General features: G+C 42.5%; 4 protein-coding genes and 1 non-coding gene across 6 annotated transcripts; 4 read left to right on the top strand and 1 right to left on the bottom strand.

Moving 5' to 3' along the window:
* Window positions 1–246: 246 nt before the first annotated feature.
* RFX8 (regulatory factor X8) lies at window positions 247–32,960 on the top strand. The gene is made up of 13 exons (XM_068395297.1): window positions 247–296; window positions 4,289–4,412; window positions 7,172–7,233; window positions 8,731–8,817; window positions 15,253–15,385; window positions 15,464–15,541; window positions 16,253–16,366; window positions 17,015–17,165; window positions 18,572–18,630; window positions 24,832–24,988; window positions 26,514–26,608; window positions 27,760–27,874; window positions 32,701–32,960. The coding sequence occupies exons 1-13, from the start codon at window positions 247–249 to the stop codon at window positions 32,958–32,960; spliced, it is 1,485 nt and encodes a 494-aa protein (XP_068251398.1).
* A 14,045-nt stretch (window positions 32,961–47,005) lies between these two features.
* On the top strand, window positions 47,006–63,858 carry CREG2 (cellular repressor of E1A stimulated genes 2). Its single transcript, XM_068395393.1, has 4 exons — window positions 47,006–47,407; window positions 49,704–49,873; window positions 61,612–61,725; window positions 63,542–63,858. The coding sequence occupies exons 1-4, from the start codon at window positions 47,006–47,008 to the stop codon at window positions 63,687–63,689; spliced, it is 834 nt and encodes a 277-aa protein (XP_068251494.1). The 3' UTR covers window positions 63,690–63,858.
* Window positions 63,859–69,748: 5,890 nt separating this feature from the next.
* On the top strand, window positions 69,749–88,573 carry RNF149 (ring finger protein 149). Its single transcript, XM_068425470.1, has 7 exons — window positions 69,749–70,365; window positions 77,994–78,244; window positions 81,192–81,260; window positions 84,160–84,242; window positions 84,721–84,817; window positions 87,526–87,721; window positions 88,098–88,573. Exons 1-7 carry the CDS (start codon window positions 69,906–69,908, stop codon window positions 88,154–88,156), a joined length of 1,215 nt encoding a protein of 404 aa, XP_068281571.1. The 5' UTR covers window positions 69,749–69,905; the 3' UTR covers window positions 88,157–88,573.
* A 1,918-nt stretch (window positions 88,574–90,491) lies between these two features.
* On the top strand, window positions 90,492–90,607 carry LOC137660701 (small nucleolar RNA SNORD89). The gene has a single exon (XR_011047765.1). It is a non-coding gene; the product is annotated as a small nucleolar RNA SNORD89 (small nucleolar RNA).
* A 5,910-nt stretch (window positions 90,608–96,517) lies between these two features.
* CNOT11 (CCR4-NOT transcription complex subunit 11) lies at window positions 96,518–110,350 on the bottom strand. Of its 2 annotated transcripts, XM_068424437.1 has the most exons (8): window positions 109,793–110,350; window positions 108,898–109,062; window positions 104,434–104,586; window positions 103,653–103,855; window positions 102,651–102,853; window positions 99,558–99,654; window positions 98,108–98,184; window positions 96,790–96,871 (listed from the first exon to the last, which is right to left on the bottom strand). In XM_068424437.1, the coding sequence occupies exons 1-7, from the start codon at window positions 110,217–110,219 to the stop codon at window positions 98,113–98,115; spliced, it is 1,320 nt and encodes a 439-aa protein (XP_068280538.1). In that variant the 5' UTR covers window positions 110,220–110,350; the 3' UTR covers window positions 96,790–96,871; window positions 98,108–98,112. The 2 variants fall into 2 exon arrangements, with proteins under 2 accessions (XP_068280529.1, XP_068280538.1); XM_068424428.1 differs by lacking the exon at window positions 98,108–98,184 and having other exon boundaries at window positions 96,518–96,871; window positions 109,793–110,348.
* Window positions 110,351–115,682: the final 5,332 nt, after the last annotated feature.

The raw sequence follows: 115,682 nt of genomic DNA, 5'->3' as shown, positions 1-115,682 counted from the left end.
TATTATTATTCTATATTATTCTTAGCTAAAAGGAAGATTATTGACAGGAAAGTTTGTTCTGTACAAAGGTAACACAGAGCAAGCCTTTAGAGCCTGCTCTGAGGCCTACTCTTGCTAAACTGTTGCTAACTCTGAGGCCTGCTCTTGCTAAACTGTTGCTAACTTGAACCGTCTGATATCATCCCCACCGGCCGGTATCCAACGGCCCGGCACGGCCCGGCACGCCCTTGCCCGGCGCCGCCTGGGATGGCGGAAGGCAGCCTGATCTCCCTCGTGCACTCGTCCGTCATCCGCTGGTGCGTGCTGCCCCCTTCCCGTCCGGAGGGGCAAGTGGGGGGGGCGGGGGGCTCGGTGAGGAATTGGGGGGCGGGGGGCTCCTCGGGGGGAGGTGGGGGGACCGGTCGCCCCTCCCCACCGGGGGCTCGCAGGACCTGCCGGGTGGGTTTGCTGCAGGGAGGGTAGGACTCACACTTTTAACGTTTATCACAGCTTTGTAGGACACTCATCACCCATCATCCTGGTGGTGCATAAATGATGCCATGAAAGCAGGGAAATTTCCCTGAAAAGTCCGTCTCGTGCCACAAGTCTTACTGACGTAGAGGTGGTTTGACATGGGGGAAGTGGGATTTTGTCTCAGCCTACCCACCCACTGGGACCTGGCCCCTGGGCTGCCATCTGCTCGACGTGCTGCTGCAGTGCAGCTGGTGAGGACCCTGCCTGTCCGAAGCACTCGTGGCTGGCGTGCTTCCACGGCACACCACGGGTGGCTGCGAGGCTGCGCAGCCGGTGGCATGCTGGCATTGAGTGATGCTGTTTGGTGTTCTCTGAGATTATGTTTCCTTGAGGTGAAGGGAATGGTTGAACTCCTCAGTGAGATGCTTTCAGTGGTGGAATAAGGTTGTCACCATCATTTTCATGTGCTCTGAGAAAAGTGTCATCTGCCCTGTGACAACCAAAGGGTTACTTTCCTTCTTTCCCCAAGCACAGATGAGTCCACTAGTAAACAGTGTAGGAGCTTTGTGGGAAACAGTAACAACACATACAAACAAACTTTTAACTCGACAGCATGTGATCTTAAATCTTTTTTTCCCCCTCTGAGTAATACCTGAGCACGAGGAATTAATGTGCTTTTGCTGTGACACAGATGCCACAATCCCATTTTAAAAGGACTGAAGAAAGAGATTCAGCCAAGGTCATCATAGAATCATTGAATCATCATAGAGTGGTTTGGGTTGGAAGGGACCTTAAAGATCATCTAGTTCCAACCCCCCTGCCATGGGCAGGGACACCTTTCCACTAGACCACGTTGCTCAAAGCCCCATCCAACTTGGCCTTGAACACTGCCTGGGAGGGGTCATCCACAACTTTTCTGGGCAACCTGTTGCAGTGTCTCACCACCCCCACAGTAAAGAATTTCTTCCGAAGATCTAATCTAAACCTACCCTCTTTCAGTTTAAAACCGTTACCCCTTGTCCTATCACTACATGCCCTTGTAAAAAGTCCCTCTCTAGCTTTCCTGTAGGCCCCCTTCAGGTACTGGAAGGCTGCTAGAAGGTCCCCCCGGAGCCTACTCTTCTCCAGGCTGAACAGCCCCAACTCTCTCAGCCTGTCTTCATAGCAGAGGTTCTTCAGCCCTCTGATCATCTTCATAGCCCTCCTCTGGACTCGCTCCAACAGCTCCATGTCCTTCTTATGTTGGGGGCCCCAGAGCTGGATGCAGTACTCCAGGTGGGGTTTCACAAGAACGGAATAAAGGGGAGAATCCCCTCTGAGACACTGCATAAAACTGAATCCGAAACAATCCTTGAAAGGATGAACTGATGATTTTTTTTCATCACAACAACCTTCTGAATCACCTTTTCATGTTCTGAAAATTTTTAATTATTCAGCTTCATTTTATGGTTGGTACATTGACAATAGCAAACTAGATTTCGGTCCGGAAATGGTTTAACAGAAGACTTGCAAACCTGGGTAATGGCCTGGCTGCCAAGGGTTCACATATAACAGGTGGCAAACCCCAAAAACCTGGAGTCCATGTGAGGTCCTAGAATCAATCAGATGACAAACCCTATAGAAAGCGTGGATAGAAAGTAGTAGATAAATGGAGGATGTCTTTCCCCGTGTGCTTTTTCTTTGACCTCCATCTTCCTCCCTTACCACTCTTTCCTTTTGATTTTGTTGTCTTTATTAACCGTTTTGTTTTGATGCATTCCATGAACACTCAGGTTTTGAGAACCTCAGGGCTAACAGGCACGAAGATGAGCACTGTGCTCTTTTCTGTGTGGATCTTTTTTCCTGACAGACAGTATTTTTGTATTATGTGTCAGCACTAAGAATGTGTTTGACATGTTATTTGAAAAAGGCTGGCAGTTTAACAGACAATAAATTCATGAAATGAAATTCCCAAATATTTTATCACTAAATAGTTAAATGCTGAGGCAAAACTATTGGCAGAAACCAGCTACTGAAGCACGAATTAATTTCTGCTACACTTCCAATGACTCTTGTGGTGTTATATTAAGGATGAATTTGGACTTTGGTTTAGTCTCCTCTGGGACTGCTCAATTACGAAGGGTTTTGAGATGGTTGCTCTAGAAGAAACAAGCATTTCTGCCTGCCAGGAGGCAGAGCTCAGTCAGGACTCTTATCTAGAATAAATTTCATTTACCTTTCAGCCCCATGACGGGAAATACCCCATTAGCACAACAGATCCCCTATCTTTGGTGCAAGTTCCTGCTCACGCCTCGCCATGAAGCCTTTGCTGTTGGGTGGTGGGGCTGGAGGTGGTGAGGAGCTGGCCAGGACCCCAGCACATCTCAGCCCCGGTGCTTGGCAGCGCCAGACTCTTTGGTTGGTGAGGGAGAAGATGGGCTTTGAGGAGGTAAAAGCGAGGCATTTTGGGGCCTTTTGCTAGGGAGAGGGAAACTTGGGGGAGGCAGTCAGCCTTCCTCCTTGGAGAAAGGGGAGGAGGAATGAATAAAAGGTAAGGTAGATGTCGTCAGGCTGCACAGTGATCATCTTCTTGCTCAGTCTGTTCTAGCAAGCCAGTTTGCTGAAGACCTTATCCACTATTTACTACCAATACCGCTAGTACAGAAAGATCAACACTGGGTCTCCTGAAATCAGGCTAGTAATAAAAGAGAGGATGCTGATTTAAAATCCAGCTGGCTTATCTCACCTGGTGGTTATGAAAAGTCTACTTTCCCAACCAACTTGACTATCAGTAAAGACACAGTGAGTAACTGGCACTGTGCTGCACTAGCATTCAGCTGATAAATTAATTAAATATGCATAAATCATCTGGTATAACGGAAGCAGAGTCAGAGTAAGAAAACATTGTCATACGATCAGTGTGTCATGCTTTAAAAATTAATATCTCTGCTTCTTTGCTCCAGCTTTGCTCCTGTATTTGTACTGCAGGAGGCTATTATCTTCTGACATCAAAACCGTTGGCATTATCTCATAGTTAAAGGTCTTTTTTTTTCTGGTGAAGGTAATAGCTTAGGCTAATAAGTAACTAAGTTTACATCTTCCTCATCTTATTCACATGAGTAGTTGCATTTACTTGACAATGGCCATTCTGATAAGTAAGATGAGTAAGGGATTTGGCCAAAGGATGAGTATTTAAACACCTAAACCAGTTTCAGTCCTGGTAGTTCTGTTACATAGTAACTGTAAATTCAAATTCTGTTCTCTTACAAACTTGGGCTAAAATCAGTGAGGTTGTATGAGAACAGAATATGGTCCTTCATAGTTTGTGCACTCTCCATCCCAAAACACCATGTTGCACATTTTAGATGGAAAAATGCTTATATTATGATCTTTCATATAGTGGAGACCTTTCCAATTAGAAGATCAAAGTCACATCCTTGGATGTAACAACAGTTACCATATGAGAGATGCTAATACTTTCTGTGTTGGTGTTAATGTTATAATGATATTACTATGTTGTATTTTTTTATTAAAAATGATGACATCTAGTTAATTTCTTAGCAGAGTCTCACATGACTTCTCTTACACTTTGGAAACAAGGAAAGTAGAACTTCAGAAGTTAAAAACAAACATAGAATATGTATATATAAATATATATATATATGAAAATGTATACTTTTTTCCCCAGAATACAGATTAACATAGAAGTAGTAGCTCTCTTTTTGATTTTACACTTCTATAAAATCAGAGTAACTATTATAGAGTTCACTGTAAACCTGGTGAGCTATTAAAATCACAAGCTGACCATTCTTTCTTCTAATTCTGACATAAACCAATTGATGTTTTTGTTTTAAAGGATAACTGATAATTTCTATTCGTGTGAAGGATGCACTGTACCCCGTTGGCTACTGTATGAACTGTATACGGAAAGCTGTAGTCCAAATTCCAAGAATCAAGTAAATTCAGCCACCTTCGGAAAGGTACAGAGTAGATAGAAAGTATAAGATATGAAGCAGAGACACCTAAACAGAAAATCTGATGATCAAATATACATGCTGCATATCAAAAGAGATTAAGTAACAGTGAAGAATGAATATGTAATGTATTATGCTTGTGTCTTTTCTAATATATTTCTGGTAAGCCCTCATGTAGACACAGTTATACTAGAAAAAAGAGTATTGTCTCTGATGGAGTTTATTTTCTTCAGGGAACTGGTGGATGTTACACTAGCAAAGATTTCTTTTGTCAGTATGTTTTAGAAATCTTTACCAGGGTAAACAGCATAAGGTTAATAAACTCATCCTGAGGAGCTGATTCTTCTGTCCTTAAAAGAGCCCTTTGGTTGTTACATAATTTTATACTTTCCTTTTTAAGTATACTTAAGGAGATTTTGCTCCAAACACACCCTAAAAAAGTTGTTATAGAATCACCCAAGCAAAACAAATGCAGATGTAAACCCCAATCTCCTTTAAACAGTTCTGCTCTTCCAATACATGGAGGTTGTTACAACCTACAGAGCAATCACCACTTAAAAATCCCAATTGCAACAAACACTCACAGCTATTCAACTTTATTTAACAAATGAAGGAAAATAGGACGCCTTGTGATAAATTGTTTCTCAAGAATTTTTGTTCAGAATTTCCTATTTTTACTGCTAATATTATTCTATTAGTGCCCATGGTAAGAGCTGCTAAGCATTGTTTTAACACAAAACCAAAATAATTTAAGTAAAAGTTGTACCTGAAATCAATTTCATTGGTGCAGATAACCTCATTTTACGAATCATTTATCTCAATTCAGTTGAATCTAATCTTTTGAACTGGGTAAGCTAAATGACTTTTACTTAAAATTAAGATTTGAGTGTGTGATCCAGTGTGATTTATTACCGTAGCTTAATGGATCATCACCCATCAGCCAAGCTCAGGTAGAATTTGCCTGGCTCAGGGTAGATGTCTGCCGTGAAGCTAGTCACCTTAAAATCTCTTGGTAGCCAATGGAGAGAAACAAGGAGTTACATATGATTCTGCTCACCTTAAATGAGTCATCTCAGGCAGCTCAGATGAAATGTGCCTCGGAACTGCCTCTTTTTCTCCATTGACTACAGAGTCTGCAGCAACTAGCTTAGACATCTCTACCTTGTAGCCACGTAGGTAAGATTAATCCCACCCTGTCTGGACACTTTCAGGTGCTCCAGCATGATTGAGTTACAACCTGTAAGCTAAGCCTTCTTGTGGTTTAAGTTAATGCATTTTACTTAAAGTAAAATGTCCCACTTAAGTTGGGACAGGCGTGGATGAAGCATGAGTCCAGTCACGCAGAACAGCTTAGCTGATGAGCCATAGCTGCTATAGGTTGGTGCTTGTAACTGTTTGCTCACAGCCTTAACTGACCCAGTGCATTGAGGTGCAAGTTAACACACCCCATGTGATCAAGCTGGGGTGCAGCTCCCCAGTGGCATGAAATGATCTGTCCTTCTGCAGCAGGAGGTGGGACCGTGCAGCAGGAAGCTGGGGAGGGCAGGAACTGCAGCAACGCTGGTTTAAACTAAAGGTGCACATGTAATCAGTTACCATGGCCTAACTAAGGAGCTGAGCTATTAATAATTCATCAAGCTGTAGTAACCTGACTACATTACTGTCTGTAAGGACTTTTGCAGTGAAGCCCTGTGTGAATCGAACTGTGATGTTTTAAGACACTACTAATCTCATCTGCCCTATCCCTCTACCCAAATACACTGTTGTCTCTGTAGAAGGGGCAGTGGGAAGAAGTGTCTCTTGCCACAGAAGCCCCAGATTCATAGTCTGTCCCTTTAGGAAAATGGGATTATGCTAAAATACCAGCTTGAGAAAGGGAGCAGCTGGGGTGGGTGCACACACAAACGTGCAAAGAACAGGACCATTCCAACACCATTAAAACTGGAGGTGCGTGTTAGGGTGAGCTGGGGATCTCTGTGCTTTAGCAGGCCTTTGGGCACAAAGTCCAAGCTGTGCACTGGTAAGTGGAGGCTCCCCTCACTCCTCACTAATGTTGAGTACTTGATCCTCTGTTCCTGCTATATAGGGAATGATAGCTCCAGCTGTCCTGGGTTAGTCTCTGTCTTCACGGCACAGCCCATGCAGGATAATCATAGTGAAGTGGATTATTACCCTGACGGTATCTTATTACTCTGTAGGGCCTAACCTTGACAGATGCTGCATGACCTCAGTTCACATTTACCACCGCGATGGTCAAAAAGTTGTTTTGCAGCTTGATGATTCAGGTCCTCTTAAAACAGATAAGTCAGGCCCTATCCTGCAAGTACTCCTTGCAAGAATGAGCAGGTAGGTGAAGTCCCTTGTGTGAGTAAGTCCTATCCGAATGAGTAAGGCTTGCAGGTCTGGAAGAGTACTGGAGAATCACGGCACCTTCAAGTTCCCCTTGCTGATACACCCCACCTGACTGCCAGTGGTCTCCTGGTGTGTGCACTGGCTGTGTGTCAGTGCAAGGTAAACCAGACTAGTCTAAAATTTCCTACTCGGGGGAGGTAATCCCTTAAATTACTTAGATTTCGATCCACAAAAGCCTGATTGATTGAGTTCAGTTCAGCAGTTACCCTTTGAGAGGTATGTAAGAACAGGTATTAGCCTGCAAATGATGGAAAGCAAAAGAAGTGATTAAGGAGAAAAAAATGTAGCAGATATGTTTTTGCATTTTAGAATGAATTTACCAAGCATCTCTAATTTTCTGTTTGTTTTTTTAGCTTGTTCGGTTAGTTTTCCCAGGTCTGGGGAAAAGAAGGCTGGGCAAAAGAGGGAATACCAGGTATTGGTTTTGCTACCTTTGTTTAACAATGATATTTATAACTGTTCTAATAAAATTTAAAAATGGCTGAATTTTCAGCTCCAGCACAGTAATACAGCAGCTGAATTGTTGGTTGCAAGTCTGTAATACACTGCAAGATCCGTGATTCGTGATGTCACCAAGTACATTAAAATAGAGTTAATTTCCATGAAAATCACCACATCAGAGCTGCTTTTGTAGGGCATGAATTTGAGATCAGACTGGATTTTAAAAAATTAACGCTTTGAGTTGTAACAGCTTTTGCAGCATGGCTTGCATGAGGCATCTGCCAGACATCACAACCTTACTCAGAGCTCTTGAGACACTAGGTCAGGAAAGCCTGGCTCTGGGATGCACAGGGATGGCAGCCATGATTAATGCCTGTGTTGTGCTTTTCATCCTTGCACATATCTGTGGAGTGACCCAGCATGTACTGGTGGTCAATGGAAATGTTGTAAACAGTTTAAAACCTTTTAAACCAGACCACCTCAGATCCTCCTCCTGCATATCTTTTCTTTTCCCTTCCCTCTCTTCTTCTAGAGCACAGAGAGTTTGATGCTCTTTCATCGATTCAATGTCCAAACTTATAATCACACTCTGAACAACCAGACAGGAAAAAGGGTTGTTTTAAGGGCATTGAGACACCATAATTTTACAAGCATTTTGAGTAGCTGTCAATTACTAGAATGACATGCCCTTATTTGATCTGCAATTTTCCTCCACTAGTCCAGACTTGCTACCAGCTTGATCTGGCAAGATCCTTTATTTTGGGAGTGCCTCACCGCAGACGCTCCCATGCTTCTGCTCATAGCTGGCAGGATTTGGGACAGTGGGTGGTAGCCCCCAGCTTCCATGATCTTTCTTCCCACCAGCAGAAGGTTACCCTTTGATGGCTGTTGGTGTCCCAAAACTGCTGCACTGCTCCCCTGGCTTCCCAGTGACCCAGTCTGGGAAGATCCAGCTGGTAGCACCTGGGTAGCAGGGATGGCAACACCGCTGCTCACCCAAGTCAGGATAAGCCTTAGAGAAGGTCTGGCAGGTTTCTTGGGTTTCAGTTTGCGATGACCACTGATGGGTCATCCAGTCCCTAAGCTACCGCGAATGGCTGCAGAACAACTGCATTAAATCCTTCAACTTCCATGGGGATACGGGGACCTCTGTCAGCTGAGACTTTGGTTCCTGAGTTCTCTAGCTGTCTTGTACAAATCTGTTGCACCCCATTCACTGGCTTAAGTTTTTTCGCTTAGAAGAAGGTATCATTCCAGGGCAAAAACTGTTAAAAGGGGTTTGTAAAGAGTATGTGCAATTATCTTCTGTTGGGGAAAATAAATTTTCCACAGAATTTAAAAAACCAAATATACCTTTTTTTACTTGGTCTTTTCTTGTTTGAATAAGATGATCATCTGCTTTCAAAGAGGAATATGAATTATTTGCTGACTTGTTGAAGCTTGTCAGCTCATAATTTTTTTTATTTTCTAGGTATCATTATGATGGAATAACTATCAAGAACGACTCTGCCTTTTATCCACGTTATTGCTCTCTTCTGTGTGAAAAAGATTATCTCAGGTTTGTTTTTTAAATGTTTTAATCACAAAATGTCACATGACAGTCTATATATTGTCTATATATAAAAGTCTGTAAATCACCTGTTCAATATCGACAACAGTATTATATTTTTCTTATTATTATACACACTATAAAAGTGCTCTGTCAGTAAGTACGGTGCCCTAATAGAGAAGCTCCCCTTTGAAAATGTGCCCTGCCTAATCAGACTTCCTTCAATTGGACATTTCAGCCATATAGATGTTAGGAGCAGGAACTCATGCCAAACCAAAAAGAGGAGCTTAATGTATTGAAACTCTAAATGGGAGCTCAAATAAATATATTGACAATTGCTGCATGACATTGTAGCACCTTCCTTATTAAGCAGTAGGCTGAAGAGACAGGTATTAGAGTATAAATGACTGCACTGTTTTGAAGAGTGCTACAAGCAATCATGTTATCTGGGGTTTTTTTACTACTTGAAATGATGAGGCATATTACTTTGAAAATACTTCCTTCACTTTGTTTTAAAATTTCAGATTTGAAAATCACCTCTTGTAAGGGAACACCAATGAGAAAATGTATAAGATGAGTATAAATTGATCGCAAAAATTAAAAGTCTGAAAATAATTGATGAATGTGAGATACTTTGGCAGAGTCAACTGTAGACATGAGCATGCTGCCATTGTAGGCAGGCGAGGGAGAGTTCGCATAGTTAAGCTCATGGTTGAGATAAACAAACCACAGGCTTGTGTTTCTCCCCGGAAAAAAAGGAAGGGAAATGCTGCCACCCCTTAGCAGTTTTACACTCCTTTTAAGTGTACAGAAGAAAAATAGGGGCAGCCAATGGCTTGGACTTTGGAGACCAGGCTCATATCCTCACTCTCTTACAGACTTGTACATGACTTTGATGTGGATAAATCCTGTACTTTAGTTTCCATTCTTTAACATGGAGATACAGCATTTTTCTATAGCATGAATATTAGAGGGATACAAGTCAGCCTGTTAAGCACACAGCTGTTCTGGTGATGATGAAAGCTGTTCAGTGTCTGTGATATTTTACATGATAGTTACTTAATTGAATGCATGCTCTGTGAGAGAATGGAAAAATTATACCCATAGGACTGTTGCCTTCCTCCACGGGTTTTACAGTAATGTTACAGAAGTCCATAGAGTGATGACAGCAAAGAATGGGACAGGGCAGAGGATCAGGTTCTGCAGATGATCAAGTGGCAATCAGTTGTTGTGAGACTAAACAAATTATTCATAGGCAACTCGAGGTCCACTTCCCTTAAGACCTTTTCTGAAGTGATATCCCTCATTAACCATGCACCCAGTATAACCAGAACAGGCCTAAGATTTGACATCCGTAACGAGGAAGGATCCTGGGCCACTGTTCAAGGAACATTGCAGGTCTCTGGCTGAGTCTCTGCTGGTCTGTCTTCTTCAGGGAAAGAAAGATGTTTCCCTGCAGTGTAGCTTGAAAATAGCGATCTCACTGGGCATAGTAGGAGAGCTGCTAGTTCTGGTTATAGAAGAGATGAGAGAGAGAACGGAACAATTTGAATTGTTGCTCTTTTTCCTCCCGGCGTAGAAACATGCTGAAAAATTACAAAAAGTAGGAGGAACCAAAGCAGCAATGTTGGCTAAGTCCAGGCCAGGGGCAGAAACAAAGCCTTTAGTCACTGCAAGGAGCCAGAAGCATCACGTATGCCAGCATCGCTTGTGTCCTTGGCGTCCCTCATGGAAACGAGCCATGTTCCCTGACCAGCTGGGGAACACACTATATCCTATGCTTAACCATAGGGGAGCCGCTGTACTGGCTGCAGGCCTCCCTCTCCTTCTCTGACCAGCTGCCAGAGGTGCCTGCCTGGACACCTACTCCTAAAAAACCTGTATTTCATTTGATCAAACCAAGGAAAAGGAAGCTGACATAACCATCTATCTAGTGATCTTGATATAGTTTCTTGGGATAACTTTTCAGATTTGAAAAAAATCAAAATATAAAGATCATATTCAGACAAAGATCATCTTTCTAGTTGCAATAGACAAGTCTCTTAACTACAAAATGATCTTGTCTGATGCTTCCTTCATTGAAAACAGTTCTAGGAAGTCACTAAGCTGATGCGTGAAGCCCAACAGCTGGAATTAGAACAGCTTCCACTCTAAATGCAGCCACACGTCCCTGTCCCAAGCCAATGTGCACACCCGCAACACCTGGATAGCCAGGTGCCACAATTACTTCTTGGGTCTGTTAAAGGACAGCAGGAAAAAAAAGGAGAGAAAGAAGTAAAAAAGCACAAAACACAGCCAGAGATGCATGAATAGCGTGATTTAAAAAAAATTAAGCCACATACAAAATAAGCAGCAGCTTCAACCAAGTAAGTGAGTTTGTTTCCATCTGTATTGAGTTTTGTACATTCTCTGCAAATAAATAGGAAACATCAAGGAAATATCTCATCTTTACTGTCCTCTCAGTGAGTTCAGTAATTTTTGAAATTAGAATTAATTTTTCATGATCCAATGAAGCTGATAAAACCAGCAATGGCAAATTCTAGATTTTTTTTTATTAGAAAATTGAAATTTAGAACAAGAGTAATGAAAACTTGAAGACTTTTCTACCTGCAATAACTATCGCTCCCTCCCATGCCTGAATAGAGTACAACATGCAGATGCTTTTTCTGTTGCATCTTCCTGAGGGGAAGGTGGAGCCGGGAGCCCAGTTGAGAGAACAAGATGTCCACCCAACCTGCGGGCTGGTGAAGAAAGGGATGGTTTCAAAACTATGATCCACTGTCTCCAATTACTGAAAAGAATATTTCTTGACCATATGAGATAGTCAGCAACTGACATGGTGATGGGAGTGAGGAACTGGGCCTGTGAAGGGTCTGGCAGGTTGGGAGCGTTTCTTGTTGGTGTCATAGAAATGGCAGTATGATTATAACAGTTTGACTATGACTACAAAGAAGGCATTTGCCTTTTGATAGTCAGCGGGGCCTCAGAAGTGTCAGTTGGCTGGGCTGGAACATGTTCACACAAGGAGTGATGAGGATGCTCTTATACAGCACCCGTGAGTTGGTTCATTTAGAAATCATGGATTTTTTGAAGATATGCGTACCACAGCTCCGATGATGCTATGAAAGCAGTGTAAATAAACACAACTGTACCCAATGAGGTCTCCAAATGTATCACGAAAATTTAAGGGAATATGATATTTACTGATTTGCATTAGAACAGGGTGCCCTCTAGGAATGGGAGCTTGGAGGATGAGCTCTCCCTAAAATGATACTTGCTCTGGCAGATCAAGGAGGCTTGGAGTATGGCAGTGTTAAAAAATGCCAGCGAATTTTGGCTTCGTAAGAGTTACTTCATGATTCTAGTAATAGGGAAGGTTTGGGCTTCTGACTTTCTAGTGAAGCAAACCCACCATTTCTTAATAAAAAAAATCTGATATGATTCTAGCAAATTAGCTTTTCTAATGTCAGTGTAATCTGACAGTCAACAGCACGCACATTACCACCCTCCCTCTTTTCATTTTTCCTTTGTGCTTTCCGTTCAGCTTCTCTGTTAGTCTTTTCAGCATCCCCACTATTGTATTTCCCATTTTAGCTCTAGTTCCCACCCCATAGCATCATCCAAACTCTGCAGGTGACATACTGAAACTCCTTGTGATTTTGCTGTCACCCATTTTCCCCTTCTCCCACCCACCTCTTGGTTTGTGTGTCCTGTCTTTACCCAGGCACCACTCTCCCCAGGAAGCGAGCAGCTCTGCCTGGCAGCTGAGCACCACTGACTGGCAGCCGAGCACCTCTGCCTGGCAGCCGAGCACCTCTGCGAGCACCAGGTGAGTCCCAACCACCTTTGCTAACAGTGGAAGCACATAGATATTAGCTTTCCATAGGTATTTGCACTTAAACATCACCAAGCTCCTGGCTGGCTGCTGGGGCATAGGAGGGGACCCACGCATCACCCCTTCTCGCACCTCGCCATCCCCGCATGGGGGGGAGCGGGGAGCCAGCCTTCCGGGGGAGCCAGCCCGCTGGAGGAGAGTGATGCTGATACGTGTTGCCATAGTAGCAGCAGCAGAAGATACAGCTGGCCGCCTTCTCGGGGAGAGCAGGAGCTGGAAAATATTTATTAATTTGGTTTCACAGGATTTAGAAATCTGCAGGAAGGACCCATTTGAAAGAAGCGTTATGAAACCTCTCTACTTACACATTCTTCCGTTTGCTCAGCCACCAACTCTAAAATGTCTGGGAGAAAGAGTCAATGGCATTACCAAACATACACAACATGAATGCTGTGCCCTGTCTTGGGCAGCCCATTTGGTTGTTTCGCTGGAGCACTGCCTTCATGGCAGAGAATAGTGGCAGAGGGAAAGGTAATTTTTCAGGCGGCAAGGGTCAGTCCTGAGAAGAGCAGAGAAGCGAGAGGAGACATTTTCAGTGGCTTGAGCTTCCAAACAGATAAGCTGTTACATTTTGTCCTCTGTCCCTTCAGGACGTGTGGTGGTACCCTGGTTTATAATACATCACAGGAGTGAAACCCAGCAGCCAGGATCTGATTAGATATAGCCTGAGTGTTGGCAGTCACCAGTGGAAGCACTTTTTCTACAAAGCCCCTGCCTGTCACCCTTCAAAACAGCCGAGTCCAAAAGGACCCCGGAGTTTGATATGCCTTCACAGACAGCGAGCAGTTGTCAGCAGCAGATGGGGGCTTGACTGGAGGTATCCAACTCTCGCAGCAAGTCCCTTTTACTAGCAACATTGCCTCTCCCTCCTGGCGGATTAGCCTCAGCAAAACAGGAAGGGAGAGAGATAGGAGATTGTAAAGAGAGAAAGCAGCCTATTGTGCCTGTGTCCCCGGCTTTTCAGCCAAAAAGCCAGTGGTCGAGCCTTTGCAGGTCAAGGTGAATTTTGAACATGTGGAGCATCACAGCAGCCTTGCAAAGTAAATAGGGGAAACAAAGCCAGAAACAAAATGCCACCTAAACTGATATAGGGTGCAGAAAATAGAATTACTGTGAAATCAAAGCACAAGTATGATTATGCTTTCATTATTTGCACGTTTACAATTATTATTATTATCATTCCAAATGAATTGCAACTACAAATACAAACCCACGATTTTGGTGCAAGAAGTTGGAAGACATTGCACTGTTAAATGGCTAATACCTTGCTGTCTTTATAGTGAATGCTTCAGTTTTATCTTAAAATTAAGAAATTGGTCTTCAGACTTGTTAGAAAATCATGGGGCTGCTGAATGACAGGGATTTGTTTCCCAAACACAATGCTACAACCTAGTGCACTCTATCCAGCTAGAGCTGATTTTCTTACTAAATACAGAATAAATTGATGAGTTTTTTAAAGGTTTTTTTTCTGTTGTATATTTTACCACAGTGGAAGCTCCTGCAGTTATGGAGGTGCAGCTGGTTACGAGAGCAATAGCCAATTTCAACCAACAGTGAGTTTTGGATACATTAGACTTATAACAAAATGTCTATTTCTGTGTTTAATTAGAATGGCTATACAATCTGTTCTGATGAAATACAGGTAACCCATCATCTTCTTCAAAACAATGTTTGTCTGCATAATCTCACTAAATGCTTACTTCCCCCACTCCTATTTCTCCTGGTAGCCAAATATTTCTGTTGTCTTAATGTTGGCTCAAATAATTTTATCTGTGCTGAGAGTGGAAATTGTGGCTGACAGCCCAGGTTTGGAATATTAGGGGAGTTAGTGGGGCACAGCCTGCCTTGTCTGAGGCCCAGGGTAACAGACCCTCATGCTGCTGAGCCGGTGTCTTTTCAATGCGCTCAGAGTTTATTGGCATGATAAGTATTTAAACACTAGGAAACAAACAAGAGAAAAGAGCGCAACCCCTGCTCACCGAAAAAGGCAGACGTTGTCCCATAAGCGTGCTGTCATGGGACGGCTTGACACCGGGGTTGTTGGAAGCCAGCCAGCCAAGCATGAGCAACAAACTTATGTGGACCAAAGTGAGGAACAAAGGGAAGACTGGATGTCTGTCTTATTTTTAATGGAGCGCTCGGGTGCAGCAATGAGTGCTCTGAAGTGGATGTAATGACAGCTGATGAGAAATGTGCTGTCATCCCAACAGCCGAGCCGACTATCTGCAGCCTTATTTAGAAGGTTACAACTGTGAGATGAGTGCTATAGAAAATATATGTGAAAGATATGTATGGCATTAAATATTCACTGGTTTTGAAAAGAAATTCATGTACTGTTTGGGATTTAAATATTTAGTCGGCCATGCTTGTTTTTTTCATCCACCTCTACTTTCTAAAAAAAAGGACAAGCATTCCTCTGAAGAAATACATCTTATTAAAAACTCATGTTATACAATTTCAAGCAAGTACTTAATACCTTTAATAGAACTGACAAGATAATTGTGGTCCCTTTTTTTTTTTTTCCAAAATAAATTCTGATGCATTGCGAGCAAGAATTTGTACTGTTCTTCATCTGTCATTTATCTGAAGACTGAACAGGAGACATTTCAGTACCCTTGGCCTGAATTCAGCAGATTCTATATTCGGGAGGAAGAGCTAGGGAACAAATACCCCTCCGAAATGGTACGTTCAAGTATTCGATAATCAAGCGAGTTAGCTCTTTGCCTGTGAGATCTTTTTGTACCCTCTTTTTGGTCACAGGTTGCACTGCTTGCCAATGAGTACCGCAGCCATTGTCAAGATATTTTACATATGGTGAGAATGAGCGAGCTTGACAAGGTATGCCTTTGCTTTAATAACACTTGTTCTGACGACAGCAAACAACTCTATGAGTAAAATTGTTCCTGTGTAGCTTACTTACTCAATGGTTTGGTCTAAGGTAAATGACCATTTATAGACAAAAGGAGCATTCAGTCAAATAATTCGGGAATTCTTAACTAACACAACATGCCCCGAGAATCTGAGTTTGTAGGCATATCCTGAGCACTCACAGAATCATAGAATTGTTTTAGTTGGAAAGGACCTTTAAGCTCATCAAGTCCAACCATTAACCTAACTCTACCAAGTCCACCACTAAACCATATCCCTAAGCACCACATCTACACGTGTTTTAAATACTTCCAGGGATGGTGACTACACCACTTCCTTGGGCAGCCTGTTTCAATGCTTGATAACACTCCTGGCACATCAACAGGTCTGAGCCCAGCACAAAACACAAGGCCATGGATACATATCTTTCATTATACCCACATATCCATGGCACAATTCTTTGTTTCTCTCCTCTTTCTTATGCTGCCTTGCAAGGTTCAGCTTGTTGCCCAAGGATGCTTCCACTTATGCTGGAGCCTGGCCAGGATGGGGCCAGGCAAAGAGCCCAGCTCCACGGTCATTCTTTTGCTTCAGGGCTTACGTGTGTTGTTTTACTGAATTACTCTTAATATTTCAGAAGTGTAAAATCAGTTGAAATTCATAAAGGACTTTGTGCGACAGGTGGAAGAGTGTATCACGTCATTCTGGAGGTCTCTGCAGCCTGAAAATATAGCACTGATGTCCTCGCCAGATGTATGCCAGCTGTTCAACAGCTATGATAGGCAGCTATTCAAGGTACTGTAGACACACTTGTTTGTTGTAATTATGTTATTATGTGTTTGTGTCTTTTTGGTAGCTCTACCTGAGAAGGGCCAGCTGTTTCTTGTGTGCTGTACAATGGGATTTTCATTAGTACTTCAAGTCTGTTCCTTTGGCTTCTTCTGATACAGCACAGTATGGATTTTGGAAGGAACCAGTGGAATTCAAGATAACTTCCATTTTGCTGCTATATATTCCTTTGAAAGTCCCTAATATCAATGGAGTATGCTGTTATAAATGTGTCTGTGGTTCTGGCATGAGGTTATGTGACTGAAATTTTGACTGATAACTGTTTTCCGAATTATGAGAGGTATTTTTCCTTTGAGAACACTACTGCATTTCTCGGTGACATTCCACATAGAAATATGCAGTTTTCTGATCAAAATAATTTGCTTCTTATTTACAGCAGGTGATTAAGTAGTGTCTAGTAATTAATTCACGAAACAACGTTTATTGTAAGGATCTTCCTTCTGCTAATAAATGTAGCTTAGCTATTGCTTAATTGGAAGAAGAAAACCGGCTTCTTTACATTTACATTTAAACTATCAATACAATTTTGTTTCAAGCTGCTATAAATATCTGTAGTACCCCAGTCATGTGCAGGTCCATGAATTTGTATTCTAGGAAATTGAGAACATCCTACTGCACGATTTCCTGGAGGAGGTGCCTGTGCAACACATAACATCAATCAGATTGTTCAGTACTAATATTGAACTTTGGCTCCTTAATGCTTTGGAAGGCTTTCCATTACCACTCCTCACATCCAAATCTAAAGGTATGTTTGAGTAATAGAGAGATTTTCATAAAATGCTCTTTGCTTAAACTGCAGAGAAGATTGTGTTACAAGACTCTTACAGAAATTATTTTAAAAACTCCTTTAGCTGATGTAACTTCGATCCTAGTGAGGACTGAAGTTAGTTGGGATACAGTTAAAAATAAATTGTCTCAGATAATGTGTGAGAACAAATTTAAGCCAAAATTATTCCCTATTCATGGTAAATTAAAGTGTACTTGAATCTTTTTAAAGATGTCTCTTGCCGTGATCACTTTGGCTGTGTAGATGACTGAATAATAAGCAGTCTGCCCTCTGAAATTTAGGTAGTGTTCTGTTTCTGTACCTTGCAAGTGGTTTTATGCAGATAATTAACAGCTATAGCGCAGTTAATATAAACGGAAAAAAAGCCATAGTCCCACAGGGAAACTATTACTCTGTCATTAGAGGAGGATTTGAATGTGTGTGTTTGTAGGTATGTACGTACATACATACATATATTTACATATGATGTTGAAGATTCTTACTAAAACATGATGTTGCTTAGCTGCTCATTGAGTGAAGACCAACTCCTCAGTGGCAAAGCAGAGCTCTTGTGTAGACAAAAGATTGTGTTAGCATTCATATGCTCAATGAAGACTTGCAGACAGTCTTAATTCTGGCATTTCTTACATTTGAATGCTTGACAGAGCAAACTTAGTAATGTGTTTTTAACATGTGTGTGCATGGAAGTATATGTAATCAATTAGCTGCAAGCCAGGATGTATATACATCCTGGTCTTTCTGGTTTGTACAAACTTCAGAGAAACAGAAATTTTCAGTTGAAAACCATTGCCTGTCTACAGAAGTTTGTAAGTTGCTTTGTATTTGATTTTCCTGTAACTAAGAATCAGTTATTTTATAATTTATTCTTAAAAAGGATATTCTTGGACCATGCTTGTCATAATTACAACACATTATAAACAGGAGAAAATAGAATCAAAGAAACCAACTCCTATTAACAGTGCTGCAGAATTATAGATGCATAAAGGTGGAAATGCAAACCCTCTAAACAAAATATAGGAGGTTTAGAATTAACATTGCTTTCTTTCACCTTAAACCATACATGTAAAAGAGTATTAGTCTTGATTAAGAAGTATTTAATGTAAAAAATATTGGAAGTATTTTTCCTGTATGTCATGGGTTAACAGATTTGCAGTGAAGTAAGACCTGGGCAGCTTCTGCTTGCAAGCTTTAAACTGCGAGGATCCCCAGCCTGTAATGCTGGCTCAGTGCCCCCAGTGTGCCCTCCACTGGCCTGTTGCTCCCCTAGGGATCTACTTTCTAACTTAAAAGATCTGTCTTCGTTAAAGGCTGTTAGACTGTAAAATATTAATGATATGAAACATCTGCCTTTTCTTCTTTAACAGAAGTTACAGTGTTTATAAAAAGACTCAGGAGAAAGACAGACCTTTCTAGCATGGCCAAGGTATGTTCCAGAATCTGTGAAACAAAAAAGCTGGGCATCTCATTCATTCAAGCAGTTTGAACTATTTATGAGATGCTCCATTGTAGGACAACAGCAGCAGCACAGGTGTTCTTTGCTGTATACTGACCATGGTCCAAATCATGCTCAGTCTCCTCCTAACCATCTCTTCCCACACCGTAAGTATGCTGAGGGGGCTTTTTCCTCCCTTTGGATTCTGTGAAAGCCTCTGAGATATGGTCAATAGTCCTCTATGGAGAGGAGAACATGGTAGCTGGAAGGATCAGATGACAGTTTCCAGTATCTTCACCCAGCCGTGCAAAAGTCAATCAGATAGAACATGCTGGAGTTACTCTAAAATCAGTTTTACGTAGCATCCTGACCACTCTCTGATTGCTACAGCAGCCTGCACAAGGGAAATCACTAATATGCCAGTTGCAGAGAGGCTGTGTGGTCAGGGAGCAGGGTGTGAGGTCTATATGGGCACAAGACCCTCACCTTTTTCATGTATCCCAGGTATCAGCTGGCAAAATCTTCTCCATCCTCTGACCAGACAGTGTTGGAAGGAGTGCTGCAGGGAAGCATGCTCTGAACTTTCCTCCTCAGGGTCATCACTCAGACTGGCTTTTCTCCTTGTGAAGAAAGAGACAAAAATCTCTCTAACAATTAATATCTCTGCCTGCTTTTTGCTCTACAGTCTCGTTCTTCTCAGCTACAGGGACAAAGGAAATGCATCCAGGAGCTGCATTTTTTAACCCTTTGAACACTGCAAAGTAAATTGCTTCATTAGCCTGTACTTATTCAGTGCTGCATTATTGTGAGGGGCTGTACCCTCCCTGCAGCCTTCCTTCCATTGGTGTCCTTGGATCCTTCCAAAACTTCTGAGGTTGTCCAGGCGACAACAGAAGGATAGGTCACGAATGGGGAAGAAAGCAGAAGAGAATAGGTGGTATATTGTCTCCTCTTCTTCAAACAGCAATTACAAGATTATCCCGACATGCCACCTGGCTTAAATCATTACACCGTGTCCCCACAATAAAGGAGAGGAAGGAAGGGAACTGTTGGCCTCACGAATTGCATGGCAGCGTCACATTCTTCCTTAGTATATCACAGAATCACACAGAATCACAGAATGTTAGGGATTGGAAGGGACCTCGAAAGATCATCTAGTCCAATCCCCCTGCCGGGGCAGGATTGCCTAGACCATATCACACAGGAACGCATCCAGGCGGGTTTTGAATGTCTCCAGAGAAGGACACTCCACAACCTCTCTGGGCAGCCTGTTCCACTGTTCAGTCACCCTTACCGTAAAGAAGTTTTTCCTCATAATTAAGTGGAACCTCCGGTGTTCCAGCTTGCACCCATTGCCCCTTGTCCTGTCAAGGGATGTCACTGAGAAGAGCCTGGCTCCATCCTCATGACACTTGCCCTTTCCATATTTATAAACATTAATGAGGTCACCCCTCAGTCTCCTCTTCTCTAAGCTAAAGAGACCCAGCTCCCTCAGCCTCTCCTCATAAGGGAGATGTTCCACTCCCTTAATCATCTTCGTGGCTCTGCGCTGGACTCTCTCTAGCAGTTCCCTGTCCTTCTTGAACTGAGGGGCCCAGAACTGGACACAATATTCCAGATGCGGCCTCACCAGGGCAGAGTAGAGGGGGAGGAGAACCTCTCTTGACCTGCTGACCACACCCCTTCTAATACACCCCAGGATGCCATTGGCCTTCTTGGCCACAAGGGCACACTGCTGGCTCATGGTCATCCTGTTGTCCACTAGGACCCCCAGGTCCCTTTCCCCTACGCTGGTCTCCAACAGGTCTGTCCCCAACTTGTACTGGTACATGGGGTTGTTCTTGCCCAGATGCAGGACTCTACACTTGCCCTTGTTATATTTCATTACATTTCTCCCCGCCCAACTCTCCAGCCTGTCCAGGTCCCTCTGAATGGCTGCGCAGCCTTCCATTGTGTCAGCCACTCCTCCCAGTTTTGTGTCATCAGCGAACTTGCTGACAGCGCACTCTAATCCCTCATCCAAGTCATTAATGAATATATTGAATAGAACTGGTCCCAGTACCGACCCTTGTGGGACTCCGCTAGACACAGACCTCCAACTGGACTCTGTCCCATTGACCACCACTCTCTGGCTTCTTTTCTTCAGCCAGTTCACAATCCACCTCACTACCCGATCATCCAGACCACACTTCCTCAGTTTAGTTGCGAGGATGCTGTGGGAGACCGTGTCAAACGCTTTACTGAAATCGAGATAGATCACATCCACAGCTTTACCATCATCTATCCACCGGGTAACATCCTCATAAAAGGCTATCAAGTTGGTTAAGCATGACTTCCCGTTGGTGAAGCCATGCTGAGTGCCCCTAATGATCCCCCTATCCTTGATGTGCCTAGAGACAGCACCAAGAACAAGTTGTTCCATCACCTTTCCGGGGATGGAGGTGAGGCTGACCGGTCTATAGTTACCCAGGTCCTCCTTCTTGCCCTTTTTGAAGACTGGAGTGACATTTGCTTTCCTCCAGTCCTCAGGCACCTCTCCCGTTGCCCACGACTTAGCAAAGATGATGGAGAGTGGCCTAGCAATGACTTCCGCCAGCTCCCTCAGCACCCGCGGGTGCATCCCATCAGGGCCCATGGATTTATGGACGTCCAGATTGCTTAATTGGTCCCTGACCCAGCCCTCATCAACCAAGACAGATTCCTCCTCTATCCTGACTTCTTCTGAGGCCTCAGGGGTCCGGGGCTCCTCAGGACAGCCTCCAACAGTATAGACAGAGGCAAAGAAGGCATTCAGTAACTCCGCCTTCTTTTTATTCTCTGTCTCCAGGGCCCCCACCTCATTCATCAGTGGGCCTACATTGCCTCTAGTGTTGGCTTTACCTGCAATGTATTTGAAGAAGCCCTTTCTGTTGTCCTTGACCTCTCTTGCAAGGTTTAATTCCAAGGAGGCCTTAGCTTTCCTAGTTGCCTCCCTACATCCTCTGACAACAGACTTATATTCCTCCCAAGTGGCCAGCCCCTCCTTCCACGATCTGTACACCCTCTTCTTCCACTTGAGTTTGCCCAGCAGTTCCCTGGGCCTCTCTTCATGGGAAAACTCATCACCAGCAACACACAAAAGACACACCTCACTTTAAAAAAGTTTTAAAAAATCATAACAATGCACAAACATGCATAGGTGTGCTAACACAGGCAAAAGGTTGACTTCTGTGAGGTGCTGAGCACTCACAGTTCCCATTTACTGCAGCAGCCCTTGGAGATACTAAATACTCGAAAAGCTGAGCTTCATGTGCTTCTAAACAGTGCTGCTTATGTGTCGAAGGACATGATCCAGCAAGACTGCAAGTGCCAGCTATTCCCAGACATTTGCATTTGATTTGCGTACTCAGACTTTACAACTTTCTTGTGCTCGAGCCATGATGTCAAGGGCTGGTTGCAGCTTTTTGCTTCTTCCCTGCCTATTCCTAGCGTGCGGAAAAGCTGCAGAGAGTCAACGTCGAATTTACACCCTCAAGATTTCGTGCAAGAGAATTTCAGCTTACTTGGGGGGAATTCTCTAGCGGCAGCCTCTGGCTGCTCTACGTCCCCTTTACACCATTTAACCAGCACAAAGTGAACCTTGCAGACCTGAGAATCTGGGTCAGATCTACTCTTACAGCCAAGCACATTCTGAGTCTGGTTCTTGTTCATGACAACAAGCTCTTGGCACTGTTCTCACAAGCAAATGATATTTGCACCTTCTCTAGAGCCTCTTTAAAATACAAGGGAAGGGCAAAGGAGTTCCAGTGTACCTGATGATTAGTCCCATTGCAATTTAAAAACAATAGTTTCAGTAAGTGAAATTGTGTAAATCTTATAAATGAGCATCCCCATAGTCTTTCAGCGGTCACATAGCCTCTATTACAACTTCTGTTAGAGATCTTGCCAAAGCCATGGATACTGGGCTCCAGCAAAACAGTGTAGGAAAGACATACTGGCTAAAGATTCTCCTGCAAATGCATCCCCCTGTCCAACACACACCAGAAAATGGTTAGCTGAGCACAGCAGTTGTTTAAAATTTTCAGCTCGTGAGAAACATGCAGATGCTTCATGGAGAGGTGGACATCCCTCAGAAAGGACCACTGAGTGTTTTAGTCAGTCACCTGATCTTAGGCTGGTGTGGACTCGTATCCCGTTTGCCCTGGTCACCCTCATCAGATGCTCATGTGAAGTGGGTATGAGTAGAGCGAGTGATACCTCACTCCTCCTCCATTGTACTCTCCTGGCTTCCAGCAATCTGAGGTGAAGGTTCTATCCACATCTTGGTATTTAAATAGCTTGATTTTGGCATCCACAACATCTTGGGATAGTGAGTTCCAGGGTCTGATTATTTGTTGTGTGAAAAAAAACTTTCTTTTATTATTTTAAAATTTCTACCCTTCTTCATGCAATTCTCCCTGTAAACCTCCATCACATCCTTCCTCAGTTATTTCTATCCGAAGCTGAAGTTTTTCTCATCTTCTCACATAAGAGCCATTTGATATTTCTAATCATCCCTCTTAGTTTTCTCTGTCTAAAACACACCTGGAATTTCAACTAGAAACTGATGGTAAAAGCAGGTGAGAGTGCTCCTAATGAGAAGTACTACAGAGGAGCTGTGCAGCTGCAGCTTCTGAATGGTGTAACCACACTCTCCCTTGTAGAGTACTTGGCAATCATTTAGCCACCTGGTGAGAAAATAGGAACAATTTTGGCAGAGTCAGCATTCAAAGGAAAAAAAATAACTTTCCCCATCATGTGTAGATAAAGCAGGCTGACAGCTGCTACTACCTGGACATGCAGAAGTAATTAGAGCATAAAAAGGTGCAAATTCCCTGTGAGAAAGGAATGTGAATATGATGCTTGTCATTTCCTGGGGCTGATTCCTGCCTCTGGTAAGCTGTATTTAAGTGTTGTCAGAGCTGGCCCTCAGTCATTTAGAGAATTATATTTAGTACAGTGAAGTGCAATGGCTAAAGGGACCAGTTTAAAACACTGGGGCATGGAGTTGGGTGCTAGGAGCGTACTGAAGATACTGCCCCTGGTAGTTCCCAGCCTTTGGGTTGTGTGTTCTTGTTGCAAGTAGCAGCTCTTCTTCTGACGCTTTGTCTTTAACTTAGCTGAAGGAGATTACCGAGTGAGAATCAGAGTGCTTTTGGTATTTCAGTAAAGCTAGCAGAATGATGAAAAAGAAAAATTGCTAGATTGGGAATTATGTTTGTAAACAAATGGTCAGCTGCGTTCACTGCTGCTTGTGGGGTCATGGTAAGCACCGGGTGAATGGGATTTGTTAAAACGTTTATGAATCCTGAAGTTTTTCTGAATTTTACAAAAAAATATTTTTCTTCTGGAAGGCCCAACTGGACATGGATTATTCATATAAAAGCCCAAAATTCAACAAAGGCTTTAGGATCTTACTAATTTCAGTATGGAAGTGAGAGACTAAAAGTATGGATTAACAATTTTTAACAGATTCAGGTTTAATTTCCTTCACTGTTTTCATATTTTCATCAAGAATCTGAAGTAATACTGTGTGATACTAGCAATTAATTAAAAAAAAAATGAAGAGATGAGGCTCAAATATCAGGCTGAAAATTGTTTGCAATATCTGTGTGAGTAATACTCTTTGGGACAAATATGAAGCCAGATTCATTCACAAATTACTCATAAGCAGATAAATGGGATAAAATCCCAATTAATATTATTTTAACTAATACCATATTTCTAATGTTTTTTTTGCCTTCTCAAAGATTTGGGCAACTTGAGAAAACTTATCTTTGAATTTAATTGAAACATGTACTAAGGACAGGTAACATTGAGGGAAACTCGGCCCTGATACACCATTCCATGTTTTAGACAAAATACCGTGTCTAAATAACTAAAAATAACTATAATAACTCTAGGCAAAACCAATTGCCCAGGCAATTGCCCGGACGTCAAGCACGTCAGCCTTGTCTGCTCCATCACAGACAACACAGAGTATCATTGAAAAGAATATCTCCCAGAACAAAAAGCTCTTGAACAAAACTTAAGATTCATCTCCTTTGATTATTTTTTTTCCCCTCAATTTGGAGACTGGTTATATAAAGTCTAGTACTGAATAAGGGAAGTTTTCTGACTGAGTTAAGGGCTTGAGAAAATGAAAGGCATTAACTGTTTTCTTATTCTCTATAGACAATAAGAACACTCTTGAACAGCAACAGCAAACTCACTGTTCTGCTATCAGACTTGCATGCGGTCATCAGTCAGGGATTTCTGGATGTGCCTGGAAACCTCTTTCAAAATGAATTTAGGAATCCGGAGGAGCCGCAGTATGACACAGAAATCAAATGTAATATTTTTTTGCTGTAATTTGTCTATCCACTGAAGCTCTTTCTTGCCATTGTTAAAGCTCCAGCATTTCCTCTTGTTTATTCATGGCATCTGCCCTAATGGGAATTACAGTCTTGCCGTAACCCGAAGTACTGGAAAAGAGCCAATAAAAATGAGAATGCAGCATGTAATATTATCCTTTTAACTTTAAATGTTAAGAATGAAAGGCTTTCCATTCTGACTGTCTCTTAAAGCTCACTGTTTGTGTTACTAAATGATGTATCTTCTAGAAGAAGGTTGACAAACAGGGATATTTATTAATTTTTTATTGTTTTCTTTGACAAAAAGAAGTTTCCAAGAGTTGCATTTCTCATTTTCCTCTGTTATTAATCAAAGTACACAAAATGATTTCTTGGGGCCAGATTTTAAAATATTGTATGCTGAACTGGACAAGGACTATTGGCCTTTCAGCTCTTGTGTCCTTTCGCTGTACTGCAGCCTGTGGGATCAATGTGCTGCTGTAAACAATAAAATACACAGTTTGCATGCAAGCCATGACATAATGCATTTGCCAGCTTAATGGAAAAGGATGGGAACATAATGGCAAGTGAATTTTTAGATTAATGGGCTGCCATTTAAATTATTAGCAAGAGATGGGCAAGTTGGATGAGGCTGTGCACAGAACTGAGGGGGGAAACCTCAGCTCTTTGTTCTTGGTCTGCCACCGACTCGCTCGCTGAAAAGGGATGCGCGGCAGCCTTTCCGTGACTGCTTTCAGTAGGAATAATAATTTGCCTTCTTCATAGAACCATCAGGAGAACCATTTAAATATTTATAGATGGCTTAAAATCAAAAACTCTGCGCAGAATGCTTTTGTTACATTTGCTCGTTATAGTAATGATAGTCATATTCTTCCCAAGGGGGATTTATTGCATTCTCTGTTTTCGTTGCTTTTCCAAATTATTATTTATAATAAGCAAGGTTTCACAGACCTTATCCATATGCCTTCTTGAAGGAAGACGTCTCAGTTAGAAGGGTATAAATTCAGAGAGGTGAAATAGTGTTGTACCATCTGGCACAGGGTGGTAGGTTCCAAGATTTTGGGGAAACAGCTGCATTGGTATTTGGCAATATAATTTATATTTCTGATGGCCTACAGAATATTCTGTATTTTCTGTTATTGTTTTAAAACTGTTTTTCCCCCCCCAATAGATAAAACAAGATTTTTTTTTTCAGCCACATAAAATCTCAGATAAGTAAGCTGGTATTGCATATAACCAAATTCCAGCTTTTGCATTTGAAGTGTTTATTCTTGCCATGATGACTAGGTCAGTCTAGATATGGTGGAAACTGACTGATTTCAAAGTAGAGTACTATTCTTCACTAAAGGAACAGTATTATTAATTATATTAATCATAATGCTATAAACAGATGTCTTAATACATTTTAAGCTAAAGATAGAAGAAAAAAGCTAAAAACTGAAGAAAAAAAATAAAAAGCAAGCCTATCACTTCAAGTAATGGTCTCCCTTCTATATTTCATAGGTTGGAATGACTTAATGGCTTTGCTGGCGACTTCTGCAGATATTCGGTTTCTCCTGAACTCTGTGTATTCAAATCTTCAGGCTTTTATCATTCAGGTATAAAATTAATTTAATAATTTCTGAAAAGAAAGAGTGATTACATCATTTACCCTGCTACATGCTGGCTGTCACTGGTCTGCAGGAGCTATGTTGTACACTAGCAACCTGACCAGACTGCAGATTTGCATAAATACAATTTATGCATGCTGCAGAAAAAGGGGGAATTAATTGTCATACAAAAATTCCATCTGTGCCAACAACTACAAGCATATTTCTGTGCATAGATCCACTTGGGCAGTTTCAGTATCTGCTCTCATTTTGTAGATACATATTATAACAGTTGCTAATAAAACAAAATTCAGAAGAAAAATGTTAGTAAAAATGAAGATAATACCTTGTGATTCCTGAAACTGTTGATTCATGAAACTGTTGACTTTTAGCAGGTGGTAGGAGAGTGATAATTTCTAGTACAATGTCTCTAGCTCTTGTGAAAGATTCAAGCGCAATCATCCTTGCATGTGCACCTTCCCATAGGTTACCAACTCTACCACCCCTGTTCCATCACTGATTCAGAATTAGCAGTAGCTTGATAGCACCACAGCATTTGGTTGGTTGCCAGAACAATTAATTTGGGTCTGGGCAGTGGTTAAAGTCTTTTTTTTTTTCCCCTTTCTGAAGCAGCAGGGTAAACTGTACTTCTTTAGCTTGATTATTTCATTTTTTAATTTTTTAAATTAAGAATAGTACTTTGCAGTTCTGTGCTGCCATCATCTCATAGAACCCTCAGCTACCTCATGGGATGGTATAGAGAAGATGTAGCAGGATTTTTCCTGGGGGTTGACAGTTATAGGGTAGAAGGCAGTAGACACAAGTTGCAGCAAAGAAAATTTCCAATAGATAAAAAGAAAAAAAATTTACCATGACAGCATGGGAAGAGGTTACCTGGAAAGGCTGTGGAATCTCCATCCTGGAGGTATTCAGAACTTGGCTGGAAAAGGCCTGAACTAAGTTGGCCATGCTTTGAGCAAGAGATTGGATTAGATTATGTCCAAAGATCCCTTGCAACCTAAGTTATTTTAGGATTCTGTGAAAAAAAACCCTGCTTGTCCCACTTCTGTATGCAGTTTGTACAGGGAAATACTCTGCAACCCAATAAGGAATTATTTTAACCAACTTTATCATAAAGCATTTTTTCTCTCTGTCTGCAGCCAAGCACGAGTAAAGAGGAGTTTATAAAACTGGCATCGGATTTCCAGTTGAGATGGAACTTCCTACTGAGTGCAGTAAGCAAGACTCTGACCCTCAACTGTGCAGACAGTTTTGGTAAGTAGGATCTTTGTGACTCTCATCTGATCTGCACCTTTCTGCCCTGAGATGGCAGACGCACCAGATCATTTTAACTGACATAAATTCACGCTACAGTCAATAGGGGCATCACTTCTTCCTATTCCCTTCCTTGCATTGAGCAGCACCATTCACCTGTTGATGTAGCTAGCCAGGTCAGGGAAAAGAAACAGTTGTCAACCAGATTTGTTTTCTGATCCAAACTCTAGGATAAGCAGAAGGGAGGAATCACAGAATCACAGAATCACACAGAATCAACCAGGTTGGAAGAGACCTCAGGGATCATCGAGTCCAACCGTTGCCCTGACACCACCCTGTCGACTAGACCATGGCACTAAGTGCCATGTCCAGTCTTTTCTTAAACACCTCCAGAGATGGTGACTCCACCACCTCCCTGGGCAGCCCATTCCAATGTCTAATAACCCTTTCTGAAAAGAAATTCTTCCTAATGTCCAACCTGAACCTCCCCTGGCGAAGCTTGAGGCTGTGCCCTCTTGTCCTATCGCTAGCTGCCCGGGAGAAGAGGCCAACTCCCACTTCACTACAACCTCCCTTCAGGTAGTTGTAGACTGCAATAAGGTCACCTCTGAGCCTCCTCTTCTCCAGGCTAAACAACCCCAGCTCCCTCAGCCGTTCCTCATAGGTCAAACCCTCCAGACCCTTCACCAGCTTGGTCGCCCTCCTCTGGACTCACTCCAACACCTCAACATCTTTCTTGAAGTGCAGGGCCCAGAACTGGACACAGTACTCAAGATGCGTCCTCACCAGTGCCGAGTACAGAGGGATGATCACTTCCCTAGACCGGCTGGCTACACTATTCCTAATAGAGGCCAGGATGCCATTGGCCTTCTTGGCCACCTAGGCACACTGCTGGCTCATGTTTAGCCGGCTGTCGATCAGCACCCCCAGGTCTCTTTCCGCCGGGCCGCTTTCTAACCACTCTTCCCCCAGCCTGTAGCGCTGCATGGGGTTGTTGTGGCTGAAGTGTAAGACTCGGCACTTGTTCTTGTTGAACCTCATGCCGTTGGTCTCGGCCCATCTATCTAACCTGTCCAGATCCCTCTGTAGGTCCTTCCTACCCTCCAGCAGATCGACACTGCCACCCAGCTTGGTGTCATCTGCAAATTTGCTGAGGAAAAGTAGGAGCATGCAGCTGGAGATGGTGGGCAGGGCAGGACTCCCTCTTTCTGCAGAAGCCATCATTTGTCTATGGAAATAGGGGGAACAGCAGCCTGAGGTGTGAGCCTCTACTCTCCCTCCCTCCAAGAGATGCACACCCCAGCAGAAGGGCGTGATGGAGAGCTGGAACCACTAATATCCCAAACCTCAAAAACTCCAGATCTCTCAAGTGATAGCTCCCAGTCCTTCAGGTTCTTTCTGTGTAATACAGCCAGAGCAGAGCCACTGCGATAACTGCTTGCCAAAAAGGCAGTTAGTTCCTCTGACAACAGTTATATGCTCCTTTTCCTTATGCCTTACACTGACATAAGTGCTTGCCTAGCCAGCAGCAAGCCTGTTCAAGGTGTCAAATTGACTGAAAACTAGTCACTCCTTTAGCTGGTTTAGTTTTCTCTCTGTTTTAGGGCTCTGAGCTATCAAGCATCAAATCCATCCCACACCAGAGGAAGGCAAGAGAAGAGAAGGGACTGTGTAGTCAGAGTCACTAGAAGTGGCTTGAAGTAGTACAACCACATCTTGAATCAGTTCAGTCTCTTCCGTTTCTATATTGCATCAACCCTACCTGCCTTGCTCTTCATTTGTAAAACCTTTCAGAGGCTCACTCTCTCTTACTCATTCTGCAGAAATGCACCATCTCCTGTGAGAAGCATCTGATCCCAAACTATATGAACCGCATTTTAGATTTTCAAAGGGGCACCTTCATATTCTTTCCTCTTCTGTTGGATAGGGCTTCACACAAATACCCAAAGAAAACCTCATTATCTTCTTTGAAATTCGCCTGCAAAACCATACTTTCATGTGTTTCCTACAAAAGGGTATGTTAAGGTTGTTGCCTTTTGTATTCTTCAGTATTCTTTCCCTGTTAATGTCTGTGTGCTTGTATGTGTGCATCCCTTTCCTGCATCTAGCAGCTACCTTTTGCCTTATATTTAGATTGCAAACTCTCTGGAGCGAGATCAGAGTTTTGTTCTGTGTCTGCGGGGAACATATAGCACAGTAGGGTCCCTTGTCCGTCAGCTGCTGCATTACAGTAATAATAAAATAATCATTCCTTTCTCTCTCTCCAGAGGAGTCCTGCACAAAATTCTCCATTACATGCAATATTTTGGGCAGTGAGGCAATTAGGAATGAATTCCAAGAACAGCAGTGGAAGCATACTCTTTATTGAAATTCCCCACAATGATGAAATCCTCTTCCCTCTTTCCACCACAACAAGAGTTTAATGAATTGCCTCCGTGTTCTGCAGTTGTCAGCGGTTGGGGACACAACTGATGGAGAGCATCCCTTCCACTGCTGAGCCTTCCTTAAACTAGTTACAAATGATATTGTCATCCCACTTATGACAGTCTCCCTACTATACTTCAGTAACACTAAGATTGAATTTATTCTCACCTATGAGAGTGTTAAAAAATGTCTTTTAATCTTTCTCTGTGATGCTCCAATTAATTTGATCATTATTATCTTCTTTCTTAATACCTTGGTTCTTTAACATGTTGGGCTATATGACCTATCAATGTCCCTTTTTTCCTGTGTTTCTCTAGTGGACAAGGCTGAAGCCATTATATTAACAAGCCGTCTGGTGTAAAAGTTCTGTACTCAGGGTCATTGCTTTTCAGAAATTTCTTAAATCCCAGCATTTCTTGCAGGAATGGAGGGCATCCTACAAGTCAAAATATGTAGTATCCACACTGAGGAAACACAATTACTTAAGGAAATATGTGAGCATCATGTTAATGCAGTGTGCCTCCCAGCAAAATAAACCACATACCAGTAACCAAACCCAAACTTACTTCTGTCTGGGGCTCTTGCCTTGGAGCTTGGCACATCTGGCACACATAATATACTGGCATACTCACACCTCTGAATCTAGGATTGACTTTTACCATTTTCCAGCCCAACCGCCACATGGGTGTTGCCCAAGTGTGATCAGAGGAACCATGCAGTTAACCCCACTGTAAGGCAGCAAGGAGCAAGTGTGCTCCAGCAGTCAGGGCTAATGGGACCACTACAGGTCTTGCAGCTCCACCTCCTCTCCAGCAAATGTGCCTCTATGTATCCATCACAGAGCCTCACATCAGTTGGTAGACCCCCATTTCCTTACCCGTTGCCCTTCCGAGGCATTCAGGGATGTATTGCTGAGCCATGCTGGCTGGACAGTGACCTGTGCATTCCTCTTTCGCAAGCAAGCTGCTTCAACCTATTCCCTCTCCAAAACTGTGTCCCTCTGTATCATCCCAAGGGACAACTGGAGTGGTAGCTTTTGTTTCATGCTTACTCTTATTGAATATATTGAAAACACCTGTAAGACTGTTAGAAAAACTCATGGACTACTAGTGTCAGGTCTGTATAGTCTAAACTTCAAGTATAAAAGTCCCTTTCCTTGTCCCATAGATAAACAAGTACTTCCACTTACTTTGCTAGAATTTAAAGATGTGCAAAAGGACAAACAGCAGAAGCAGCAGCTTCTCAGACGCATATAACATCAAAAGAGGCAGTATTTTTCATTTTTAAAGCTCTGTAAACCTTGGTCGTTCATATAAATTGTGATATCTCCTTGTTGATGTCCATGTAAACATGTTTGTGGGATGCAGAGGTTATGAATTGCTTGATGAATTCCTATGCAGATTTATGGCATGGGAGAAGACCTACTCTTTACTATAAGGGCTTTCATCCAAGGTATGATTCAAAAGTCAATGGCCTCAGTGAGTGTCTCTTGGCTTTTAGCAGTTATGCCCCAAGCTGCAAGGTAGGCCATTTATATGTCATAGATACAAGACATACAGACGTCTGTAGGAGGATTTGCTTGGGAAAAGGTGGAATGATTTATTTTAGCGCAGAGCCACGAAGATGATTAAGGGGGTGGAACATCTCCCTTATGAGGAGAGGCTGAGGGAGCTGGGTCTCTTTAGCTTAGAGAAGAGGAGACTGAGGGGTGACCTCATTAATGTTTATAAATATGTCAAGGGCAAGTGTCATGAGGATGGAGCCAGGCTCTTCTCAGTGACACCCCTTGACAGGACAAGGGGCAATGGGTGCAAGCTGGAACACAGGAGGTTCCCCTTAAATATGAGGAAAAACTTCTTTACGGTGAAGGTGACCGAACACTGGAACAGGCTGCCCAGAGAGGTTGTGGAGTCTCCTTCTCTGGAGACATTCAAAACCCGCCTGGATGCGTTCCTGTGTGATATGGTCTAGGTAATCCTGCTCCGGCAGGGAGATTGGACTAGATGATCTTTCAAGGTCCCTTCCAATCCCTAACATTCTGTGATTCTGTGATTCTGTGATCTGTCCAAGGGCAGAATGGGGATGATATGTGGTTGTTGATAAGCCTTGTAGTAGTAGTGAAACTGGGGGAAGAACTTGAACAGGAAAGAGAATAAACACAAGTACACTTACCTCTCTAGGTAAAATAAGGGGAAAAGGCTTTTGCTTATGTTTAAAATCTGTAGTTGGTGCCTATTTTGCTGTGATATTTGGAAGTACATAATTTTGTAAGGACTATTTGACGAGTGCTTGCTACTTTGTCTAGTCTGTTACTATAATGAAGCCCTTCAAAAAAGCACGCATCGTGAAGATAAGCAAATGAAGAGATTGTTAAAATTATTTTTATTTTTCTTTAAACCTAGGAACCTGGCATTTTTTTAACTTGCTACTTATGGATTTTGTGGCTCACGTTTTCCTGTCCTACATAGAGGAGGAAGGAGATGAAAATTTCTGGCTCGCAAAGCAAAATGAGTCCACTGCTCTGTGGGTTTATGAGCCCAGCCCTCTCTGGGGCTATTTTGCAGAGCAGCAACATGAAGCCAATGCTCCAGAGACAGTTCTCATAACTTTGATGCAGAGCCAGAGTGACTTTGGATTAAACAACGTTGTTCCAGAGTTCTGAGTTGTTCGGTGGACACAGCCACAGGCAGCAAGGTGAAATAAACACTAATGTTAAAGAAAATTACCCCCCTAAAAAAAAAAGAGTTATAAATTGGGTAAATCAGGAGGGATTGGGAGGGGTGTGGTTGTTTGAGGGGTTTTATGTATGTAAAGTAGAACTAACGAAATCTAGGTTTGCATGGAGCTGTGTCCAATGTCACCTAAACCTCAAGCCACAAAGCATCCTCCACATCCCGCCCCCACCCCACGATCCCATCAAGGGGTCGTAATCTCCACACCACCCACCTCCCCATCACTGCAGTTCCTTAGTTCTTTCCTTAGGTTTCCATCAGACCTTTGGCACTCCTTCAGATTCTCCAAGTGTTGTCTAAGCAAGAGCAGCACTGTGCTGGTGGGTTGGGAGCAGCTTGTGGGCTAGCTGACAAACAGACTGCATGTATTTATTGATCAGAAGAGAGAGTGCATGATGTGGTCTTTTCTCGCTGTTGGAAGCACTGAGAGGCTCTCTTTCCTCCACCTACCTGTTAGTTTTATCAAAGATGCAGAAGAATGAAGTCCTTGAGACCTTTCACCAGACTTTCTTGTAGTCAGTCCACTACATAAGGGATGACATACAGGTAGCAAACATGATAGACGCTAAGTCTTCCTAGGATACAAGGTTAAATGTAAGGACATATGGGAACATGGATCAAGCCTCTGTGCTTAATACAAGTGATGAATTAGGCATTCATCTGTTTTCAGATTTCTCTTCCATGCAGTAACAGCACTTGTCTTAAATCTCAGGGAACATTGTGTTTTCCAGAGAACAGTGCTGGACAAATGTTAATGGCACCAAGATTCACAAAGAAAATTACATGTTTGGGGTGATCCTGCTATAGCTATTTTCCTCCCAAGATGTATTCAGCTTCCATAAACTATGACCAGGACTGGAAATGGACTGTTTTAAAACCATCTTTATTAGTTATAAAGACCCTTGGTGGACCCTTGTTTTTAAAATATAAGATATGTTAAAACTAGCTCAGCAATGAAAGTTGGAGGGGAGAAAGAAGGCACAAAGGGGACAAACCAAGAATTATTTATACATGTAATGGACATGTCTGACAGTTTTTGTTATTTTTCAAATGCAATGTAATGACCCATCCTGCCACACCATCTTAACGTCAAAAACCAAACTGAGCTGGGTGCAGGCTATGAGCAAGGAATCTCTAAACCACTGATGGTCAGAAATTAGGAGATAAACCAGTAGGAGTCTTACTCAGTATCTGCCCTGCTTCCTATGCTCTTTCACTGTGCTGCCCATATGGGCTTTTGTACAGCCCACTCTGCCCATTGCAATGCTCTTATGTGGAAGCCAGCAGGGAAGGGTCTGACACAGGTTTTGTCTGAGTGATGTGCCTATAAATATGTCTATCAGTTTTGAATATTTTGTACATGATCTTAAGAACAGAGCAAGGCTGATTAGAGTTGAGTGACGAGGGGTGTCGAAGTAAGAGAGGAAGGATATAAAACATGAAATGGGGAGCATGACGACTTGAGAGAAGGTATGGAGGAGGGAAGGAGACAGTGAAGGATTGGGACAGTGTAGAAAGAGTTTAGAGATTAAAGATCCCAACAGCTGACGGATTCTACCAATCCATGTGCAAGATGCTGATGAAGGTGGGATGAAAAAGAGATTCTAGTTAGAGCCTGCTCACGCTGTGGTTCAAGTGTTTGCAGTTTGTGAGGGAGCTGAAAAACTTGAGCCTGCAGCTCAGAAGGGTTTCAGGAGCTGTGACAGAGTGAGTGAGTGCTTCTGCCTACTTGTGTCCTTCAAACAAGTGGTAGCTCCCACCTCAAACATTGCAGGCTCCTTCTTTTTGGGTGACAATACTAATTCCACAAGTTGCTGAAAAACACAGCTGCCAAAAGCATCTCCATCACCCACCACTTTGTATCGCTATCTCTGTAGATCCTCTGAATAGATTCCCATTGCGTGAGGATTTGTGTTCTGTAACTTTTGATCACCAAAAATCATCATGCTCCCAAGCAACCATCTGTCCCTGCTCCTGACAAATCCCCCTTCGGCCACAACCCGTTCTGTGGGGTATCCAAACCCTCAGCAGCCTTAGCAGCATCCACCAGCCATGCTGCTGTTTCCTGGACCAGCATTTCTGCTGCCTGACATATCACTTTGTGCATCACGGGTATATTTCATAATTTTTCCTTTTAACTCCTTTACCTCATGCAGCCTCTGCAGCTCTCTGAGACCCAGCGTCTTTCGTCAGTCCCCATCCTCCACTCTGTCCTCTGCCAACAACACCAACCTCCGTATCTTTTTCATCTTGTCCCACAAGGCATTTCTATGCCTTCTCTACAGCCTGTTATGCTTGGGAAAAAAATCTGTTCATTGCACCTCCACCCTCATCTCATTGAAATTAGTGCTAAAAACTCAGTTTTGCCGTGAAACCCTGGAAAAACGAGAGGGAGGACTGGTAACAGAAATCAGAAAAGAATTTCCCAACCTTGCCCTGATATCAGCAGCATCAATATGTGTCTGTGGCTTAGCAGATCCCTTTATGATCTTTTAGTTGTCACCTTCATTCTTCCTCTTCCTTCCCCATCTGTTTTTGGTCCTCCATTCCTAGTTCATGCTGAATATAAATTACACTCCTCGGCAGAGAGACCATGTTTTTCCATTTATTTTGAACAGTGCAGCACATTTCTGAATCTTTTTTTTTTTTAATAAAATTTGAACCATTAATATAATTGTTAATAATCTTGAAAACTGAATACATTCCAAGTTGGTGACATCTCCCAAGGAAAACATTATTTTTATGTGAAAAAATGTAGAGGGTGGGGAGTGAGACAATACGAGGTTTGAACACACTGGCTTAACAGGGAGTGTTACACATGAAAAGCTATATAGCCAAATGCACGTAGTATGAACTAAGAATTGTTGAAACCGGTGGCAGTAACGAAGGTGCTCTGAGTGAGTCGTAGTCTACAAAAGTGCAGCTCAGAGAGCATTGGCCCGATCTTTATTCCTTATCACAGAGCTTGCAGTTGCTTTGTCTCAGCACAAATAGCATTTTTTCATCTAGAAAATCCCATTCTAGACTTCGTCTCTTTCTTCACTTGTTACCAAATTAAAATCCTATTAAACTGCACACCTACAGTGAGTTTATCTGCAGAGCACCGTGCTGTAGCTTTTAATCCAATTCCACACCTTTGTAACATACAATATACTGCAAATCAGGGCGCAGAGAGAGTGAGGTTACGCTGTTCATAGTTCTGTTGGCAGAGAGCAAATCAAACACTTTGCTTTGTTAAAAAGGGAGAAAAAATAAGGACATAGTTAAATACTTCACTTGAAGGAATGGTAAGTGTTCATCTGAGTGGTCTGTATAATCCAGGATACAGAGATCAAGTGCAATCATTAACTAAAATGCTCAAAAAACGAGAGTAAAATCTTGACCCTGCTTAAATTCAGTGGCAAAACTTCTGCTGATTTTAAGAAAGTCAGGATTTCAGCATGAAAAAGCAGTGCCCATCAGGGGGAGAGACAGGCTGAGACTGAAGAAGAACAGAAGGGCTTATAGCAGACATCTAAAGTGTGAGTGATGTATTAAAAAGCGGATGTGGCCTCCTGTCAGACCTTTGCCACCCTATGAGGAAACCTGGTGTGTATCTCCTATTGTTGGGTTAATTGATATAAATTAAGGTTGGGTATCTGTATAATACCTCGGGTTCAGCAGGAAAGAACAGAGAAGACTTTTTTATTCAATGAAGGGAGAAACAAATGATTTACAGTTCCTACAGTCAAAACATATCCATGTTTCTTTTCTAATTTTCAGCTCATCCGGGTCATTTTAGGAAAGAGAATTACTAAAACTTTTATTAAATTGGATCTTCAAGTTGGAAGGGAACCAATTCTTACCCAAAAAGATGGACAGACACTTTTTTGCCTCTGATGAACAGCAAATCTTTGGAGAAAACCAGACTGACTTGAAAATTCTTTATGCTAGACCATTCTTACTTTTTGATACAACTTTAAGAAATACTTTTTTCATTCTCTTAAATTTAAGATCTTTTCCTGGAAATACTAAATGCCAAACTGTGCCAGCAACTCAGTTATTTTGTCACATGATTTGGTTGTTTGACTTTATTTTAATGAATCTTCAAAATAAAAAGGTGAAATATTTGTGGTTTGGTTTTATCTATTTCTTGTATTTTTTGTCGTCAGTAAAGCTGAAGGCCTACCTGAAGTTACTGTGGTGAACTTACCTGGAAGCTACAGAACAGGTGAACGACTCTGTGTCAATGCTGCTTTGTGCCTACCATGCGTAATTTAAAATTGGTATTTATTGCATATAGAACTTGGCACTAATTTCTGTGTCTTGAGAAATTCCTCCTTCATTTCCCATTTCTACAGGATACAAGAGTCAATATCTCACATATAATACTATTAACTGAAATAAAATAGCTTGTTTATAATGTTATTGATTTGTTTATGTTAAAAACAACCTGGTTTAAACTTGGTCTATAAGCATAGTACAAGCAAAGAGAAACTCTGGCATAAATTTGTGTGAAATAGTAACTACAGAGTATGAAATTTGTCTTGCATGCATCAGATTGCATGAGGAAATTCCCTGAAACACCAGGGAAATAGGGGTTTTAAATATTTTTGAAGAGCATGTCTGCAAGGAGTTGACCGGGCCTGGTTGTTATTTCAAGAAGGGACAACTGCTTCGTTATATTCAGAACTGACATTTCCTGAATGTCACGGTTTAAAGCTGGGCCAGCTATTAACCAGGTGGCAGATACTCTCTGTTAACCCTCTCCCCCCCACCTAAGGGAAAGGGAAAGGGAAAAGGGAGAGAGACTTATGGGTTGGAAAGTTAAAACAGTTTTAATAAACTATAATAATGAAAAAGAATATAATAACAATAATAATAGAAATAACCAAATATATACAAATATGTACAAAACCAAGATCAAGAGCTTGGAAATCCTCCTCAGGCAGAATTGCTCCCCCCAGTACAGGCAGAGGGGAAAAGGCAGTACCTCCCCCCAGCACAGACAGAGAGCAAAATGCAGAAGCTCCACCCAGCACGGGCAGAGGGCAAAATGCAAAAGCCCCACTGCCATCACACCTGCAGGCTTTTAACTGGAGATTTGGCAAAGCTGGTACCAATCAGTGGGAGACAGGAGGGCCCCTCCCTCCTGGGCCCCACCTCCAGGAGGCAGTGGGTTAGTGATAAATAGGAAAGTGAGAATGACATGTATGGGATGGAATACCTCGTTAGTCAATCTTGGGTCACCTGCCCTGTCTGCTCCTCCCTGCAGGTGCGAGCCCCCTTCGGCTCTTCACTCATAAGCAGTGAGGAATTTAGCAGTGACCTTGGTTTCTCCAAGACTAATTGGCCTGGTTTGGGCCAAACCAGGACATTCCACCCCTTATTCCATACCATTCATGTCATACTCAGATCACCACTACCTTTTCATTTTCAAATATATATATACATATCACTAGTCTATGATTCATCTTTATGCAAAAAGTCCATCAAGTTCATTTGGTTCAGGATTGTGGGTTTCCATCTGGTTAGCAGTCTCTCAGCAGTCTCTCTGGCTAGCAGTCTCTCTTTTGTCATGGTTCGTGCCCACGGGTTGCAGGGTAAAGATGTCAGACTCGAGGAGGTTACTGGACGCCACTTGATGAAGCTAGCTCCGGTCTCATCACCACTGTCTTAACCTAAAAGACACTTATGCAGCAACAACATGCAGTTCAGACTTAAGTAGTCTCACCCAGAATCAGATCACCTTCAGGGACACATCGGACTTCACCATCTTGCAACATCACCCACCAAGTACATCCAGGTCCCTGAGCAAAAGCAATCCCACGAATGGGTTTACCTTTGCCCGTTGCAGGAAGAATCCAGACAGTTTTTCCCAATAGATTCCTTTCATGCACCACAGGGACTTTATCTCCTTCTACTGTATGTAAAAGGTCTGACTGAGCAGGGCCAGCTCGGTTGATAGATCCCCTGGTGTTAACTAACCAGGTAGCCTCTGCCAGATGTTTATCCCAGTTTTTAAAGGTTCCACCCCCCATTGCTTTCAGGGTAGTTTTTAACAGCCCATTATACCGTTCAATTTTCCCAGAGGCTGGTGCATGATAGGGGATGTGATATACCCATTCAATGCCATGCTCTTTGGCCCAGTTGTCTGTGAGACTGTTTTTGAAATGAGTCCCATTGTCCGACTCAATTCTCTCTGGTGTGCCATGTCGCCACAAGATTTGCTTTTCGAGGCCCAGAATAGTGTTCCGGGCAGTGGCATGGGGCACAGAGTATGTTTCCAGCCATCCGGTGGTTGCCTCCACCATGGTAAGTACATAACGTTTACCCTGGCGGGTTTGAGGGAGTGTGATATAGTCAATTTGCCAGGCCTCCCCATATTTATATTTCAACCACCGCCCCCCATACCACAAAGGTTTTAACCGTTTGGCTTGCTTAATTGCGGCGCATGTTTCACAATCATGGATAACCTGTGCAATAGAGTCCATGGTTAAGTCCACCCCTCGGTCACGAGCCCATCTGTATGTTGCATCTCTCCCTTGATGACCTGAAGTGTCATGAGCCCACCGAGCTAAAAATAGTTCACCTTTGTGTTCCCAGTCCAAATCTATTTGGAACACTTTAGCAGCTTGATCCGCTTGTTGGTTGTTTCGATGTTCCTCAGTTGCCCGACTTTTAGGTACGTGAGCATCTACATGACGTGCCTTCACGACTAGTTTCTCTAGCCGAGCAGCAATATCTTGCCACAATTTAGCAGCCCAAATAGGTTTCCCTTTGCGCTGCCAGTTGCTTTGCTTCCACTGCTTTAACCACCCCCACAAGGCATTTGCCACCATCCATGAGTCAGTATAAAGATACAGCCTTGGCCACTTTTCTCGTTTAGCAATATCTAAAGCCAGCTGGATGGCTTTTACTTCTGCAAATTGACTTGATTCACCTTGTCCTTCTGTGGCTTCTGTGACTCGTCGTATAGGACTCCATACAGCAGCTTTCCACTTCCGATGCTTTCCTACAAGACGGCAGGATCCATCGGTGAACAGCGCATACTGCTTCTCATCCTCTGGTAGTTCATTATATGGTGGGGCTTCTTCAGCACGTGTCACCTCCTTTTCTGGTGGCATTCCGAAGTCTTTGCCTTCTGGCCAGTCCATGATTACTTCTAAGATTCCTGGGCGATTAGGGTTTCCTATTCGAGCCCTCTGCGTAATTAATGCAATCCATTTACTCCACGTCGCATCAGTTGCATGATGGGTAGTGGGAACCTTACCCTTGAACATCCAGCCTAGTACTGGTAATCGGGGTGCCAGGAGAAGCTGTGCTTCAGTACCAATTACCTCTGAGGCAGCTCTAACTCCTTCATATGCTGCCAGTATCTCTTTTTCAGTTGGAGTGTAATTGGCCTCGGAGCCCTTGTATCCTCGACTCCAAAATCCTAGGGGTCGACCTCGAGTCTCCCCTGGCACTTTCTGCCAAAGGCTCCAGGTAGGACCATTGTCCCCAGCTGAGGTGTAGAGCACATTTTTAACATCTTGTCCCGTACGGACTGGTCCAAGGGCTACTGCATGCACAATCTCTTGTTTAATCTGTTCAAAAGCCTGTCGTTGTTCAGGGCCCCACTGAAAATCATTCTTCTTTCTGGTCACTTGATAAAGAGGGCGTACAATCTGGCTGTAATCTGGAATATGCATTCTCCAGAAACCCACAACGCCTAAGAAGGCTTGTGTTTCCTTTTTGTTAGTTGGTGGGGACATAGCTGTTATTTTGTTGATCACCTCTATCGGGATCTGGCGACGCCCATCTTGCCATTTAATCCCTAAAAACTGGATCTCCCGGGCAGGTCCCTTGACCTTGCCCCTTTTTATGGCAAAACCAGCTTTCAGAAGAATTTGGATTATTTTCTCCCCTTTGTCAAAAACTTCTGCTGATGTATCACCCCACACAATGATGTCATCAATGTATTGCAAATGTTCTGGAGCTCCACCCTTTTCTAGTGCAGTCTGGATCAGTCCATGGCAAATAGTAGGACTGTGTTTCCACCCCTGGGGCAGTCGATTCCAGGTGTACTGGATACCTCTCCAGGTAAAAGCAAACTGTGGCCTGCACTTTGGTGCCAAAGGAATAGAGAAAAATGCATTAGCAATGTCTATGGTGGCGTACCACTTGGCTGCCTTTGACTCCAGTTCGTATTGAAGTTCTAGCATGTCTGGCACAGCAGCACTCAGCGGTGGCGTAACTTCATTTAGGCCACGATAGTCCACAGTTAATCTCCATTCTCCATCAGACTTTCGCACTGGCCATATAGGACTATTAAAGGGTGAGCGAGTCTTGGTAATCACTCCTTGATTTTCTAATTGTCTAATCAGTTTATGAATGGGGATCAGGGAGTCTCGATTGGTGCGATATTGTCGTCGGTGCACCGTGGTAGTAGCAATTGGCACCTGTTGTTCTTCAACCTTCAGCAACCCCACAACAGAAGGATCTTCTGAGAGGCCAGGCAAGGTAGACAGCTGTTTAATGTCCTCAGTCTCTACAGCTGCTATACCAAAGGCCCATCTGTACCCTTTTGGGTCCTTAAAATACCCTCTCTTGAGGTAGTCTATGCCAAGGATGCACGGAGCATCTGGGCCAGTCACAATGGGGTGCTTTTTCCATTCATTTTTAGTTAGGCTCACTTCGGCCTCCAATACAGATAACACTTGAGATCCTCCTGTTACTCCTGAAATGCTGATAGATTCTGCCCCTTTATGATCCGATGGCATTAGGGTGCACTGTGCACCAGTGTCTACCAGGGCTCGATACCTTTGTGGTTTTAATGTGCCAGGCCATCGAATCCACACAGTCCAATAAATCCGGTTGTCCCTCTCCTCCACCTGGCTGGAGGCAGGGCCCCCCTAATCAAGAAATGGATTCGTGCTGCTCACAGGGACTGGACCTTCATTTCTCCTATTCACACTTGGGAAAAAGTGATTTGAGGCCCATCTCCCCTGACTGGGGTCCTGCTCACTGGTAACTGGAGCAGCCATCCTCCTAGAAAAATTCTCTCTGGTATTTCTTTTAGCTTGCAACTCACGTACTCGTGCCTGTAGGGTACTGGTAGGTTGTCCATGCCATCTGCTCATGTCCTCCCCATAACCACGCAGGGCAAACCACAGGATACCTCGTGATGTGTTCCTTTTCCTTTGAGCTGGTCCTGTAGGAGAACGTTTTGTCTTAACAGCTGCAACACGCGCCTGTGTAGGTAGAGAGTCAAGTTTATTCTCGATCATGGACAGTTTGTCTGACAGTTGTTTAAATGAGTCCTTGTTCTCCTTAGTCAGTTTTTCCACAGCCGAGATGCGTGCCTGCAGTGGGGAAGAAATACTATCTTCATACTGTCGCATACAGTTAGCCATTTCGCCCACAGTAGAATGTGCCATATCATCTTCTCCCCATACTAATATTGACAATGTATGGGTATATGTCGGTGGAGCATTCTTCACAACCTTCCGGAACATGGATCGGTTGCATTCCACTTCATCAGGATCTACAGGATCTACAATGTCCCGTGGGTGTCTATAAATGATCTCTTGCACAGCCAGTTCTCTAAGGTAGTTAATACCTTTTTCTATAGTGGTCCATTTGCTTAGGTGGCTCATAACATCATCTTTATAGGGATACCTGCTCTTTACAGCTGACAAGAGTCGCCTCCAGAGACTGACAGTGTTTGACTTTCTTGCGAGCGCTTTATCAATACCACCATCTCTGGACAGGGATCCCAACTGTCTGGCTTCTCTGCCATCTAATTGCATGCTGTCTGCCCCATTATCCCAGCATCGGAGCAACCAGGTAATAATAGGTTCACTGTCATAACGGCTGAAGTCTTTCCTTATATTTCTCAGGTCCTTCAGGGATAAGGAGTGGTAGGTTATCTCTACGTCCGAGTCCTCTTGTGATAGTTCTGCTTTAGAAGGACCTTTCTTCTGTGATGGGTCTGCTTTAAAAGGACGATCGAGGAAACCCCCATCTGTGTCAGGCCCTAACTCTGCCTGAGAAGGGCCCTCACCTGGGTCATATGATGGCTCTGCCTTAGAAGGCTCTGAGTCATCATCCTTCACTTCACGAGCTGATTTCTTTTGGTATTTCTTCCTGGTTACAGGAGCAATTGGCAGAGATTCGATAGATGCTGGAGTCTGAGTAGATGCAGTGGCTGTCTTGGGAGTGCTGAGAGTCTGAGTAGCTACAGTGGCCATCTTGGGGGGTGTAGCAGCTGTGGTACAGGCTGCCGAGGTTTCAGTGGGTTTAGTGGCTGTAGCGGCAGTACACACTGTAGGATCTGAGGCTGTAGCGGCAGTACACACTGTAGGATCTGAGGTGGCTGCATAACACTTACAACTGTCCCTGCACCGATATTTAATCTTATCCCACATCAGAAACACATTCAGGACAACCAAAAATAAAAACATGCCACCTAGACAGCACCATCCTAATTTCGCAAAATCTAGTGGAATCAGCTTGGCAGAAAAGGAGAAGGTACTATTTCCCAAAGTAAAACTGGAAGTGTAATCATTAACAGAATCAGCTAAAGGACGCCTGGAGCGTGCAGATGAAGTCGCTGCTACTGATTCGCGATTAAAGCTGCCCATCATTGTGTCATAGAGATAAGAGATCGGAATATTAACTGCCCAGTTTATCACAGCATAAATCAGTATCAAACCCCATACCAAAACAATACATTTCGACCAGCGCCCACTGCTAAACTGCATGTAAACATTCATAAGAAGCAAGCAATAACACAGTGCCCACGGCAGGTAAGGCATCATTGCAATACTCAATTGTGAAAGAAACTCCATAAAAAGATGAGATAACACAGCATTCAAAAATGACATCACCATCTTCACTATCTGTTTTAACTTTCCAACCCCTCGTAAATCTCAAAGGAAGAAATCTGATATTCTCTCAGCTGAGCTCTCTGGGTCTCCTCCCACCAGAGCCAGGATTCAACTTATCAGAGCAACCTGTTGGAGCTTCTCTCGAGCCCCACGTTGGGCGCCAATAAATCTGTCACGGTTTAAAGCTGGGCCAGCTATTAACCAGGTGGCAGATACTCTCTGTTAACCCTCTCCCCCCCACCTAAGGGAAAGGGAAAGGGAAAAGGGAGAGAGACTTATGGGTTGGAAAGTTAAAACAGTTTTAATAAACTATAATAATGAAAAAGAATATAATAACAATAATAATAGAAATAACCAAATATATACAAATATGTACAAAACCAAGATCAAGAGCTTGGAAATCCTCCTCAGGCAGAATTGCTCCCCCCAGTACAGGCAGAGGGGAAAAGGCAGTACCTCCCCCCAGCACAGACAGAGAGCAAAATGCAGAAGCTCCACCCAGCACGGGCAGAGGGCAAAATGCAAAAGCCCCACTGCCATCACACCTGCAGGCTTTTAACTGGAGATTTGGCAAAGCTGGTACCAATCAGTGGGAGACAGGAGGGCCCCTCCCTCCTGGGCCCCACCTCCAGGAGGCAGTGGGTTAGTGATAAATAGGAAAGTGAGAATGACATGTATGGGATGGAATACCTCGTTAGTCAATCTTGGGTCACCTGCCCTGTCTGCTCCTCCCTGCAGGTGCGAGCCCCCTTCGGCTCTTCACTCATAAGCAGTGAGGAATTTAGCAGTGACCTTGGTTTCTCCAAGACTAATTGGCCTGGTTTGGGCCAAACCAGGACACTGAACTAGAAAAAAGCACTTGTCAGGAGCTTAGCAAGCTTTCACTCATTTTGGTTTTGGAAATCTACATTTATTTTCCACTTGCATCTACATTCTTCTGTCTCAGCTCAAGTGCTGAAGTGGGAACCAATATTCAAAAGGATGGTGTTACAGCAGACGTAGACAGGGCTATGTGCTAAAGGAGAAGGTAGTCATGTATTCAGTTTTGCTGATAAGATTAGGAGTTTGGTGGTAAAATTACATACTCTGGGGAAGTACCTTCTCAGTTGGAAAAATTCATTTGCATCTTAAGGCTCATTATACCCATTTTCACCATCCCTCAGGTTTTTATGGGGAAGATAAAAAACAAAACAGGGGTCTAGGAAAAATATAAGCTAAAATTACTCAGTATTTTCCAGTCCACTTTTATTTGTAAAAGTTTATATTCTAGATTAGATATGCAGCATATTCTCATGGAGCAATTAAGCAGAAGTTTTAACAGCAGACCAACCTTATGATCTGTCCTTCACAGCTATGGAAAGGTAAGGTCTCTTAGGTGTATATGAGAACCTTGTGAAAGGCAAAGGCTCCTGTGAGATTCATTCCTCCCTGCCTCCTATTGAACCTGTGCTCCTTAAATAATTTGTGTGAATGCAATGAAAGTTTACAACCATATATTTTAAAGACTTACAAGTTTGCATTGCCATACTGAAGCAGTCTACTGCCAAGAACAGAAAAGGAGCAGGATGCAAAAGCACCTTTACTAAATAGGGCCATTGACATAAACTCAAATACACATTCAAATCTTTGCCTAATTAAAATCTTGCCTGGGAAACATATCATTTAATAGCAGCTCCACGTACTTACATGTCAAAACAAATCCCACAAGCATCAGAACTAATGATTTCTGCCTTCTAGTATTGGGGTCTTGGTGTTGCTTGACCCCGGTGTCCAAATGAAGCTTTCCCTGCAACAGGAGCGTTCCCATGGGCATGTTCCCTCATGAATTCCCTCTTTCCTAATAAATGGAGAGATCACACCGCCTCTGCCTAGACGGTTTCATGCGCTTGGCTTTGCCCAGGCAGTAGATACAGAGAATTATTTCATGAAATAAAATTTCATTCTTTCATTATTTCGTGTGTGGTGCAGTCAACACGCTGGAAGGAAGGGATGCCATCCAGAGGGACCTTGACAGGCTTGAGAACTGGGCCCATGCGAACCACATGAAATTTAACAAGGCCAAGTGCAAGGTCCTACATGTGGGTCGGGGCAATCCCAAGCACAAATACAGGCTGGGCGGAGAATGGATTGAGAGCAGCCCTGAGGAGAAGGACTTGAGGGTGATGGTTGATGAGAAGCTCAACATGAGCTGGCAATGTGCGCTTGCAGCCCAGACGGCCAACTGCATCCTGGGCTGCATCAAAAGCAGCGTGGCCAGCAGGTCAAGGGAGGTGATTCTGCCCCTTTACTCCGCTCTCATGAGATCCCACCTGGAGTATTGCGTCCAGCTCTGGGGCCCCCAACATAAGAAGGACATGGAGCTGTTGGAGTGAGTCCAGAGGAGGGCCACGAAGATGATCAGAGGGCTGGAGCACCTCTCCTATGAAGAAAGGCTGAGAGAGTTGGGTTTGTTCAGCCTGGAGAAGAGAAGGCTTCGGGGAGACCTTCTAGCAGCCTTCCAGTACCTGAAGGGGGCCTACAGGAAAGCTGGAGAGGGACTTTTTACAAGGGCATGTAGTGGTAGGAAAAGGGGTAACGGTTTTAAACTGAAAGAGGGTAGATTTAGATTAGATCTTCGGAAGAAATTCTTTACTGTGAGGGTGGTGAGATACCGGAACAGGTTGCCCGGAGAAGTTGTGGCTGCCCCCTCCCTGGCCGTGTTCAAGGCCAGGTTGGATGGGGCTTTGAGCAACGTGGTCTAGTGGAAGGTGTCCCTGCCTGTGACCGGGGGCTTGGAACTAGATGTTCTTTAAGGTCCCTTCCAACCCAAACCATTCTACGATTCTATGATAAATACCTGCCCACCAGCACACCTGACCGAGACGGTCCAGCAGCCTCCCAAGCCCCCAGTAAACAACACGCAAACGCGGGGTAAATCCTCAGCGAGCCCCGCGCCCCGGGCTCTGCCCTGCGTGGCCGGCGAACCGAGAGGGCACGAAATGAACGCGTGCCGCCCGGCCGAACGGGGGCTGCTGCAAACACTTGGGACTCCCGGGGGGGCGTTGCGGGGCGAGGCGGGCGGCGGCCGCAGGAGGGTGCTGCTGCAGGAGCGGCGCGGCGCGGAGCGGGCGCTGCCGCAGAAGATGTCGGCGGGGCGGTGGCTGCTGGCGCGGTGGTGGCTGCCGGCGCTGCTGTGGGGAGGCGCGGGGGGCTACGTGGTGGTCAGCTCGGTGTCCTGGCCGCTGCCCGAGGGGGGTGCGGCGGCGGACGAGCTGCACAGCTCCTCCACCGAGGAGGCGCACCCCGCGCTGCTGGAGGAGGCGGGTGGCCTCTGGAGGCAGAGCTACCCGCCCTCGGCTTACCGGGAGGACGCGGCGCTGGCCTCCGGGCCGGCGGGGCAGCGGCCGGGGCAGGGGGACGTCCCCTCCCGCATGTTCTCGTACCGACGGGAGGGCGACGGGGCGCCGGGCCGCGCCGGCACCGCCCGCTTCCTCGCCCGCTACAACACCTGGGGCTTCGTGGCTACGCGGGCCGCGCAAGGAAAGGTACGGTGCCCCCCGGTGCCCACGGCCGCGGGCTGCCGCGGTCACGCGTGACCTGCTAACGAGCACCAGCCCCCCGCGGCTGCCCGGTCTGTTTTGGTGTGTGCCGGTGTCAGCAGCCACCAGATGCGCGGAGAAAAAGAGTAGAAACTCTTTCTAGGAAGAGGAATCACGTTTGGAGTGCTGCAAGGGAGGCACGCGAAAAAAACACACAGCAGAGGCACAGGAAAAGCAAAATCTTTAAGGCATAACCAGAGCTACAACGTTGGTTTTGGAGAGAGGCTTTTTCATCCCTTGCAGCATCCTCGAGCCCGCTCCTGGCCACGCTGCCTGCTCCTGTCCCGGGGGGTGAGCGGGGCGCCAGCCCCCTCTGCCTCCCCTAGGCTCTGGCTGTCACCTGGCGAGCGGGAGAGAGGAAGGAGGAGGAGGAGGAGGAGGAGGAGGGCCTGCTGGGCTACCACAAAATCTGTCCGTCCCGCAGTGGTCCAGCTGTACCGGCTTCAAGGACGATTTCTCTCTCAGGAGCATTAATCAAAATAGCTGGGCTGCACTGGAGAATCGGGGTCATTATTTTGTCCAGTTTTAAAATATTTCCCTTTTTAAAATGAAAGGTTGGAATTAGACACAGCATCCAATACCACTCAGGAAAAAAAAAAGGAAAAGAGAGCTTTAACTTTTTCTTGAAAGTATTCAGAGATTAACGTACAATTTAAAAAATAGACTCAGAAGCATGTTAATCTTCAGGAAGCTTGGCTGAATTAGTGGCAGTTTATGTTATTGTGAAATACGAAGCAACAGGTTAAAAAAAGATACCATTAAATAAATATATATGTACACACATGAGGCCTGTAATTCTACATCAGTTTGTCAGAAATCCTATTAACTCGTATGATCTTAACTCCTCTGGTTTATGGTCTCGCCAGAAACCCTTGGTGGAATTACAGCTATAATATAGTCTGCAGTTAGCTGTCTCTAGTTACAACACAAAAGTAATACAGAAAATCAGATTCATAACAAAATTTGGAATTGATGAGGAGGGTGTTGCTGCTGTGAATGGTGAGTTATGCTGCCTGTGATCCCAGTTCTTTTTGAGAATCCACTGTATCATTAACCATGCATGACAGACTGAGCAGTTTAGGCAATGGAAACATGTCCTGCAATATTACTGACAGCTACTATTTTTTTTATATTGTAACTCTTAATAATAAACAAGTATTTTTAGTTTCTGAGTTATGTAGCTTCATTAAAGCATTCCTTCTAAGGAATGCTAACAAGGACCATTTATAAGCACTATAAGCATTAAGATTTTAAAGGCATATAAACGTTAAAAATCAGAGACCATGCAATCCAGGTAACAACATCATCCAGGGTTTTCTTAGTAACTACTCATACTTAATTTGATTTTGCTGTAAAGGATTTAGCAGTTGCATTGAATTAATGTATTGACTGATAATTTTACTATTTAACATCTAATTGACCGTGAGGAAAGAGGTATCTATCTGAAGATATGAAAAAATAGTAATTCATTAAGTATCTGTCATTGCAATTTATAATGGGATGAAAAGAAGAGTAGGAGTATAAATCATTATGGAGAATATTAATATGTGTCACTACTGGGTAAGGACATTTTTGCACGAGTTATATCCACTGTGTGTACGCAGGTCAGTATGGGAGAAAACTTTTTGAAAACTTGGCTCCCTGGTGTCCCTCCTCCTACATGGGAGGAAGGTTTGCTCTGGGTGGCTTGGTGGCTGGGACTCCCCTGCGATAGCTGAGGTGCCTGCCCAGGCAGCTGAGCTGACCGCCAGCTTGACTTTAAACACATCTCTAGCTAAGATGCCTTGCCCTCTCTCTTGGCAAACGGATGCAATCACATTGCAAATCAAGGCTGAACGAGGAGGCAAAATTAGCGTAAAAAGGAGGTTGAGTCAAGGCTAAATTAGGCTCTATATCCTTTTGGGTTTGAGAAAAGGTATCAGCACTGTTTCAGAGTAAACCCTTCTTACGCTGACTGCAGTTAAACGTTTCTAATTTGGTAGTTCCTTTAATCTCAGTGGAAGAGAAAATGTTCTGTATAGTGTCATGGACAGGACTGGAAAGAAATAGAGGAGAGAACTGCTTTCATAGAAGCATGATAGATCTAATTTAGAAGAAGGTCTGTCTCATGATGACAACAGAAAGTGTGAGACTGAGCAATTGGGGATTGCTGTCCTCTCTGATAGAGCCCTTGAGGGAATCCCTGATGTTGTAAATCCTCTGTGTGCAAAGATGTAACCAGTTGCTTATTTGGCTTTTACAGATCCAAGGTATGCCCTATGGGAACTGTTTACTTCTCAGCGATGGTCCCATCAATAACAGCACTGGAATCCCTTTCTTCTATGTGACACCGAAGGATAACACTGTGGCAGATCTCCTGAAGAATCCTGTGGCTTCTCTGACCCTGCCAGAGGCAGACGGAAATTTCTGCAGGTAACAGAGGTTCATCTGCCTACTACCACCTTCAGTGGGAACAGAGTAGTCAGAACAAAATGGTGGGTCCCACCTTCAATGTGCTACATTTATTTTTGGCTCTCGCCATCAACTACAAGCTCCTCCATAGCTTTGTTTTGCAGTAAGTTGCCCCAGTAAAGCATGGTAAAGAAAAGCAGAAGTGTCATTGAAGTATATTGTAGCATCAACAGCTGCAGTGGCTTTCAGCTCGCACGTTAACATACCTAAATTTTAATCCCTTCTTGGAGGTGCCAGATAAAATCGAGGTGTTCAAGATCCCATTATAGGCCATGTCGATCTGGTCAACAAAGTCCATAGAGTTTTGAGGGCTATCCAGATCACTGTAAAGCAGACACCCTTGCTCTGCTGAACAGTTCTGGAGGCCCTGCTGACTGCATTGACAGGGCTTTAGCTCTCCAGGGTCTGTAAGGGGATCTCAGGCTCTCAGTTCACAAGTTATACACTCAGGACCATGCCACTCAGTCTGATTTCCACCTCTTCAGAGGGTATGATTGAATATGATATCATCGCAAATTTCTGGCGCCCTGTGTGTTGTGAACAGGTGGCAAATGATCCCCCACATATGGGAAGCCTGGTCTGAGATATACTGATCTGCAGCCGGCCCCAGGCTCATCTCTCCAGAGATAGCAGTGAGTTGACTTCTTACTTCCTAATCACGTGTACAATGAATAACTCCAGATCACTGAAGCTTTATGTGTGTAAAATGTATGTAAACTTGAAGATGATTCAATTTTCCCCTCCCTGCTTGTCTCCTTGAAAAAGACGTATCTCTGCCATATGTTTGTTTACGGTCAAACACGTGGCAAACTTGTCTGGGTCACCCTTGTGTGAAGTGTTATTTCCAAAGGCCTCTTTACGTGACGAGGTACACGACACCAAAATTGTGTCAGACAGGACTGTTACCAAAGCAGATCTTAGCTGATATTCCAAGGAAAGAGAGAGACAAGAACTGGAAATTACAGGCTGCTTCAGAAAGAAACAGGATTTAAAGTTTTTATGCCAATTTAAGGTTTTCTTTGCGGGAGGAGTTTATCGTAAGAACTGGATCCCAGATTTCCCTATCTGGGGATTGCCTTAGGTATCATCCCACCTCTCAAGCCCGCTAGCTGAGAACGACACTGGAAAAAGCAGAGAATGGCAAATACAAAGCATGTTACTGTTGCACTTGTCTGTATTTGCCTCCAGAACATACTGTCTGTTTTCTTAAGAGGTGGCAAAATTAAATGTTTCTTAGTCCTAAGCAGTACAAGTGATTTCAAGCTGACATCCCAAATCATGGCTTCCTCTTGCAATGTCAAACACCTAATAGGAACCTTCTATCACAACATTCGTTAAGGTAATTCAGCTTCAAATGCTTGAGAAGGTCAACAGAGTGGTGAAGTTAAGACCAGAATGGTTCTGCTTGTTCCTTAAATTATTTCATTAAATATTTTGAATTAATCATCTCAAATTTAAGTAATGTATCAGTTATTTCATAACAAGCTAATGGAACTTATTGCTGCTTTCTAAGCATTTTCATTCAATCAAATAGTGAGCTGAATATCTAGACCAAGTGCTTAAAAAACGTGTTAAGCCCGATGTCCTAGCACCTACCCAATGCCCTATTTTCAGAGGCTCAAGACTCAGAGCAGCTTCCATTGATGATAACTGCTGGTGTTGAGCACTTCTGAAAACTACAAACCCATTTAGGCACTTAAGTGTTGCCTTTCATCCCTGACTTTAAACATCCACTCTTGAAAGTCCTTGGCTTTTATGATTTAGCAACGTCACCGCCCAATTTACCTGTTTGGAAAGTGCCAATTCACCCACAAAAGAGAAGTGCTGCATGATTTATAGAAATATGAAATTCATATACATCAGAACCCTTCAAGAATATTTATTTGCTGTCTTTCTGTTAAGTAACAATTTCCAAACCAAACCACTACCCTTTTGTTCTGTGTGCCAGCATGTGCTGCTGTTTGTCTTGCAGCCAGGGCAACCTGGATTCTGCCACCCAACTCTCTAGTCCCCTCCGCAGCCTGGGACCAGGCGAGAAGAGAGCTCTGGGCACCACCAAGGAGCTAAACCTGGATTTCCAAGACAGCTTAGGCCAAACTAATTACCAGTGGCCATATCCCTACTCTCCCTCCCTCCCACCAGTTGCATGATCGTGTCCTGCCCCCCACCTCACATCAGCTCTGGGCTTTGCCTGACCCTGAGTTGAAACACAGATCTGAAGAAAATTAACCTGACGATGAGAATAAGGTTTTCTGCCAGTCCTTCTTTTCTTCCCATGGCCGCTATTGCTCCTGGCCACGCAGTCCCACCCCCTCCCTTCAGCTGACCATATGGTGGGCCTATTTTCGCTCAGTAACTGAGCAGAAACCTCTTCCCTTGCTGGATTAGATTCCTACCGGGTTAGTAACTTGAATCAGCTCCCCAAGAGCCAGAGGAGTGCAAAGGAGAGGGAAAAGGAAGAGATGGAGGAAAATAGGACATCCTCATTTTTGCATGTAACCATACTCTAAATATTGAGCTTACTGCTGAACTGAGTACACAGAGTCTGATCAGTGCTCCTTGCATTATTTATTTTGTTCTTACATTCAGTTTGTTTTTCATTATTTCTGGAGTTCTCATCTGGAACAGATGTTGGCTGGCATTGGTGCAAAGAACAAGCGATACGGAGAATGAAAAGCTGGGGCATTTGTTGAGCTGCAGTTTGTGTTTTTGATGACAGCTGAGAAAATGTGAGCAAGCTTCGGGGCTGTCTCGCAGCCAGGATGCATGTGGGCACTGGGACTTTGACTTTCTTCTTTCCCTTCCCTCTGTAACCAGGGTCAGAAATGAATTTATGTTTTAGACTTGCAGCCCATGAGTGATTTTTACATTTTAAACTAGCAACATCTTAAACTGCAGCCCTGTACAGCATCCTACCGTTACCCCACAGGAAGGGCTTCTGTGGGCAGCGCAACAGTGAAGAAAACAACAAGGGTGTCCGGGCCCTGCTGACAGTGTTTGGGGTCACCTGTCCCCAGTGCTGCCTGCAGCACTGGATGCGCTGCTGGTAACGCAGGCAGCTTGCGAGCTCTGCCGCGGGCAGCCCAAGCATCCCTTTCAGGGTGCACTCTACGGGCTGGGATAGCCAGGCTGCGCCATGCAAACAGCGCATAGCATCCTTAGTGCAGAGCTTCATGTGGTGGCTCAGGTTTTGTATGGCAGGTTTCTTCCACTTCTTTGCTCGCACTATGAGAGGCAAGACTTTTTACTCTGGTCCTGGACCTCAGGTCCTGGTAGTATTAAGACGGTATCTGTGGGGTTTCCTTTGCAAAGGAAAGTGTCATTTGTAGATGATTTTAATACCAGAAGTTCTCTTGGTCAAGGGCATCATTAATTGTTTTGACTTCAAAATAATTATACGAAATAGCTAAATGAATAATGTTCTACGTGAGAAAGTTTACATCCTTGTATGCCAGCAATGTATTTGTAGCTTGTTTTCATGTGGAATTTTATTAGAATTTCATTATTAACCTACTCTGAGTTGCAAGAATTAAAATAAATGTGAAAGGTGGTTGATGCCTGTAGTCAATGCTCCTGGGAGTATTTGTCACTCCTGAAAAATGCTTCTGACCTATTGCACGCAGAAGAAATCTCTGGCTTTTAAAAAGAAAACATAGCTGACATTTCAATAGTCTTCTTGTATCTAATAAGTATCAAGTGACTTGTGTGCTTGTACATCAGTTTGATATTAAATTTATTTAGGAGCGAATTTCATTTGTTTTGTTTCAGAACAGACTCAAGTTCCAAACCTTGACAATAAATATTTTCACTTTTGGGGATGTGAGGAATAGAGTGTGGCCTTTTTGGTTCTCCAGTCTTAATATTTAATCAGCTGGAGAAAAAATTTGAAAAGCCTAAATTAATAAGAGAAATAGCATTTAATAATGAAAGAAAGAGAGCTGTGATGCATCTGAATAAGCACTAGTTCTAAGACGTTATAATGTTGCAGCTACAGCCTGGATTCCTCATCTCTGACCCAGAGATTGCCATTTCCCAGAGGGAGACGGGCTGCATTTCTCTGAGGAGGCTCTCTGACAGCCAGGCTACAGAAAGCAGTCGTTAGTAACTACACTGCGTCCTATCTGAAGGCTGATAAATGGATAATAGAGGCAAGAAAAATTAAATGGTTCAGGGCTATAAATAGACTAAGCTGTCATGTCTATTCCACAGACAAGCTGAAAAGATTGAGTCCCATTCTTCTAGCTTTCAGAGGGAGCAAGGCTGAGCCCGACATTAAAGAATAGAGCAGCTATTGTTCTAAACGTGTTTCCCAACACATAGGCTGCTCACAGGATCTCCCTTTCCAAGTAAGCTCCTGGGCCTGCCTCATTACAGCTGCAGTCTGGAAAACAGGCAATTAATTTTAAATGTGTGTCGCCTCCTTGACATCGGGTTCAGCACATTCAGCTTTCTTAGAGAAGGAGCAGTTACACGGCTGCCGTGAATTGGTTTTCACACAAGGGAAAAAGAAAGAAAAGCAATGAACTTCGGGGTCAGTCCATGTGTTTGTTTTCCTTTGCTATTGGTTTGGAGGATGGTGTTTCAAATCCACACTGCAGACTGTGAGTGACTTTGAGGGACTCAGGTTCCTCTCCTGGTTTATGACCTGCATCAGGGGTGGCTCCATCAGAGCCATTTTACCTACCATGCCTCACCTACTCCTTGAGGTAGCAGATCGGCACAACTGGGCAGACATGTTCAGGGGATATAAGCTGGCTCTGTAGGTTTCCTAAACTCTGCATTGAAAAGGCTGAGGGGAAGCGCTGAGCTTCGCCAGCACTTCTGGATACCACCAGGCCATGGGAAGAGGAGACTAATGTGGTGGGTTAGGGTCCCTGCTGATCGGCGGTGTGCATAAACTGCTGACTTCATTCCTGGGCAATCCTGAGAGACAATAAGCCTGCCACGGGTGGCAGACACAACTTCTGAGATGTCTGTTGGCCATCCAACATATAACTACCTCTGGGTTTGTAGATTCACTGTCTGTTAGTACGAGGATGAATATAACAAAGAAATTTGGCACAGCACCTTCACACAAAGAGAAATGACGTGCACAGAAGACAAAGGCTGAATCCAGACATCCCTCAATTTTTGAGATCCACCTCCTGGTTCTGTGGCACAGACACTTTTCTAGTTCTGGTATTTATATTGGCCCTTTTTAGTCATATGCAAATAATCATCTCAGTAGCAGTTCCTGAAAAATCTGTGTTTAAAAAAATCAGGAAGATACCAAATTAGAAAGTCAAATATGAAACATACTATCATCATGACCTAATGCACACAATATAGCTCTAAATTACTATTTTTTCCTGTATTCTTAAATAACCAACTTCCCAAAAGCCCTTTCCAGTGAAGTAGTATGTGTTTCTCTGACTCTGTTTACAGAAATAGTTGATGCTGTGATTCTTTTTTTTTCCCCTGTGAATTGTCTATGGTTAAACTATATAAAAGTTTCCTGTCTGAAACACAGAGTTCAGCTAAAGAAATTAGTTATTATTGTCAATGAAGACAGACAAACAGACTGACTTCACTTAACAAATGCTAATTAAAACATTCTAGGAAGGATCATCTTCTAGGAAGAGTGAAATTATTTAAAACACGAAAACAGGTATACTATGAATACAGGATCACTTAGATGCAGAATAGCCATTGTACCAGTACTCTTCAGCTCCCAAGACCAACTTCAGATTCAGAACAGAAGACTGCTCTTCCAAAAGCAAAAGCAAAGATGTTTTTTCACTATCTTTGCTGGGTCTCAAACATGGCTGAGAAAGAAATCCGTGTGAAAATCAGAGCTGGGCAGGGCAAAACTGCCCAGCCGTATCCAGCTGAAGGCCAGCAACAGCTTTTCAGATTATGAAACTGCTTTCAGCAGAGATTTTGTTTGACGTTTATGCCACACAGATTGGCAGCACCAACACATTCTTTCTGCTTCAGAGACTCTGGCAGTTAGTGGTGAGCAAATGAAATGTGTGAGGAAGATAACTTGCTTTTCAAGAATAATCACATTTATGAAGATAAATCACAAGCACTTTACAATAATTCACTGAGGACATAGCATTTCTTCCTTTCATTTCTGTAGATTTTAGGGGACAAAAAAATCCTATGATGTATTGTATATACTAGAAAATAACTCCGAGTCTTTACCTCGTGCCCAGTTTGGGGATAGGCGAAGAGGAGCCCTGCGCAGGGTGACAGGGTGCCTACCTTGTGTCTGTGGGAGGTGACAGGGATGAGCTGTTCCAGCAGCCAGTCCCCACCTCCTAATTGCATGGCTTTGTATGGAGAGGTTAGGATGTGTGGAGACAGTCATTGCCCTTATGCCACGCATGAGCTGCATGCTCTAAAGTAGAAACAAATGTAAGAAAACTGTTCTCTGGGGCTTTCTTCTTGGCTCTATGGCTCTCATTTTCTGGAACAGGAGAAAGCTCTTTCCCAACTTATTTTCCATTCTGCTCAAGGAACAGAGGAGCAGAGCAGTGTTTTCTCACAGGGCAGGGAGAACTGTGTTCAGGGGAGAGGGGAGGATTTATGGATCCTGACAGGAAGGATGGAAGGTCCTGTCTCCTCAGTGGGATCAAGGAGAAGGATGGCAGCTTCTCTGTGGGAAAAGGAGGCTGGGGAAGAAGAAAAAGAGAGAGATTGCCCTCCATAGACCCCTGCTTCCCTCCCCAGTCCCTGGAGCATTACTGAACTATCCCACCTTCCTCCTACCGATTCCTTCTCAGGGACACCTGGTTTTCCTTCCCAAGTGCCTCCCAGACTCGTATTTTGCCTTTACTGCTGATCTGTCCCAGATCTGTTTCACCTCACTAATGGACTGCAGAGGCTGAGTGAGAATGAAGATAATAGGGATACTTTTGGTCAGAAACCAAGAGATGGAGCACTGTCAGTCAAAGCAGAGATCTCAGCTGTGAAAGGGAATCCTAACAAAGTCCCAACATCATCACCTCGTGTGCCAATATAACCGCATCAGCCTGAACTATGGGTTCATCAGATCTGGACTTGGCTACTTGTTGTATAGGAATCTTCTAATTAAAATCCAAGAGATGGCTAGTGTAGTAAACAATTTAATGAGTAGGTGGCACTCTTTACTCTGAACCACTCTTGAACCATGACCTAGAAAATGTGGAAGTGGTACGGAGTAAAATAAGTGGGACGTGTTCATCAGTAGTGCGCTTCATGGAATTGCGCTGCTGTTGGGAAACGTATTTCACTTGGACGCAGACTTCTCCTTAAGCTCAGCAAAGCTGGCACCTTTGTAAGGGAATGCAGCTCGTGCTCTCATCTCACATGCTGGGAAGAGACAACTGCCTGGACTGGGTCAAACTCTGCACGCCTAGTTTGCTCACCGTAGGCAGAGGAGTGGAGACAATCAATTCTTCTTTCTTCACAAATCAGATGAATAATTAAGATAATCTCTCTTAATGTACTATGTTCTTATAAAATGCATAAACTCAATCTTCTTCCATTTGAGTCTGGCTTCCCTCAATTTCTACAACAAGGTGTATGTAATTTACACAAGCATTAAAAAATAAAGGTGTTCCTGATTGCTTGGTCTCCTTCCACACTCCCCTGCTTTCTCTTCCCCTCAGTTCATATTTTATCACAGCCTTCATTAAACCCTCTCCAAGGAGACAGAGGACCTGATTCTGGTAAAGACAGGGCCTGAGAAGCCACCTTGGGTTTTGTCGACAGAGAGACAGTGCCACTGGCATGCTGTCTCTCCCCTGGCTCTGCTTCCCCTTTACTCCCATTCAGCAGCGCACAAATGTTATGTGAAGCTGCTCCTCCACACCTACTTGTTCTTGTGCCAACAAGGATAAAAGGACCCAAGGACTGAGAGCTGAATATGTGTTTCTTTATACAGAAGGCAAGAAATTACTACTGAATGCATGACTAGACCTCTACAGATGTGAGGGAGGAATATTTTAGTAAATATACCTATTTATCCCTGGTATCCCTTTATTATTTTTAGCAAAAATATGAGATATATCCCTGGCTATATCTCTTTACTCCTAGGAAGCAAAGCCTGTACTTACATTAGTTGCACTGGTAACACCACTGAAAACTCAAGACCTGTTCGCAATAGAGGTAGAAGTGGTAGCTGTAAGTTTAGTGATTTTTGATGGTTTAGAAAGTTTAAAAGTAATCACGCATTAGTAGGGAAATAGTATGCCAAAAACTATGCAGAAACAGATTTACTTCAGAATATGAAAGGCTCCTTTGATAAAGAAAATTCTCTAATGCTAACGTAATATTAGAATACAAGATTCCTATTCTGAAACAGAAAACGTATGATAAGAGGCAACACTAAAAGCAAAGCCAACAAAGTAATAACAGAGCGTACTGAGCTCAGATGTATCGCTGTTCTGTTCAGTTCTTCCAAACCTTCATCTAACATAATCTTAAATAATTTGTTTGCCTCATTTCCCAGAAAAACAAACTGACCCTCCAGAATATTATTCTAATGTGCAAAATTCAGTTTGAATAACTTTAACTGGGAATGATAGTATTGTGTTTGTCGATTAGTGTTACACCCTGACTCACGAGGGAACAACACAGAGAAAACTGCAAACAGAAGAAGGAGCCAGGAAAAAAAAACAGAAGTAAAACCATTCTAGATAAGGATGTACAGTGAGTGGGTTTTGTTGTCAGCCAAATATGCAGAGAGCAGTTTTTCCTGCAAATCGGAGAAGAGTCACATCTGACACTGGTCCTATCAGGAGAAACCGTCTCAGCAAAGGCAGGCAGGATTCACTGCTTAACCACAGCCATGTCAGGTCTATTGCCTACTCAAAATTAATGAGTATGCTTTTAGAATAAACATGTACTTGCACAAAAAGATCAAATAATTGTAATTTGAGAAGGTGTCAGACCAAAATCTCTTACTGCTCCTGATCACGCCCAAATCTATCGCCTTGATCCACTCTGTGAAATGCAGACATCCTTTAATAACAATCCCTTTCTAATTCCTCTCTGAAAGTAATTAACAAGGTCTTACCTAGGAGCTATACCCAAGAAAGGCACTTCCAAGCACATCTGCTCTTCCCAGCTCTTCAGGGTTTGGTGTTTTTTTTTTGCTTCGGAGGAAATGGTTTCACAGACACAGATATACAGTTACTAGTTTAAAGCAAACTTCTGAACTGAAATGTTGCTAGTGAGAAGTCCCTTCCCTTCCATATTGTTAAGAATCATCTAGTTCAATACATAAAGGTATGCAGCAGTGTTGACACAGTATTAAGATTAAGCACAAAAGATAACAATAGACCAGGAGATCACTTCAAATGGACTTTAAGACTCTGATATCCAGGGCCAACAGTTGCAAGCGTGTGAATCTGCACTGCCCTGGCTGGACAGGCAGGCCCTCCGCTGACACCCTTTGTATGTGGGACTCAGCTCCTCTCTCTGCAGCTGCATACACTGTATTCACCTATATTTATTCATGTTTTGGTGGGTGAGCTTCCTGTTGGACCATGGACACTGAACAGCCACACAACACCCAAAGGCTACACCAAAGAAATGCCAGGAGCTACAGGTGTCCCCAGGGCATCCCTGCTTAGGGGCAGGATGCTCTCAGGCCACCATAAGCCACCTGGGAACCTGCATCTTCAGCATGCAGTAGGAGTTAGCTTTGAAGATCTACAGCATGCCAAGGTGAGCAAGTAGACAGGTTTGTACTCTGATATACACTGATAGAAATAAAACCAGTGTCAGAGTAGGGAATTGTCTACCTTTAGCCCACACCCAGGGCTAAACAATAACAGTTTTTCTCTCACCCAATGTCCCTTTCCCAACTGAGGAAGGGAATTGGGAAAAGGAGGGAGACTCATGGGTTAAAGTTGAACAGATTTAATAAAATAAAGAAACCAATATAAATGATAATACAAAACACACAAAATATACTTAGCTACAAAGTTGCAGTAAGATGCTCCAGGAATAGCAATCATTAGGAATAAGAAAGAGGTAGGTGAGAAAAGAAGAGACCAAAACCAGGCCCATCTCTCTTCCCCAAGCCCTTCCTTTTATAGTGAACTTGATGTCAATGACATAGAATACACCTGTGGGCCAGCCTGGGTCAGCTGCCCTGGATTTAACTGCTAATAGCCTTGATTACCATGGCTGACCACAAACCGAAACAAAATCCCAATGAAACCAGGACAGGAATGCAGATTTTCAGGTACTGAGAACACCATTCATTTATTCCTTCATAATAAAAAAAACGTACTAGAGAAAATTCAACCATTATTTATTGATGTGAACAGAAAGTTTGAGCCTGATCTTTGGCAGCTGCCCTTCCTCCCCTGCAGAAAGCGTGGTGGAGGAAAAAAGAGCATGAGTGAGGTTTGTCCAGAGGTCGTTAGGCTGAACACCCCCTTCAGACAACTCCTGCTCCAGACTGAACAGGATGCTGAAAAAACATCCCAGCTATAATGTGACTGCAAATGGCTCTTTGGAGCTCAGGCTACAGACAGTGCCAAGTGCTCACTGGGCATAGCTGAGTTATCAATCAGCCCACTATACCTCCTTGCGTATCTCTGCTCATGGCCCTATCTATAAAAGCAGATACTTTATCCGGGGAGCTACACAGTCCTTCATAACCATCTGTGGGAAATCTGCAGGTGTTAAATTAGCTGCAGGAGGGTGCCCATATGTTTCCTGCATGCAATAGACACATATTGCAAATTATAACCAAAAAAACCCCAACCATTGCAGATTGCACATAGTTAAGGCTAAAGGGCTCAAGCCAAGATCTTTAAGTAAAATTGCACACAGATGAGATGTATTTTACTGTGATTTACTGCTTCAGATTAAAACACAGAGAAGAAGAAACGCAGTCTTCATTTCCTAATGTAGTTTTTTGGGCTTATGTTCTTATGTGGGGAGACAGTCCCGTGAGATGCTGAGCAGTCTCAAACTGCTGGCAATGTGATGTGGGGCTGCTCAGCACTTGCCAGGATCAGGCCTTTGCAGTCATTTCATAGAACTTTTTTTTGCAACTGGTCAATTTACTTATGATTTATATCATTGTATTGTATATGTCAGAGTCAGCAATTGCCCCGCAGCTACTAATGGGAGTTATTTATTATTACTGCATAGAAAGAGCCAAAAAAGCAACATGTACCTTCCCTGTCTTGGTCTGAAGGATGAAGGCAGTTGGAGAAATTTTTTTAATAGCTCTTACTTGTCTCTTTCATGTAAAGCAGTTGAAAAATGGGTAAAAAATGAACAAAGATTGAGTTTCTAGGATAGGCACAAGGAAAAGACCTTACATTTTATGCAGAAATTCACGTATGCACACTTATTTTGCAGGCGTAAGGTGCAGACTAAGCATCCCAGTAGTTCTTTTCAGAAACCTGAATTCAGGTCTGTACATATGTCTGGGAAAACTGCCATTTTCACATTTTTTAGAATCTAACTTATATTAATCCAGTTTTTGAGAGCATAAATGAAGATTAAGCAAATATCTACAGTAGAGATGTTTCAGGTGAGTATTCCTTCAAGAGCCGCCCCTCAATGTTATCGCTGGGAGTAGAAAAGATTTGCAAGGCTTGACAAAATATTGCAGCTTTATATATGCGAGCAGGAGTTCCTATTTCTCCAAAACCCTTAACAAAGAAACCAAGCTATTACACATGAGCATTTTTCTCTGTGCACAGAAAAAATGTAATCGATCCAGAGGATCCAAGGTGCGCCAGGCTGACTCTCACGGGACAGATGGTCACAGTGCCTCCGGAGGAAGTGGAATTTGCCAAGCAAGCAATGTTTTCCAGGTCTGTATATAACAGGCACGTAGTAGAGTGCAACCCACAGGTTTGAGACAAATACACGGATGTGGCTGTTTGGTTTGGAAAATCTGAGAAGTAACAAGCCTGATCTTCACTTTGGGGCTGCGAAGCATGTTGGCTCCTGCATGGCTTGGAACAACAGGCAGAGCTGTGCAACCCCCTTTTAACTCTTGAGGTAATGAAATATGGACATGCGATTAGTCGGTATTGGGCTCCAGTAAAGCATGTGGTTTATAATCTGGGGATTATGAAAATATTTCACCTGGATCCAAGGAGAGATTCCATAAATCCAGGGTGTATTTGTTACCTTTACTGATTCTTCCCCACCTTAGAACAAGTTGTGCTCTTCAGCCACAGCCCCCTACTCAGAGAGAGAGCAGAGCTCTGCTGCCTTTGGGCTCATGCCTGTTTGCAAGGTGGAGCTTACAGGTTTTATTACCTCTCCTGACGTACCACAACACCTGCTACCAAAGCCGCAATACTTACCGAACAGCCTCCTTTGAGCAGATGCGAGCACAACCCTGACACATACACCCACACCCAGGGTGTGCCCCCATGCCCTCCAGTGGGTCTTCAGAATAACAAGCGTGAAAAGCCCAAACCTTAGCTGGGACACGCATCTCCCACACAGGCTGCCAGGGACCGTCCTCCAGGCACACCCTGCCTGGTCAATCACATACTGCTGGGAAACTGGGATGAGCTGGGATCCAAAACAGCCCAGAGGCCATATTCCCTCTGGCCTGCTGGAAGGGGTTAGGGTGGGACCCTGTCAGTGGGTGTCCCATCAACAGCAAAAATGGGACCAGGGATAGACGGGGGCTATATTGGCACACAAGTCTTTTTTACATACTTTGCAGAAATCAGATTCCTACACAAGCCAGAGTCCACCAGCATCTTGGCAGTGGATGCTCCACTGTCAGTGAGCAAAAGCCAGATCAACGTGGTGAGGGCTGCTGGGGCTCACCCCATCTGATGCTAGCAGCAGCTGGAGCCACTTCCCAGTGCCACAGTCATGGGTGCTCAGAGGGACAACGCAGAAAATGGTGGGAAACCCCAGCTCAACCCAGAGGTTGCCAAACTAACCATCTCCTCTGCAGGAGCAGAGGGGCACTGGGCCAGCCCTGCCCCGACTTGCACCGCTTCCCCCCATGCTCATGTGATCACTGCTGCTTGAGCTGTTGTATCCACTCCGTGCACTGCTGCCAAGCACCCCACAGCATCCTCTGCAGATGCATTCGTAGGGGCTTGGGGACCAGATGTCTGCACCCAGTATTGCTGGCAGGGGGGGGTCTCTTCGAGCTAGCTGTAAGGGCAGGCCCAAGGAAAGAGACAGAAATACAGGATGAGAAGGCTCTAGCAGGCGACAGCTCAAAGAGGCTGTGCTCTGCCCGCTAGCCAGTTTTACTAGCTCTCCTGACGTACCACAACAACTGCTACCAAAGATGTAATATTTTCAGAACACCATTTCCTTTGAACAGATACAAGCACAACCGTGACACATGGTCAGAGAATCTCCTCTAACTGTTTTTCACTTAGAGATCAAACAACATCTGCCTTTAAAGATGGGGCTCTGCAATGGGGGAAGGTGGCGTTCACTGGCTGCCTTCATCGCAGTTCTCACCAGACTGGCGTGTGGAAGATCATAAACCTGACTGCAAGGGAGGGCAAAAAAGATGAACGGTGGTGGTTCTCAGATCGCAGGTTTCACTCTGGCTGAGCACACTAGGCTGAATTAAAAAGGAGACTATGCAGATGCTTTGGCACAGCTTTTAATATTTTTTTCTTTTCTTTGTCCTTCCAGGCACCCGGTGGTAAGAAAGTGGCCTCGCAGCTATGAGTGGTTCTTCATGAAAATGAACATTGAGCACATCTGGCTTCAAAGCTGGTATGGAGAAGTTTCTGCCATTGCAGTAGAAGAGTATTTAAAAGCAGTTCCAAATAAAGGATGACTGAGCGGGCTTTGAGATAGAGATCTTCTGAGCTTCCTTTCCAAACACTTTTAAAATTTCATGCTAGATGGTTACTTTACAGTGATTTTTTTTTACAAAAAGGCTTCAAAATAGCCCTGTCTTACATGGAACAGAGTGAAAATAAACCAACACAGACTTTCAAATTATAAAGGAGAGGTGGATACTAGCCCTACCCTGCAATGTACAAATGTGTCATTTCAAACAGGCAATGCATCATCTTGAATGCTGCTTATAAATGCTTTGTATCTGTTTGTTTTGACTTTTATTGCTGTGCACCCACAGGGAAACTACAGAACGTGCTAAATATAATGTTCTGATTTACAGAAAAAGCAAATTGCCTATTCAGAATCCTCTATGCATTGTGGAGGTATTACTGCTGCTTGGTCTCCCTTGATTTGTAAGTACTCTAAGATGAACTTAATAGCTGCAAATTTAGATATGTAAGTTTTAAAAAAATATTTTGCTAAAGCTGTCCTCATTGTCTAACATACATTTTCTACATCTGCTTTTCCCTAATTATCTAATTTGATATTTCACTTAGAAATTGAGTTGAAATTATCTCTTTTAGTAGAAAAAATGCAAGCAGCTCAAACAACAGGGCTCCAGTATAACTTGTCTCTCGCTGACACAAAGCTGGTTAAACATGTGAAGGGCACAAAGCAAATTAGCCCCACAAGGATTATCCCAATACAAGTATAAACATTCTCATAAGAAGAATTTAAATAAATGTTCTCAGCTAGCCTGTTCCTGTTATGAGACAGCAAAAGTATTTTTAATAGCCTGTAGTCCCAATTTTTCTACGTCCCTTCTCCAGCCACCGCTTTATTTTTAACTCATTTGTGCAACGGATTTCTGTAAACAGTCACTAACTCACCCAGGGGTGGAGCCAGTCCCTTAACTCTGTTTCCTCACCAAGTTTTAAAGGGCTTGTTCATGAATTTGTTTTTCAAAGAAGGTAGCTATTTCAGGCCATGAAAAACTCACTTTCCTAGTGTGGAAAGTGCAAACTTTGTTGCAAACACATTATGAATAGTCATCTCGTGATAACACCAACAGAGTTCAAAGGTATTTTATTTACCTTCAGCCCCTTCTCTAGATGTCATCGTAAACTTATTCTGAAGTTCCTAAGGGCTTCACAGAAAGAAAGGTCCCATGGCTAACCAGCCAAGTCATTACACAGTTTGCAAATTATACGTCTGTTCTCCCTGTTATATTAAGGACGAGACACATTGAGATGGGGTTTCTGTGCCTGTGGGGAAGGTCTTCCAGCATCCCTGGGAGGACACCTGAGCTCTGGACACCAACCTGCATCACAGCTGGGCTGAGGAGGAGCCTGGGTCCCTGGGCAAGTGACCTGAACTTGTACAGGTTAATCCCTGGGCAGAGCTCAGAGGCAGCTGAGTGAGCTATGACCAGCTGGAAGCCAATTAAGTGTAGCTGAGCTTATTTTCGTTCACACATGGAGAGAGGGAGTCATTCCCGGAGCGGAGCTGGGCACCGTGCTGGTGTAACTACCAGGGGCCACTTAGCCCTTGGGCGAGTTCAAGGCTCTGGGCATCACTACTGTTCCTGATATTCTGTAAGAATCAAAGACAAATGCAGGGAAAAACTTTGTTTAGACACTTATAAGCATTTTTTTTCTTGTGTCATTGCCAGAGACTCTGTTAGCTGTGCAGATCTTTTGCAGAGGTAATTACGCAAAACGAGGAAGCGTCCTGCCTGAATCCATTTCCTTTTTCTTTTTTTTTGGCAGATGAGCAGCATTTTCCCATTTGAATTTGCCCCTGAATCTTGCACTGTGTAGTACTGAAGCAGAATGGCCCATCCTGCACAAATTTATAGAATACCATCAAGTGAAATTCTCCTTGATTCATATCATTTTGCCATGGAGAGCTTTGTCCACTATGGATTTGATACTTTGCCCATTAGGATTAATGGGACTTTTAAAACTGAGTTCAACAGGCAGAGCACTAGACCCGGTAAGGGAATCTCCACAGGTCTAACATTTCTGTGCAACTTTAATTCCATGTTTCATTATCCTAGTTCACTACTATTCCCAGAGAAACCTGAACTGCCTATTCTGTCCCTCGCCCCTAAACACACACAGAAATTAAGCAAATCTAGTGTACAAGCTTAGTGTTTAAACAAGCTGAAGAAAACAGGAAGAATTTTAGAAATGCTGCTGTTACTATGCTCTCAATTTCACTTGCATCCTTAGCCTGGTAACAGTGACATGGTCCTATGTCCTATCTGTTAACTTACTAACACTCTTGCCTTAAAGCACTAAGGGATTGTATCAACGATGTTCCGTAGAGCTTTAACTGTTCAAGAAGTTAGTGTGCACTAAGAAAGGTTTTGAATTTACAATACCCTACTTGCTATAGGCTGTCTCCCTGCACACCTAGATTAATTAGAGTACCTTCTGTATTGTAAATTGACACATTCATCAAGAAGCTTTTCTATATGGACCTGACGTGAGGCTCTTGACAGAAACTCAAAACATGAAACGGTGATGGCATGTGAAGTGACAAAAGGGGCTTCACGAAGAAATGCTGTCTTAAATCACCCATTCTCATTTCATGCTTCCTTCTCCCAAGGAACAGCTCTACCATAGAAGTCCTCGTAAGTCTATAGAAGTTCATCAAAAATATGACCTGCAGGTTTTGAATGGAATTTTCTGGACCAAAAAAAAAGGGGGGGAGATGGTAGTTTGCTTAATTGGGCTTTATGTTATTAATTATATACTAGTTCCCATTTTTCTTTAAACTGACAAATGTCTCAAGTGATATTGGTCATCATATGGTAAGTGATGTTTGTTAAAGCTTTTAACCCAAAGAGTGTTATTGAGATATCATAATAAAATCATAGTTCCTTGAGACTGTAAAGGTCTGATCTTGCTTCAGTTCAAGTCAGTAGCAAAAATCCTATTTGTTGTGCTTTAATTATTAGTTCAAATAAACATTTTTATAAAAGGTCTTGATAAGCCCTTATGGGTTTATTAAGCATTTCAACTAGCTGATGTGTAATTTATTTCCATGTGTTCTGTATTTTAGTTATTTCTGTAGCTTCCCCTAAAAAGCTTGTTGCGCAATGTGTATTATTAAAACTTTAACTGTGGTTTTGCAATATTGAAGAGATACATTCAGTCATGTCTGTATACTTGCTGAAAAAAAAGGAACACAAAGCTCTAAACTTGGGTTCTCACTTTTTGCTAATTTGTGCAAACGTAATGCATGTACAGGATTTAAGCACAGCTAGTTTGAACTGCTGTTCTTATTTAACCAAAGAATGCTCCATTTCTGATGAAATTTTCATCACTTTTAGGTGGATGAAATGCAACCTGTCTCATTTCTGGATGTGTACTAAAATTTGCAATGTATTTTGATTTCTAAAGATACTGAATGTTGTTAACAAAACGCCTATCGAGAAGAAATGCAAATAAAACAGATTTCAAAGTGGGGACTGTAAGTAGAATATTCTAGAGTCTGCAGTACAGCATGAGCCAGAGTAACTGACCTTTTGCTGACAGCCGTTATCATTTCTATCTGATCTGAACATCTGCTTTTTTTTTTTTTTCCCAGTTTTCCTGAACCAAGCTAATTTCTCTCAAAATACTTCTGGGAATTGAGACTCAGATCTGCCTTGGTACAGCCTCGCTTTTCTCTGGGGAGAAAAGTCTAGCCAAGCACCTTTCATCTTTCCTTCATCTTCTCATTACTGTCAGCTTTGCTTTCACCGTGGCAGTTAAATGTCACTCAACAATGTTGGCTCTTCTTTTCTGCACGTGGGGACTGAGCACTCACCTCTCAGGTGTGCATTAATGGTGTTTTGGAAGTTTGCTCAGTGGTATTTCTTCCCTTGCTAGCCTTGCTCTTACAAGTTCTTGTTACAGCTTGTTCTCCGCTGTTTACTTTCCTCTGGCACATTTTCTTAAGCCAAGGCTGACAATTTACCTTTTCATCTTGCTTTCCCGCACCATCTCCTTTCAACAAAATTCAAGCTCTCCCACTAAAATTCCCACTTCATATCCGATAAAGGTTATAGGAAACAGCTTGTGTTTCCTATTTACACCTTACAGTCTTTGTCTTGCCACTGGTTGGACTGCATTCGCTGTGAGGACCGTGACAACAGTTTCCTAACCTGTACAAATCACAGTCAACATCAGTTTCCTATTTCCAATGACTCCGTATTATTAAAAGAACATTTCCTGCAGCTGTTCTTTTCCTTTGTACTGGCTCTTTTTGCTTTTATCCCGTTTCCGGAGTGATGTCTATTCTGATTACACTGTGTCTTTCACTTTTTTTACCAAAAAATTCTCATTTGAACGACATTTTTGGACTCACTAAAGTACTGTCCCTTTTTTTCATCTGTTTTTTGCCAAACACTGAATTCACGCTCCTTCCAAATTGCCTGTCACTTGCTGTCCTTCAACGTGGCTCACCCTTTAGCTGCCTCTACTCTGCCACCACCTCCACGTGCCCTCTGCCTTCTAACATTTTCCTGCTCCTCTGTTGCCATATCCCCTTTTTCCTGTTTTTTTTCATTAACTCTAGTTTTCCTATGTTCTTCCCTCAACTTCCAATTCCTTCTTCACAGCCTCTTCCACATTACTTTGTCTGCTCAGTCTTAGCTGTCTTCTTGATTTTGCTACTTTAATCTTGTTCTCACAATGCTCAGTGCCTTTGGAGAGAGTCCTAACACTGCCAAGTATTTTGGGAGAATGCTGAAGAGTTACTTTAAAGAATACTTTGCATTTGAAGTTATTTATCTGTTTAAACACTGACTCTGGAAAAGAAATGGGAACATATTGGCCTTGGTGCTGACACAGAGTAGGGCAGTTCACCAAGCTCATGACTTTTGTCCTAGGACACTTTCTGTACAAACTATTCCAGGCTCTACTAGACCATCTGCGTCAGCAGCCGCAACATATAATCACGGTTAGGAAGGAAAGGACATTACCTAAGTTTGACAAAGTTGTTTGACGACATAGGTTAACAATGTATGATCACACAACTGTTGACTTCTGAAGGAAAAACAGGTGCACGGGACCATTCAAAAAAGACTGGTAGTGGGTTGAAAACACGCGATCCATTTCAGAAGCTGGAAAAAGGTACAGATGTATGAAGAAATAGGTAAGACTTTAAATGTGTTTAAGAAGATGTATACATGAAATATTTCTATTTAATGGAAAATGAATCCATAAAACGATCATGTTTATTCAGCACCTTCACCTCTTATTTCAATACATTGTTCTCCAGGTTTTTTTTTTTTACACGGTACCGACCCTCTCACCCTTTTCCGTCCTTCTCAAATGAGCTCCCCTCAGTACAACAGGGCAGGCCCCCTTCCTATCTGGAGTGGCTTTCTTCCCCTTCCCCCGCGCTGCTGCACACCCCTCTGTTCCTGGCTGGCTTCTGACCACCCCTTCTCCCCGTCCGTCCCTGCTCCCCGCGCTCCGGCCGCCTTCCCCTCGGGACGCCCCACTTCACCCTCGCATGCGAGCGAGGTGTGCCCCGGCGGGTGCCGTAGCGACTCATTTAAGTTCACGCTTGTCACTGGCCATGTTGATCGCCTGGGCTGAAAGCAGCCACCCATCGCTGGGGGGAAAGGCCAAGCCACGTCCAAGGGCTCGGGTTCGTACCGGGAGGCCAGTGCGCGGAGAGCCGCAGCGGACACCCTCCGCGCAGGAGGCGCTTCAGGCTAACTCCCCGCAGACACCGGCTTAGCTCCCCTGGCCTGAGCGTGTTCCCCCCGACCAGGCCCGGCCCCGCCGGGTGCCGCGGCCCGGAGCCGCCCCGGGCCGGCCCCTCTCGCGGCTGCAGAGCCGCGCCGAGCCCCACGCGCCGCGGGCGCTGGGCTGGCGGCGACCGGGGCGCGGCGAGCGCGGCTGCCGTGCCGCGAGCGGCGCCCCGCCCCGGCTTCCCTCCCGGCATCCCCCGGGGGCGGGGCTGCGCCTGCGCGGGCGGCCGGGCGGGGCGGGGCGGCCCGGCCTCCGCCTTGCCATTAGCCGAAGTGGCGGGCGGACTCCGCCCGTGCGGGCGGGTGGCGCGGGGGTTACCTGCGCGGCGCGGCGCGGGGCGGCCGCGGGGCAGAGCGAGGCAGAGCGAGGCGCGGCGGCAGCGGCGGAGGAGGGAGCGGCCTCCTCCCGCTCCTCCTGTTCGCGGCGGGCCGCGTCGCGGCGGCAGCGGCCGGGCCATGGTGCGTCGCGCCCGGCTGGCGCTGGTGGCGGCGGCGCTGGTGGCGCTGGGGGCGCCGGTGGCTCAGAGCGCGCGGGCCCTGGAGTGGTACACGGCGTGGGTGAGCACGGCCTACGTGGAGCCGCTCAGCAACCGCACGGTGCGGGGCAACACGGAGAGCGGCCGCTACGGGGACAGCTCGCCCAAGGAGAGCGCCCAGGGCCTGGTAGGCATCCCCCGCGGCGCCTCGCCCCGGCACATGGAGGGCTGCGCCACCGACACCGACTACGACGTGCCGCTGCCGCCCGGCGGCCGCGGGACCACTGAGGGCGACCCGCCGCCCTGGATCGCCCTGGTGGCCCGCGGCGGCTGCACCTTCAAGGACAAGGTCACCAACGCGGCGCGGAAGCGGGCGGCCGCCGTGGTCATTTACAACGAGGCCCGCTTCGGCAACAGCACCGTCTCCATGTCCCACCTGGGTGAGCGGGGACGGGGCTGGGTGCTCCCCGCGCTTGCGGAGGGACCGAAGAGGGGTTTGGGGCAGGGGGGGTTTGTCTAACCCCGGTCCGCCTCGGTAGCGCGGCTCTGCGCGGTGAGGAATGGGGGATTTTACCCCGTAAAAATGGTACAAAGAGACGGGTTTTTGTTTCCTCTCCCTGTGAATCGCGCTGGGGAAACGCTGGGACCGTCATGTGTCTTCCAAGTTACAGCCCGTGTGTCAGGGAGAGGATGCAGCGAAGCCATCGAGACGGGCAGCCGTGTGACAAGCTGCGGCTGGAGGCCTTGGGGGACACGGTGGCATTTTGGGCTGCCCTTTTGCTCTGTACCCCCTGGCAGCACAGCTGCAGCGGTGACAGGTAGGCCGCTTTCCGCAGGCCGTGCAGAAACACGCCAGGTACCCTGAAGACTCCTCCTGGGGCCTTTGAAGGCATAGCCGTAGCTATTTGAAGATAGCTTCTGGTACAGGCTTTGCTGTAACAGCTTCATCGTCCTCCCTTGTGCAGGTCTGTGAAGGATGGGAGAGAGAGATACAAGCATCAGGTAATTCTTAAAGGCTTGCGAATGTGGTAGGGAAAACTGAAGCCTAGAGAAGGATGTTGACTTGGCTCGTCTGGGTGCGCTGATGGTCTGTAGCCTACAGAAGGAATCTGTAATTTTTGCCAAGATAGAATCCAGATGTCTCTCACTTTAGTCTCTGCTTGGGCCATGACACTAAAGTCTTGCTGGATTTTTATGAGCAATGACAACATCAAATGCTTAAATCAAAGGGGGGAAAAAAACCTCAAAACTGCTATAAAATGTGTTTTCATTTGTAGAATTCTGAGGAACTGGAAGGTCTGCAGAGGAGGATACAAACACAAAGCAAACTAAAAATGCTGCTCATCTGTGTTTCACTTGGTCCTGGTACAATGAGCTTGCTTACACCCAGGCTGTCATTCTTGGTTGTGAGGAAGAGGAAGACCAGGGACTTGGTTGAAGTAGAACCATAATGTGTTTCTAAAGAAAACAAACTTACTTTCTTTAATATAGTGAGCTGAAAATCTCAGTTAGGGAGCTGTTGCTTCGTAGCACATATATATCGGGGGAGGGGGGGAACAAGTATTCTTCTTGGAATACCAAGTGGCGCCAGCTTGGGGATTGGAACAGTGATTACGGTTCCTCTTAGCCTGCTGCTTGCTTGGGCAGATCAGTCTGGCCCATCTATTGTGTTCTTAATCCACTGTGAAAGCGGAGGTGGGGTGCTAGGTAAGATGTACTTTTGATTTTGATCCCATGTGGCAATTAAGGTACTTTGCTGGGTAATAATTCTTTCCTCTTTACCAGCTGTTGGTTTCTTTTTTCTTGCTGCCACTCTGTATTGGCCAATCAGTACAAAATTTTTTTCTTCCCCGTGGGAATTTTCCCACATTCCTCTCCATGCGCTGTCATAGCCTCTCATAAATATTATTTGTTTGTTTGTGAAATCTCTCCTCTTTTTCTCATCTTGCTTATTTTACTTATTTTTTTTTTTTCTTTTTCTGCTGTCATCTCTATGTTGCAGAAGACCACCTTGGGCTTATGCTCAGGTTTGGACTTGCTGATAGTTACATCTGTCAGTGGTAAAGAGAAGTGCTCCCTGACTGCTGGTTGTTTTTTTTCTTCTTAAACTGGTAGAATGTTGCTGATAAAAGCGGTATCTATGCGAAGAGTGTGATTTAGTACAGTATGTATAAAAGAATACATTTGTACTTACTTATACTGACTTCGCAAATGCAGGTTGGACCTCAGGATGGTTTGGATGGGGCAGGAATATAGTAATACATTGCAGTATAATCCCTGGCTCTGCTGGAGTTGCAAATCTTTGTTCCATGGTTGGAACTTTCAAACATGTAAATGTTTAAATTTTTCAGTGCACTTTGGTAATATGGGGAAGAATTACTGTTAGTGTTTTAAATCTCAGATTTTTTTAAAAGGGGAAAAAAAAGTTTGTGGAAGACAGGCAAGGAAAAATGTGGAAGGTAAAGCTGTGTTTTACAGGATCCAAGTTTGCCATTTGTGTGAAGGGGTTTGTGAACTCATACATGAGGAAACAAACCATGCTTCTAGGAGGAGTGTTGAGAATGAATAACTGGGAAATCTGCAGTGCTGTAACGAAGAAGTGGAGTTATATGCATAAGGAACATCCACTTAATGGATTTGCAATTTGTGGCACTGAAAATGGTGTGAGATGAAAGAATGGTTACGGCTCATAGAGGCGCAGCCTGAATTGCATGAGGGTGATAAATCGGTAACTTTTCTGATCTCAAAGTTTCATCTTTTAATTCTCCTCCTGAAAAACGTGGCCTTTGAACTTTCTGGTGTGTGTGATGCGTGTGTACTATTGCTGTTGGTGGTTTTTTGGTGTTTTTAGACATATCCCAACTTGAGTAAAAAGAGAGATTCTTGATTAGGCAAAGAAGTGATTTACTCTAGCTGGTGTCAAAGCATTTGATAAAGGACAAATATTCCAAATACTCTGCACACTAGTTATTTTTCATGGGTACCTTGTGAGCTTCATGAGTGCAGTGAGTAGGGATTTTAATTAAAGTTTTGGAACAGGAGAGTTGAGAGTTTGAATATGTAGCCTTGCACTCCTGTCCCTCCTTCCAAAAGAAGGTTCTTCAAATATGACTCTGCTGATGTGTCTCATGTTTTTCAGGCATTTGTTCTTTGCCCGAATTACGTTGTTCAAAATGCTGGATGACTTCCCTCTTCGAGAGAAGTAATAGTGAAGCAACTTCACATGTGGCTGAGGTGGTTCTTTCCAGTGGAAGATACTCATTTTGCCCAAATGACTCGGAGTTGTACTTCAGTTATTGAATCTGAGTAGTATAAACTCAAACTTCAGTTTTACAGGAATAAAACTGAAGGAATATAGACTTTGCAGGCAGTCTTAACTCTGTTCAGTTTTGGTGGTGGTGAACTTAATATAATACAGAGGCTGCAAATTCCTTTCCAAAACCAAAATAAGTATTGTATGTAAGTATTATCTGGGAGTCGGTTGGAGGGGAGCCTGGAGAGGCAAGGTGTGGAATATAGTGGAGAGCAGACTAAGGAGAATTAGAGGCTCAGTGCACGTCAAGAAATTAGAGGGAGGAAGAGGTATATTGCAGTGTAAAGAAAAAAAGTCTTCTGGTTCTATATTTTTCCTGTTATACTTTGTGCTGGTCATCCAGCCATCTCTGAATCCCCACTAGGGTTTGGAGGGTTTGGTGATCCTGATCAGAACATCAGTTTGATACTTTGAACACTACAAAGTAAAATATGATTGTGCTTGACACACAGGGGGAATGGAGGAAGGAGGACTGGCTACAATAGTTTGAGATATGTCTGGAGTGGAGCTTTGGTGCCTGGCTTGTGGATTTAAGGGAAGCTTGGCACTTGAGTGTATGACTTTGGCTACATAAAGAAAATGGTCTTTGGTTTGGTGCAGCTTTGCCAAAATATACCCAACTAGTTCCTTCATTGTCATGTTTTTTTATGCAGATATATTGAACAAAATAGATGTGAATGACTTTGTACTCATGATTCTGTGATCTTTTGCCAGCTCCAAAGCAGCAGAGATAGGGTTATTTTGGCATGTAGTTAAACTTCGCTACGTTGTTTTCAGCACTACTCAGGATTCTCAAGTGGTGCATAACTTCTGTATTACTGATGCTTTCTACCACAAGCTTCTTGTACTGTACTACTGAAAAGACAGAACTGAAATCAGTGGTTTGCTTAACTCAGAGAGTGACTGTATGATGCTGAGCTGCTATGTTGTTCTGAAGAAGCAGGAGTAACTTCAAAATGCTTATACCTATTTTATACATAAGAGTGTATACGTGTTGGAAACCCATGTGGAAAGAGGAATGTGTACCAGTGTTGGTTACTTGACTCTTCTGGTTACGCATCCTCCTTCTTGAGGCAGGTGAAGACACAACACGCACCAGGGATTTGGTGAGATGAGGTTGGGGTAGATGGTTGAGACAAAGCTTGTCATTGGATTGTTAGTGTACTGTTACACGTTTGGTAAAGATCAGAGACATTCATTTCGACCAGGAGCTAAAGAGAACATTCAGTGTTAATTGTGGCAGTATTAGTAGGGTGCCTATGCTTAAACAGATCTAAGGACTGACTTCAAACACTTTTACCAAGGTGTTCAAAATCTGGGATCTTTCAGGTGTTTCTCATGAAGACAAAAACTAGAGTATGCAATTGGTTTCCGGATGATAGAAAATTATCTTTATCTGTAGGCATGAGTGGGAATAAATGTGATAGTTTGGGACGCCTTGAATCAAGATCTGTATCTGTACTACTTTTTCCACATCAGGAGAGTGCTGGTTTCCTTTTGAAGAGAAGACTAGCAATACTAGCAGCAAAACTAACCTTGGCACACTGGCAGGAAACATACCTTCATCTTCAGAGTTCCAAATTTGCCCTCCTTCCCAGGTATCCTAAGGATCTGCCAGCTCTCACTGCTCTATTTGGGTGATAACAGTAAAAAAACCCCACATACCAGATTTCAAATCTACCTGATTCCACTGAAGCATCAATCAAACCTAGAAAAGAAAAGAAGTTTACTCTAGCAGAGTAAAAATGTGGTTATTTATTCCAAAATTTTAAAGTTATAGAAAGGTAAAGCCAACAAAACATGCTTTCAGTACTTACGTGTATGTGACACTTGAAGTTCTTTCATAAGTGTGATTTGAGGTCTCTGAGTTATGTTGCAGTTGAAGAAACTGACGGAATGACTCAACAGCACGTCAGTCTTTGAATTATGTATTTCAGAATAGAAGTCTAAAATTAGTGAGGAATGAGTTAAAGCCCTTAGTCTTACAGGCTGCTCAGGGCAACTGCTTCTCTGAGACTGCTCTTGTTCCTTTTGTAATTGTGGATTGCAATAATTTTTTTTCTTCCTCTCCTTCTGTCTCGTGACCTTCAAGGCCATCGTGTTTAGTTGCATGTATTTTTAATGGCACATTCGTCACCAAGCCTTTAAAACTGTTAAAATGCTTTTAATGGGAATTATTTAACCATGTATGGCATACTTGTGTTAGTTCTAAAACTAGAAGGTGTTGCAGTGTCTAGCAGCCATTGCACAATAGTATCCTGACTTCCATTTCAAGAAGATAACTGGCTGATAGTTGGACATGCTAGTGACAAAACAGAGAAAGGCATTACTGATTGTTGTGGGGTTTTTAAATACTTCTTTGTTAGAAATCTTGCAGAGAACTAGATAGCAGGATTAAACTGATTGAGGATTCTGGGATTAAGGAGGAAACCTTTATTGATTGAAAAATCCAGACTGCCTCTAATCTTGAAACTTTCTTTTCTTCCCCAAGCTTGAATGAAACCACATAAATCTTTCCAGCACTCCTGTACCATTCACTAGCCATCCTTAGGCACCCCTTCTGTTATTTGTAACTCTTACAGTTGATTAAGGACATAGTACCTAATCTCTTGATTTAGGTATGTGGATAACAGTTCTCGCAATGTGAGATAAATTTCTACCTTCATACATTCTTTTCTTGTTAACTCCCTGCGGGGCTGTGCAGGGTCAGAAAGCAAGGAGTGTTTCACACGCTCTCTTCTCTACGAGATTCATGAGTCTCTCTGGTAATGCTTTCATGCTGGTTCAGAGAGGAGAATAATATTAATTAGCCAAATCTTAATATGCTTGGACTTGTGGTATCATGTGGATCGGCACATTATTGGTGAGCAGAACTAGAGGACCCTAGTTGCTTGTGGATTTGTCCTGTTGGTCTTCAGCTTCACTGCTTTGTGTCTCCTAATGCACCCATCAATTAAGGCAACGCTTGCTGGGAGCTGGGTGGGTGCTGCTGGCGAGCCGAGTGGGGTGCCTGAGAGGAGGCACAAGTAGGGCCTTTCCCCAGTAGCATCTTTTTCTTTGTCTCTCTGCACCATCCTCAAAACTTCCAGAAACGTAGCCCTGTTTGGAAAACCTGCTCTGTTGCTGGGCCTGGATCTGGCAGATGGGTATAAAGGCTCTTACAGTAGGTGACCAGAAGTGGGATGGTTGCTTAAAGTGAAGCTGACAAAGGGTAACTGGTATTGAGGTAGGAAGGTTATTCAACTAATAACTGGAATCTTTGGTGTTTCATCCACAGCAGACTGTCTGCACCTTACAAAGGGAGGAGCTGCTATGTACAGAAATAAACTTCTGCAAATTCACCTTGGCATGGTAGCAGAGTGGCCATGTTGACAAGGTGTCACAACCAGAACCGTCTCTAAAGGAGTTTTTTTGAAATGTTTCAGGCAAATAACTCTTTGTCTTAGTAGGCAGAGAGGTGGGTGAGTCTGGAATGCTGCTTTGACTTTTGAAAATCCCCACTTGATGTAATGTTATAAATTAGGCAGCCATTTCTTTTGACATAGCTTCTCAATAGTGAATCTAACACAGCCGGGAGGGGAAAAAGGCTTTAAGTCTTTGGTGGGAGGTCTTGTTGCAGATAGCTAGGCTTGTGAATCTAAAAAGGTGACATTACAGCTTTAGCTTTCTGGCTAGGAAAACCCCTCTCTTCTTTCTTTTTCCTCTTTCTCTCTGAATCAAGCTTAGTTTCACTTTTTCTCAGAGGTAGGAGTGCAAAGCAAGCCATAAAGCCATGACTTACCAAGGGTGTATAGCAGTGTTGGTATGCACAGAGTAAAAACTATTCAAATAAATAATAGCATAGGCCACTGGAAAGGGGACATTTTGAACAAGTATGTTTGTTTGTAATTTATTTTGTAATACTTAGGTTAGAAGTTTCTGAGACAATACTGGAGATGCTTCCAGACAAATTGGAGTAAACCTCTAGTCACAGAGGATCTTTGATTTCTGCTAGTCGGTCTTGACAGTATCTTATTGTTTTTGATGTCAGTGTGATGCTTAAAGGGTTTTTTTTGGAATTAGGTGCTTTTTCATATGGATTGAGTGCTTTCAAGTTCTAATATAATAGAAAAATCCTTTGGTTCCATGCTCCCAAAAGAGTCCCAAAGTATGTCTTGGCAAGTCCTTGTCATGAAGTCTCATTACATTTTGGATACTTAGTATTGAAGAATCTGTAGGTATTTGTGTTTAATGTAATATTAAATATCTGAATATTTTTTCTTTTTGTTCACATATCCAGTGTAATTGTGCTATGGATTCAGATTAAAACTTAATTGAATGTGTCTCTCTTCATGGTATTCACATACTGTCTCCAGCTGCAGCTAAAATTCTCACACTGACAAATAAAAGACCAGCTGTTCCTGAGCTGCATGTTAGAACTTCAGCAGCTTCAAGATGAGATGTGTATAACTTGCCTGTTTTTTTTGCACGGCATCCACATCCCACCTCACTGTGTGGAGTATAGGACTTTGAACAGTAAAGATGCATCTGTTGAAGTTTATCTTGTGTTTGAGAGTTTCATAAAGTATAAATAAAGGGTTCTTTACTAGTGAACTTTATATAAAGTCTGCTATGCCTGAAGTGAACTGGGAGGTTTTCCTCTAACTTTGCTCACTGATCTTAGCTGAAGAAGCCCAAATTACAATCAAGCCAGAATGCCTAAATTTTTACTGTGATGATTGACTTCTTTTTTTTCTTTTTTTCCCCCTCCAACAGGAACAGGAAATACAGTGGTGATAATGGTTGGCTATCCAAAAGGAATAGAGATATTGGAGCCAGTACGAAGAGGGATTCCAGTAAAAATGACTATTGGTGTTGGCACACGACACGTGCAGGAGTATATTAGTGGTCAGTCGGTTGTGTTTGTAGCCATCGCTTTCATCACCATGATGATTATATCGCTCGCTTGGCTCATATTTTACTATATACAACGTTTCCTGTATACAGGATCACAGTTTGGAAACCAGGTAATTTGAGATGATGATGCTTTAGAGTATTTACAGTCTTCTCATGTCAAATCAGTTGCCTAACTGTGCTTGTTTATTGAAGCATTCTTGAAGATCTGTGCCTTCTTGCTACTTTACTATCTGTGAATGCTGCTCAGTAATGGTTAGTGAGGCTAATAAGCAGTGTGCTAATTGGCTAATTGTGCTAAACTAGTTGTTTGGCTAGTTATAATTATTAGATACCCATATGAAGTTGTGGGAAATATGTTTAGCTACTTGTCAACAACTGAGTAAAGACGCCTTCTTGTGTGATTTGTCACCTAACTGAACTTCCTTCCTTTTGACATTAAAAATTATTTTTGTTCTTCAGTAATTTTCATCCTGAAAGTACTAACTTCCCTAACCAGACTTTTTTTTTTAATGGAAAGAGACCATGGTAAATTTTTTTTTCTTAATAAGACCCACAAGTAGTTAGGACTAGAATTTTTGGTTGTAAGGCTTTATGAAAACTACTTTTCGTACTTGTAATCCTACAACTCTACTGCAGAGTACCAAATTGCAGCAGACTAGAAGGAGCGTGTGTGGTGAGATTCAGCTCTCTTGAACTACCTGAAGTGCTGAGAGCGGTGGGAGTACTGGGAAGATTGGGAAGGAATGACTTTGCTCCTTATTTGTCCCTTCCACATTCCTGTTCTTTGATAGGTTTAAAAAAAAAGTCAGCTTTACTTTCTTCCCCTAAGGGAAGTACTTCATCATAGAATAATTTAGGTTGAAAGGGACCTCTGAAGGCTATCTGGTTCAAACCCCCTCACTTAAGAGAGCAACTTACATGGAGTTGTTGAGGACCTAGTCCATCTCAGTTTTGAAAATATCTTAGGGTGGCACTTCCCTGTGCTTTTCAACTCTTGCAAATAGGTTGGGTTCCTTCCACGGTCATCAGCAGCTCTACCACAGTTCTCTACTAACAGTGCGAAAGAAAGTTGCACTTGTTTTTCTTTGCAAGCAGTTCTCTTTTTTTTGTTTTTGTTTTTTTTAATCCTCAGTTCAGAACAAAAAAAAAATTTGTTTCAAATGACTACTTATCACGTGGACCTCCCTGCCTTCTGTTTGAACATGTAGATTCTAGCTTTGGGGGAGGAGGGAAGGGAATTTGCCTTCAGGAGTCTGAGCTTTGATAAGGACTTACAGGACTCATCTAGGAAAATAATTTATCTTTTCAGTAACTGAGAGGATAACAAGTGGGACTTCTGTATTGGTTAAACTTGTGTTCTCCTTGAAATGTTGGTTCCCTAGAGTCTTTTTTTACTAAGCTTTAAGTCTTAGAATTTACATTCTGAGAATACTTTCAAGAAAACAAAATTTTTGAGAAGTATTTATAGAAAAAGGGGTGTGTTTTTGTGTTGTAACAATTGTTTGGTGAAGAACGTTGCTGTTTCCTGTTGGCTTTAGGATAGGTCGCGCTAAGGGAAGTTCACATGCTTTATGAATAATTTTAAGAGAGCATTTTTCAGAGTGAATGTGATGTTTCCCAGAAATACGTACCACAGACTCTTAATAGATTTTGCCTTTGGGCTTGTAATCTAAATGCTTCTTAATTAAATGAAATTGTCTAGCACTAGAAGATTATGCCACTTTCTCAATTCTCCCTCTTTTAAAATGCCTGTTGAAAACAAAAATTTACAAAACTATGCAAAGTTTGAAAATGTTGTAAAGATATTGGTGAGGATATATCATTAGGAGTCTTGAAAGAATTTTGGAAACAAAAAGCCACTTTTGTAACCCAAATCTTATTTTGCTTGGCTTTTTTGACTCTAGTTAAAACTTGGGAGTTAAGTATGCCATACTTTAAAGCAAGCTACTGTGTAGCTGCTAAGTGAAGGTGAACACGGGTGTCTTAAGATTTATTCTACCATCAGTTTAGTACTAAATCTTTGGAAGACCTCCTTGCTACTTAAGATGAAACAAGACTGTGCAGAAAACTCTGAGCTGATATAAAAGGTGGAACAGACTGCTGCTGGCTGGTTGTCTGTCTGTTTCTGAGAGAACTTTCAGACTAATTCTTTTTAACAGCATTTAAAAAAACCTGAATTTTCAATACTATAAGTTTGTAGAATAATATAAGTCATTGCAGTTATTACAGAGAAAAGCTTCCATTATGGTTTTTCTTATTCCTTTATGGTGTTTCATCATTGAGGGTTGCTGCTAGACAGATCAACATCTGTTAATTGGGAGTGTTGGTTTCTCAGTTTCTAGCAGTAGCTAGCACTTTGTCTTGGAATACAGTACAGCTTTCTTTTCTTGCTTCCCCTCTAAGCATAATTAGGACTGTTACTGTACAGAAGTCCAGTATGGTGTCTCGTGTCTGTTAAGCCTTTCTTGTCATCTCCTTTGCATAATGTGTCCTTTCAGTGCAAAGCTTTGTATAACATGTGAGACAGTGTTTAACTGAAGGGAAGCATTGATAGCTACAAGCAGCCTTTTGACCTGGTGGCCAGCTGTAGGCTGCCCGGCAGGATTCCACCTTCTCTCAAGCTTGTGCAAAACATGCAATGTGCTTGCTTATGGGCTTGCCTAACTAGAAGGTCTGGTTATACAGCTGCTGTTTCAGCTCTGATGCCTCTAAAGCCTAAATTAGTGTCAATTTTCGTGTGCAGGAAGGCCCTTGATGCAGGCAGTCACGATACGAGGCTATGTATGTCAGCTTGGTCCGTGTAGTTCTGCACTGGTTGAGTTCATTGTAAGAGCACTATGTTTATAGATAATGTTTGCTGCTGTGCCCCGAGAATGCAAAACTTGCAGTTGTTCAACATCTGCTGTCTGGAAGTATTTTGTAAACAAATTAGCTAGCCAGAGATGAATCTGTAAACGCATTCAGAAGACTTAATAATCCACATGGAAATATTTAAAAGCTTTGAAATGTAACTCCTAAAACTAACTTGTGTACTAATATTTAAAATCTTTATTCAAGGGACATAGGAAAGAAACCAAGAAAGCAATCAGCCAGCTTCAGCTGCATACTGTGAAACGTGGAGAAAAGGTAATTCAGTGGCTCTGGTTATTACTGTATGATTTAAAAACTGTTGTAATGTCTTTGTAGAATTTAAACTAAAATTCTCATAATGTAATTGCAGTGTGACTCTTACAATTTTAGGCTCATTTTAGCACCTTTGCTTAGAAGGCCAAGCTTAAAATTGAGGAGTCAAATTTGAACCACTTGTGAAATGTGAGGCTGTTTTGTTGCAAATAATACCTGGTTATACAGAATGTTGCCGGAGACTACAGGGCTGATAACTGTCAAGATGAGGAAACACTAATATCTTATCAGCACTTGAAAACATCAACAAGTTGATTGCCAAATACTACCTAGGACCTATTGATTGCACAGTTCTTACAGCTGATGTAATATTTTTTTCTTAAAAGAACATCCATCTTTTTATTGATCAGAAGGTCTTAGAAATGTAAAAAGCTTTGAAGAATGAAACACTTGTTTCATCTTTTGGAATACGATACATTAAGGAGCTGTACAGACTTACCTGAAGCATAAATTTTTTAGAAGTACATTTCCATGTATTAAAATAAAGCTATTCTAAAAATTAAAACGGCTTTCAAAAAGTTAGCTTTGACAGCATACGGCCTGAACTCATACCTGTATTGGAATAACTGAAGTAGAAAAAAGCCAAGGTTTTGAAAGAAAATATTATTTTAGTCAGTTTCAGGCACCTCTGATCCTAGATGCTAAATTAGTTTATGACTAGACTTCTGCTACTATGTAGGCATTTTTTCCTACCCTTATTTGTCTTATTTGACTAGTTTTTACTTAAGGACTGATTTGCTCAGAGATGTAAAGCAAGGATTAATTCTTTTAATCCATGAATAAAATTAAGGTGAGAAAGGACATTTATGTGTAAGAACTTTAAAAGCTGTGGTTCAACAGAAGCTGTTCAGCTCAGGTCACATGCTACAGACAATATGTCCTTCATTTAGTAAATCAGTTTTGAAATGAAAAAAACTGTCTTCGAACTTGCCTCTTTTCCTCTTATGCGTTTAGCATGTTTAAGTAGCATTTTACAAGTATTTGTTACTTTTAATTATATTCTAAATTCCATCAAAAAGTAATCTAGTTCAAGCTGTGAACAGAGGGATGTTCACACTTCTGTTCATACAATGATGAGATCAGAGATCGAGAAAGATGGAATTGAACCAGACCTTGTGTAAAGCAGTATTAAAGCATAACATCAGCGTAGGAAGAAATGGATGTAAAAGGGTTATGCTGAAACCTATGGCGAGAACAACAAGGAAGCTGTTACCTGCTTTTAAGTTGATGTTCAGTAAACCTATAAAAAGGATTTGTATTATGGGACTTCTGCAGTGTTACAGGTAGTTCCTTCCCATCAATATACCCTTGACTAAAATAAATAAAATGGGGGAATTTAAGTTGTTACGTAGTATGCTGTTTGTAACTATGAATGCCATGTTAGTTAAGCAAAGTAGAATGAGATTAGATTAAAATCTCTCTATTAAAATAGAGGTTTTCTGCTTGGTAAATCACGTCTTCTAATTTGATTTGAATCAGCCTACTATCAGCAAATTTATGAAACTTAATGATGCAGAGGTACTTTCATGAACTAATGTAAGTTTATTTGGAAATACAGTTCCGTCTACGCTGTAAATATGCATTTTTTCTTGAAATATTTCCTTTCAGCCATTATGATTAAAAGAGTATATTTCTTTTATTGTGACACAGTACAGTCTTTCATTATCACTTCAGTTGGAGTTGAGGTATTTAACTAAAAGTAGGTCAATATTTTAAAAGTGTATTTGCTATCATGTAGATCTTTCCTGAGAAGCTTATGGGATTATTGTAAAATGGACGCTCATTTGAGTATGTACTACATATGGTATGCTTGGACTTTGCCTCTTGTGCAGAATAAAAAATATTTTTTATAGAATAAATACTTGTCTTAACTTTGCTTGTGTAGAAAAAAAGTCTTAATTGGATTTACTTGGGAATTTAAGGCATTAATTATGTAAATTGATAGCATGCAAAGGAGGGAAGAACTTGCCTTGAACTTGAAAGTTTGCTTGCAGTACTAATTCATTTGAGTGTTTGTGGTAATGAAATTGAAATGCTTCAGTAAACACAAAACACTTGTTTTGGAGGGGATGAAAGGGAAGAAGTTGGCCTGCTGTCTGTTCTTCTAATACTTATGTTTTATACAACCAGATTAACATTGAATTATTTCTCTTGTATCTGGAGATAGCCATCATATTTGCACTCAACCGTAAGCATGGCTTCAAGAAGGCAGTAAGACCTGTTAGGAAAGATATTTAACCCTTAGAAAGAAACAAATTGAGGTGGGGAAATGCTGCGTTTTGACTGTCTCTCTGGTGTGAGCTTGGAGAGAAGTTTTAAAAACCATCCCAAATTGCATACTTCAATTCTCTTCTTGCTACCAAGGAATATCTGCTAGGATGTGGTATATATATAAAAAAAAAAAAAAAAAAAAAGTGGGGTAGAAGGGGTTTGCAGTATTCAACCCCAAGAATCTCATCCTACTTAAGCACTTGCAAGTCTTTGGGACCATCAGTTAAGAATGACATTGTGTCCTTTCTGTCTAAGCTGACATCTCTTAAAATTTCTTCGTTTTATAGTTACTTTAAACTGAAATGTTACTGTGCTCCGTTTGAGACTTAACAAATTACTTAAGGTATCATATACAGCTGTTTAAATTAGAAAATTGGAGTTTGGCTGCTTTTAATATTTGGTATCACCTGATCAAATCATCTCTTGATGGAATCTTGAATTAAATGAGGGAGATGTTTTTATTTGCTAAACCATTTTAGACATTTTACATTCTGTGAAGCTAGCTGTTACACAAAGCTTGTTCTGTAATGAAATATAGATGTAATGCATTTACATGTGTTGTCATCTTTAGGGTTTAGATGTTGATGTGGAAAACTGTGCTGTGTGCATTGAGAACTATAAACTGAAAGACACTGTCAGAATTCTGCCATGCAAGTAAGTTGTCGTAATTTTTCTTTCCTCTTTGGCATGTTTTCCCTAAAAAATATGTAATGAGCTTTCTGGAAACTCTTCTGAAGCTCTGGTGGCAGAGCTGAAGCTGTGCCGTTTGTATGGCCTGTTACATGTTGAAGGGTGCTGGAAGACCATGTAGCACTTCATATCTATGCAGGAGGAAGGAGCAATTGGGAGAAGAGTAGGAGTGAAGTAGAACTTTCTTAGTATTAAGTTAGAACTGTACACTGTTGAACTGATAGCTCTGTGGTGTCCTTGTGGTTAGTAACATCTCTTATTTCAGAAAGCCAGCATGAAAGAAGATGCTTCCAGAACTATGTCTGTCCTAGTAAATTAAGCAGTACCTAATTGTCAAGGTTATGAAGGAATGAGTTTATTCTTTTAATGTAGTAACTTGCACATTGTTTGAAGGAATAGTGTGTGGCTTTCATAAGTTCTAAAGGGCATTTCTTTTCTTTAGGCACATCTTCCATAGAACGTGCATTGACCCTTGGCTTTTGGACCACCGAACTTGTCCAATGTGTAAACTAGACGTTATCAAAGCTTTGGGATACTGGGTATGTTGCACACTTACTTTATTCTTTGAAGTAGAAGTACAGTGCAGGAGGCAAGATTTCATGTAACTGTTCAGAATGAGAACAGTTGTTACTTGATGAGACTGAAGAAGCTGGGCAGAGATGCGAGAGTAATTGAGTGAGACACAGAAAAATAAGGGATTTTTATGGGTAAGAGCTTAAACAGTGTCTTGAGCAGCTTATGAATCCTCTGTGTACTCTTCTGTGATAACCAATTTTTTCTGTCTCCAGCTGATGATAGTAAGGAAGCTGAAGCAGAGGTGAGGCAATTTGCCCAAGCTGCAAAAATATAACTTAATTTTGTAGATTTAGAGCATATATTTGATCTTGTTGAGAACTGCGATTCAAAGGAAGAAACTACAGTTTTTGTATCTTGAGTGTTTGTGTACTTCCACATATGCCCAGTGTTTTATCCCTGTAAATAAGCCAGTACTTAGAACCTTCCTAAAGACATTCACCAGAAATTGGTTAAGTAGAGAAAATGATGTGCTCTCATTTCTTTCTGACAGCACCAGAAAAGAGAGATGAAGACACATGCGGTATGTTACTTGGTCACTGTTGATAAATAGTCTTGAGCTCCACTAAAATGCCATAGGCATGAACATACTCCTCTTCTACTGATCTACAGATATTCAGAAATTAGGGGTGTTCCTTGGTTTCAGGGACCTTCCTTTCATAGACTAGGTCTGCATTTTGACTAGCTTTCCTCTTTTGTTGCAGAGACTTAGCAGATCTATGGAAGACTTCTATGAATTACTTTTTTTGTTTTGTCAAAGGTGACAATACTCTTGCTATGTAATACATATACCAGATTGTGATGCTTCTGTGTATTAAGTCAGACGTTACCCAAGAGTTTGCAATCTTTCTATCATGTGGGATGGCTATTATTACTGTAATATTGTTATGTTAGCAGGTTATTTTTTGCTCACTTTCAGTTCTTGGAGTTGATGTAACTTGTGTTATAAGCAGAAGGATATATCCTTTTGTATACAGTCTGAAAGCTGAAATACTAGAACCTTCAGAACATTTCTGTTCCCTGAATTCATGTGGTTGCAGAGGACACTGATACCAGGCCTAACCAGGGGGAGTAATACCTCCTCTGCTTGTTAGGCAAAATGAATGTTGGAAAGCATGTTGAATGGGATTGTTTTAAATACAGAAGCACAGTTCTTTTTTTCTAACGGAATGAGGTAAATATCTTGCTTATGCATCAATCATTCAAGTCCCACTGAAGCTAGGAATGTGGGAAATCATTCCATATTTTTTTCCTAGCTTAGTTTTCAGCCTGATCCAGGTTGCCTGATCTAGTCTGTAGAGTGACTCTGTGAATTTTTTACTGATGTGAGGGGAAAAAATTGTGAAGAGCAAGGCAACTTCTTTCAGCAGTGTGCTCACTGAGTGACATGACTGCAGACAAAAATGTGCAGCTTTATTATAGAAATGTACTAAACCTTCTGCAAAGAGGCTGAAGGCTCAGTTCAGTTTTATAGAAAACAAATGCTTCAGATGCTTCAAAATTTTTAAAGGCTCAAGGTAGAAAGAAGGCACTAAGTCCTATTACCTGGCTTTTGTTTTGTAAAGAGCAGACTTCAGCAGTCTGGTTCTGCATTATGCTGTTTCTTACAAGAAAAGAACTGCAGTTCAGCATGTCTGACTGATTTAGAGTATTGTTGAATCTTGTAGATTTAGTTCTTATTTAACTGCCTAAGTTTTGGAAATGAAAATCATTAATGCCCCCCACCCACATACCTAGAGATCAGTATGTGTCTTAACTTATGTTCAATGGCAGTAGTTCCATAGCTTATTAGAATTCAGTACATTTTAAAATATACTGCTCTGGTGCTAAAGGAAGGATCAGCCTAGTTTTTCTTAAATCTTAAGATGGGCATTTGCTAATTGTTTAAGGAGGGGAAAAACACTCATTATGAAGCCCATAGAATAGCTACTTGTACTGCAGTATACTTGCTTATGTATAAATGATGTCAGTATATCAATGGCAATAGCATAATGAAGGTAGTCTGTTTAATTTTAGGAACAGAATTTTGCATGTAGGACTTCTAATTAACTTTCAAAATGGATCAGAAATAGCTCATGCTATACAATAGGTGAAATAAATTCCTTTGCCTGTGCTGTAGATGTTTTGTTCCTGCAAAGTGACAAGGCAGCATATTTGCATTTTTGGAACAGATGGAACAGTTACACTGGAGGTAGAGGATGAGGGAAGTTTGTTGTGATGTCGAATGTTTGCTCACCCCAGTAAAAAAGTCTAAGCTTGTCCAACTACTGTCATGAAAAACAGACTTCCACAAACTCAGAAGGGATCAATAGGTTTGCTCTGTGAAGGCTTACATCTGTGCTGAGCCTGCTCCTAACCAGACTGCAGCAATACTGTTGCTACGGTGTTGAAATATTCCATCCAAAAGGCTGTCTGGGTTGACTCCTGCTGTTGCTGCTCTTTGCTTTGGGGGTGGCTTTGAAAAAGTGGCTTTTCGTTTGCTTGGCTTTGTTTCTTCGCAGACTGACAATAACATTGAAAGTAGACACTGCTCAACACTACTCATAAGTGCATAGATAATAGGCAAAAAAAGGGTCTTTTTTCCAATAAGGAGAGGTTACAAAGTGGTAACGTGGAGGAATGTTTATACCTAATGATAGACAAAAGTGTCGGTTAAATATATTTAATTTTGAAGGGGGACCCTGAAGATGTACTTGAAGTTCAAATACCTGAATCAATCAGTGGCAGTGTTTCAGTCGGAAGTCTGAGTATTGCTTTACAAGACGATGACAGAAATGAAGTAAGTGAATTGTCAGCTTCCTCCACGAATGAATCTGTATTGCAATGTACCAGCTTAAAAGAGGATGCAGGTGAAACCACGGCATTACTTGGTAAGTAATCATTTAGTTTATCACTTGACAATCCTTAATGCCATTCATTGCATTAGAAAAAGCCATTCACTAAGTGATGTTAATAGTGTTTGTATTGCAGTGTGGACCAGACTGAGTGGTGTCACTTATTACTGATGTTCAGAAAATAGAAGCAGATAGATTTTGAGAGAACTGTTGAGCTGGAGAAAATTGGTGTTGAAAGGGGGGAAAAAGATGTAAACACAGTTTTAGAAGGATTACTTACACAGAGAATCTTGAGAACCTTAGGTATATATGAGTATGGAATTTTTTGCCAGAGTCTGGATTAATGTAACAGGTAGAATGTATTAAAATGGTAAATTGATAAACAATTTTTCTTCTAATTCCTGGCTTCTAGATGTGGATGTCAGTAATAACCGGCATGGAGAACATCTGTCTAATGGAAGTTCCCACTGAACTGCTTCATGGAAGATATCTTGAATAGACTGTTGAAGAACTATTATTTTTTATTTAATTAGTATGGACTTTTGTCTAGTTAATGGAAAAAATAACAATGTAAATTATTTTACCTTTCAGACTTTTCTAGCTGGTGTTCCACAAGGGCTAATAACTAAGAATTTTGTACACAGGAGGATTTTATAAAATCTCCTCTGGATGTCTCATCCTAAAAAAAGATGCAATAACCCTTTTTCTGTAAGCATTGTTACAATGTCATTGTGTTCCAGAGGGCTGTAACAAAGATGAAGACTAGGCAGTGAAAACAATGTAGAATGTCTAATGGATAATTATTTTGGATGCACTATTTACATTCAGTACGTACACATGGAGAGCACTTACGAGACAACAATTATTAAAATGTTCTAAAAGTTCTGATCTGTTGTAATTGGAGATGGATGTTCTTAGAAAATACATAATCTAACCTTGAAGTAATCAAATAACTTCATGGATATGTTGCATATCCTTTTTTGTGATGAAAAAATCGCTGGTTGCAACTTTCCTTACATGTAACAAATACTAATTTGAGCGTGTAATGTGTTCTACTCGGAGTGGATGCTGAGAGAAAAGGAGACTTTCTCCGTCTTGCTAGCTTTTATACTGAATCTGGCAGTAATAGGTTGTGCTAGGTGTTCTTCACGTGCTGAGCATGTAGACTTATTTAGGTATATGCACACTGGTTACCTCTTTCAATCTTAAGCTCAGTAGAACAGAGGTAAAGGGCTAATTATGGCTACAATATATTTATTAGTCTATTTATAAGAATTTACTTAATTCCTTCTTACTTCTGCTCCCATCCTGTCCTACTTTGTTATGTACAAATTGAAACAGTTTCTTAGGATCTACAAAGTTTGGTTTTGTGTTTTGTTTTTTGTGTTTTTTTTTTTTTCTTTTCCTTTGCATAGAAATGCTGGAATTCTTCTCTTGGATATTCCACATTAGGAGTTTTGACTGGGTTTGCCATTAGCTTTTATTCCTTTCTTTTAGATTAGCAGTATTGTGCCTTATAGCAAAACACTTAAGAAACCTGAAGCATCTGAGAGTAAATATAAACCCTGGCATCTCCCATTATGACCTCTTATTCAAATATTTATATACTGTAAGTGGTATAAGGAATTGCTAAACTGTTTTGTAAAGAAATATGTATATTTAAAACACTACTTAAGAGTGTTAAGTGAATTGCTTAGGATTTTAGCATTGTTGTGTTATAAATAATATGCTACATTCCTCAATTTTCTTTTGTAAAGCTGTTACTACAGGTTGCTTAAAACAGTGTCTTTTACTAGACATTTGGTTTAGAGTGCATTTTATTTTTAAAATGTATATTTGGAATGTTTTTAAGAAAATATGCAATTCTTTTTCTAACTTATATTGAGCTTCAATAGAAGCAATAATTTTAATTTTGGGATGAATGTTCCAGAAATAAGAGGTTTCAGCTGGGGAAATATAATCTGAACTTCTACTTTGCAGAGCAGATGTTTCACCCTAAATTTCCTTCAAAATATTCCTACGTTTAAAAAAAAAAAAAATCTGCCTCTTCCCTGTAGGAGTGTAACTTTTAGGTTTACTGGAAATTGTCAGGTTGTAGTTCTGATGTCACCAGCAGGTGCAATTTTTTGTGATGCCTTTATCTTACAAGAAGCACATGAGAATGGAATATGACTGACCAACCATCTCCAAAACTGAACAAATGAAAAAACAACTCACAACTAAACCAAACAATGTATAGGGATATTTACATCTCCAAAAGAAGCTTATCAACATTTCCAGAACTGCCTTTTTAACTATCTCTTCAATATTAAAATCTTAAGTCTTCTCCCTCTTCCTTAACACAAAACTGAACATTGATGTAGTAAATTTTGAGAGGGTTTAAAGTCTAGCTCAAGGAGGAACCAAAAGGCATTATCAAGAGAAGTCTTGTCAGTCTGTGGATTGTGTCTTGCTGATACCTGCAGCGCAGTATTCATGCTGGAGGGGAGAAATGTGGTAAGTACTTCAGCTTTTCTGTAATACCTGTAAAACCAAAAGCTTTCCTTGAGAATCAAAGCTGAGATCTGGCAGAAAGCTGGAAGAAAAGCTAAAGAACCTGTAAATTGAAAAGTGTGCTTATAAAATCTGATGTGTAAGTAATTAGAAAAATATCCGAGTATGAAGATTCCTGGAGTATGTTTCTAATGCTGGCACTATGCTGGTTTCATTTCAACCTTTCACAAGTGCAGTTCCAGTTGTTTCAGTCGAATTGGTTTGTGCGTAGTTCATCTTTGATATAGTTAGGTCTCGTAAGGCCAGCTGTGCTGCTGAGGAATGATGACAATAAAAGGCCGAATTGCAGTGCCTCCAGCAAGCAGTTTGCTCTCCTTGGAAGCACGATGACAAAAATCTTCCGAAGCGACTCATTAGTCTGACCTCAGTCAAAAAGCTGACACACTTTAGCAAAAAGCGGCGGGTTAAAAAGTATAGGACAGGAAAGGGACAATCTATGGAGCTTAAAACAGGAGCGTGAGAGGATTAGAAATGTGAAGCTTATCACCTGGTGTTATAACTCAGATCGATTGCTTTTAGAGTAAATGGGTGTAAGCAGCTATAGGTAAATACAAGTTCCCAGACTTTACTGATCTGGACCTACTCTATTGTATCAAACTGGTGTTTCTAGTTTCTCGCACTTTAACTACCGAAAGATTTTACGAAGGTCAGAACTAACGAGTCTTTCCCTGCTGTGAATGATTTTGCAGGATAGGTGCCTTGTGAGTCCCTTCCCTACCATTTGGAGGATCTTTAATCTGCCTCTTCGGCTTAGGCTATGTCGTGCCTAATGTGGGAGCTGATGCTGTATGTGTTGTGGGTTCCTTCTGCCCCCCCCCCAGCCCAATCTCTTTCTGTTCCTAGCTGTGCATTTTTCATAAAACATGCAGGAGCTTGTCGGAGAGCTCTGTCTCTCTTAAATTTTGCTGAAATAAGGCAGAGGGTTTCTTATTAGAGACATTCATGTGGTACAATTATACAAAGCTAAAGCATGGTGCCCACATGAAGTGGACAGCCCCCACAGTGGTCATGTTGAATAAATCAGTTGGGGGAAAATCCCTAGCCAGGACTAGGGCATGTGGTTGTAGAATGAGTTTTGTTAGTATCACGTTCATTGGCTTCGTTAGTTCTGGTGTTACTGTTAGGAAAAAAATTTGTAAAATTTGAGTGATTTCAACAAGGAGCTATGAACATGTCAAAATGGACTGGTGTTTAAAGTGAGACTAGAGGCCCTCTTTGTTCAGAAATCTTAGTTTATTAATAATAGCCTACAAATGCCAAATTGGAGAACAGATTTCATAGTAGATAACTGTTTAAACTAGCTTCAGCTTTCAGACTTGATAGCAAGCAAAAATGAACCCTAGACACTTCAGATCTAAATGTATGTTAATAGTTTAATTACCTGCAGTACCAATTTAACTATGAAATTTGGGTTTTCTTTTACTAACTACCCCTAGATTGGATTCTTCTTTGGCTCTAAGCAATGCTTGGAGGAGATTCTTTGAATGTATTAGGGAAGTTTGATTAGATAGCAGTAACTCCTTCCCCTTGCCCCTCACCCCAGCCCGAGTATGTGAATGTAGTCCAGTAACCTGTTGCCAGTAATTAGTGCTAGATTCTGGATGTATGCCAGGGGAGTTGTAGGATAATGTACCTACAGTGAGAATGTTTTTCATTCATGTCGACTTAATAAATTGGGCACCAGTATGTTCCTGCCAAAGCTGGGCTGTTACACTTTGGGAATTCCGGTCCTGTGCCAGGGTGTAACTGGCATGGAGAAACACCATTGGAACAACTTTGTCAAACATGCAAAGACCTTTTTTCTTGATTCAGGAGTGGTTGTCCTGTTTTCTGCCTGGCCTGCTAAGCTTTTGCTAAGACTAGCCTGTAGTAGTTGTGCAGAGAGGAGCCTGGCAAGTGCGTAGCGATGGTTACTGCACTTCCTGTGTGCTGTGGTTCAGAGGATGTCCGAGGCAGAGGCAGTGTCTACGCTTGCAGGTTTTCATGAGCTTCATCAGAAGCGAAAGGTATTGGTTTTACATTATGATGGCAACAGATAGGATACAACAGGTTGGGCTGATGATTTAGCTGCCCTATAAAAGCAGGCTTCTCCTGTCTAGACAAGTCTAGACATGCAACTACTGTTAGCAATACCAGCTGTACTTTGAAGTATACACCAGTAGGTTAAGAATGGCGTTCTGAATTTGTGGAATATTTTTTCAGTTGTCACAATGTATAACAAAGATATGGTTTTGTTACACATCAGCATCCCAAGCACTGGGTAAAACGGGGAACTCTTGCTCAACAGAGCCTTTAGCACCCTGAATCAAGCCAGTAGTGATATTGTGGCGATGGTTAGGTGGGTGTTTGGGGGTAGTGCTTGCTTTTTGGTGGGTTTTTTTTTTTGTTTGTTTTGGTGGGGTTTTTTTGTTTTGGCTTTGTTGTTGGTTTTTTGGTTTTTTGGTTGTGGGTGGGGTTTTTTTTTGAGTGGAGAGGCTGCACGTGTAGTTCTCATTGGTTTGATTTTCAGCACTTGGCATTGAATGCAGTGTTTCTGTGCTGGACGAAGGTACTGAGATCCATAAGAACGTACTGAAATCTGGTAGAGGACTCAGCTGGCAATATCTCATCGGGTTAACCTGGAGGGAATGGAGTTCTTTGTGTTGGCTGCTGGGTGAATCAAACTGTGTTGGCAGCTTGAAAAGAGACCGTTCTGTTCTGTAAGTCTCCCTTCAGTCATCAGGCTGGGTGAGACTTCGTACAGTGTCTTGGATCGGTTTAATAGCTTTGCTGTTACAAGGGGAGAGAGAAAGAGTGGTCCTTTCTGGTTTCCTTTTCTGCTCTATTTACTTTGCTCTGTCTCATGTTCAGATTAAGAATATGTGATAAACTAATTCATCTTAGGGTGGCAGAAAATTAAATTTATCAAAGCTGTACTTTGACAAGCTAGGAAACTGAACAGCCTTCCCATGCAATTGACTGAGTTTTAGAGCTGGGCTAAGGGGGTGAGGAGTTGGGGTGGAGGAGGGAAGAGCAAGACTCTCCCCTTGGCTAAGTTGAAGAGATGCATTTTTATAATAGGGCCACAGCAAATTACAATTCCTGAAATGAATTTTTTTTATTATTTTTTAACCAGAATGGCTATAAAAATTGTAACATGTCTTCTGTCCTTAAGATGGATCTTTACTAGATGTGTTCTTTTCTCTCATAGGTGATATGTGAAGATTTGGGAATTGGAATTGTAGATTAAACATGCACAAATCAAGCTGGAGGCTTTTGTTTTTGTTCAGTATGGGTCCTGATCTCTCTCCTCAGATATCCTGCTGTATTGCAAAACTTGATTTGAGAAAGTTTTAAAAGTAGAATGTCTCTATAATTGCATGTGTTTGTGTGAAGAATGCATTGCCTGGAAAATGTCTGCTATACTTCCATTGGACCTGAAGCTACTTTTCACCATCTGAAACGTGGTAATGATACTGCATTGTTAAATGAGCATATCCTTCTTAATTCAGAAGAGCAAAATAATTTGAGTTTCGATTGTTTTTGTTAGTCTGAAGCTTAAGTCCAAAACTTTGAAGCCAGTTACTTCTACTATAAACATAACTGCAGAGAACCATTTGAACTTGCTATAGTCTGTCAACAGCTATTCACAATCGACTGTCTTTTATGGGAACCTTGTACTAACTTGGTTGCATTGTTTGGATTAAGCACTGGGCTATGTCTTTTCCATTGTGTATGTACAACTGTAAGAATGTCAAGTTATGCATTGTTGTTGTAACTTAATGGTTAAAAGCTCAAATTCCATAATAAATTATACAGACCTTTTAAAAAGCAATGTCTGAGAAGCTTGAGGGTTTTGTTTTCTTTGCTACATTTATGTAAAGGGATCTGAGACACTCAAGTAGCACAGCGCAGAAGCAGCTTAACTTCATGCTGGGTAGCGAAGGAGGAGAGCCTTCCTGCATGTTGTAGAGTTTTCCCCATGTAACCAGTACCTGTGTGTGGTGGGGTAACCTTGGCTGGCTGCTAGATGCCCACCCAGATGCTCTCATTCCCCCTCTTCAGTAGGACAGGGGAAGAAAATAAGATGGAAAAACTCATAGGTCAAGATAAGAAACAGTTACCAGTTAACCATCATAGGCAAAACAGACTTGATGAAGAATAATTTAGTGCTGTTTAAACATAGAGTAGGATAGTGAGAAACAAGGACCACATTAGAACTACCCTTCTTCCCAGGCTCAACTCTACTTTACTCCTGACTGTTCTACCTCTTCCTGCCCTGGGAGTGGTGGCAGGGGCTGGGGAAGGAAGGTGGTGGTCTCTGCTGCTGCTTCCTCACCCTCTTCCCCTGCTCCATCACAGGCTCCCTCCCAGGCACTGCAGTTCTTCAAGAACTGTTCCAATGTGGATCCTCTCCATGGGGTAGAGACTGCTCCAGTGTTATCACAGAGGTGCCACCAGCCTGGCTGTGCCCTGGGGTGGTCTGTTGGAGCCAGGTGGCACTGGCTGTGTCTGGCATGGGGCAGCCCTGGCCTCGCCTCAGAGAGGCCACGCTGCAGCCCCCTGCCCCTAACCTTGCCCTGTAAACCCAAGATATGGAAGTTTGGGAAACATGGCTCACCTTCCCTCCTAACAATGCAGAAGCATACACCAAATTCAGTAACAAGTTTTAATGTTTTCATCAGTGCACAGGGCTCTGAAATGAAGGGGATGTGCCAATTTTCCCAAGTAGAGGAATATATTATAGAAGTACCTATGATGATAAAATTGTAAGACTGTTTCTTGATTTATTTTTTTTTTAAGTTACAGGACAAATTCAGGATTGAGGATTTACGTATGTCAGTACAACTCAAGCAAATACTGTGAAGAGGCACAACAGCTAGGCTTTTGTGCTGTAGTATCATAGTAGCAACCTACTGGGTTTTTTTGGGGCAAGGCTTAAATTCTTTTAAAGTCATTCTGTAAACTGTAAGGTAGATTGCAATACCTTGAAGCAATAGTAATTAGTTTTCTGATGGAGCCTATTACTTCATTATAAGCTATAGTACTAAGTCCCAAACAAAAGCCTAAAATCTATATAAAGTGGTTTTTTTTTTTTTTAACCAAGTTTTTGGAGAGGGGTACTAGTACATAGAAGACAGTCAAATTGTACTTCAACTTTAGTAATGTAAAGCCTTCAATTACAAGTTCAGCACACAAGCTAGCTTAACTGTTGCTGCTAACAACAACTTAGAGCAAATGTCTTGGGTTTTAGAAGGAATGTCTAGAATTGGAACAGACCTTAAATAAATGCTACTTTAGTTGGCCTAATACGTTTTCACTCTGGGAAGCTATACAAGTCTAACCCCTAATGACCGGGGAACACTTCTCACAAGACTTCTTACCAAGAGATTGTGCTCCGTGAGATGAGAGATCGATGGGATTTTCAATCCAAGCAATTTAGCAACTTAAATTACTTGGCAAGAGAAAGCCAAAAGACAGTCTTGACTTTGCATTATTGATCTTTCACTTCATAAAAATTTGAAAAGCAGATGCAGATTTAAAACAGCTTTCATTTATCAAGCAGCATTACATTAGAACGAGCCTGCTTTTCAGTCTCAGGACTAAAATAACAGCAGCTATTCTACTATCAGCTTAAAATAATACTTCAGCAGACTCTGTCCCCAGTTTCCCCAACACCTAAATGCTATGCTTTAGAAGGAAGAGGCTACTTTAATTTTGGTAGCCACAGAGCAACTGCCTCTGCAAGTTTTGAAGTGAGAACAGGCTCATGACTTGGATTTTTTTTTTTATAGAAGAAATGGGACCATCTTTCCTCACTAAAACATTACAAGCATGAAATAGGTGTGGTACTTCAACTACTGATAGTGTGAGGCCAGTAGCCTGGAAAGATTCAGTGATCTTGAAAAGAAAGGGTACTGCTTTGAGCCTACAGCACCCAACACTTCCTTTCTGCCATCAGCGGTTAGCTTTTTCTAGACATCAACACAGGCTTTCCCTTACTCACTGAAAACAGCATGCATCAGCAGAAGTTGTACCCAGCTTCTAGAAGGTCTTACACAGTAAAGAATGAACTCACTCACCTTGGTACAAGTTGACTTTAGTTATTCACAAATGGTTTTGGACACAGGCAGGGACTGCCAGATTAATACTTAAATTTGCTGTGAAATGGCAAGTATCTTTTACATCCTCTCTGGAATTAGAGCCTGTAGTTCAGGATATGCATATGACGTACAGAGTTTAACCCATAGTCAAAAATAGCTTAAGTGTAAAGCCTGACACATTTCACAAACTCAAGCGTGTGTATCAGAAAAAGCATTATTTATTGTTTAAATGCATAAAATGCTATTTATAGTGTATTACATCATTAATCCAGTGATTTAAGTTTAAAATATACAATTAATTGGTACAGAACGCTGGCAAGGGTTTTTTTTTTTTGCCAGTGACACAGTGGTTTTATTTTGATGTTTTTGTCTCTGATGGATTTTCCCCCGTGTCTAGTGTCTTCAGCAATCTGAAAAGGCCAGCTGCTTCTCGTATCCGACTGAACTCAATGCAGAATGCTTGCACTTCTATAAACAAGTCCTGTACATTAATTATTTTGTTTCTGATTAAAGACTGAAGAAAGACACAAACAAGACGTACCAGCCGGTTCTGAAACAGAAGTGATATAGTTTCATAATCCAAATAAATGCTTACAACCAAGTCAGTTAAAGGACTGTTGGCCCTCAGCGGTGTAACTCTGGCATTTCAGGAGCAATTTAGCTTCAGCAGTAATCTTGTTCGCAAGCTTTGTAGGTGCTGCCCCTATTTTTCTACTTCCCATACTGCTACTCTATTTAAAAAAAACAGACTCCTCTGCTGTGTAGTACTGTACTTCTGGATACAGGAGCTTTCTCAAGATTAATCCCATGCACAAATGAAGCACCAGCTCTACATATGCACTGTACTTAATTTCTTTACGATATAGTCTCTGAAGTCAGAGAGAAGGGATCATAGCTCAAGACAATGCCATCACTAGGGTCTTGCTTAGTCTTATTTTATACAAGAACACCATAAAGAAAAATGAACAAGCTCCATATCTAAAAATTTGCCAGTCACCACGTGATTAAGGCACTCCAACTGGGAAGTGACAGCAGCAGAACTGATCCTGCAGTTGCTTTATGGGAAGCACTACACTACTGAATTAGCACATTACCCTCTTCCTCTACCTTAGGAGGAAAGACAGTGCCAGGGACACCTAATGCAAGAACACGCTTCAGAGCTCATGGCTGTGAGCTGTGATTTCCCGCCTGATCCAGTAAAAAGTTGGGATCTTGGAAGCGTTCCTCCTTCCTAAGGGCTGCTTAGGTAACACCTTGCAGAGCACGCTGGGAGCTGGGAAGTGGAAACCTCGGAACTGGCACCTACAATTTGTCATACACAGGTCCAGTCACTAACTGTCTGCTTTATACAGAGTACGTTCGTCCTCAAGGAGAAAAGCAGATCTTACTTTATCATTAAAGGGATCTCATAGTTCACATCATTGTGAGAAAGAGTTGGAACGCAAACCTTTCTCTAAAAGCAACTATATACGTGAACGATTATCAGACAGAACTGAGGGGATTTGATAATCAAGTGTCCAAAGTATTTCAGATTATTTAACTCTGAAAATAAGCTATCAACTATTCTCACAGGAACTGAGCTTACTACTGCAAAACTTGCTAGCTGTACCAAGAGAATTCAGAAATTGAACGTGTTATTTCCTTCACTGCAATCAAAAGGCATCACGTGTTTTCTCTGCAACACAAATTCGTTACAAGGGTAACTTCAATAATTGAGGAACATGAAACTCAGAACAAAAGTACCAATGCAAGATGCTGGCTGACTCCCAATCTCGAAGGATCGTACCTCTTTTACTTCCAATAGGAGTGCTGTTGTACTGTGCTTTTCAAACAAAACATCTTGTGTCTCAGTTGCTGTGAGGCCTCAACAGAGAATTAACAAATGTTAGATCTCACAAGCTGTGTGTGCTACTTGGTGATCAGTATGTGTTTCTTGACGCTCTGTTCGTTTTTGTCCCCAGTGTGCCCCAAGTACAGCTGCTATATGCTCTCAGCAGCCCCTTTGACCAGTGTCCTACTCTGTGGGCATATTCTCAGCTGCAGCCCAGCTCTGCTGCTATTTTCCTGTTCTGCTACCAAATGTAATAGACACAGCTATTCAGCAGATCACAGGTCAAGCCACTTGTGTATCTGGTGGAGTCCCAAAGCAAAGAAGCATCGGCAGCCACCAAAAGATAACAAATGGTTAGTCATCACCTGGAAGGGTACCGAGAACAAGACAGGGGGGGTTTTGCTGCTATCTAAAACCACACTGCACCCATATGCTATGTTTGGCACAAAATTTTTGTCTCTGCAGCTTAAGGATATAGAAGAGCTAGAAAAGGCACTAGAGGAGGATACCAAAAAAGCTTAAGGGAAAGGAACAGCTGCCTCATTGCAAGAGACTAAAGAGGTTGCAGTCCTTCAGCACTGAGAGGAAAAAGCTGAGGCAGGACTTGGTCAAGATTCACAAAGCCTTGGGGAAACTGAACCTGGAACTGTTTTTCACCAATGATGTATCCAAGAAAACAAGTTCTACTGGGCACTTGGTGAAACCAGCAGATCAGTTTAGGATAAAAGGAAGTACCTCACACAGCATGAAAACAACCTTGCGTGCCAAAGGTGTGGAAACCTCCCCAGGGATAAAAGATCCTTGAAGTGGCTACAACTTGCATGCTAGTACTGAGGAAGTATGATAGGCTTGGGAAGCAGAGAGTATGGTGTTAGGAAGATTGAAGACAGAAGGTTTTTAGGTCTTTGAGGAGATCTGCAAGCTGTTGTAGGTTGGTAATAGTCACGATCGAAGGGCAAGACTTCCACGTGAGTTTTGTAACATCACCTCAAAGATCTGGAAGTTGTGGGCACACTTATACAGAAAAGAAACTTGAAGCTCAAAACTAAGCATAAGGCAAATATCTAATGCTGGAGGTGAAGAAAAGGCACCCTGAGTGACAGATAAACCTTTTCCACATAAGGACCCGAGTTAGATAAAAACTGCAGTTTTGCCAGGAAGAAGTGTATTATTTCTACAGAAAAACAGGGAACAGTAATTGCCTGTGAAATCTCATAAGAAGGTGAAGAAACATCTGTTGAACACTAAGAAGAACTGCATAGTGCATTAGGGAAAAAAAATGTGCCTTTGAAATAAAGACACAGTAAGACAGAATAACTTATTGCTATCAGCCTTACAAAAATCTCATATTACACAGAGCAATATATGGGACCCTTCTTCCTAACCAATTTACTGAACTACTCACCTGCATATATTTGTCTTTAATCTGTTCACAGGTGGAGATACAGTTGGAGATATAAAGATGAATAAATTCAGGTGGGAGATCAACTGCAGTAGTAAGCCTGTTCAAATTAAAAATATCCAGCAGTTTATGAAGCCATAAATCTAGTGATTCCATTGCAAAACAAGTTAATTAAACCTGTGATATTACTTTATTCCCAATCATGTCATACAGAGCTGATTTCTGACAGCTTCCACAGACATATTTCTAATCATTTAAGTTTCTTCATTACGAGCCCAAAACCTTTTTTTTGTAACTCTGACACAGTGCAAAGGCTGAGTTCAATTGGTTTCTAGTATATTTGACATACCTACAAACATTTGCTATCCATTACACAAATGAGTCAATGATAAGAGTTTCCAATTTACAATTAAGTCCCCAAGCTGTTCGAGTATCAAGATACTTCTACAATAAGCACTGCAGTACAATTTTGCTTATTCATATTTGAATTTCAGGTACTAAATCTAGATGCTGAACTCCTTCCTTCAGTATACAACTGGAACAACTCCTTTGTTGAGGCAAAAGATCAGTTTCCTTAGTTCTTTCCGATCCAAACTTTTTGTCCTAGGAACTGAAACAATATGAATATCTACAGCTCAAATAAAAGAGACCCTGACTAGATGGAAACGTTAACTGGAGATTAATGATGCACGATAATCTCAGAAGCTTCTCACTACAGAAGAACTGGAGAACTATTGCAATGAATATTATTAGTGTATTTTTAAGAGTTAACAGCAAAGCACACGTATTTGTGGTTGAACAATAGTGACTACTAAAGTATTTGAGCTGCCACTGTTTCTTAATTGAAAAAGCAATACAGCTCTCAAGGTTTAGGTAACAACATACATTAAATGCAGAACTGCCATACAGTTACAACAGAATTTGACCAAAGTAACTCTAATCACAGTACTATCTGAAGTAGTGGAAGAGGGGGACAATAGAGAAAACAGTGCATGTTTTAGACATTTCAGTTTCAAGTTTTTGTCTTATTTCACTTAAAAATCAGTGTCTCCCTGTTTGCACTGACAGTCATTCTGCAGTCTGAGAAAAGTTGTTCCTAGGGTAGTTATGCTGTGGGAGAACCAGCATGCCTGACTGGTGGTGTCGCTATCCTGGACAGCAGTAAAAGCTCTTTTCTTACCACTACTTCTTCATGTCACATCATTAGCCCAACTTCAGGGCAGTAACTGCTGTCAGTCTGCACCAGTAGGGAGGGATTTCTTTCAGAAACAAAATCTTTCTTTCCTCAAATTATATTTAAGGTGCAATTCAACTCCGCTGCAAAGAGATTGCTAAACAAGGCTGATTTGGTAGTTCACATTCAGTAACTGCCAAGAAATGGAAGAAAGTAAGCGGGAGAGATGTACTTTTGTAGCTTGTGGGTATCAGCTGTCTGAGAAGTTTTCCCACTGAAGGGGCTAGCATTCTGTTAAGAAAATGGGTTGTACCTACATGCAGAAGTTATTCCCAACGAAGACAGGGCACGAACATAAAGCAGGATGGCTATTTAACAATACCACCTTTTGCTCACTTAAGCCGCATCAAGAATGTGAGTTGTGTTTAAGCAGATTAGCTGTGTAGCAATAAACTTTTTGTGGAGGGTTCTCAATAACTGCCCTTTGTCCCACTGTAGTCTTCCACCTTCCGCACAAGCATACCTCAAGAAGGATCAAAATTAACATTTCCAGATATCCTAACAAAACATAACTGCTACCTCAGTTGAAAGAGAAGACAGAAGCTAGAGATGAGGCTCATTTTTAGATACGCAAAAAAAAAATGTGAATTCTTCATCAGGAACGACTGGATTGTGACCCGTTAGAGGGTGTGACAGTCACTACAGTGACAAAACCATACACGTCCAGTAACTGCTCATCTTCGCAAGCCAGTGACTAAACTTACAGCTTCCTGGGACATAGGGCATGTACTTGCTAGTGAAATTCATAAATTAACCAGGAACCTGATGTGTGAATAAAGCTTTAGACATACTATAGATTGCAGTGACAGACTGCCTTAAGTGATACCTATTTTAAATAGTTTTCAGCTGAACATATCAAACAGTTCGATAAAATGATTTTCTAGTAATTATCAACATCAGCTGAAGTTATCCACAGCACAATACGTATTTCCCAGTTCTTTTCAAAGTAGAAACACGTTGCTAATATTAGAGATTAACACAGCGGTTTCTTTGAGTAAGCCTCTTCATTCTTGGAGCAGGGACTGAAAGATGAACTAGTGTAGCACCTGTGCAAGAAGTGTGCTTTTTTACCATACCTAATATGGTAAAATATGGTATGTTATGAATAATTAATATAAATCATATGAAATATTTTCTATTTTAATGAAAATTAATTATATAAAATTATAAATTATTAATATAAAAAGTAATATATATGCCTCCATGATCACATCTTTCTGCTGGGAAATTGTGGAAAGTATGGGGTTTTTTTCCTGTTAAGCAGTTTTGCTGCTACTAATAGGAAGCTGTTAACATTACAGTAATATTTTAAAATAGCACTGCTGTAAAAAGGAACTTAAAAATTGGTAGCTTTCTCTGAACTTAACACTGAAGATGTTTGAGAGGCTCAAATCTTTATTACCAACCCACAGCTAACTTTACAAACTTAACCTGGACTAAAATAAAAGAGTTTTTTCTTTAACTACAGGCACTACCAATAAGGAACTACATAAAAAGCAAGTAAAGCGTTTATGAAAGAAAAAGACTTAGACAGTCCAGTAGTCATAGAAAGCTACAAATCTGTAGCCCTCTCTTCCTCTGCAGGGTTAATCAGAGCACACTAAGCTTAAGTCTTATTAAATAAGAGAATATTAAAAAAACAAAACAACATGAACAGCATAGAAAAATTGAAAGGGAATGACAGTTTGATACTCTTTTCCTTCACTGTAATCTGACTAGTCATTTCTTCAATTCCTGTTACTTTTAATGGTCTTTGGAACGCATCCAAATACAGCCCTGTGGCCAGCCTCACAATCACTTAATAACTGTTCAGTTCTTTTACATACGTAAGGGAACTTTCTTACGTTTGAGATAGCACTCACCGATTTACAACTTCCATTGAATGTAAGGACATATCCATGTTGACCAAGACAGAAAAATACTCTGTTATCTGACTAGACTGCATCAGTTTCAGCAACATTTCTATAGCTACTAAAGGATTGTTTTCGACCAGGTCTGGCAATTTGGCAGGAGTGAGACCAATATGGTAAACAAGCTTGGGGTCCTTTTCCAGTTCTCCAAGGAGCTGTAAAGGGAAAAAAAAAAAAAAAAAAAGACTCAGGGTTGTGGGTTTTTTTTTCTTAACTATTCACATTACTGCTTGAAGAAGCTGCTATAATACATTTAAGCTACAGGAGAATGATAACCCTTTAGATTTAGGCATCTCTATTGAAAGACACTGGAGGTATACTTTAAAATTTCTACGTAAAGGCAACTGTGCCCATAAAACCTTTAATAAGGTATTTAGTGGTCTTTCATGAGTGAGTGGCAAGGAAGGGAGGAAAAAAAAAAAACCCACGAGAAGTTTCAGCCTTCTTTAGTTTCCTGTCCAGCAGAAGGAAACCTCAATTTCAAGTTCATTGTCAGAAAAAGTTCTGCAAATAAAGGATGTTTTATAGTGCAAGCCTAATGATTATCAAAAAAGCCCACTAAAATCAGGGGTAATACTATCAAATTGCAGGGGGGAAAAAAAAAAAAAAACAAACGAACAAACAACAGTGTTGGCATTTCTGAAATAATTACTTACCAAAAGCTTCCACAGAAGCACAAACAACTCTGTTATAACAAGATTTTTCCATGCAGAAAAACATTAGTGCCACTTACTGATCAGCTGTAACTAGGTCCAGTCAATGCTATGAAGTTTAAAGATTTCTTCCTTATTCACACAAGCCCAAGTCAAAACTCTTGGGTTTTTACAATTCAAAGTACTTGGAGCTTGCTGAATCCAAACACAGATTAATTAAAGTGATCCAAGTTTTCTTAAATACATGAGTTAATAGCTTGTTAGAAAATAATTTTAGACAGAAAAAGTGAACAATACTTACCTGTGTTTGCTGCGGAGAAGTCAAGGGACTTTTAAAAGCTTTTGCCATGATTCTTTTTATCTCAACTCCAGTGCTGTTCTTAACACACATTGACTTATCCCACTGAATTGTGTGATCTGGCTCTATTGGATTTAACCATGCCAATTCATCCTCACATATATGGAGTGGAGGTGGGGGTCGAATAAACTCTGGTCGAAAGTGACCTAAAAAGGCAACAGCATGAAATGTTTTCTAAGCTCCAGGTATTCAGTTTTCTATCAATACAAAAAGAAAAACCCTGAAGCTCCCATTTCTTTAAGCTATTATAACACTGAGAACAGCACTATGGTCTTATTTGCCTCCGAGACAAACATTATTTCTGACTTTTAGTGATGGTGTTACATCAGTCTGTTTTTCCTCTTGATTCATATTGCTAAGTTACAGATTCTACCATTGTCTTTTTTCCTTCCACAGTAACTGCTTGCTTGGAAGGTGTTAACAGCCAATGCAGACCTTAGTGTGGGGGACTAAGATCTGAAGGGCATCAGACACAGTGTTTTAGCCAACAGATGACACTGCTAACAGCTTGAAGACAGACTCCAGATTTTTAAAAGCCTGGAAATGCGAACACCATGGAGTCTGATCTGGAGACAGCCTGACACAGTTTTGTACTGTTTCATTCATCTTCATTCCCATTTCATACCTTGAAAATACTTCTGAATTACATTATATTTCATCTGAAGAAGTATAGCAATATAGCACGTCATGAGTTACAGAAACAAAGATGTGAAAATGCACATACTTTCTATAGGAGGTTTTGGTCCACTCACTAAGGCTTCCGTGATCTGGGAGGCAACGGAGCTGTCAAAACCAGAGTTGGAAGAATCTGGGTCAGGATCACTGAGAATGCTGGGGAAGCTGGCCTTGCTCTGCGTTGGCAACTCGGACTGACGTTCTGAAAGAAGACCAGTCCATAATATTAAAGCATAAAATTGAAACAGAGATGCCTGGAATACTAAAAGCAGTGAGAAAAAATTACCTTTAGAGAAGAACTAGCTTAAAAAAAAAACAGATAACATCAAGATGAAATTTAGTACTGTGTCAGGCAGCTAGTACTCAGAGTGCCAACTGACAGGTGAGGGACAGAGGCATGAAGCAAGGACAAAGAAGAAATAGAAATTAATCTGAAACATAGTCTTGACTTTAGAAAAGGCAAATAACTGATGTAATCTGCATCTAAAAGCACATTAGCAGATTCACATGGTATTCCCGAAAGAGTTCACATGCTGTATCTAGTTTTGCAATCTCTTCTTCTCGGAGCAGGGAAGTGAAAAATCCACAGAGATACATTTACAGACTCCGCAACGATAATGGTCATACTAGAGCTGAAGTCAGATATTCAAACTTATCCAACACCTTTCAGTGGCATCGTGTAACCTACTTTTGCATTCACTGTCAAGCTACAGCAAGTGCTTGTGTGGAAAAAGATGAAATTTAATTATTATGTGATTTTACGTACATTGTCATTAAAGCAAACCTGAGAGGAGCTGAAAGTGTCCCTTTAAGGACCAAATTACAGAAGATAAACAAGTTACATAAAAATAATATTAAATTTAGTATATACAACTGGAGACTTGAAGAAACTGGCCAAAAAGAAACTATGTGACTCAATGCTTGCATCGTCAGATTTTTAGGTGTTCATCTGTCGCTCTTCTGTATCTGAAGACTTAATGTCTGATCTTCTGTATTCTCTGTATTATTTTGAGAGATCATGTTTTCCATTGCTTTGGCAAAAAAACAGAACAAACCCCAACAGACAAAAACCATAAAAACCCACTACAGAACACCACCTTACACTCCTCCCCCCCTCCTCCATAGAGGACATTAAGCAGCAGATTAAGCCTTAAGTAATCTGACATCCAAAATTGTTTGTATCACACAAGGAATCCCTTGAAAAAGTTCCACATGAAACTAAACACAACTCCTTTTCCTGACTAATTGAGTGTAGCGCTGTCAGATTTGGTATACGGTCCCTACCACTTCTAAGCAAAGTGTGATTGCTCCTTTTTATGTAGCCACGTGACCCTTCCCAGCTTCCCATGCACGTGAACTCTGTTTCACGTGACTCCAACCAAATCCATGAGAGACGCTGAGAGTGCGAAGGATCATCAAAACAAAGCACCACTCATTGCTAATTTCTTTTTTAGCTTTCCGTCCTACTTTATCCACTTATTTCAGGTCATGCAAATATTTGCATATACGCTCACTGAAGCAGCTCAGCAGGGTATGTTTTTCTGTCAAAGGCAAAAAGTAGCATACTTTTCAGTTGTTTTCAAAAAAAAACCAACAAAACAACTTTAAAGTCAAAGTCCAAATGAGCTGTTTTATAAAACATGTCTTTGAGTTTATAAACTGTTTCAAACTCCAGCGTGACAGTACTTTCATCTAGCCACTGAACAGAAGGGTTGATTTCTGTGGAAAAAATAGATATTGGGTGTCTTTTTTCAGTCTTATTTATAGTCTAGAACTTCAATCTATCAGTCGGTAGAAGTAAATCACTGATTTGTTTGTATCCCCATAATTGCAAATGATTAATGATGCTTAATTAGAAATACAAAAGTTTAAGATACAGTCCTTCACTGATTTTAGAAGCCTGCATGAGCCCTTAGGTATATGCATTGATGCTCAAAACCTCACCCTCACTGCTTCACAAATTAGGGCTCGATCAACAGTTTCAAGAAAGCAGAAGCAAGAATTAGAACACACTGATTTAACAGGAAAGAACACAGCATCCTAAACTAAGACATTTAAATTTTTAAAAAATTGAACTGAAAACAATCACTTAGGTTCCCTTATGGAGCTAATTTTTTTTCTTTTTACAGGTAAAAGGAAACTCCCCTTGATTCCTAAAGGAAGGCTCTACAATGTATTATGAACTTAACTTTAACACAGGTCAATTACTCCGAGATCAAATAAGGGTTAGCAGACAAACAGTTAGGAGCACTTTGCCAGAAGACCCAACCCTGCAACTAGGAGAAAGTGACATTTTTGATACGGTAACACACCAGATCAACAAAAACAAGTTATAGGGAGAGACTGAGGCTTGAATGAACTTTCCGTAGACCAAAGGGAGAAGAGAACAAAGCAAGTTTTAATACTCATTCCTAAGATGCTCTACTCCAACATCATGCTTTTAGGGGGAAAAAACACAAAACAAAATAAAAACCACAACAAACAACAATAACGAAAAGAAAACCACATCCAGAAAAACCACCATACAGTTGGCAAGTGAATTGTCACAATGAGCTCAAATTCAGAAGACAAGCCAAGTATTTTTTCCTCCCTTTAAAAAAAAAAAAAAAAAAAAAAGGATTGGTATGATACAGTGATTGAAAAAAGTTAATTTTGCAGGTATATTCTAAAGCAGGCCAAAATCATCCTTCTCTAAGTAGCCCTGAATTCATCTTGGGGACTACAATTTTGAAGGGCCACCAAGTCTTACAGCTGTTATGTTCCATGAAATGTGGGGAAAGGGTGTAAATGCAACCCCTTAAACATTGTATCTAACCACAAGTGCTTAGATACACTGTCAGCAGCACAGCTTCATCATGCATATTGAAAAATCAGGAGAAATATACTGAAAACTTCTGAAAAATTCACAGACCACCTGGAACATAACAAACAATACAGAGTCAAAAAGCATCACAATATTAAAATGAGCAAAAGACTTATCTTCTAAGAAAGTGATTAGAAAGCAGACATTTATTCTAGGGACCTACAGCAAGAAGCCCAAGAACGACAGCATGAAGCTTTTTCAGATGCAGCTTGTTTTGTTACATAACTCCTTCAACTGCTTGTGAGCAATTAATTATGCACGTTTACTGTCTTATGTAAATAATGATACAAGCACATCTTACAGGGCTTAATTTTGCAAAGCGCCATTAATGACTCTGTACTGTACTTTAAGCCATCAGTGTCTTCTATTTTAAAAAAGGACAAATTAAAATGCATGACCTAGAGTACCCATCCACACAACTACAATTTTGAGGTTCTCTACATGTTTTATTTTTAATGAGAACAAACTGTTCAGAAGGCAAGCACAGTACCAAGGGGGAAACAAATAAAAACAAATGAAAAAACTCCAGGCTTCTTTAAGGCACCACATATGCCTTATGCTAAAAATCACAAGTTACCCTCAAGCTTCACAAAATCTGAATTCACGAAAGTATTCTAGAAAACACAGACAGGATGAACGGAACAAGCAGCAGAAGGGGTTTTTCCCCCCTTGAAGGTACCTTAGAGTATTCAATTTGCATTTTCAAACGACCCCACAGTCTGTAAATAGCAGCAAAGGAGGACACCAGAGGACATTTGCACTCTGTGAACAAGGGACAGTATACCACAGCGTAACAAGCCAGTGACAGATTCTACAGGAAAAAAACAAAAACAAAACCAGAAAAAAATGACGACACCAAGAGACAACTGCAGGATGTAGAAAGCATAGTTAGTGCCTGACCTCAGAGCAGTAAACCACATTGCACAGATAGGGAAGTGGGATGGTCAGTTTTAAAGTGAGTAGGTCCATTTGCACATACCTAGGAAAAAACCCCACTATATTTTGCTGTCCAAACTGGCTCCTTGTTCCCAACAATATTTTCATATTTCAGATTAGCTCCAGATGTGACTCATCAGTCAATGTGATCAGAATAATCATGTGTCTGCTCCTTTTCTCCTGTCAAAGGATAAGCATCACATTGCTTTTCTTTTCAATCTAGTAAAAGTAGACCACCTTCCCACTTCTGAGCTAATGCTGTAAGATCCGACTGTATTTTGTAAAACTGAAGATATAATTGTAACAGCCAATATGCCAGGTGCAGCTGAAGTACTGGTATGTGACAGTGTGACAGTTATGCTGTGTTCTCTCATACTAGAAATGCTGCAGAGAATGAAATGGATAAAAATGCACCAAAAAAAAAAAACGAAAAAAGCTTTAGATGAAAATCTTCCAGTATTTACAAAATGTTCTCATGCTTGAGGCAGTGACATACATGCTTAAAAAGCTGCTTGTTAAGCAGGATAAAACAGTTAAGATGTAATCTCTCGTTGAACCTTCACTATGTGCTTGAACATGGATTTGAAGACCCTAAAGTGTAGTTCAACCTTTTTCATATTTAGGATAGACAAGAGCGTTTCTCAGGAAACTCATAGCCACATTACAATTAGCATTTCCATTCATAATTGAACTACAGCTGCAATTCTTCCTTACCTGCTAATGCCAGCTGAAGCCCACTTATATCCACTGACTGGGCCATGTTCCCCACGTCCATTGAAGCAATCTGCCGAGGAGTCTTCTTGAACAGTTCTCTAGGGGGGGCCAACATCAGCTGAGAAAGAAAGAATTTTTCTGGAGGAGTTATGGGAGGTAAGAAACCTGCAGAGACACAATGAAAAACAATCCCTGATTTTTAAGGCAGCAGCATTAACGGTTTCCATATGCTTCACGTAGAAGAGCAAAAATAAAACGCACACTAACGTGTTATTTATGGCAAGATCAGCGCAACTGGTGAGTCCTTGTGAGTACATAAAACACTGCTACCTACTCAGCTCCTAAAGCGATGCAGAATACAGCGTTACACTGATCGGTATCGTGCATCCTGACATGCAACATCTGACGCTAAATCAGTCACAGCAGGTTGTTTACATGCTTCCCAATAGACAACTAGTGAGCTATTAGATATGACCAGACATTGCAATTTATACTCTAAGTTATAAAAGTAATTTATTTTAGACACTGATTTACCCACCGCTGTCACGCTTGTATTTACTGAAGCGGGAAAAAGAGTTTCACGCTCAGGTATTTCTTCAAGAGGTTTGTTTCACAGCTTCGAAGCTGCCAAAAGCCCCCTGTTACCTCCAGGTTTCTGTAACGCTTTCTCCCAACAGTCCCGTGTTACGCTCCGACCAAGTGCCCCGTCCCACACCGAGCCTACACCCGCTCGCCGCGAACAAGTCCCACCGCCCCTTCCAAACCCGGAAAGCGCAAAGCGACCGGCGGGAAGCCAGGACCGGGCAGTGACAACGAAGCCCCAGCGGTGCCTCCCCGCCGGGAGCCCCGGGGAGAGCTCCTCTCCCCGCCACCCCCCGCCGCCGCCGGGACGCACCTGAGAGCGGCGTGCGCTCCGCCTCGTCGCCGCCGCGCTCGGGCGCGGGGTTGAGCAGGTGGGCGAAGACGGCGGCGAAGGGGTTGGCGGCGAGGGGCTCGGTGCGGTACATCTCCCAGAGGAGGTAGAGGGCGGTGAGGCGCTGGGCGGGGCTGGGCAGCAGGTCGGGCTGCTGCAGCAGGAGGACGAGGACGGAGCCGAGGCGGAAGTGCTCGGCCTTGCCGAAGTAGTGGTGGAAGGCGCTGGAGAGGCCCTCGAAGGTGCTGCCGCCCGCCTCCTCCGACACGATGCTCAGCAGGCTCGACAGCTCCTTCGGCGACAGGCTCATCCTGCCGCCCGCCGGCCCGCCGCCCGCCGCTCCGCCCGACTCGCCCGCCTCCGCTCCCACCTGAGTGCCGGGCGCCGGGCTACCCCCGCCCCCGGGCATCCGCTCCGGCCCAGCCCGGCCCCACCGCTGCCGTAACGCTGCTGTCGCGCCGGCCCCGCTTTACGGCGCGGCCGTAAGGCGACCGGGCCGTTCCGGCGGGGCGCCGGGGCGACAAGGAGGCGCGCACGCCATTGGCCGCGCGGCGGGGAGTTGCGGTCCCGCCGCCGTCCCCGCCTCGCGGAACGGGATTGGCCCGAGCCGTCCGGCGGGGGCGAGACGGGCGCAGGCGATTGGCTGCCGCCGGGCGGCCCCGCGCGCTCCCGTGGGGCCGGGCCGGGCCGGGTCGGGGGCGCGGCGGCCGGTAGGGCCGGCAGGGGGAGCCCGGCGGCGCGCGGCTGCAGAGGGCCCGCTCCCCGGCCGCGCGCGGGGGTGGCGGTGCCACCCGAGATGGCGGGGCGGTGGCGGCGGGGCGGGGGGGGCCGGACCTGCCCCCCGAGAGTGACGGGAAGGAGAGAGGCGCCGCGGCCGTGCGTCGGTCCGCGGCCGTCGCAGCCTCCCTCGCCTCTGGCGACAAACGGGGGGGGCCGGTGTGCGTGTCCTCCCGCCGCTGCCTCTGCCCGGCCCAAGGGCGCCCTGCAGGGCTGGGTTCCGCGGGGGCTGCCGTGATGGGGTTCCGCGGAGAGCTGCCCGCTTTGCTGGTGGGGTTCTCGGCAGCGCCGAAGGACGGTGGGCCGCAGTGGTGGGCGGCTGGAAGTCGGGATGGAAGAAGGTCCCTGTTCAGTGCGATGGCCTGTTGCACCAGCTGACCTTATGGAGGGGCATCTGGAGGGACAGCAGCACACAGGCTTCTCAGGCATGGCCTGAAGAAGCGCTAAGGGCGTGGCCTGGAGGAAGAGCTTTCTGTGATACGTGCTGAGAGAAGAAGGGCTTGCAAAATCCTGAGAGCAGACCCTGCTTCTGCTGTCTGATTCTTCTAGCGCTGGTACTCCTCCCAAGTCACCCAGCCGAGAAGCCCCTGGCTTTCCAGTTAGCCACGCTGGTGTGAGAGATGGGATTCAGTTTCTAAAATAATATAAATTTAAAGCTAGTGTTCTGAATACAGATCAAGTAATAGATATGTTCTTTAATTCACATTTTCAATTGGAAAGAAACCAAGATCTGAGAGGTGTAAAGGCTTCACGTACATATACAGACGTTAAAAAATGATGACTTTGGAAAAAAAAACAGGGTCTGTAGCCATGGGAGGTGTGATCTGAAAGCCTTGTTGATAGAGCAGCTGCTCACCAGCTGACTAGATCACAGTGAGAGGTCTGCTCGCAAGATATGCAACTAGTAATAGTAAAGCAGATGGAAGAGGATGCCAGTGAGCTTCCTACCATGGCCAATGGATTCAAGGAAACAAAGGAGTCCTTGGAAGTTCGGGCCAATTTAGAATTTTCTAACAACTGCAGCAAGGACTTGAACTGTAAGATTTAGGAAGAAGATCAAAGGATTGCAAATTGGTGAGGAAGTAATCTGTGTAGGTGTGCGGGAGGGCTGACTGGAGAACTTGGGAAAGCATGGACATGAACAAGAGCTTTCCACCCTTACTTGTGATGCATAGAGAGAAGAAGTTGAATACCTTCTGTCAAATAATGTGAAAGCTCAGTAGTTGAGAGAGAAAGACTCTCGGGGAGAAGAAGGTTCCTCATAACTCATATGGATTTCTGTATAAATAGGTGGAAAGATGAACTTTGTCAGCTGACCTGAACACTCAGTCTATGAGAAGACATTTCAGTTTATAGAGGAGCTGAGGACATACAGAACAGGCCAACTTTGTCTGCCCCTCTGTCTTGCTGACCTGTAGAGAAACTGTAGTTCTCTGTTCCCATTAGAGGTTTGGTTCTATGGGGTTGAAGAGCCATTGCCGTGGATTGGGAAGGTGAAACCATATCAGTGGTCTGCAGAGTGGGAAAGGCCCAAGTGGCTGTTTCTGGGTCTCTCTTAAACCTGCTGGAGAGACTAGGAGGTACGGTTTGGTACAAGGCTGTAAAGACTTGAGAGAGGGATAGCTTATTGAAGTGAAACTAAGTTTTCATGATAGGAGTGACTGCTCTAAACGAAAAAAACTCGTGTGAGTAGCTGTGGCCATAAATGTCCATAACTGTACACAAAAACATAGAGTGATGTTCACCTAGCTCAGTGTCTTGTCCCTGACTGCTAGCAGAAGCATCTAGTGTACACTTGGCTTCTGGCCATCTGCCATTTAGGTACTTCCCGAGTCAAAGGTTGAATGCTCATTGTTGTGATTCCCAGCCCCGATTAAATTTTTCTCCCTTGGGCTCAACTTAGGTGCTCTATGAACCCGCGTATGTTTTTGGCGTGCAATGAGTTCTGCAGTTTAAGAACCATGCTGTGCAAACTAGTACTTCCTTCTCCACTCTGTTCATTGCTCATCATTCTGTGAATCTCTTGTCGTGTCTTACCTCGGTTATTCATCTCTAAGGTCATAGAATCATAGAATCATTCTTATTGGAAAGGATCTTTAAGATCATCAAGTCCAACCAGTAACCCAGCACTGCCAAGTCCACCACTAAACCATGTCCCAAAGCACCACATCTACACGTCTTTTAAATACATCCAGGGATGGTGACTCCACCACTTCCCTGGGCAGCTTGTTCCAATGCTCGATAACCCTTTCGGTGAAGAAATTTTTCTGATATCCAACCTAAACCTCCCCTGGCGCAACTTCACGTCATTTTGTCTCACCATGTCCCCTTCTGTGGCATCCTCATTCTGCCATCCTTGTTGCCCTTCTCTTTTTCTACTTCTGCTGTACCCTTTTTGAGAAGGAGGGGCCAAACTTGCATCCAGTATTCAAGCTGTGAGTGTCCCACAGGTTTATATACCTTTATAGTATGAGTCCTGTTTATTTCCTTTTTCCTTTTTCATGTTGTTTCTCTTTTGAGCTGTGAACCTGACACTATAACAGAGCTGTCCTCGATGACTTGCTCAGCAGGAATAGATAGGTAGCACCCACCACTACTAAAGGGAAGGATTCCTTCCCTTTCCACCCCACCCTCATTGCAGTATTTTACTTCGCATTTATCAAATATTTGCTTTCACTGCCATTTAATTCAGTCATTTAATATTACGTAAATCTCCTGCAACACCTTCCTGCCAGTTTTTGTTTTTACATTCCCAGATGATTTTTTCTCACCGGGAAACTTAGCATGTACCGGGGAAGACTGCATCATCCGTCCCTTAACGCACACACAGCGGGGTTACTCCTCTGTCTCACCTTTGTGCACACAAGTTCGGGTCATTGCTGTAGTTTCATGCAGTTTTCTTAGTACAGAAATTGGACTTGGCGGTTTATGGTTTGTTGGATTATCTCCATGGCCTTTTTAAAGATTGGTATCAGACTTGCCATCCTTAAGTCTTTGATACTGAGACCATTTTCATGAGCAGGTTGCATGTTGCAGTTCATAGTTTAGGAACTTCATCCTTCAGCTGATAAAAATCCCTTGGGTGAATCCCATCTGATCCTGGTTATGAATAGTGACTCATTTTGTGCATTTCATTTCACATCTCTTACTAACACTTCGCTGTGAGACAGTTCACTTGCACCCCATCAGTAAAGGTTCTTGTCTGGGAACATCTCCAAGATCCCATCTAGAGATGCAAAGAATTAATTTAGCTTTTCTCCTATAGCCTCCTTCCTCGAGGCTTTTTTATGTGGTGCTCATCTGTTGACCTTAGACTGACCGGCAGATTTTCTCTTTCTGGTGTGGTGGCAAAAGTTGTATTTGTTCATTTTTGGGATGAAGTTCATGGTTAGAAATGATCACGGCTAAAACTGTGCCTTAAACTGAGGGATGGTTTGCTGGGTGCTGATCCCCAGTCAAATAGACCTGTGGCGCTTCTGTCCAGGTGGTCTTTTTTTGTACAGCCTGCTCCTAATAACAAACTCTGCTGAAGATAGCAGAGCAAAAAGAAGAAACATGGTTAGAAAGAGAAAGCTGCCTCTTCTTTTCCTATAAATTTCAGCAATGTAAGCCACTCTTGGATAATGTGCTTACTGGAATAATGGACGTAGAATTGCAGAAATGAGCTTCAGAGCAATAAAATGTTTCCCCAATGACTGAGATAGTAAAAAAAATTGTGTGACCCATATGTGGCTAATGCAGCCCTCTGAAATTATTCTATCCAAATTAAAAGGTTTCAGGTCAGAGCAGGAAAGCAAACAGTTTAGAAGATGGAGTACTTTATAGGAAGTGGGACGGGCACAAGCATCAGTTGACAAAGGGGATTCTGAAGTCACGATGATTTTAAAACAGATTGCCTTTTCAGGGTAGCAAAAAACTTAATGTAAGAAAAAGATGAAGGTAAAATACTGCTGGGGCAGGAAGGGCAGTAAATCTGCTGCAAAAGAGGGTTTCTGTAACTGCACAGGGTGCTATATTTTGTGGGCATGTGAGTGTGTTGGATATTCTTGGGCTCAAAACTTGTGTAATAAAGAAGCAAGAGTATGTGATACTAGTGCAGACTCAAATACATGAGTTCTCAGCCCAATTTGATTTCTGAAATAGATCACATTACACTCAAGGAGGAAGGTTGGGGCCCCAGCCACCTCAGTGGGTCTGGGGAGATACATCTGGGGATTCTGCAGGAGATACATCACTGCAGCACAGTCTCGTGGTGTAAAGGGAAGGGTTCAGTTTTCTGCCTTTACAGAACAGCTCCTCTGGGACCAGCCTGAGCATATTCCATTTCTTTTAGATGGCTTATAGAATAGCCATTAAATGGTCAATAAAAGCATAAAATATAGCCGTCATTCTTTATGTTTGGGTTTGACTAAGAACCTCAGTAAAAATCATGCTCTGAGTTCCTAAAGAGAGATAAAGGGATTGGGGCTATACTTAAATTACAGACTCTCAGTCTCCTTGTCTAGCTCTGTCCTGTTGGCTCATAAATGCTAATACAGATGCACAGATTCCAAACTAAAAGTGACACACACAGTCTAGCTTGGCAGGTAACCCTTTGCAAATGCAAATAAACATTTACAAATTATTTGACCGTTAGTATGCAATTGTTTCAGTATTTAAATGAACACCAGCCTTTGACAAATTGTAATTGTTACTGGAGAATTAGATCAATGACCAAAGGAGCACATTCAGTTTTATTTGATTTGATTTCCTGAGCTAAGGGAAAGGCCGTGTAATTTAACTGTAGAAGTTGTTTTTCCTCCTTTCCTTATTAAAATTGATTATGTTATTGTTTGCTATTGTATTTTAAATAACAGCCAAGGAACAAGAACTCCACTGTAGGCACTGGGAAAAAAACTGCTAATGAAGGAGAAATAGAAAAGGACAGCATTAGGAAGGGGAAAGAAAAAGTGGCAAAGAAGATGTATTAAATTGACTTTCTCTGCAGCAAGTATTTGGCTTTCTTCTAGCAAAGAGGCTGAATACTTAGGAAACAACTCCCACCAGCGTATCTTTTATCCCACATTTCATTTGGGAAGGACACAGTGGGAAGGAA

The sequence above is a fragment of the Nyctibius grandis genome, chromosome 2 (assembly GCF_013368605.1).
Source record: "Nyctibius grandis isolate bNycGra1 chromosome 2, bNycGra1.pri, whole genome shotgun sequence".
NCBI classification, from domain to species: domain Eukaryota; kingdom Metazoa; phylum Chordata; class Aves; order Nyctibiiformes; family Nyctibiidae; genus Nyctibius; species Nyctibius grandis.
The sequence above is the reverse complement of the archived record's forward strand: the minus strand, read 5'-3'. Positions and strand labels throughout refer to the sequence as shown.

Coding starts and splice junctions, on each gene's coding strand:
- CREG2 (XM_068395393.1), top strand. CDS start 47,006: ATGTCGGCGGGGCGGTGGCTGCTGGCGCGGTGGTGGCTGCCGGCGCTG. Junction 47,408..49,703: donor CGCGGGCCGCGCAAGGAAAG/GTACGGTGCCCC, acceptor TGGCTTTTACAG/ATCCAAGGTATGCCCTATGG. Junction 49,874..61,611: donor GCAGACGGAAATTTCTGCAG/GTAACAGAGGTT, acceptor CTCTGTGCACAG/AAAAAATGTAATCGATCCAG.
- CNOT11 (XM_068424428.1), bottom strand. CDS start 110,219: ATGCCCGGGGGCGGGGGTAGCCCGGCGCCCGGCACTCAGGTGGGAGCG. Junction 99,655..102,650: donor TCAATGGAAGTTGTAAATCG/GTGAGTGCTATC, acceptor TAATTTGAACAG/GCTTACTACTGCAGTTGATC. Junction 96,872..99,557: donor TTAAAGACAAATATATGCAG/GTGAGTAGTTCA, acceptor CTTCTGTTTCAG/AACCGGCTGGTACGTCTTGT.
- RNF149 (XM_068425470.1), top strand. CDS start 69,906: ATGGTGCGTCGCGCCCGGCTGGCGCTGGTGGCGGCGGCGCTGGTGGCG. Junction 81,261..84,159: donor CTGTGAAACGTGGAGAAAAG/GTAATTCAGTGG, acceptor TGTCATCTTTAG/GGTTTAGATGTTGATGTGGA. Junction 87,722..88,097: donor TGAAACCACGGCATTACTTG/GTAAGTAATCAT, acceptor CCTGGCTTCTAG/ATGTGGATGTCAGTAATAAC.
- RFX8 (XM_068395297.1), top strand. CDS start 247: ATGGCGGAAGGCAGCCTGATCTCCCTCGTGCACTCGTCCGTCATCCGC. Junction 4,413..7,171: donor ATTCAGCCACCTTCGGAAAG/GTACAGAGTAGA, acceptor TTGTTTTTTTAG/CTTGTTCGGTTAGTTTTCCC. Junction 15,386..15,463: donor ACAAATACCCCTCCGAAATG/GTACGTTCAAGT, acceptor TTTTGGTCACAG/GTTGCACTGCTTGCCAATGA.